We start from the raw sequence: 144,179 nt of genomic DNA, 5'->3' as shown, positions 1-144,179 counted from the left end.
GCTTCAAACAGCTGGTCCCTGGGACTTACTAACTGTGCATATAAGGCTTTAATCTTACGCTGCATCTCAGCCTTTTGTAAGTGCAGTTACAAAGCCAGACTGTTGCTGTCAGACTGTGCGGAATAAAGACCCTAGAAGTTTTTCTACAATTACTGGATTTTTATTCCAGTCCAATTTAATTTTTGGTCTTCTAAAGCTTTATTATTTTGCTCATTAAAGTGGTTCTTAGAAATCCATGCTGCAATAATATAGCCGGAATACACTTCGGTGAGCTGTGAAAGTTAATGTAGTATTTATTCCTAAGACTTAACAGTATGAAATATTGTCTTGGGAAGCATAGCGTGCAGTGATTGTGCACCTCTGTTTGGCTGCTATTTGACTAGCAGCCTGTCAGTATTCACACGAAATGCTTTGACAGGGCAGAGAGGTGGAACTTTCCCGGTGTGGAGCCGCCTGTTCACCCAATGTGTGCTGCCTTACGGGCTTCCACCTGATTGATGTCACCTGTCATATTCTAAACACGTCTATTTTTCTCCTGCTGTGCCATATGTTAAGAGAACACTATAGGTAAAAGAGGCTGTTTAGCTTTCCTGTCTCAACATTGCCACAAACACCCCACTGTCATTTACCTTTCCACTGAGGCTGCCCGTGTTTGAAAGTCACATCCTGTATGAGAGATTCAAAAACCTCAATCAAAACTGTATTTTTATATTCTAAATGATAAAGCCACGTCACCATAACCTATGCCATAACTTTTAACAATCATAATTTTATAAATTGGTTTCGCCTTCGGCATGTCTTTTAAAATTCTTTTACCGTGTTTTGCTGCTGTTGGTTTCTTGCATATTGCTTTATTTATGAAGGCATTCTGCATTTCTGTCTTCCTCATTCTACAGTGTACTTTAATTAGTCTCATTACTGCAATCTTTCTGACATCTCAAAGTGAACATGTGCTTCTGTTGACCTGCGAGAATCTTATCCAGCTTTTTGCATCGCCGTTTTGTGTTGTTCTAAAAATACCCCGGCAACGCTTTACAATAATGATTAATTTTTAATATTAGCTGACTGCATTACTAAACACAAACTGACAATGAACAGTACCTCTACAGTATTCATTAATCTTTTAACAATAAACATTCCAAAAGGGAATTTTTGCAATGATGCCAGAGTTGCGACATGCTTTGATCTCGCCGGTCACGTGGTTCGTGGAGCTCTCAATAGTTCCAAAACAATTCTGTTATGTTATGATATGATATGTTTGAATGGGTTCAGATAGGATACACTGCAGTTTTATTTGCAGCAATTTCTAGTGATTAATAGCCAATCATGTGCATTGTTTTGTATTGATAACTGGTCTGATTACGTTTTATAATGGCATTTTATTCTGGGGAGTGATGCATTAATATTTTTTAAATACCCTTATTAGTGTAATAATTAGGGCTAAAATAGAGATTTTTTTTCATTCCAGTGCAAAGAGGAAAATTTGAAGTGTTAATATAGGCATTAATAACATTCCTATGTAATGACATGGCTAAATCTCTACATGCCAGTATGGATGTTAAATATAAGATATAAAAATGTAATCTAAAAACTCTAGTTTCTGTGTGTTTTACAGGTTCATAATAGCTTATTTATTTATGCTTTGCTTTAAGACATTGTCAAACACTCAGTGTTTATAAGTTTAGCTTTTTTTATATATATATGTTGAATTTAAAAAGTGTAAAATATACTCACATCCCAGTATTATTTTATGACAGTCATGTATAAGTGAATGTTAAAAATGTTTAAAAAGCAAGTACCGCATTTAACCAAATAAAAATGTACAATAACATTTAAAAAACACCCACTTCATTTAGAGAAAATCTTTCTTGTATTCCTTTAATGGGCAGTTTTAACGTCCTACGAAGAGAGAAAGAAGACTTAAAAATATAATAACTATCATCTGTTTATGATTGGTATTGAGGTGTTTCTCATGCTGTCGAACTTCAAAAATCTATCTAAAAATAAATATTAAGTATAATGCGTTTTATAAAATACAAATGAAGCGTTAGCGTTAGTTCTGGCAGGTCATGTGAGTCGAGCTTGCATCAGCTGATCACAACTACCTATAGAAATACAACACCTATCATTCCTATTTAAGCTCTTTCCGGTTTTAATCAGCAGGTTTGCTACTTGGTCAGGAGCAAATTACCCTCCTTCATCCCCTACTCCACCTTTCGCACAGTCAGGACTTGGCTTCCTGATATAGACTCCTTTATCTTGAATTGTTACATGTAACGTGTAAATATCATTAGGTACATTAATGATATCTGCTGATTCTGTTCTGTTAAACCTAGGGGGTTATTAATGGCGCTCTTCCTGCTCATTCATGACATGCTGCATTGATGGGCAGGGAGTTTTTTGCGCAGAACAGAACCATTCCGTCAAACCAAAGTTTTATGCTAGTATCTATCATTTTGACAATAGTGGTCCTGACAGAAGTACTGGCCAGATTTCAGAGAGGTAAAATATATATATATATATATATATATATATATATATACAGATCAGTGGTTCCAACTCTGTTTCTCAATGACTCTGACTTAGAATTTCTTAGAATATTTTAATAATCTACATAAAAACATTTTACGCTACGATAAAACTTTTCAGTTCAAGTTTTTTAGATGATAAATTTGTTTTGTATCTTTTTAAGTTGGTTATTTTGCTGTGAACAAAATGTACACTGAAGAACTGTTTGGGACCTTATTTTGAAGGGTGTAAACTAAGCAGTTTCCAAACCTTGTCAGAAAGACTTTCTTGAGCTTCCTATTCCCATTTTTCCTAGTATTCTATTTTTTGTTATGTAGTAGAAATGTGAATATGCAAAGCAGTCAGTTACTATTTATATATATAATCATATATATTTAGAGTAGCGGTTAATAGTATTAATCAAACAGAAGCCATTTTTAAAAATTGTGAGAAAATTAATTCTACACTCCAGTAAAGGCAGACGTCCTTCTGTCGCCGGGTTTAAAGGGGTAAGTAGCTTCATTAGAATTTAGTAAGATTAACTAGAAAGAAACTGCTCAGCCTCCCATTACGGTACATTTGAAAGAATCATTGAAGTATTTCCGCATTCATAATCATTTCATGGAAATTGAAATTGGATTGAAAGTGAAGTCTCTGATTCTTCCATTGGTCGATGAGAAAATTAAGTTTCCCAGAATAAATTATAGTATAGCTTGAATCTCTAATTGAAAAATATAAAGTTTTTTCTTTGTAAATATTTGATCATAAATTGATCATGTTAATTATTCATGTTTCTTTAGTTCTGTTTACTCTACAACAAATGGTCAATATTTTAATAAATACACTTATCTATGTATTTGCACAACTACAGTCATCATAAAACAACTTTTAATTAAAGCAAACATTCCAGTGAATTTCCAAATTGTGGCTCAAAGTAAAAAAAAGACACTTTCCAAATCAAACGCAGATTGATATATTTAGAAGCACAATGCACTGGTAGTTGTGTAAAGAGTCAGGTTTGTAAAACCATGTTGTTTTATTTAGTGCTTCAAAGAGAGATGTGCTTAGAGTTGGGGAAAATTACTTTGTGTACAGTACATCCTAACAGCAATTTAATATCAAATGTGCACTTTCTGGACTGCTTAGAAGCTAAAAGTAATTTCTGAACATAACTCATCATAAAAGTAAGACTCGATCTCCCCCAGCATTTGATTTAACTTTTATCTCTTCTGTATGGCTGACTGCTGTGCCGGTTTGCAATTTTAATCTTTGTAGGCTAAAGTTAGAGCTTCTGTAGAGCATAGTTCACAGATATTTCCCCTTCCCAGCTGTAGCTCCTTTACATCTTTGCTCTCTACAGTTTATTGTGTTTTCATTTCATTTTACTGCAGGGCCACAAAATCTTGGAAATGACCAGTTAAACGTTATAGACTACTCTGGGATGGCACGAGCCGGTCATTATTGGGTCCTTGCGAATGGAAAGCAGGAAACTTGCTAATTTATTTAAATGTCAGAACAGGCTTGTAAACAGGGTCAGTCATCTCTAGTGGGGAAATGAAGCCGTGTAAGAGACATGCGAGCTCATTAAACACTGAAAATAAGACAGGATTCAGGGGACAGGCTGCGTTGTTTGTGCTTTGGGTGTCTGGAGAAGTGCTGGGAGGCATGTGATGGCATGCTTGGCACAGTGGTAGGATATCGGACAAGGAGATTGATCATATGGGTGCAGATTAAATCTAGAGTTCCAAAAGCCCACTGACCACAACCTGCTGTTAGATACTAGCTGTGGGTGGTTTTTAGAGCAAATCACAAGTCTGGACTTGTTCCGTCACTTTCTTTACCAGCAAAAAAGGCAAGTTGGGGCAGCATGCAGAATTGAAATTTGGAGTAATTTTTGAAACCGAAAGTGAGGTTTGTCAATCCAAATATAAATGCATTGAAATGTGAAGCTTTAAGGCCCCTTCGCACCAAGTAGGATAACTATAAAGATAACAATATTACCGTCCAAACCAGAGAAACAATATCGTCTGTTTATTCTAAGATAAATTTTCCAGTTCGTCATAGCGGGATGGATTCTGATTGGCTGTCAATGTTTTTATCATTCATCAACCGGGAAAATGATTCCAACAATATAATTTCTCAAAGGCTTCGTAATTATAGTTGTGGTGTGGATATTCTTTCAAACTGAGAACAAATTTTAGAACTATGCGTTTATCTTTATAGTTATCCTGCTTGGTGTGAATGGATGGAAACATGGGTCAACATACATATGGATGTGTAGATGGATGGATAAATGGGTAACTAATATCATAACCTAAAAGCTCAATGAATGATGCTGAATTCATATTTTACCTTTACAAATAAACACATGTCTGCATGACATTTATTCTGTATATCATGGTCTCATGTACCGTCTTCCTCACTGTCAGTAGAGGTGCTTCTTATCTCTAATCATTTTTTTTTTCTCATATCCTCAAATGAGACCCCAGTGATTAAATGTTTGATGCCTATCTGTGTAGTCTGCAGCCCAGAGATCAGGGACGGCTCCTCCAGCGCTCTCCTACTGAACGCCTCCCTTGCATCCACAATGAAAAGATACAGAGAAAATGAAGCCACACTTTCAAGGCAACTCTTGGCTTTAGGGAACCGAAATTACTCTGACATTAGTGCTGCACAATGCACTTCAAACAGAATTCCAAGATTGAACTGCCAGAGAAGATAAGATAGAGGGAGGATCAAGCCCCAGTGATTTGCTTTATCGGTGTCACCGCTGGGGTGCTGTGGTAATTATTTGTGTTTCAGACTGACTAACAACTGATCCACATGACTCTGATGCTTTTTGATCACAGTGGTGTGGTCAATTTAACAAACAGATTGCCGTTCAGGGCACTAGTACTGTTTTAACTGTTAGAAAGCAACCAAAGCAAACAAAGCAGAACTAAATGTAGGGACAATTCACCCAAAATGAAAATTCTGTCAAAATGTTTTATCAAATTTCAGTCCAAAGCTATGGCTTTAGAAGATGTGGAATATTTTTGAAGTATGACAGCCCCTGCTCATCGTTCGCTTTTATTTTACGAAATATGGCAGAATAAACATCCTGCTATAAAAAAGCTATAGTTCTTTTTTAGTTGATTTTAATTAGTTTGATTTTCAGCTGCTGTAACTTAAAATAGTTCGAACAGAAAGCTTGTTAGTAAAGTATATTTACTTTCTGTTGACTCGAAATAGTATTTTGTCTGAACTTTTTATTAGTGTTCGCATTACCAGGAGAATATTGGAAAACAATTGCCTTCAAATGTTCGAGTAGGCTAAGCTGAACTAAAAGCATTAAGTATCAACTGAAAAATGATAAACATTGGACTAATACTTTTTTAAACACAAAAAGCACAACAAAGTAAAATGTTTGTGCAGCCACGAGATTAAAGGCACAGTTCACCCAAAACGGAAAAAATCTGTTATGATTTACTATTACAAAGCCACAAGATTATTTTTTAAAAGACAAAGCTACTATTAATGAAACCTGAGACGTCTGTTCATTCACTGAAAGTCCAGGCGACCAAAATATCCACCAATGTCATAAAGGAGTCATAAAATGAATAAATTTGAATTGAGTGGATGACTCATTTAAATACACCTTAGGATTTTTAAGGTTTGGTTACCTGGACTTTTAACAGAGGGATAAAAACTTCTCAGATTTCATTAAAAATTGCTCGATTTGTGTTTCAAAGAGCAACTGGAGCTTTACAGGTTTGAGAAGACACGAGGGCGAGCAAAATGATGACAGAATTAGCATATTTGGGTGAACTATCACTTTTCTAAATCTCAAAAAGCCTTGAATTACATCATCAGCAGGTTTTTCAGTGACACTAGTTTTCTTTTCAGAGATTTGTGTGCAAGAGAAAGAAGGACTCTTTTCAGGATGTGCTTTAGCTGTGCAAACCATCTAAATGCAATGGGTAAGGAAAGCCACAAACTGCTGTGCGCTTAGCAGTGATGTTAGTGCTCTGGGAAAAAGGTAAAACATAGAATGACACATTAATTTAGGCAGAAGCATTTTTAAAAATGCAATGATGACAGTGCACTGAAAAAAAAGTTAAAACAGAATGAATTATTAAAGTAGTTAAAATATGAATATATTATATGACAGTAGCACAGTTTTGTTTGAGAAAGAATCATCGGCGAGCTCACCACAGATTTAACTTGCTCAAGAATTTCATTATGCTTCATGAGAAACGTTAGTTACATTTCCACTGCACGACTCATTTAACAATAAGCTCTGCAAATTAAGAAAACAAAACTAACTTGCAAGATTCCTACTGTACATCTTACATCTGACATATACATATTAGTCCATCAGCGCCCTTAAATCAGGTCGGAAGTTTCAAGTCTTCACGCTGAAGTTTGTTTTCGGGCAAAACATTTTATGTCAGAGGAAATTCATTACACTTTCCCAATCCAATTATTATGTTTTCAAAAAGCATCTGGCAGGTGAACACGATAAAAGACAGCCATTGTGGCAGAGTCGATTCTCATTTTCACTATGACAGTAGAAGGTGATACTTGTAGCGTTGTTTTGAAGGCCTCTGCCCCTGCTGTGTCCTCTACTGCTGTAATTATTTAGCTGCTTGAAAGCAATGCTGCTTGACATTTTGTATTCCCTTTTGCAGGCTGAGGAAATTGGAACAAAACCGTGTATTATTGCTCGCTCCTTTGTGAGCTTATGGCCCTGAATAGATGTGCTTTGAGCACTTTACAAGACTGGGAGCAATGCTTATCTGACCATTATTTCAGAGTGCAAAGATTTAATATGACGCACAGGCAGAGAGTTTAACTTCTGTATGCATTTTGTTTTGAAGGTTCACATGGCAATTTTTCACAGACTCTCAATATCCTCCCTCCTCACAGGGCTTAAAGTGCATTGGATGTTTTATTAGTTGTAAAGCCTCCGTAAAAGAAGTTTTGACTTTAGTTATTTCCCCTAGTTTTTGGTATCTCCCTGTATGACGCTATACTTGTATTCAAATGCAGCAGCTTAGATTAGTGCATATTGCTCTGTAATATTCGATAAATTGATTCGGCTTGAAACTCAAGCTCCAAGATCCCCCTGTTACTTAATGGTAGACAAAAGTAATTAATTAAGATATTCAAAATAAATGTGGAGTTGAAGTGCTGGAATTATAATGGAAGAGGTAAGCATTCAATGCTTGGGTGAAATGACCGGATTAGATGAATAAGCTCATACAGGATATATGATTGTCATTTTTATTTTTTATAAAATGTGCTTTTAGTTAATAGGCTATACATTACATACCTGTTATTAATTTATATATTAATACTTTTTTGTATAACCAGTATACACAATTTAAGATTTTTATAAAAATGTAATAGATGTAAATATTTTAAACACCATACTCTATTATTTATTTTTGTTCTCATTTTTGAATTTTTTGCTTAGTTTCTTTGTTAGCCTATATATGATAGGATATTATACTACATTATAATATTTAGAATTTTATATATAGATTCAATTAATTGAATCAGAATAATAGTACTCAGGTTCTATATTTTCACCATTAGGTGAAATAATTGATTAAATGTTAAAATAAAATGTTCCAGGCCATAACTACACCAACTAGGTCCTTGATAGGTGGCCTTTCTTCTGTTTATACAAATCTGTGCTCATCGTTACAAATATACAATTTAGATGTTTTGTGAACAATCACTTCTGCAAGTAAGTATATGTTTTTGCTTTAGGCCTGCAGCAGCGTTTGTTTGTTGTTTGAGGCTACGTATATTGGGAGATTCTAGGAGCATCTGCTGTGTTCTGCAGCACCTGTCTTAATCATGCTAGACATCTTTTAAAATGTTATACAGCATGAATGTAAAGAAACGTGATTACATCAGTCCATGCTCTGACTTTGATGTCCAGTTCTGAGACATATTGATTCCCATCTAACCTTGTTATTATTTAAAAAGAAATCCAGGACTGTTTGTTCATAGTCTAGTTCGTGTACAGAAGATGTACCTTAAGAGGGTATGAAATCTTCAATTCCTAGCGTGTCCCTCAGTAGCATCTTGTTCTTTGTGTGTATTTCTGGGTCCTTGTGAAATAGTGTGATCGTTTCATCCCAACCAGACACAGACAAATCTATAATGTGTTTATTGTGTCTTTGGACATTCGCTTCTCTATTTCTTGTAAAGCAGGTCACAGTGTGTGGGCAGTGAATCGAGAGGTGTTTTTCTCCGGTGAAGTGGAGCTGCGGTGACGGTTTGCCTTGCGAATATATGTATGTAAGAAAACAAAGTGACAGTGAGGTTATTCATGGTGCCGCGAGACAATAAATAAGATGTAAAGAAAGAACAAAATGCACTGAAAGGAAAAATCGAAAGGAAAAGCTGTTAATGCAAATATGTGAGATGCTACAGAATGAATATTTTTTCTTACATGTAAGAAAGTTTAATAATAATGCTTTGACACTTTGCACTCGAAATATTAAAACTAAAAAGACAACAACATTGCACCGACATCTCTGGGCATCCACACCACAGCTTGTGGTGGGCTTTTCTCAGCACTGTAATATTCAGACTTCCATAAACTCATTGACTCAAATCAAAGGTCAGATGTCACATTTTCCCAGCGTGAGTTATACTGAAGAGTCAATATACTTGGGCAATACGATATTAGCTATATTTGTCTCCAGCTATGGGGAAAAAGACATTAGGGTCAGGTATGATTCAACAGGTAATACATTTTGCATTGATTTTGTCTTCACAAGGATACATCCTGTTCATTCAGTCCTGACCCGAAACAACTTGTTTTCCAATTCATTCATATAACTCTATTCTTACTTTAGCTCACGATGAAGTGTTGGTCCACAAGGGCTGCACAACTTTTTACAAACACAAAAGTTGTAATGTAACCAATAGATAGCTGTTAGTTGCCAAAATTTCAATTATTAATTAGACCATACCAATTGCCAATATGTGATCTAGGATTCTGTTACTCTTTAAAGTATTTCCAGGTAGTTAGTTGTTTGAAAATAAGCCAAATTGCACAACCATGCAACATCAGAACCTTCAAGATGTTGCTTGTTTTAAATATAGTAACATGTTTTTAGTTGCCTAGATGGGAAATTAATTAAATGGACATGTCCGCATGAATTTGTGTTCATTTTAGTTCATAGATTTTCAATATATAAGATTTCTTGAATTTGACTATAGATAACACATCATTTTATAATAAAGTTGTGTGATATGTTTGAGGTATAAGCAAAAATATTTATTTATTTTTTCTTCCAAAGTAGACCATTACATTTTACGCAAGAAAACAATAATTTCTTTAGTTAGGATGAGATCTTTTTAGCTCCCCTGAGATGGTGTCTGCTTTCTGATATCATTTTATGAAGCCATAGAAGTCATATATTGCAGTGAAATTTACAGAGCTTAGAGAGAACTTATTGCAATATGATATAATGTCTGGTGTCTAGACCTTTGGTATTTGAAGTGACAACGTTTGGTCCAAGGGACTACTCATCTGTGGCAGCTGCTCCAAAATATGACGTCCTATAGGTATTGCACTCATGTTAATCCAAAAGCTGTATTTTGTAGGTTTTCCAGAAACTTTTTTTAATATTTAATTTGAACAGAAGAAAGCATATTTACCCAGCTTTGCGACGGTACAAATAACAAACATTTGTAATACACTTGGGTAAAATTCAGTCCGTTGCTGTAGATCATCCACGTTCTCTGCATTGCTGCATATAAAATCTGCTGCCTCCTCTTAGCGTCATCGCAGTCCCTGTACTCCAAAATAGAAAATGTATCTTTATTATTTCTTTTCATAAACAGATCTTTGGCTCTGACAAACGGGCATATGGTGCCATGTGGTGTTTTCAAACAAGTAACCTCCAAGTGTGGAGCATTCACATTATATTTATTTTCCAATAAAGTCATAGACATCCGTTTGGATTTGCACGATGTGTCACTCGGGCCACATGGGTGTGTTATTCAGGAGTCCGCTCTCGTTCTTAGCTCCTCTGAAGATTCCTGGAGCAGATGTTCCTCTCCATGTCAGTTTGAAGGTAATGTGCCTTTAAACTTGATTGGGAGTGGAACAGCTTGTTCCGTCTAAGATCTGTTTGTTGTGCAGGTGATATAGTGAGCTGAAATTATACACTTTGAAAGAGAGATGCAATGGATAGTAAACAAAATAATGGCAGCATAAAACCTGGCATGTTAACGTTACCTGTGATTACAATCAACAAACTACTAAAAAGTAGTAATGAAGTACTAATCAAACACCACATGTCTGGTGGTGTGTGCATTCATATGTGCTCTGGCTTTGTAAGAGCAATGCTGTTGGATATTTACAGATTTATTTTGGTTTATTAAGCTGTGAAACTGTTGCCCTGGATTCAACACCAAAGCTCAGCTTTATTAGTGAATAACCTATGTACTCTGTATACTAATGCATTTTGCTTTGTTTTTTTAATCTCAGGTTGTTGAGAAAAGCTAATTTCACTACAGGGAGCAAACTGCCATAATTTGCCAGATGTCATGCTATTAAAAGCTAGGAAGCAAAAGCTAGCTGTTTGTAAAGCGGAGGGAGTACCGGTCGCCTCTTAGAACCCCAGTACCATTTCACATCTGTCTGTATATGCGCTATCTATAGGATATCTTTTGCTGTTATGCACAACAGAAATGGATATGAGGCAAAATTAGCTTTAAGGGGGTCTTTGTGGGTTTTGTATTCGACTAAAAATGAGCAATTATTCAGAATGCAGGGATGTTGTGCAGTTATATGTTGGTTATTTTCCTTTTTTGTCTCTTTCTGTCTGTGTGTATTTATTTTTAACACGTGAGCAGCCCCAATCTCTGTGGCACCGAACTGCACCCAGTTTGGACACTCTGTGCTCATTTCTTTCTTTGACACAATGGGACTGATTAAAAGGGCAGAAGCGATGGCCACTGCCCTTGCTCTCATTCTATGCCCTCCATCCTATCAAAGAAACTCTGTTCTCCACCATTTCTCTAAGGCCAGTTCGTATTAATTTACTCTGTTCTTCCTGCCTCTTGTTAAACACCCACAGGAAACCATACAAGTCAAGCTAGGAAAATCACACCGCGCTAATATATTGGGGTGTTTCACACTTTTTTTTTTTTTTAAACTAATGAATACTTCATGTTTTCCTTTTTATTCTGAGAACCGGACTAGTCAATAGTATTTAGATTGCAAAAGAAGTAAACAGCTAATTAAGGTAAGATGTCTCCCCACCTTTCATTTTCTCATAGATATGTCAACATATTTATTCAATGATTACATGCATATTAATTGATTTATTCTATCTCATCAGATATAAAAAGCGGTAAGGCATCTATTTTTTGTCATTTGTATCTGTTTGTTGGCCGGGAGTGGTTTATTTAGATTTGTAGGGTTAAAAAATATATTATGCCATTGGCTTAATTTGAACTGTTTTCTATTTCAATACATTTAAAAATATAATTTGCTGTGAGCAATGCAGATGACCAGAAATCTTTTTGAAGTTTTGAAGTCTTAAAGCCATTCTTGCTGAATAAAGCATTAATTTGTTTTAATTCATTAAAATCTACATTGCCATTTAGACCAAACAAATTAGTTATTTATTATAACCTTTTATGTTCATTTTCAGCCATTATTTAGTTATTCATTTACATTAAATCTGCTTTTCATTAAGTAATCTCTAAATTTGTGTAATCTTTAAACTTGCTCATATTTCCTTCCTTATCAGTCTATATTATAGGCATTTTTGCCCAAACTACAGACGTGGACAAAATTGTTGGTACCCTTTGGTCAATGAAAGAAAAAGTCACAATGGTCACAGAAATAACTGTTATCTGACAAAAGTAATAATAAATAAAAATTCTATAAATGTTAACCAATGAAAGTCAGACATTGTTTTTCAACCATGCTTCAACAGAATTATTTTAAAAAATAAACTCACGAAACAGGCATGGACAAAAATGATGGTACCCCTAGAAAACACTGAAAATAATGTGACCAAAGGGACATGTTAATTCAAGGTGTGTCCACTAATTAGCATCACAGGTGTCTACAACCTTGTAATCAGCCATTGGGCCTATATATATGGCTCCAGGTAATCACTGTGTTGTTTGGTGATATGGTGTGTACCACACTCGACATGGACCAGAGGAAGCAAAGGAAAGAGTTGTCTCAAGAGATCAGAAAGAAAATTATAGACAAGCATGTTAAAGGTAAAGGCTATAAGACCATCTCCAAGCAACTAGATGTTCCTGTGACTACAGTTGCACATATTATTCAGAAGTTTAAGATCCATGGGACTGTAGCCAACCTCCTGGACGTGGCGCAGGAGGAAAATTGATGACAAATCTAAGAGACGGATAATCCGAATGGTAACAAAAGAGCCTAGAAAGACTTCTAAAGAGATTCAAGGTGAACTTCATGCTCAAGGAACATCAGTGTCAGATCGCACCATCCGTCGTTGTTTGAGCCAAAGTGGACTACATGGGAGACGACCAAGGAGGACACCATTGTTGAAAACGAATCATAAAAAAGCAAGACTGGAATATGCCAAACTACATGTTGACAAGCCACAAAGCTTCTGGGAGAATGTCCTGTGGACAGATGAGACAAAAATCGAAGTTTTTGCCAAGGCACATCAGCTGTATGTTCACAGACGAAAAAATGAAGCATATCAAGAAAAGAACACTGTCCCTACTGTGAAACATGGAGGAGGCTCTGTTATGTTCTGGGGCTGCTTTGCTGCGTCTGGCACAGGGTGTCTTGAATCTGTGCAGGGTACAATGAAATCTCAAGACTATCAAGGAATTCTAGAGAGAAATGTACTAGCCAGTGTCAGAAAGCTTGGTCTCAGTCGCAGGTCATGGGTCTTGCAACAGGACAATGACCCAAAACACACCGCTAAAAACACCCAAGAATGGCTAAGAGAAAAAATTGGACTATTGTAAAGTGGCCTTCTATGAGCCCTGACCTCAATCCTATTGAGCATCTTTGGAAGGAGCTGAAACATGCAGTCTGGAAAAGGCACCCTTCAAACCGGACACAACTGGAGCAGTTTGCTCATGAGGAGTGGGCCAAAATACCTGCTGAGAGGTGCAGAAGTCTCATTGACAGTTACAGGAAGCGTTTGATTGCAGTGATTGCCTCAAAAGGTTGCGCAACAAAATATTAAGTTAGGGGTACCATCATTTTTGTCCAGGTCTGTTTCATGAGTTAATTTTTTTTTAATAATTCTGTTGAAGCATGGTTGAAAAACAATGTCTGACTTTCATTGGTTAACATTTATAGAATTTTATTTATTATTACTTTTGTCAGATTAAAGTTATTTCTGTGACCATTGTGAGTTTTTCTTTCATTGACCAAAGGGTACCAACAATTTTGTCCACGTCTGTATATTTTTGCCATTGCCAATTTGCACGTTTCCCCTTTGCAATAACATTTGTAGCAAAAAAAAAAAAAACCCACTGACAACAACATAAACCACAGAAAAACATAAAAAATTTCCCGCTATGTAAATCACAATAAAATCAGTACACAGCAGAGTGCTCAATTTCTCTACTGATTGGACGAATGAAGTGCAATTGATTTTGGCAGCCCTTCCCATGTCGAAGTTATGAATCACACGGCTTGCCCTTTTTCTCTCGTTGCATCTTTGCAAAAGGCTGCAGATGAACAACTGAAACTCCACAAAGACAATGTGCACCTACATTACCTGTAGTAATCCCCAAGAGAGTGGAGGACATTTCATCTGACTTGCAGCCGATTGAATGCAAAATGAGAATGCAAAGGGAATTCAGGCAAGAAAAATGGCAGTCACATTCACAAGTTTCATCTTGTTAGTTCTGAGATAAACAATTTCACTTTATGTAGCTGCTGTACCATAAATCTCAAGAGGTTTTACATACACAGTACCTTCCGCTTTTATTGCATCCTGTACCCTGGTAGGCCTGATGATTTTGTGGGTTCACTGGGAGACAGCGCAGGAGAGCTCAACATGTGCATCTTAAAGGGATAGTTCACCCACAAATGAACATTTGATATTTTTCTATTTACCCCAAGGACAACCAAGATGTAGGTGAATTTGTTTCTTCATAAGAACACACACAAAGATTTTTAACTCAAACCATTCTGAGTCTGTCTGTCGCATAATGGAAGTCAATGGGACTCACAGATTTGACATAAGTAGACAAACCCAGATTAAACACTGCAGATCGTGGCAATACAGTGAGGTCTAAAGACACAAAACAATTGGTTCGTCCAAGAAAATGAAAAGAATTTACATAGTTTTATATTGTTACAGTTTGTCCAACTGTCCTGAGCGCAAACTGTTGATGTGTTGTTAATTTCATGGTGTCTTCCCTGTTTGCATGTGTTTTTTTCCTTTTTCATTTGCAGTCAAGCTCCGTCAGCCACCCCTCAGGTTGTATTTTATAGTTCAGGCTGCCACTCACCAACAAACTAAAATATAAAATCCTTAGAATCCAAGTTAGCTGACTTCTTAAGTTATATAATGTATTTCAGTGATCCTCGCTGACACTGAGCAGCCTGGTTCATCAATAAATAATAAATGATAGTACTTGTAACTATTTAGAAAATATCAACTTTTCCTTGATATTTTATTAACAAATATACTACAACTTCATGACACTTCTCCATGACACCATTTGCTTCAGAAATGTCTGTTTTTCAGCTTCTAGAACTTGCTGGTGTTAGACAGAGAAATGTATTTGGTTCAATGTCAATGTCTAAAAAAGAATGAAAAGGAAAGAATTAATTGACATCTTTGAGTAATTCATACCGAACTGTTTCACATGTTTCAATAGTGCGTTTTGCTTTTTGAAGAATGTCATTATATAAGGTTGATTTACTTATAAAAAATAGTCAAAATACTCTACGGGGCAATAGTGCAGTAAACACAGAAAAGTGCAAAAGGAAATGTTCAGTGATCAATTTACGAAAGTCCTTCCATAGCGTTTCAGTGCAAAGTCATCAGTAATTGATGCTGCTTGGAAGTGATGCTTGAGTAAGCAGGATATTCTGTTTTACAAATGCGTCTCGTTTCACTTCCTTCTTCCTTTCATCTCATCCTCATCTGACAATTAAAGAAACGAGAAGTGCCCAAATGCTGACACATGCAAAGATTTTAGATGGTAAAGACATTATAAAAGTGATAAAATGATAATTGTATTTGTTCTAAAGCATTTCAATTTATTAGGACTTGAGTTATATAGAATTTCAGTCATTTAAATCGCAGAATTTATATAGCGATTTAGAGTTATGAGCAGAAGTTTATATATTGTCCTTGAGGTTGATATGTATTTTCCTTTTTGGCCCTCAGGGCAGTTCAAGAGAGGCATTAGTCTTGTCTGATCTTGACTGATGTCTTGCTACTATATAATAAGGATGGAGCTCGAAGGCAGTGGGAAAATCATCTCTGTGACTTCTCTCTTGCCTGTTAAGGATCTGTTGGCACACGCAGGTTACACCGAAGCCACCTTTAGCGCTGAATCTGTTACAGACTTCATGTTGACATTTGAACTTAACATTTTGTATGTGATTGCTCAGGTAATCTTTTTCTCCTGATTGCACGGCTTGATTGACAAACGCTGGATAACAGCTGAATGAGCACAGCTGTTAATGAGAGAGAATTTGAATAGCAGTTGAAAGGGATGCTGATTAAATTTATGTTTAGCAGACCCAATGTAAAGGAATCTAAAAGGCTTGAAATATATATGTGAATTTCTTGCACATGTACAAAAGGAATGCTCGGCCTTGGTAAGTAAGCACAAATACGCATTCATTACTGTAGTATTATAAACCAAAATGTTTCATACTAAATATTTTCAGTACGATCATTTTTTGTGTTTAATATAAAATGAAATTTTCAGCCTGGTTTCGTGGAAATTCCCAGGTTCAGAAAATAAGAATAATACGATTCAGACTATAGAGAGATCGTTAACAAAAAGTTCAAAATAAATAGCTATTTAATGAATAGATAGCAAGAAAGATTTTCTGAAAATGATTGTATTCATCTTGGATTTCTGCAGAAATTAATCATACAATTTGTTTTGATATTCAACTAGTCACAACAACAGTATATGTTTACACAGTTAACAAACAAACAGTTCATATTTTCACGTCTTTATTGAGCATAACAGATAAACTATTACAGCACGGAGTGGGGAAATTATAGAAATCCCTGTGGTAATGATCTCTCTGAAGGATAATTTGCAATTCACATAAAGCCTGTCAGAAAAGGTTACATTTGACGCCCCCAAAAAACTATTATATTTTGGCCTATATCTGTCATTAGGGATGTTAGAAAATGTTGCTTTATGACATTATTTCAAATCTAATGGGTCTGGCATTTATTATTTTTTAAATGATTCTTCTCTTTCTTGTACTTTAGTGTCATGTTTTTTATTTATAATAATAAATATTCTTAATTATAAGTCAATTATTATAATTTATTTTTAAAGAGAGTACTTCTAATATACCTAAAGTATGAATACAAAACCTTTTTTGAAAACTTAGGGGTAAAATGAGCTTTACTGTCCTGAACAAAATCATCCCAAATGTCCTAATAGTAGACTGTTCATGCATCTCGATGAGATGTTTTGACTTACATCTGGAGGAGGTTACAAAAGTACTTTAAAACCTGATTTTTTAAAAGCTTAAAATCTATAAATGGAGGAAATGTCTGCTTTCCATAGGAGTGTATGTTCTGGTTTGGGGCTGCTTCGCTGCCTCAGGGCCTGGGCAGCTTGTTATCAGCATCGAAAACATTAATTCCCAAGTTCATTAGGAGAATGTTAAGCCATCTGTCTGGCAATTGAAGTAGAACTTGGGTGATGCAGCAGGACAATAAGTAAATCTACAACAAAGTGGCTACTGGAGTAAAAAGCAGGCCCTCTAGAGTGACCAGGTCAGAGTTCTGACCTCATCCTGATTGAGATGCCTTTGGTAAAAGAGCAATTTACGCCAGACATCACGAGAATAATGCTGAACCGAAAGGCTTTTGTAAAGAGGAATGAGGCTGAATTCCTCCTGATCTTTGTGCAGGTCTGATCCGCAATTACAGGAAATGTTTTGTGGAGGTCGAATTCCTTTTTTTTCCCCTCGTCCGGCTTATATTATATCACGCGTAACGATTATATCAATTAAAAAAAACACCCCATACTGTAAATACTGTATCTATATTTGAACTTTTTGTTCCTTCCGTCTCTTATGAAGGATTAAAAGTAAAACAATCTCGCGAATCTCATGATTAATTGTAACCATAGTTAATACCTAAAAATATGCATCAATTTATTATTACACTATGATTTTAAATTCAGTTTTATTTACAGAATCATTTACAAGAATATATAATGTATTACAATGCACATCATCAATGACTATATTCTATTACACCCTTTATGACATATTTTAGGTATTATAAAATAAATAAAAAACATGTCAAATTATTACTTCAAATAAACAGCATTTATTTAAAATAGACATTTTTGTGACAACGCACACATCTTTATCGTGACTGTGCAGGCTTTCTGAATAAAAGTAACGATAGTGCTATGGTTTTTACTGCGCATTACTGCAAGGTCTGTTAAAACAGCGCTAGCAAGAGTTGGAATGCAAATTAGCACTGATATTCCTGTGGTAATTTAAACGTGGTGAAAATATTAGCATAGTAAAGGTAGCAGTGACCTGAACATTAACCATTTTTTAAACTACTGTTATTCTAAATCATTCAGCCTCTGGATGAAACTGTTATTTGTTCTTGTGTCGTATCATTCACGAGGATCAAACAGACTATGCTAATAAACAGCTCTCTCAAATCACACACTACGTATCCTCCCGAAGTATTATATCTGCATGTTTTTGTTGCACTGTACATTACGGGTTTCTGAGAGTAATTGTATCACTTAAAACACGAAACCAACATCACTAACCAGATTTTAGTTCTATTTCAGATTTTAGATCCATAAGAAACAGTGAGAACATTGTGTTTTGTGATGCCACTCTGTGAAGAGAAACTGCTCCCTATCAAAAGTGTTATTAGGGGCAATCATGTAAAAAATAGCACTAAATCCTCTTCTGATACCACAGAACATGAGGAAAATGACCCGAAGGTCCGGTTCATGTTTAGTCCAATTGCCTCTCAGCAGCTCTAAATGTGTTGTTTACCAAGTCAAAAACACTATAATTGTATCTTTTAAAGCCTAATTTATTTCCTCACAGAGACAATTGTACCCTAAAAGTGGAAGACAAGAGAAAAACACTTCTGGTATCCATGGTGATGTCTTATTCCAACTGCAGTCACCGCTGAAGTGTCTGTGTGGATCTCGAGGCAACAATTCAGATGTAGATTACAAGATCTACAAATTCAAGTTCAGAGTGCTCCAATCAAACCTAATCATACTGTTTAGTTCTCATAGCAGGAGCCGTTAGAAAAGTGTTTTTCTGTCTACCCAACATAGACGCGGGTCTGTCACCGTCACGGTGTTTTACATGGAGTGGTCCGTTCACAGTCAAATGGTGGATATTTGTGAAGCACAAATGCTGCATTATGTCTTAGAAGTAGAAAAATCCTGGTGTTGAATCAACACAAAGGTCAGAAAAGTGCCATTACAGGCACGAAAAATGTGTCAGAATTTGCCTGCCTCTCCAGTGGGGAAATGTCAGAGGATCAGTGTGCGACTGAATACAAATGTCAGGCGATATGTATATAGAGGAGGAGAGAAACTGTTCAAGCTTCCATCACATTGCATCAAATTGAGCACTTGTGATAAAAATAAAAAAAAAAGGTTGGAATCAGTAAGAAATCTCTTATTCTCACTAAGGCTGCATTTACTTCATCAAAAATACAGTATTATACAGTAAGATTAAGATATCATATAACTCTTCATTTTAATATATTTTAAGATGTATTTCCAGCATCATTACTCCAGTCTCCAGTGTAACATTATTCTTCAGAAATCATACTAACATGTTGCTTTGCTGCTCAAAAAACATATTAACGCCGAAAGCAGCTTAATATTTAATTAATATTGCGGAAACCGTGTAATTCTTGCTTCACGGTGATTTCTTTTTTTGTGTCGCGCTCATGTAAACCTTACGAGACATTTGTGGGGTTTATGTATCGATAATAAGAATTAGTCATAATTTGTGTTTAATGACTCAGCTGGAAAGTTGTTTCAAGAGAGAACCAGATTTGTTTAATTACGGGCTTATTTCATTCTGCAAATATGTGGTGGTGTTTGAAATGCATTCGCAGTCTTTCATCAAATTAAGCAGCAGGGATCACCTGTGTATCGTAATGAATAGAAGAAAATTTTATTAAAAGACTCCCAACTGCTTTATTCACCTGATTTGATTGTTTTAAAAAGGTAAAAATGTAAATTTGTCACTTATTTTATATGTCTTTAAGCATTTCATTAAAATGTGTCTTTTTCTCTTTTACTCCGCCGTGTCTTGCTGCATTAAATGTTAATGTAATTTGTTTTAAAGAATTACACTTACATAATTGTGAATCAATACATGGCCCATAAAACAGAGCAAGCACAGCTAATGGCACCTTTTCTTTATCTTTGCAAGGAAGCAAATCTTAGACTTAATTAAAAAGAGCTTGATTTACCACCCTTATCTTTTGTAATCATGTTAACCAGTTGTTGTCTGAATGCTCATTAAGAGTATGGATTTTAATTAGGAACCTTCTATACGCTCTATATCACTGGCTCCTCTGTGAGCAGACAGTGAGATTCGTCTTTATCAAACTAGTAATGATTTGAAAACATTTTTTATGTACTTGGGTCAAAGACCAAAAAGGGTTTAAGCATAAAAACACGTGTAATAAGTGTAATATCGCTTAAAATGGTTGTTGTTGTTTTACCACCAAAATGTAAAACTCTATACTGTTTAATTTAATAGCAGTTTTTATTTATTTTTTTGAGCAAAAATGATTAAACTGATTTACAAAAGACACCCAGTTAAATGTCAATCGGTGTAACAATTTTTGTCAGGTGTATTTACAACAACATTATTAAAGAATAAACACTCTGTCCATAATATTGCTTTCTCTAGTGGAATAAAAGATCTAATCTGAATTAGGAGAGAAATATGCACAGATCAAGCAAAGTCCTAAACAAATGTTCTGTTTGTTTTTAAACGGTTCAAAGTTATCTATTTTAACTATGTCACCATTTGACTTCTCATCTTCTAGCATCTAACTAGCTCAGTTTCACATTATACATCAGTAGATGATCCAATTTGTTTTTGTTTTGATGCACATCCTTTTAAAACAATTTTGAGGAGTTGAATTTATTTGATTGAAATTGTTGTACCAGGGCAATTAAAGCCTTGGTAAGTGCTGGAATAACCTGATAGTCAGACAGCAGATGCAGGGGCTATATTGATTCATTATCAGGCAGCACGGGTCACTCATTACATTCTGAGATTTAATTAGCAAACACCTGTTTCCTCTTTGATTTTATGCTAATAAAAGATTTTTCCTCAACATTTCTGTCTTAATGCGAACCATTAATTAGCGATGACAAGCTGAGAATTTAACCAAAAAAAAAAAAACAGATTTCTTCTGCAAAACAGTGTTACATGAAACAGTTGGCAAAATGAAATAGTTTTAATGTCAGAAAGGTTAAAACTGTTAAAACAAAGCTGTTCTAGCGGCTTCAGGGAGCCATCAGTAATCAAGACCTTTAATTAACCTCTGCGTGACTTTTTAAGGTCTTCTTGTTAAGTTCCTTTTTTTAAGTAATTTTGATCTAGGGCCAATATTACAGATTTGACTTTAAAAACCGAACCTAAATCATAAAGTATTACGACTATTCATTCGTTTCTACCATTTGAGGCGGTATATTCAAGGTTAATGTGTGTTTGATTATCAAAAACTGGATAAAAATGAATGGCAACTTCCTACAATCAAGCTCTTACACCAGACTCTATGCATGAACATATCACTGACCATGACATTTTATTGATATTGCTGTGCCACGGACCTTGGAGTGTACTATTTAATATATTTAACGTCTCTCCATTGATTTACAGGCTCAACCTCCCCTTTGTTTATGAGCGTTAGCAGGCAGCCACTCAACTTTATGAGGAACCGAAAATGAAAAAATAATGACCCCATCCATTGTAAAAGTTCAACCTGGTTTAGAAAGAAAGGTGCTGAAGTCAACAGACTGGAATGAAAATGGCAAGTAACACCTTTCTTTCTGCACATTCGGTAGCAGCATGTGTAAGCCAGTACTTTTGCACATTTCCAAAGCTTTCTTTTTCCTTCTTTCTTTCCTGAGCTCTGAAAACGGCTATAGCTTTAACTATAGGATAATTGCAGTAGAAAGCGGGCTCCTGATGAATTCTGCTGGAGTGATTCACCGAAGAGAGAATTTAATTGTGTGTGAATAAAGTATGCCTCTGTGAGTGCGGAGATAATTTTGACATTAATTAAGAGGCCAGTAAGGTGGATGTCATTATTTTGATCAGTTTCTAGTAGATGGGGTAGAATTCTTTGCCATAAATAACTTCTCTTCTGGTGTGGTACCAACAGTTGTATGACACTCCAATCAACAGATGTGAAGTGCTGTGAAAAGGCAGTTTTATAACTCTGACTGATGTATTTTCATTATTTTTCTACGTATTTCCAGTGAGTGGATATTGCTTTGACATGCACTTAACAAATAGCCTCATTAAGTGGGAGAAATGTGAGATTCTAGAACTTAATGAACTCAATGAAAAGCACTTCACCTACTGCTTAAATGTTGCAACACCAAGGTTGAAAAGCGTGGTGAAAAGCCAGTAAACAGATGAACATTTGACGGTGTAGCCATTGTTGTGTAAGCTTAAGGAACGTGCCTTCAACCCAAGGATGCCACATATGTCAGGATTTGATTTATTTGTCAGCGTTAACTGCTTCTTTAATGATCATCAAGGAAAGCATAAGTGGTACTCAGCTTCCCGATCCTTTTATTTCAGGAGGTGGTCTAGAATCTGCTACTGTTTTGCTTTGTGTCACACTATGGAACCATATGGAAGTCATTTTCAGAGTAAAAAATAAAACGGTGAAACAAAGTTTTCAAAAAGAAATAAAGTAGCCAGATCTTTGACGTACGGTATAGGTTTGTGATATGCATCGTGATATTTAGCGAAAGCACCTTTTGCGATTTCACACCGTGAGGTGCAAAGACTAAATTGCCAGAAATATTGAGATATAGAGTTGCCTTTGGCAGATATAAAGTCACTATTGCGAGTTTATTTACGTTTCACAATTCCGTCTTTGTAACTCACAGTTTTATTAAGAGATGGGTATTCATAAATCGGCAAAGCTCTGTGTTATGCGCACAGATTGCTGGTCCATCTTGGAAATGTGCTACGCCACCATAAACAATAAAAGAATAACTCATTAATCATCGCCGAGGCTTGTTTACTCATAAAAGTGAAAGTGATGCTGGGGGCTTCAAGCATTTTCGCACAAACATAAAGGTAAATTAATATGTTATTTACCTTTATATAAATGTTAATATAGCATCGGCTGATTCTATATATTTTTTCTTTGTTTAGTTTTGTGTCATCTGTCTCTAAATCACACAGACAGATGTAAATTTATACACAGAGAAAAACACTGTAAGGCCAGAGTCAAGGTCAGTCACTGTGGGGCTGTTGTTAACATAAGCACATTGGCCAAGCGCAAAACGGTGGATACAGCTGGAATCTGACCACAGAGACCCTCTAAATGATGGTTTATTCACTTCAGCGCTGTAGTCTATGGATTAGACCCCACATCCAAGCGAAAGCCATCTCTGGTTACATATGAAACACCAGTTCCCCGAGTAGAAAACGAGACGCTGCATCTTCTTAAAATTCTTCCTACGAGGCTGCATGTTTTCTCTCGGGCTACTACTTAACCTGATTTGAAATATTGCCGTGTCTTCAAATGTTCATTTTGTAAGCGCTCCCAAGAGAATTACAGTATATAAACACCTGTAAGTAACTGTATTTGAAAAGCTGCGGTATGAAAACGAAATAGCAAATAATAATTGAAGCAATTTTTACAGTAGTGCTTCACCTTACTTGAACGGTGCACACATTGTCATTTGTCTGCTTAATGACCTCGTTTAGTCCACAAAGCAGTATATAATGAGATGTAGGAGATTTTCAAGTCGTATAATGAAGCCATTACTATATGCTGCTCTCCTAACTTAATTAGCGGAGTACACAGCCAGCCTGTTTTTATCAGAGGTGAGAGGCTTGATTCATCTCAGGGGCAAATTAACAACAGGGATTGCATGTGTTTCTTCATTTATTTATCCATCTTGTTAGTTCTTTCTTTGCTTGTGATAATTTCTCACTTTTCTTGAAGCAACTTTTACTGAGAAGTCATTAAAGGTTTTTGGCCTGCTCTGATGTACGGTACTTGGAAAAAGGAAACACAGAAAATGTCCTGTTCAGTGGTGACCAAGACATTGGGTCAGATCAAGCTAATTATCTTGGAAAGTATGCAGGCATGTGGTCATCCATCACAGCATGAATTGTTGAACAAAAGAATAATGAAACACAAAATGTCTTTGTTATGTTCAGGTAAGACTATTATAGACTATTCTTTGTGTTGCACTTTCATCCATATTTACATGTATATACAGTTAAACATTTATAGTATTATATTTTATAATATACATGAATATATTTAATATATAAAAATATATATTCTTAAATGTATACATATACATTTTATATTTATTTAATATATATTTTCTTAAATGTATACATGCATGTGTTTGTATGTATTTGTGCATAATAAATGTACACAGTACACACATACACACACAGTGTACACAAAAACATTTATTTTAAATGCAGTTAATTACAATTAATCATTTGACATATATATATATATATATATATATATATATATATAGAGAGAGAGAGAGAGAGAGAGAGAGAGAGACATTAAATGTTCATGTGTGCATACTGTGGAAATGTATGTACACAAACATGCATGTATATATTTCAGAAAATGTTATGTTTTAAATATATTTATTTATTTGAATATAAATATAGACATACATATTGTGTGTGTGTGTGCATTTAAAGAAACATAGAACACACATATATTATGCATGCATTATATACTAATATATAACATAATATATAATATATATATAATATACTATATATATATATATATATATATATATATATATATATATATATATATATATATATATACACACACACACACACTCTCTCATCCCTCTCTCTCACACACACAGCAATTAACATAAACAATGGTATGGGTAAATTAAAAAAGGATGCAATGTTCTTATGTATAGAGCATATTGATCTTCTTTTCAGTGACCTTTACTTTTCACTGTTCTTACAGTTGTATATCTCTAGCAGAAGATGCTTATTATTAGATCCCAGTGCAGTGCTCTTGTAAAATTCATTCCCTGAAATTTTCTAATAAAATCCTCAATGAATTATCAATAATTGAGATCATGCCCTCTTCTTCACCTTGTTTTAAATGGTCTGACAGTAAGATTCCCTCCCTTCTTACTCCTCCTCGGTGTGCTGACCAGGTGAGGAGAAACTCCAGATGGCCGGGGTTCTGGTAGGATAAGAGCTATTCAGCATGTCACTTACTAATAATTTCATACAATTTGGGTGTTTTTGTGAGCAGAAAAAGTTCTGGCAGATTCACAACTTTGCGTAGCGTTGGGGGTTATGTTCAAAAGCGTCTGTATTCTTACAGATCATGTCACTTCCAGTTTATGTGCTTTGTAGAGTAACACTTCAGTATAAGGACCAATTAACTAGTTGCTTATCAGCATGATAACTGTTAACATATTGGCTGTTTATTAGTACTTTTAAAGCACATGTTCTGCATGAGAATATGACAATATTGTTAATCCTACTTATACCTAAAATCTTAATAGCAATTTATAAGCAGTAATTACGAGTTTATGGAGACAAAGGTTATGGTTAATAGTTAGTTAATAGTGAGAACTGGACTTAAAAAAACAGTGTGACCCTTTGTTAAATGTGGAGCTGTTTTCTTGAGGTACCAAATATAATCATACCCTAAGTCCATCATATATGCATATTGATATCTAAACGTTTTTGTTCTTCTCACTAACATTCTGATATTCAAATATTTATTTTTGAAGATAACTGATTTAAGAGATTTATTTTTGATTCATGATTTTGACGTAGATTGACATAAGTTGGCTTCAGTATTTTCCATATGCATATTTTAAACACAAATATTTGTAAGTGGCTAGTAAATGAAAGATCTGCTGGAATATGCGACATGTAAACGTAATCCGATCTAAAATTCACCTCAATAAAATCACTCACCAATAAAATTGGAAGGCTTTTTTTAAAACGAATACTATCTGCTTCAGTTTTAAAAGCACGAGAAGTCAAACATCTAACACCGCAGTCTAGCTGTGAACTAACACATAATGGTATATTTAAAGTGGGCTATTGCCTACCCTTGACGTATACATTTTTTTTTTATTATCAGTACTCCTTCAGCTACTGCGTAAAGAGCTAAACATTTGTTTGGCACATTATGGTAGTGTTGAATCCCTGTCAGGGTCTGTCAGATTATATTTTGTTTTTGTTTTTTCTTATGATGTGTAAGACAGACTGAATATTGTCCCAGAGGAGCTGTTTGGCGCTTCCTCAGTTAGCAGACATGACACACATGATGCAAACTAATCCTCATTATCAAAGCCTCTTACTCCGTACCATGCTGAGAAGGAAGACACTTTTACTATAATAAGGTGCTGCACCAGAAAACACTTTTAATACCAAACATTTGTTCTCAGATAATGAAAACACAAAAGACATCAAAACCTTAACCCAGGAACATATACAAGTATGCATGCACATTATATGATTAATTGCTAGGAAAAATTTGTTCAGTGGAATTTTGCTGATGTTGTGCAACTGTTTGTGGGTTACCCAAAAAAGACCAGAGTGCTCTGACTCATAGCCAAAGCCAGGTTCGTTGAAGATTTGCATTTAAAACTGTGACAGGTGATAAATAATGCACACACGGGGAAAAATCCAGACTCCAGACTCACTACAAAGCCTTATTTTATTAATGTCCTCACCACTGAAACGGTAGTTGATAATGGAAGCTCATTTAATCCTGAAGGAATAGTAGGACAAAGTCGAAACATAAATATGTAAATAATAGCCCTGTGCTAGATTACTACTATTTGTCAATGTCAGGGCAACTGTCGCGTGCCCTCCTCTATTCTAACACACGTGCTTATTCCTGCACGCAATCCCTATACCTTCAGAAACTGTAATATACTTGCATTAAATTTCAACTTTGTGTTTGTTTGACGCGTGTGGAGTTAAAGCCGTGTCAGCGTCATTATTTTTTGGGAGCATTTGGAACCTTAACAGCCCAATTGTTCAGCGTTTTAAGAAGAACAGTCTTTATGATTACGACTGTGTGTGCAAAGCATGTTAAGAGTTTTATCTGCTAAGTAGTGGGTGAAAAAGCGAGTAAGTAAATAGTAGGCAAAAAACGTAAAACCTCTGCCATTGAGAGGCTGTTGTACTCTTTAACACAGAGAAACTGCAGCAAAGTGACAGCAAACTTTGTGTAAAGAGACACAATTTTAGCCAACAGAGCTGTATGTAGTTAAAATCACAGACACCAATCCTAAAATGCAGAAAAGTTGGCGTCATGATCATAAAACAAGATGAACTTCAACATCTGTGCTCTCCACTTCCACCACTTTATTATTTAGCCACTATGGGCAGATTTTGCCCTGAGACTATTTACACATTGTATGTGACTCTTTTCTAAGAAGGTTAAAAACCGTATAAATGGCAAAACACTTGAATAAAGAAACACCGCCTAATACCCGGGTGTTCACATTTCTTTGTCCAACCCCTTTATGAGAAAATGGCGTAAAAAATTACTTATTTCATTTACATCTGCAAATGTTAAAAATCAAACACTATTGTTGCAGATTATAGGTTTCAAGTGGCTAATGCTTTCAGTAGCTTAGTTATATGTTTAATATCAACTGATTCTGTGTTATATTTGATGAAAATATACAAGCTCAGCACGCTGGACAATAATAAAGCTGAAATCACTGTGCCATGATATGACTCTTAAAGGGAGTTGATGAGAAACCTTGATTCTTCACTGGTTCAGTTAGCTAAGGTTGCTTTAGTAATGATTCTACAGTTCATAAATTCAAGACCTTGGGTGTGTCATTTTATGATTCTTCATCTTCCGAGCTGTAGGCTATCCCATGACAGTACTGAAAACTAAAATTGTGTAAAGTGATGATGACAATAACATACTGTACTACTGCCTCAATTGTCTTGGTCAATAAAACATCTTTTAAAAGATTCGTTCTAGAACTGTGGAATAATGGAATGTTTTTTGTTAATCATTTGGACCGTCATCTTATTCTAAATGATTAAACTGCACTTTTAATTTGTGAGATGTATTTGTTTCTTCATCAGAACAGATTGGAGATATTTAGCATTGCATCACTGCAGTGAATGGGTGGCATCAGAATGAGAGTCCAAACATCACAATAAACTACAAGATCCAAATATGTGGGTGGGTTTTGATGTTAGAGGACACAAGGGGATAAACTGTTTCACTAGAAGAAGCGTTGTTATGGATTTTGGTCTCATGTTTTGTCAAGAAACAACAGTTTTACTGATGGATTTGTTATGCAGTGTGTTTATTGATGGACCGGAGTCCTGTGAATTACTTGTGGATTAAAGGTTTTTTAACAGCTTTTTAAAATTCTTATTCTGACGGCGCCCATTCGTTGCAGACAATCCACTGGTGAGCAAGTGATGCAATGCTAAATTTCTCCAATGTCCATGTTTGGATGAAGAAATATCACAAAGAAAGAAACTCATCCAGAATCTTGGGTGGTTTTAAAGTAGGTACATTTTCAGTAAATTTGTATATTACTTTAAAGGAACACACCACCTTTTTTAGAAAATAGGATAATGTTCCAACTCCTATTTTGGATTTTTTTGATCCATTCAACCGATCTCTGGGCCTTGCGGTAGCACCTTTATCTGTAGCTTAGCATAGATCATTGAATCTGATTAGACCGTTAGCATCATGCTCCAAAATTAACATACTTTCACTGTGTACTAAAACCAACGGAAATGACATTGATTTTACACACCTGAAAATGCTGGGGACTAATTTCATGATTTAACTATAGAAGAGTCAGTTTTTTAAATAGGAAAAATACCAAAACTCTTCAGTCTTTTTTGAGCGAGATGCTAATGGTGTAATCAGATTGAATAATCTATGCTAAGATGCAGCTAAAGCGCTCTGCCATATCCGGAGATTGACTGAATGGATTCAAAAATAGTAAAACTCCACTGTTTAAAAAGTGGTGTGTCTTTAAGTGCAGCCTTTTTGGGGGAGACTGTATTGTATGTAAATAGAGTCATACTTTAAATCAATCTGAAGTTTTCAACAGTCCTTCCTGCCAGCACTGATGTTATTTGCAAACAGTGGTATTGACAGCTGTGATGGATGATGGTGTCCTGCTCTTGTGCATGGCAGCAGAGTGAATAAGATGAGTCTAGCTGCTCTCTGTCATCACTGCTGAAATACTTCACATGATTGACTACTGTTGCAGTGCCCCACCTATAAAACTTTGTTTATATCCGATTGCTTTGTTGTTTCCGCTTGTCAAACATTAAAATAATTCACTTTATACCAGTCTCTGTTGAATTCCTAATCGAATTTAAACACAACTTGTCTCTTGAAATATATTCACGTCAAGTCACAACTTATTGTCAATGCTTCCATATAGAATAAGAAAACAGGTACATGTACTTCCTACAGGTAATACAAAAACAATAGTTTACACAAAATCAATTTATAGAATGCAAAAATGTAAACAGAAAACAAATATGAATATAGCACATTATTACACTGTAAAATGTTAGAAGACTGGTGGGATGCTAAAGACAAAACAGCGCTGGCAGGGATTGACTGACTTTAAAGGTCACAGTATAGATGTGTACATATTTTTCTTCATTTTGTATGCATGCAAATGCAGGAGAGCACAAAAGCGAGAAATCTGTTGTGTTCAGTTTGTGAAATGCACATACTGTAAACTATACGTTATTGAGAATCCAAGTAAACTGCTTCAAGTTATATTAGATGACTGTATAAAAAATTTCTTCTCAGACAAAACATCACAAACAGGAATTGACTGACTTTAAAGGTCACTACATAGATTTTTCGCACCGTTTTCTTCAATTTATATGCATGCAGTCCATTGTGTTCTGTTGTGCATGTTTAAAATGAACATGTTCACATAATTAAAGATAAAGCAGCCCAGTCCTAGCTTATGACGTCCATTAAGCGCTTTATTGAACACTGTGATAAAGAATGAACTGAAAGTAGCTTCACAACTTTTTTTGTAATTTCATCTGCCATATAAACTGCTTCAGATTGCATGTCAGCCTTTGAGAGAGTAAATCACTGTTCCCTTGACTCAAGATCAGGTAGCGACGGCTGATAAAAGCAAGATGCATCTCGTTTTGCCTGATGAGTAACACGTTTGATATTAGAACAACAGCTGTGTTGTTTTTGTTTGACATTGACAGGCTCCAGAGTACCCCAAACTGTTCTGATTGGCAATCTGTCACTGGAATCTGTCATCTGCTTAGAGACTACTGAGGACTGGGGTGTAGGATGAGTTCTGCTACCAGGTTATCACATTAAAAAACAAAGTGAGGAAATGACACGCATCTGTTCTAATGAGTAGGACCTGGAGATGCATGCAGAAAACGCATAATTGAGTGGGCAAATAGGAAAAAAAAAAAACCCCAGAACAATCTGTCAGACTTCTAAGGTGAAGTGTGCAATTTCGATGATGTCAACCTACTTTCTTTTATCCTAGTTTAATGTGCAGAGAAAGTAAATAGAGCACTCAAAAGTTGACATCCCAAAGAGTTTAATATGGATGAGGGGTCCCGGTCCAACACGAAACACTACATGTTTGTCTGCACATTGATCAACAGGTAGCTTTTAGCAGCTTTGAAAACCCTGTTTGAAAACAATGGACATTTTTCACATTTCTGGGGTTTTCAGAAGCAGAGATCAGCATAGTTTTGGGTAAACTTCAATAGTGTTGAATGGAAGCTACCCTTCTTTATGACAAATAAAATATCATGAGATTGATTGTTTTGGTCACAGAAGAAAAAGACTTGTCTTTATATAGCCATTGTATTACCAACTCCCACATATCTATTTTCCAAAAATGTAATGCCAAAGTAATTTAACATGAAGTGTAACTTTACATGTTAACAACTGGCAACATGTCATCACAGTGTGTGAAAATATCTCGTCATTTTGCCATGTTTTGTTTGCTGTCACTGGAAGTACAGAAACGACGCACTTCACTTTTTGTATTGAAAAACACTAAACAACAAAAATACAAAGATTGCCCAAACTCAGCTAACAGGAAATGTTCTCATAATTTGGATAATATTCTGCCAAAGTTTTATAAACAAACATTCTTCCAGTAATGCTAATAGACGTTTAACATCTTTAACATCTTTAATAACAAACAAACATTAGCACATTATATTATGGAATGTTTTTGCCTGAGATGTTTTAGTGAAGATTCGTAAAACAGCATTCCCATAATAAATGTCATTCAGATCTTTTTTTTTTTTAATATTCAGAGAAATTCAAAAATCAGTCAGTTTTAACAAATATATTTTTGTTGAATCTATGCTAACCATGGGTGCAAAGTGAGTTTTGCTTGTCAGAGCAGTTTTATATAATAGTTTTCCAGATTACAAGAATATAAACAGAGATCGATCAGCATTCTGGACCAGCATAAGCCCTCCTGTGATTTTAAGAGGTAGTAAACCTCTGCATCAACGCTGCTTTTTCTCCATTCAGGTCAACATTATGAGCAAAGCTGCTGTAAAGTCCTGACCCAGCACTGCCGTGCTGCAGCCCAGCTGAGATTACCTGCGTGAGGAAGTGACCCCGGGCCAAACCTGCCTGATGAATTCTCTTATGAAAGAAAAAAAGGGAGGGGAAAAGGGCTAGATTGTGATAGATGGCCCGGTCCCAAAGCCATTCCTCACGTGCCTCTCTAGCAGCTGCGCTACCAGTTGTAATGGCCTCTGTAGCACGGCACGGAGATGCTATTTTTCTCTTTAAGTACACAAAAAGTTGTCATGTTGGTGCCAAAGTCAAGATTTAAACTCTCCCTTGAGCATGCAGTAATTAAAGGAATTTATCATAATTGCCAATCAAAGTGCTCTGAGGGGGTGACTCCTTCTCGTTAGACATTATTTGCGCCAAGACCTATTACCGTGCTTTGTTTAGAAATGATTTGCACAGATACTTCGTGCGTACGTTTGTGTGTGTTTGAGAGAGAGCAATGCGCCGGTGAGGTAATAATGTTGCAAAATTACCTTGAACTATAATCATCAGAACATAAAACTTGTTGTTGGGGGTTGTTTATGCTGAAAATACCGACAACGTGCTCATTGTCTTTCAAGGACGTGAGGAAACAGGAAAAGGAGCACTTAGAATGGAGAGTGAAAAGATGTTAATGTCCTTTTAAAAAAAATAAACACATCATGGCAGTTACCATCATTTTAATTTGCATCTGAAATGTTGCTTTGATGATTCTGAATATATTCATAAAATACATTTGCAGCTTAGATGGAAACAGCTATTGTGGTGTTAGAAACACACAAGCACACACACACACACACACACACACACAGGAGTTTTGAGTTCAGTTTACAGAATGTTTATATGCACTAGTGGTTCATTAAACTTTTAGAAAATCAAGATAAATTCCAGCATTTCATGCAATGACCCCTTTAAATAAAGCTGACCTCTTCTTATAAGCCACTGAGTGATTTAAAAGAATAAAAAGCTTTTTATATCCGTTGAACATTTTGCCTTCTACAGGAACGCGAAGCCTGTCAAGCCACAAAAGAGTTTCTTGTTTTAATTGCTTCTTCAAAGAGTGAATGGACTGGGTGAAGCAGCCGAAGTGAGGAGGAAATAAAAGGTAACGACTATATAGAAGGATTTGGACGCAGCAGTGCTGCCTCCAAATGCTCATCAGGAGATGGATAATGCATGAACTGCTGTTCGAAAACACCCCGGGACTCTGGCTCACTCGCACACTCATCAAAGACAGCCTGAGGGTACTGAACACCCCTCTGAGCTTTATGACACACCTAAAAACACACTTAATTTGTACAACTGTTCCATTAGTTCATACTACATTCCTTTTTTGTCCTCCGAAGACTTCCATGGGGGCTACCTAATTCAATTTTTTCTGCTTCAGTGCTCATGCTCTATAGGTGACTAGGAAGCAAGGGACAGTATAGAGCATGTGTTTGAATGATAGAAAGCCGAGCTCGCTCTGAGAAAGAACACTTTAAAAGGGAAGCTCTGGAACTTCAGCAAAACTTTGCCAGCGAATCTCTTTTCGAACCCCCGCTCCACAGAGGTACGGCTTAGAATACTGTAAACTAATTACGGGTCTTTAAGCAGTTTTACTCAACAATTATTTTAATACTTGTGAAGAATTATCAATTGGAAAACAGAAATTTAGCTTAAATGCCAGTAATAAAAACAACAACAATTCCATTTACACTGATTTAAATAACATTTCACAGTCTTTTTTTACAGGCGGCATAAAGCAATCCAACAATAGAGCTTAGTCAAGGTAGCAGCATATTTAATTTCTGACAGGAATGAAAATGAAGCTGTGAGGGACAGAAGTACAGTGTGTTCAGTGGATTGTACTGTTTCTTAGAAACATAACAACTGTTCAGTCGATGAAACCTCTTTCTGAAAATAACTTTTAGCACACAAGTACTCCACAAAGCAGTTTTGAAAGTTATGATTCAAGTTGTGATTCGCTAAAAACAACCAACTCATCAAAGCCATTTGTTCATGAATAGAAAACTCTTCACTGTAGGTTGTTAATTAACTAAAAACACTGAATAATAATAATCATTCTTTCTTTAGTCAGATCATGTTTTTCTAGCGCTTCCTTCACTGTTAACGTGACCAAATGTCATTCTGAATAAATACAATTGCCCAAAACATACTAGAAAATAATTTCTAAATGCTCCTTGGTTCCCATCATTTTTTTTGTGTCTTAAAAAAAGTTAATTTGTGTTTGTAAACGTTTTTTTTTAATTACTCAAGTTCTAAAAAAATTGGAGCTGATTTATGGTATGATGGGATGATGCACTCTCAGCTTTATTCACATATAAACTGTTTACAGGGGAAAATATATTTAGCATGCTGTACAAAAGAATGAATACTATATATTTTTACTATAAATGATCAGGTTGCCAGGTTGCATTCAAAATAAATGTAAAATTTGATTGCATGCTAATGATCTATCTACAGTAACTTTTTGTAGATCAAAATCAATGGAATCAAAATTATATATTTTTTGCAGTGTATGTTTCCTTTTAGATGTTTATACATTATTAGTACAATTCTGAACAGTTCTGTTGACATTCTATCCCAGAATAATGTTCCACCTTTCCCTGTACTCTGGTTTGTCTACTCCCCAGATTCAACACCGTGCCAGGGACAAGACTGTGGGAGAAATATGGCTGAGGCTCACCCCATCCATCACAAGCTGAACCTGCCCAATGAAATACAGGACGAGCTCCCCCAACAATGAGTCCTATCTTGTATGTTAGACCCCTTGCTTGTGTATTTATCACCTGAGCTGAGGAACAATGGCTGATTCACAGGGCAGTCAGGCTGATAAAACACACTGACGTGATCTCTGGGCCGATTACAGAGTCTCTCCCTACGTCCTTCCCGGTCTTCCATTTCTGTCTCCAATAACCTCTTCAAATTTAGAGTTTGTCTTTGGGGCTTGTTTCTTTTTGTTTTCGAATAGACCACCTTCATAGCTTTCACATGTCCCCATTTGCAGTGCTTAGGTATTGATCAAATACTTTTCTTTGGCCATTTTTTTTTCCCGTATCCATATAACATGGAACTTTCGGATTCAGAATGTTCAGAAAACATTCAAAAAAGTAGTATTTCCATTATGTTAAAAATGGAATGTTCTATTAACATTTGCATAAAAAGGACATTTTAAACGTTCAGAGAACATTCTGAAATAACGTTTTCATATTTAATAAGAAAGTTAGCGTAGTTATTTTTGTTAGCCTGATCTATAATTTATAGCATTTGCCATTTGAATGTTTATTTGTCCTTTTAACCATTTTACAAAAGTGTTACTTTTACAAATTCTGTAAAGCGATTCATAAATATCATGTCCTAGAGAAATAGTGCCACATATGTTGAGCTGGCTGACTGTTACGTGGCTTTTTTGTTGTTGCAGTTGTGACTCTTTTGCAGCCCATTGATTCATTGATTGATTTACTAGCATGGAAAGGCAGCCAGACTGATGACGGGTATGAGTGAAGGTCTATAGCTCCTTTGGATAGCCTTGTCCTTGATTTAGACAAATTAATATCTAGCAGGCAATAACTCTCTATGGCTCATCTAGCCCAGTGTCTCCTCCACTGGGTGAGAGGTGGAACACACCACACTGCCGGAGCTAATATCAGAGTCATGATTGATGACAATTATATGCAAAACTGAAAAGCATTCCAAGTGGGGCCTCTGGCAAAAATATCACGAGCATTCACAGAACTTTCCATAGTTTATATAATAAAAGTTGGTATTATGCAAATTAAAGATTTATAAAGGCAGGTATGCCCAGATATGCAAGCATTTTTGAGAGTTAGCTTTCCGGATGTCGTTTATAAATGTATATTTACCTGTTTTAAGATGATTTATTATTATATATTCGCATGGTAGTAATGTTTTTGTTTACATGGCCCACATGAACTAAACAACTAGAATGATTCAGACTTTTTACACTTAGAAAATGTATTGAATGTATTGAATCTGTCCATTGCTACATACGAGACAGAGAACCATTTAATTTCATTATGATTTCCTTTGCTTAGACATTAAACTCAGCAATGTAATATTTGGTGCTCTTATGAGTTAAAAATCAGACTCTGATGTGAAGTGATGATCTGAGTCAGAGATTGCTTTTTTTTTCCTTTTTTAATCTGTTGACAAACTGTGAGAGGTCATTGTGCTCAAGCCTTCAAGTAGAGTCAGATTCAGAAATATCATATTTATGCATTCCAAGTTGTATTTTTAGGTGAGAAACTGAGAATTGTAGACTGACCTTCAAGTGGCTACACTCTGAAATATCATCATAATGAGATCCAAGCACATGAATAAGCAGGCAAAGATATATTTACATGTAGAAAACACAAAAGTCTCTCACTGTTGTTAGAAACATCACAAGACTTATCTGTAGGTGTGTTTGACCTCATGCCCTGTTCCACAAAATGACTGGCATCTTACTTGAAGCAGCGCATGCCAGTAAGAAATTTTGTCCAACTTGAGACACCACGTCATTGTGACATTGTACCATCAAAGTACCGTGATTTCAGTTTGAGTATATCCGGTTGGCTGGATTTACTGACGACAGCAATGATGATGTCAACACATGTTTTCTTGGGAAGGGGCGGCAGGTCGATCATGTGTTCCAAGTCTTTTCTGAATAGGAAGAATGCATTTCATTAAAATATATTACTGACAATAAATGTAAAGGTAATCGCAGAAATTGCACAGTTTGCTTAATGCAAATACACGCTTTGTTAGATATGCATACATTTATAGAAATTGCAGTCCATCGCAAAATAAATGTATGCGTGTATAAATGAAAGCTTTCATATTATTTTTCCAATTTGAATACATAACATATTGTCCTAAGATATTCCGATACCGCAACAGAAGTGCACCAATGAAGAGTGGATAATGATGATCTTTGAGGAAGTCAAACAGATTAATCCAAATCATGTTTTTGTTCATACTGTGATTCTGGTGATTTTAATTTCTTTGATGCACATCACTGGCTCCCCTGCAGAGAGTCAACCATCTCCCAGTCTATGCTAAACTCTTTGTGAACATGCTGTGTGCTGAATAATTGACTGGTGGTCTGATCAAGTCCCAGTGGCAGCTGGTCCAACAGACGCCATGCTGCTATCACACTTCATCATTTCATTTCAAGCCATTGATAATATCTGTCAATGGTCATCATTTGTGATGGCCCCGAATTCTAGTAATGAAAAGTATACAGAGGTCTGTACTAACAACAGTGTGTTATTGTAGATCTGGGCCACTGCGTGCTGAGAAGGGAATTCATTAGTCAGGCAACGTACTTACTGGTTTGCAGTGAAGCTCGTGATTAGTAGTTGAGTGTCTCCTCAAGAGCAGAGCTTTGAAAAAAGCTCCTCTCATCAGTACAAACAAATAGCACTTGCATAAATATGATAAGATTTGTCAGTTTTTAAAATAGCCGTGTTTTTACTTTTCGCATTTCAGACTGTCGCAAGAAAGGTTTAATCCAGCTGAGCTTCTTGTCTGGTGCATCACCCTGTGACACATTTTCCAGCCTAAATTGATCATTAATGTCAGCAGTATAAAAAACAGGGGACAGAAACCAGTCCTGCATTGAGTGACCTTTTCTGAGAAGTGTAAAGGTGATGTATGCCAGAGGAGTTAGAGAAAGAGTGCAGATAGCTGTCAGTAGACTTTGTGTGAAATCAACCAATCCAAGGGTTTCAACAAGCTGTGATTACAGAAAGGCTTAAAAATGGAAGAGAGCGAGAATCTTTGTTGACCCTTGAAGATGTTCAGTTCTCGTAGACAATCACTTTAATGCCAACTCATTCGAACAGCTTATAAGTTAATTACGTTTTATGCTTTTAATGTTTGTAGCTGTTAAATAAACAGAGTTGAATGACAGATGTCCTCATAAAATGCCATATCTAAGGCAGTGGCAGTGTTCACATTAAAAGCTGGTGGAGAATGATAGAATAGACCGAGGCACATTTCTCAGATTAAGTACTGTCTATTGAATTTAAGTAAGCACTTTGAAAGTTTACGTCTTTGTTTAATTCACTCATATATTGCGGTATGTACTGTAAAAACAATGCAAGGAAAAGTAAATACATTTTCTTTTTACAGTATAGCACAGTGAAAACAGATGTCACTGTAATAAAATGGTCTTGTTTATGTTCCATTACATATGGAAGGTTAGCAAGTGGGTAGCTTCACGGCTGCTCATATATATTATTAATATACAGTTTTTTCGATTAACACCAATGAAGCTACCCACTTGCATATATTTATACTACGGGGGCTGTTGAATGCTTGAATGTCATTTTTTTAAAATATTCTTTGGTTTTAAAAGAAAGTAAGTACGTAGTGAAAGTTTTGGTTGACATGGTTGATTAGATTTTCTTTTGTGGATTAACTATTCATTTAACTAAATAAGAAATCGCATAATAAATAAGTGAAAAAGGCTGTGCTAAATTGCCATCAGACCTCACAGAGATATCAAAACGAAGGCAGATATTGATGCCTCCTTGGATTACGTCTAAGTGCTGACTATCAGTTTGCCTCCTCCACTCAGGGGTACGACTCGGATGCCAGATTTTCATTCCATTGTTCTGCTCTGCCAGCTGCAAGTCGATTACTGCATTTACTTACCCTGAGGAGGTTAACCACAGAGCAAGCTCAGGGCTGCTTAAGAGACTCAAAGGCTAGACCTCTCCAATAGCAAGTGTTTACAACAGACTTACCATATGGAGAATCTCTGTGACAAAAGGTTAGACCTGTGAGCTGTCTATCCATGTTGTAGTCTATAGTCTCTGGTGTCAGTAACCTAATATATATTTAGCTTCTTAGGTGTTAACCAGATGGTGTGCTGAAATCATACACAGGCGTGCCTTTAGAGACATTTTAGATTAGGTTATCATATACAACAATATGCCTGACATACACACTTAATAAGTTGGCTAAATGCAAAGATTGCCTAAATCTGAATTAAATTTAAAGAGATTCAAAAAACAATTGTTTTTATCTCAGCAGTAAAATGGAGAAAAGGAGTAAACTTTCTGTGCATGTATCTGATGAATGAGTAGGCTGCCAAAAGCACTGCCTAATTGCTCATTAAAATTTCTTCCATCTTAAATATATTGCCCATGGTTCATTTGATGCATTCTAGTGTGTATTCTTACTGTATTTTCAACATTTTGGTGAAGTTACAGCTCATGCAAATCGAAGCAAAGTGGGCCAGTCAGAGCCCCTCTAGAACAAAGAAAGAAACCATCTCCCAAAATGTATTTACTGATTAAGCTGGCTGTTTAGAGAGCTGTTCAGAAAGCTACTTCAAAGCCCCGGAGCCTGATTCATACATGTATATCTTCAGTGATAGCAGTATAATGACAGAAAATGACCCCTGAACCTCTAAGCATACATTACAGCTGTTGGTAGTTCTTCAACTCTTCTCTGTTTCATGCTTATGGAAGCAGTGCTTTCTGGCGCCCTACTCATCTTTACAATTTGAAAAAAAAAATGGTGAATTACACTCAACTCACTCTGTAATTCATCTTCTGAAAGATTAAATTTCAGCTTACCATAAAAAGCTGAGAAAAACAAAGACATTTCACAGCCTGCCGGAAACAATCATCACTGAAACAATGAAAGAAAGAGCAGCAAGACTTTCATTGGCCTCAGGTGAACTCAGGGCAAGTAATTCTATACGAATCGTGTAGTTGCCACAAATCGCTCTTTCTTCTGCTATTTTCATTTTTTTAATCATGCTACTAAACCCATGTTGCTGTCACCACGGGAACATCCAAACAACAGGCCAATGTTGTGAGGAATCTAATTTATTAATAAAGTTTTATAAAAGGTATTTACAGCTTGACTCGCTTGTGTATGTGCAGGAAAAAGGCCTGGAGTTTTGTGACCATTATTAAGTCATGATATTAACTTTGCGATTTTAAACACGTGAACGACCTTGAATATTAAAATTTCATTGCAGATATAGAAGTATGTCCATTTAAATATTGACATTTTCCTTTATAGCAACCTTTTCTCATATGAAATAAAACTTCCCCTGAAGCACAGTATTATACAACTTCCACACATACTCATACACACTCTAAAAAAATAATTATGAACCTGTTTTTCGTCAAACTTTGTAATGCAGTTTTCCTCTGTTAGTAAGCAAACTATGCATGATATTCCTCTTTCGCATAAATCGGTTTAGAGAAAAAACATGTTTCTAAATGCCGCCCACTATGAAAGGTTATTCACATTATACATTTGAATTGCTTTCTCAAATGTAATATTGCCCCCTCAGGAGCATCATTTATGTCTATTGGATATGTAAATTGTTTCTTACTCAGTGCTTCTATCTAACTAAAGGGAAGATTATTGCATTATTGTGAATCTATAGCATGAAACATAATGGGTGTTTGCACATTCCTCCATTACACCGGGCCACATTACACATTTAAATGCTATATGAGTATTTATAATATACATTATTAGTGGTAAGTGATTCTATAGTATAGATTTTTAGATGTTGCTGCTTGTAAAATATTTCCAAGACAAAAATAAAAAAACAAACAAACAAGCAATGGGAGGTTAAAGTTATTAGCTTGTTTTAAATTATGATACAACAATTCATTCTGGTCCTCAGATTTGTTTGAATGTCTACACGTTCCCAAAGGTTAGTCTAACAGCATTACGATTTTTTGCACACTCTGCTTGTATATATTTACAGCATTCCAGACTACATAAGTGAACGCTACAGAGTGGAAATGGAGTTTGCCTAAAGAAAGGAGCAGGTTTTTTGAAAGTCAAAACATCTGTGTTTTCTCTGGCAAATAAAAACGCTGGTTTTCTCTCTCTTACATGCTGGGAGCATGAATTGGAAAAACTGGAGTGGAGCTCAAGTCGAGTGGAGCCTGAGTTTCAGTGCATTGCCTGGTAACATGGATCCTTGAAGCTTTGATTTCTTTTAATTTTAAATTCATTGATGAGTAAGAAATACATAACAGACTTGAGCAGTTTTTTATATCAAACATACCTTAATTAATATTAATTCTTTATAGAGCTGCACTGAATTTGTATAGTCATGTCTCGCTATAGTACTAAATATAAAAGGGTTGTTATCTGTGACCTTGTGTGTACAGCTAAATCACAGTTAGGCCATAAGGCAGCAGTTTTGTTTTTAAGTTGTGCATTTTAAAGACCGGATTCCCACATAAAATTTCAATTAAAGGCTCTCATCAATTTATACATGTTCACACGTATAAAAAGAAAGCATCCTACGCAAACGGTGGTGCCACTAAAAGAGATAAATGTAAAAAACAGAGAAGAGGCAGTCTAAGTAGTTTTTTAATTAATCTGAGTAATCCAGCAGCTGAGAAGGTCTGGCAAGCATTAAACTGTTTTTACTGAAGTCAACTTTTTCTTTGACTGCAGCAGTATTTCTCCCTATCAGATTTCAGATGCACTTCAAGAAGCTTCATCAAAATTCAATCATAAGACCGTGTGATATCGTTTCAGTGTAAGCGAGCTCACGAATATTCCCACCTGACTGGTGCTGATGCGTGTGGTGAACCTGACTCCGCCCATCGCGATGCGCCATTGGCTGGTTCTGCTAGTGAGCGTGCGGCACCTGCGAGTCTGAGCGCACTGGAACGAGGCTCCGAAGCAGCGCACAAGCCGGCGCGGCGTCTGAAGTTCGGCACACAGGAACGATGTCCGCTAAGCTTTCGCAAAGAAGTCAGGGCGTTAAAGTGAGGGAAAGACCGCTGACGCAAAAAATAAGGAACTGTCACAACATTATAAAACCGGGCGAATGTACCCCCTAAAATGACCGAGAGAAACAGAATAGAAATGGGAAGTACTGTGAAGAGACGTCGGCGCTTTTTGGAGATCATCTCGGCTCTCGCGCTCTGTGCAGCCCTCGTCAGCGGTCGAGGTAAGAGCTTTACGTGGGGGAAAATATGTCTCACGCATTTACAGTATTATATGCTCACTAAACACCCTGCTGCGTTAGTTCAACTTTTATGCTGGATAGAGAATCTTACGAGACCTGTTTGATTTCCCGCTTTGCCAACGCGCTTTTGCACGCGGTAGTTATGTGAACGACCGGAGCCAACGGCGCGATTTTTAATACGCGTATATAGCTACTAAGTGAGCATTTGTGCTTTTGATAGGGTTTTGGTTGTATATTTTTCGTTTTTACCAGAAAAAAAACACTGAGGTGGGACTGACTGTGAAATGGAAAGTTTGTTACATTCCGCTCTGAAACATATTTTTCACACCATCCTTGTTAGGGGGGGAAGAAGCTGAAGAAGTTAGAAGTGCTGGAGTACATTAAGCGTTTCAATAGAAAATAAATATTCAGCATGCGACCATATATTTAGGCTACATGTACCTAAATGTATTTTTTTTTATATGCTTGAATTCGCTAATTGCTATTTAAGCCTTGCACCGGCATTATTTGGCGAACGCATAGCCTATATAGCTGACTCGAGTCAAACATCACTTAAGATAACGTGGTGAAATGCAGAGTTCAGCAGTATTATCCTTCTGCCTTTTTACATAGGCCTACTGTACGCTTTAAGGTGAAGCTGATGGACTGTCAGGCGGTGCGATGCACTTGTGTAATTAACGATTTTAAAGTTTGTATTTTATTTATAGACAAAGTAATAATAATAACATGTATTAGTAGAAGTTCTAGCGTGCAGAAGATGAACAAAAGTATTTGTTGACAAAGGTGCAGCTGCGTATTACATGTTTTATATTTTAAATTCATAGATAATAGAAAACCATTTATTATTGCTATTATTATTATTGCAGGGTGGTAAAATTTTGGAATTGGAATGTTTTTTTTAATTATCCAGTTGTCACAAAAGTCTGGAGATGCCTTAAGCCTGTGTGAGATGTACAGAGGGTCAGCTTTTAAGCCGCGGCAGCTTGTTATTTTTGTCTGAGATGTCTTCAAGCTTGTCAGATTTTGCTTTTCAGAGATCAATGTGGATGAGCGTCATATCTTGGCAATGAGTGCGACTCATGTGGAAGGTCAGGAACTGAGACCTTTTGCGTGCTATACTGCTCTCAGCAAGCCCATTGGGGCTTATATGAAACTTTAAAAGTGTTCTCAATGCACCCAGTCAAGCGTGCTTCCTCGTGGAACGCGCATAACGGCACGCGATGGTTAGCCTTTCTTTTTTTCCCTTGCAGAAGGTAACACAGGCTGCTTGGAAATTAAGATCTGTTAGCACAAATCTGAAAAACAAGCTAAAAAAAAACTCTGTGGAAAATTATTACTTGGCAGAGGTTCAATAATTCATGGTAACTATTGAAAAGCTAGCTGTATTTTCAATGGTTTCTCATTCTCACACATGCATATAGTTTTTATGCATATATATATATATATATATATATATATATATATATATATATATATATATATATATATATATGCATAAAATATATATATCTGCAAAAATATATAGATCTGTGATATGACAGTGCGTGGCCTTTATCAAGCCTTTTAAAAGTTAAGTTTCATTTAGACAATAGTAATTCATTTATTTAAATGTCACATAAATGCTGTAGTTCAACTGAAATCATACCTATCAGTTATTTGAAACCAACCTAGTTATTGTGGTTACTACTTACATATATTGAATATAAGCTAATGGACCTACAGTTAGCACTTCATCTAAAAGACAGCCAATGTTTATTCAGTAGTTTGTGTGTTTGATTGTGCATTGTGTTTAAGAACGCTGTATACTTAGGAAGAATGATAAAGAAAAACTCACTGCAGCTTGATTAGAACTGCGTGTGTAAACATATTGCCTCGTGCTAAAGGATTTTGATTGAATTTAAATGATTGCACACATATACAATGCAGTTTTAGCGGCAACAATCTAATTTTAGCATTGAAATTGTCTAGCCGCCAAACACCACCAGTAGACCGCTCAATGAGAGAAAGCAGCCAATCTGGAAGCGACAGAGGTTCCGTGTATTTTCCTCACAGTTATAAAAATCCATCACCTAGCTCGGATCTGCTAACAGTGTGCCAATGCAGCACTGTTCACTGCTCAAATTTACATTTAAATGAAACCAAATGACTGAACACTCACGGATGAGAGTCAGTAAAAAAGCACCGCCACCTTGTTTTTTGCGAAAGTACGATTCTCTACCTGAAACTTGGATCTGTGTTGGTAAATAAGGAAATTACATGATCGATCCTTGTTTTTGTGAAAGGAAAAACAATTTTCATATAGGGCCTTTAGAGATGGAATAAATCTGGTAAGAAAAAGTAGCTAGAGAGTGTAACCCTGAGCATTATTAACTCATAGATACACTTAAGAGTGTGCAGAAAAATAGCTTGCTTTGACTGCTTTGCTCATCTTCAGAGCTTTGTGTAAATATTTATTTTTTTGGATGGTGAAGAGTGACTTTAACTTCATTAGTCTAAAGTAGAAGTAACGTGGGCTGATCCACCATCAGGCTTTTTTTCTGGTTTTCATCACCTCCTCCTCAGAATGATCAGAGCAGTTCCTAGCCTCATCGTTTAATCATGTGAAGTCTGTAAATGTGTTTGCATGATATGAACATATGTATGTTCAAAAGATACAGAAATGGTATGGAATTTCCAGCATTGTCATGCAAATTGCCTTTATTTTAAGGATGTTTAAGCTTGTGTTTGAAGATAATATCTGGGCACAGCGGAAGCTTTCTCACAACATCTTTGCAAGATCACTTCCGTTAACAACTCAACATGTGAGAAATTATGTATTAGTCATAAGTGTTAGATCTTCAGAAGCATTGTAATCAGAAAAAATGACTCTTGTCACCATCGTTGCATGATTTATTCGGTTGCTAACTAAAATATTTACATTTAGAGTATTACGATTTTAAAGCAAAATATGTTCAGACAGAATTCAGTGCACTGTAGCTAAAAAAGGTAGTGCCATATGTAAAACAACAACAAAGAAATTATGTGTCAGGAAAATGCAAACTCTTTTTCTCTTTAGAGATGCATAATGTTTTGACCTCAAGGTTAAATATGAATATTTACTAGCTTTTTTGCATTGACTGGAGAATAACATAAATCTTCTTAAACAATAATCTACACAAATGCTCTGTATGCCATTGCTGATGAAATCTGGACCTTGCAGCTTGCAATCCTCAGAAATGTCCCCAATTACCAATTTCTTTTTGTGTACAGGAGTAGTACAGTTTTTCTTTCTACATCTTTCTTCATACCAAAATCAAAAAAAGAAAAAAAGAAGCACACAACACTGTTTTTATATCATTGGGGTATAGACAACTGTGTTACAGAAACGTGGTGTAAAAAGACACAGGTTTTGGTGTAGAACATTTTAATGGGTTTTCGGTTAAATACTTGTTGCTAACAACTGGCTACATAAGGCTACATTGGTTGTAAAAAAAAAAGACCTAAGCCTGATCTAGTCTGCTTTTACAGTTTATATTTGCTCACTTGCAAAACTATTCAAACTTTCCAACGTGTACATTTTAAATGAAGATTAAAAGATTTGTTGCTAGCTTAGTGGTCACTTTGTAACTCTTCAGTTCATTTTATAGCTGAACTTTTGCTTTTTACTTTTGGCAGCTGTATTTAGGCTTTAAGGGTAATTATTGGATGAAAAAATAAAAGAATCTTCTCTTTTGTGGCCACGGATCTTGTTTTCCGCAGCTGTCCAAAAGCCATGGAAAATCGTATTGGCCTTTTGTTGAAGGAACTAAGGTAATGCTAGTTGCGAGTTGTATATAATTCCGTCATCTCTACATTACACTTTTTTTTTTACTGATGCTGTTAATAATTTGGATGCCATTTGTACATCACTTCTGCCCAAAAAGAAGGAAGCACTAGTTTTGTAACAGTGACTGATGCACAGCTTAAACCACCTGCAAAGACAAGTATTTGTTTATTTTAACAAACTTGCTGAGAAAAACAAATTGATATCCATAGAAACAAAACCAATACCAGTAATTGTTAGCGTCCTTGAAAGTGATTTCTCTCTTGGTTGAGGTTTCGATTTAATATACAGAATTTGTTAGTTTTCACTGTTGCGTTATGTAATGCTTGTTCACAAAATACTTTCATTACATGGATTTGTATCATACCTTCATAATGCTTAGACCTTGTGTGTTTCTGGTTCAGTAACCACTTCCATGTCAGTGTTGTTTACAGATAGCACAGACCAAATGAGCTTTTTATAAGCTGGTTTTATGATAGGGTCCCTATTGTCCGGGTAGTTGTTAGGTTTTTAGGATTTATCTGTGTCTGTTCTGCAAGAATATCACTCTCTGTCCTCCAGTAAATAGTTTTATCCACACACATTAAAGTGAACCATGAGATATTCAAAGTGCTCTACCTCTCATTTACAGATTTATTTACTGGTATATGCAGTATAGTACAGTTTGCAAGCCTTCCCAAGGCATTGAAAATGCAATGTTGTAATTCGAAAGTGCATTTTAAACAAGCCATTCTGTCTCTAATGGAAACCTTAAAGCATTTTTTCTGTAATCTAGAAATAGAAATGCAGTGGCTAAATTTCTTTGTGGATAGTAAGTTGTGTGTACTGTAGTATTGCTGTTTCGCGATTTCGTAGGAGTGAAAAACAGGAGATCAAAAGAAGCAATAAGTGTGGGGGAAGAAACCAAACTTTGATCATCTCTGGTGGCATTTATTGATTTTTTTTTTCTTCTTTCAGCTTGACTAACTTCTAGATTATGCACACACTTTCTCAGAGCTGCTTTTAGTGGTGTAAAATCACTGTTTTTTTTTCTTTAAGTGTGCCTCAAGCCATTTTTGCTCTCTCTTTTCTGTGCTTTCCAAGTTTCGATCATAAGTGGCCTTTTCTTTTGTTCCAGTACCTAAGTTTTTCTGAGCCCGACCTACAGTGGGCTCCACCCGCCTCTCACTGATATTACATTCTTCTTATCTATCCCAGGAGAATGCTCGGCAGCTTTTTTGTTGATTTAACCTGCACCTACACCAAGGGTCATGTTAATTCTGGTGCTTTTGATGCTGCATTTAGGAGTCATAGAACTAGAAGAGGACAAAAGAGTTCAGGAATATTCTGTCATCGTTTCACAATGCTTTTGATCCAGGAGAATGAAGTAGGTCGTAAACATTATATTTCAATACAAATGATGCTGAATGCCTTTTCAAACATAGAATTGCTTCTAAACTCTTAATTCTAAAGGTGTTTCATGTACAGCATTCGGCTTCAGCTTTTTCATCCATTTTAGAACTGTTGATTATTTGAATACCAGGCCAGTTCACTAAACATTTCTCCGTTCAAGCCAGAAGTGTAATGTGTTCATTTAGGGGTTCATTTACCTTTTGACTCAAAAGTAAATGATTAGGGACCCTGTGGAAACACTTATTATTAAAGCACTTTTGATTGCATAATGCTAAAATATAGGCAATACTTCTATACTTAAGCGAAAGTGACCAGTATTAATGACTCTGAAGTTAAATTTGGAATATATATTTTACTCAGCATAGATATGAGGTCATAGGGGTACGTACATCAGCAAGGGTGAGTAATAACAGTGTACAAAACCTCAGAAACCATTTAGGGACAGTGGTGTTGTAGACAACTCCAGCTCATACGTTGAAACATACGCTCACATTAATATATATAGAATAAGGGTCAGAGCACTGGGTCAGTTAATGGGCCTGAAGTGATTTAGCTTACACGGCAATGGGAAAGCAGGAGAAAGCTGGATCAAATGGAAAACCCTCTGGGTAATAACACTCTCACCTTGAAGTGCTTTACAATATCACATTACACATTAGGTCAGTGCCAGAAATAACCTTTTTTATTAAAGGGAAATATTTGATAACTCAATTTGTAGGGCTGGGCAATATATATCGATCGATATGTTCATGCGCATCTCGTCTGTAAAACCAGTTCTATGATTAGTGGTAAATCTTTATCAACTGTTTTCAGATGGAGCGGTAGTTAATAAACAGAGCAGTATACTGACTAGCTACCCCAGTGAATTTGTCAGTGATCTCTGTGTATTAACTGGCGCTGTTTGAAAACAGGTAAAGGAGATTTCCAGCTAATCAAAGAACCGACTTTACTGACGAGATGTGCATAATATATCGATATATTTATTGCCCAGCCCTATCAATTTCTAGTGTTTTTTTCCTTTTTTGTGACCATATAGACATGTTATCAGATATTAAATTTATATCACAACAAATACTTAGGAAGCTGTTTTTTCAAAAATTGGTCAGTGGCTTGAGAGGAATAATTTTTGTTATCAGACTGGCGCCCAAGGCTGAACAATGTAGAACAAATCCAATCAAGTTATTTGGTGTTTTTTAATTATTTTCTGACCCTGCTGTATATACAGCGTTTCCGTTGCTTAATATTTCCCTTTAAATCATAACTATAGATTTAAAGTGAAGTTCCACTTGAGCAGTGAAGCTTTAATGAAATTGCTTTTCTTTCTCAGCCTCTGTTTTCTTTGCTTAAAGGGATGCTAGCCTTGCAACATTTTATGCATTTAAGCAGAGGTTCATTATGGCAGTTTGCCATATGTGCACATCTAGAAGCATGTTTTTTTGGACTGCACACATGACTGAGGTTTACTGCATGGCATGCATACCTTGTCCTTCATTGTGCTCTTCATCTTCATAGGTGCAGCAGGCTTGTAGTGATTTAATGTCTCATGCAGTGGAAGGACACGCAGATAAAAGCCATCTATCCCATCTGAATGATTCCCTCCATTCCCATTTCCATACGACATTTATAATGCTTGTCCTTGTTGTGAATAAACTACCTACTATCCAAAGGGCAAATATCAAATTAGGAAATACTATTAAAATCACACCTGAGCTCCTCGAATGTTAAGGCTGACTCTAGGTCAGAGAGGAATTTTAAAACTGTCCTTCTATTGTCGTTAGAATGTCTTATGGTCAGGACTCAGAGAGTATTCGCATGAATATAGAGCTGGCAGAAACGGCAGCGCTAATGGCTGTGACATTTTATCAGGGAAACACGAGCCACTACATCAACAGAATGGGGCGTACATGTCTAACGGTGTAATTTGTTTGTGTAAATATATCAATGAGTGGGCAGGCGAATATGAATTTTGAATAAACTGTAATTAATGGAAACACATCGATTGTGCATCCAGGGTTCAAATAATTAATGAGGTACTTTGAAATATTTATGCAGCCTAAATGAAGTACTTCACTGGAAGCAGTCAGGCTGAAAAGTAAACTGCAGCCTATCTACTAAATATTAAACAAAACATCAATCTGTAAGCTTGCTTTTCATCAGTGAGGAGTGCGAGACAATATCAGAGCCGAATAAAAGCAATTACGTTCACTGCGAGGGAGAACAGCAGTGATTTGTCATTAGATTATTATGATGTGTCTGAGGTCAAGGGTCATAATGATTTCAATGTCTGAGGTTACATATTCATGACATAAAATAGATTTGGTGTTATTGTCACTTGTAATTGCAGAACAAAAGGTATGACTTTCAACATATTTTCCTAAAAGTTTTATTGAATATGAAATATTTGGACCCTTCACATATTGTATCTGTAGTACTTTGGTTTTGACTGAAAGCCTATAATTTAGTGCCACTGCTAAAATTGCATGCCTGTAATTTAGCAGATGTCACTAAAAAACTAAATCACTCTGTCAGATGAGGTACAGCACAGGGTCTGTCAACTTAACAGTGATTATTACATTCAGGCCTATTTCGAGATCTCTTAAAACTAGCTATCTAGTAACTATCATCATAAAAAAAGATGTAGGGAAAATCACTGGCTTTTTATTTTTATGAACATGTTTTAAATAGTCTTAACTTAATTTTTAGTTAAGTCGAGGCAGCTAGAACGTTTAAGCCTTTTTTAGCAAATGGATAATTGTGCCCAAATTTCCTTGCATCATTTTGCAGTCTGCCGCTTTTTAAAGTGTGAGAGATCTTAACTTTTACATCATCTAATTCTTAGTGTTGTGTAGCTGAAACCTCTTTAGTGGGCTGCCAGAGAGCATAGAATCACCAGTCATTTGTGGCACTTGAGGCAGCTCAATCCATTTTTGCTCATGAGTTTGAATCCCCACATGAGTTTGGTGGTTATGGTTGTGGCTCTGATTTCATTCGGATCAGTAGAGGGAAAGGCGCAGAAAGCAGGGAGGAAATTAGCTGGGGTTCATTTGGTCTGTGATTAATTTCCAGGTGTAGTATTACTGACTCTTTAAATATAGTATGGTGTGGATATTTTACTACATACCACTCTTGGGTGGTGTGTAATGTTTTTTTCGGTGCGTTTTCTCTACTGTGATTTATATTTAATTAATTTAATAAATGATGTATTTAATAAATCAATAACACTCAGGCAAGCACATGTAAAAGTATTTGCAAAAAAATCTTTCTTCGTACTCGAACTGAGTTCAATACACGCTTAAAGAAGAGACTAAATTTAGGAAGGATTTTAATGCTTGCATTACATATTTAAAAGAACAAAAAACAAAATCAGATCTAAAAATATCTGCATTTCAGGCAAGAGCATTTTAGCTGAAAAATCCATAATAATGCTATGGGTTGTCTGGCATTGTGGCATATCTTGATAAATGACATTTTCTATTTGCTTCAGCAGCCCTGGTATTAGACTTTGATAAATGTTACTTTCCTTGGTTTGTCTTCAGTCAAAGGCCTTTCTTAAAGGCCACCTTTGTCATCATCACCGCTTCCTTTTGATGAGCTGAAACTTGCCACAGTTATAGGGATTAAAAAAAAATACACAGACATAAATGTCAGGGCAGGATTCACATGCACTGCTTGAATTAACTTCTTTCGCTGATCTAAGACTGGATCCAAGTCCTAAACTTCTCATTAGGCATGGTTTATTTTTAGATAATCTTAAAAGGACAATCAACAATGACATTGGTGTATCCCATATCTTTAAGAAAGGGAGCTGTGACTTGATGTGTCTTTGGACTAAGGGCAGCAACACTATGAGTTGTAATTACCTGCTGAAATCGGAGAGGGTTGAAGTCCAAAGCAAATGTGCAACAAAATAAGATTTTGATCTTGGACTGAGAGGCAGACCGGTTAAGAAGTAATAAGAAGCCATGATATCACAGGGGAGAACAAAGTTTAGTGATTGCATTTATCTCTATTGGTCTGCTACAGGGCTGCTGAAGGAGAACAATCCTACAGGCTTTACTTGCTCTGTTTTTATTCAAGGCATATCAGAAAACAGTACTCTTTGCAAGGGTCCCAACAATTTGGGCCAAATTCGTCTCTGTTTAAATCACGTTCAGATTGCAAACACGTTTTTTTTCCTTCAGTGTCTCAGGCCAATAATGCCTTGCTTTGATGCCATGTAAAATCAAAACAAGTTGAACTTTTGTCTTTTTTTGTTTTGCTGTGCCATTTTGAATTTAAGCACACGTCTTGCGTGAAACGGCTTCTAAGTGTTCTAACTCCAAACCATCAACCCGTCCTGTTTCTGACAGGGCACTCCTCTCTGTAATCCTCACTGATGTTTTCAACGCAGCAAGTGTCTTCAGTGTTACAAGGGAAGAATACTATCAGCATTATTTGAGTGTAAGCAATGTAGTGAAAGTTCATAAGATTTCAGAGTATATTGCTATCTTAAAGGGACATTCGCCCAAAATGACAACCTATGACACTTTAAAACAACAAAAAAAAGACTTGAAGATAATCCACATGAATTGGCTGGTTTATTCCAAGTCTATTGAAGAGAGGATTGCTTTACTGTATATAATGAACAGATTTAATGAATGAATAAACAAATGAATGATTTTGAGGTGCAGTGTGTAATATTTAGAAGGGTCTATTGACAGAAATGCAATATAATATATGTAATTAGGAGGTGTACAAAGACCTTACACAATTGAACTGTTATGTATTTATTAACTTAGAATGAGTTACTTATATCTGCATACACCTTGGAAGTCGCCATCGTGTTTGTACAGTAACAGTCAAAGGACAAGCAGTGTTTCGTTACTATGTTGTTCATGCGAATACAACACTGACACGATGAACAAGTAACAATAATATTTGCAATAACACATCAATTTATTGAATAATTAAGAAAATATAATTCCTTAATTTACCTTTGTAAAGAAACCTCCTTGCTGACTATGACGACATTAAACAGGAACTCAAAATCTTAACCGCTAGAAGCCGCAAGATTTCAAACACTGCACCTTTAAGCTTTTAGTGATTATTCATTGCTCACTTAATAACAGCATTTTTGGATGAACTATACGTTTCAGTATTTCTAATATGCATACTGGCAATTATGAGCTAAACTATAAATAGTTATACGCAACAATTAATTTCAGTCCTGTAATTTGCTTTCACAAGCAGTGTTCTGTAAATTCGGATGTTTAGTCAAACAACTCTAGCAAAAGTAGCAGTCTCGCATTGTTTAACCCATTTTTATACAAATTTATTTTGCATTTTAAACTATAAAAGTGAGGACAGAATGGTCAAGACCGTGGTTTAAATTCAGTGCTAGCATTTTCTTTTGTTTAATGTTTGTAATTTGTGCAGTTTAGTTAAAACTTTTACCCTCAGCTTTTATTATAACAGACTTTTGAGTTTTTAATTTTCATGCTGCATTTCTTTTGCACTTTTTCATGCAGATGTGGCTCTAGGAGGCAACATGACAGGCAAACAAGATAGATACTCCTCCATTATCAGTGGCCAATTTTTCTGGCACCACATCCCACGGGATAGCGCCGACATGATGTTTATTAATCGCACATGTATAATTTCTAATAAAAGGCCTTCAGCACAGTGAAGGCGCTCCGAACACTGTCTGCACTGGCAAGTCACATTAGCATGCCAGTCCACTTGAGTGAATGAGAGCTGTTGCTAATGCACCTTGCAAGCCTTTTTTGGACGAAAATCCACTTGTGGGGTTGGAAATTGGTCTGAATGCTTTTTAGAGCATTTAGAGGGAGCGAGATGAGGGTGGTGTTACATTAATGACAAAATGGTGCAGTGGTTCCTCTTAGTATGACATTTACATGCCTTTACGGCTGCCTCTTTTTTTTTTAAGTATGCTTTGTCAGGTATTCTACAGTAATCGGGTTAACTCTGTATTTCGAGGAGATGCGTGAGAGTGCTGAAGCTAATTTTGTTTTGTTTTTACAGACAGTTGATGGGCTGGCAGCCAGGGAGGAAGTAAAGTTTTAATTAAAAACTTTTTCTGCAATGTATTCTGGAACTTAAGTATTCACACCAAACATAAGAACGAAGACAAGTAATTTATTTTGTGATTGTTTGTGTTAGAACAGGAAGATGGGCAATATTTCTGAAATATAATTATTGACTGTTGAATATAACTATAATAATTTAAATACTTCTGTGGCTGTGAATCATCAATTTTGTTTTGCTATACCAGTCTTTTTTTTTGTTCATATTATAAATGTTGGTCTTGGCATTTACTTCTATACAATACTTTTGCAGCGAACAAATGTGGCTCAGAGATTTGTTTAATATAATTATACCTAGTCAGAATTTTTAGAAAAGGACCAATTTAAATTGGGATTGTTAAATTACATTTAGACTGTGAGATTTTTGAGTCTGATCAAATTAATGCAGCTTCTCGGTCAGAATTTTGGTATGAAACGTGCTGAAATCTTAGTCAACCCTGGAGCTCTAAAACACTGCCTTAAATTATACTTTCTGTTCATATCAGACTCCTATGCTTATCTTCAATAATGATTTGCATGTAAGAGCAGGATAGTCTACCTGAACTAAAGGCACCAGTTTTCCAATGAGTAAATTAAATGTATGAAATACGATTACCAATGCATGACGATGCTTTTTAAAATCTAGCCATATAGTGTGTTTACATTGCACATAGGAATGGCACAAACACTATGAGACCAGATTAGGGTATGTTTGTTTAGGGCTGCACAATTAATCGAAATAGGAAATCCAAAATCACAATAAAGCTTAGTGTGATTATCAAACCTGTGATTTAATTAAACTAATATATGTGCTGTGTGTTTCAGAGTGAAGTGCAGCACTGTGTTCAGTAAATTTAACTTTATCTCTTCATCTGATCTGAATGTGGGTTGCTTTAATGCGCATTTCATTTGGAAACACAATATGCACCAACTATCATCACATACTTGTAATGAGAAATGCTTATCAATAATAAAAAAGAAGCTTTAGGGGTTCACTGCAGTTTTCTCTTGAAATAAAAGTTTGATGGTTTAATGTTTAAAAACGAAGACATAAATGAAGGCTTAAATATTAGTACCGCAATGTAATATTACAGTTAAAAAAACAATATTGATTCCTCTTTCATGTCTTCTTGCACTTGAAAAGATCAACTGTTTAAGATAGTATCTGCCGAAACGAGTTTCTAAGAAAAGTGCAAGGAGATGCAAAAGAAGAATCAATTCAGTGTGCTTCAAGTGTGTACATGAAAAACAGCACGCGAGCACGTAATTGTTGCGCAGGTCTTCTTGCGCTTGAATGTGTAATATCTTCCCAAGTGGTCACCAAAATTGCTTACACATCAGAAATTAACGATTGCAAGTTGGGAGAGGCTAATCACCTCTCATTAACCCCCTAAACACTACAAGTGAGAAGATGCCAGACAAAGCTGAAATTCTGCCCGATTTAACAAAGAGTTGATTCAACAAGAGTTGGAACTGGAGAAAAAAAAAACAGTCCGAGAATGTCAGGCTACCGTTTTGTGGGCCCTGGCAGAAGGACGGTATATATTGTTACTATCTTATAAGTGTGTCATGTTAGAGATTTTGCTATATAGGATATTTGTATATGAAAATATATCCATATAGCACTGTGCTACTTAAATGCTATATACACCTAATACTGATGCAGAAACATGCATGAATGAGAAAATAAAGAGAGGGATGGACCTCTCAGGAAAAGAAGTATGTCTCAATATATGACAGTGATTGTTTTTATAAACACAGCACTGAAAATGCTGGATTTATCAACAGAGGTGCAGAGGCAGATTAAGGAACGAAGCAGATAAAGAAATAGAAATGAACCCTTGGGGTGCAATTAGCTGCTTTTTTTTTAATGATTTCCTTCTCCAGGGTGTCACTTTTTCATTTTTTTTAAGCATACTGCATACGTGACATTCACAGTTTCTTTATTTCGCACCTGTGGTATGGACCCAACTGCCTCAAGTAGCTGCTGATAAGAATGCAGTACAAAGTAGCATTGATGCTCAAAGATATAATGAAATCATCAAAAGCTACTTCAGATTGGCATCTTAGACTTTGTCATACTAGTTGATCTATCAGAAATGACAATCTTAAAAGACAAAGCAAATTGTGTGTTTTTTCTCCGCCTTTTAGGTAATTGCCAGCCAAAAGCAATAACCTAGAAAATGACTGATGTACTCCTTCTTATGATGTACATGTTGAAAATGGTGCCAGGGACGCTTAAGAGTCAGCTGTGTGTAGAAAGCTTTTCTCTATGATTTTTGTTTCATTGCAGACCGTTCAGCGCCAGAATTATCATGCTAATCAATGGCAACAGCTGTTTCACCTCCCCCTGGAATCATTCTCATTGATGCATCATAATCCAATCCATTCCCACCAAACCTTTACTCTTCGCAATGCGCTTTACGCTGCATGTGTGCATTGCTGCCGCAGTATATGCCCATATCTCCGCCGTAGGTTCCATCGCATCCCCCTAATCATTATAGATTTGCTGTTGCTGGCTCAAAAACAGATGGTAGAATCCCAAAGCCTGCGAGTGCCTGCGAGACTACAGTATTTCTGAATTTGAATTACTTTAGCCTATTAGGGGACTGTGTTTGAAGCAATGTAAATGAGATTTCCTTTTGCCTTTTCCCTGATGTAGTTAAGCATTGCCTATGCTCCTATTATTGAATACTAATTCCACCCATCTTATCTGGAAAAAGTGCTCAATTGTCCTAAAGGGATTAGAGCATGGTGATTTTGTAGCAGCATCATATTCATTTGTTTTTATTTCACGTCATGCTTAAAATGCTTAGAGCTTCGGTAAGCATTTTTTTCCCTAATTGCTGCTTGCATAAGACTAGCCTGGTTTGATTGATTAGTTTGTGGTCTCACAGTTTTCTCTTGGTTTTATAAGCCATCTGTTCCGTCAAGCTTACCTAAAGGGCATTTCCAATTGTATTTCTTATTCAAACACTGCACGTCAAGGTTTACATTACAAGAGTAGTGTTCTGTGTGGTTGTGAATCAAATAGGAACCTAGAAAGCTAGTTGAAAGCAAAACAATGTAACCAGTCAAGTCGAGCCACAGTTTTTGCAGAACAAAGGAATTTCACTTTTTTTTATTTCATTACATGTTTTCGTTCTGATTTTAGTTGTATTTGCCTCCATTTTGTGTCCTTGATTAAGCTCAAGTGGATGATGCCTGGGGCCTTGACTCTCTGACAACGAGAGTGAAGCTGTTAGTGTCAGTAGAGGCCTTTAGTGGAGTGGCTTTGATGCAGTAGAGACACTATTTGTCTCGGGATGCGAAAGGAGGGCTGCCGTGCCATAACACAAGGTCAGACATTGTGCTGAGTGATGGAGGACACAAGTAGCGAAGGCGGCCATAAGTCCTGCCTATTCCATTTAGTATGGCCCCAATGGATGGGGTCATTCAGAGTTTTACACCGACCCTCCAGCTGCAGCATAGCTGAAGTCAAGCCAAAGGTTTGACTTTTATATCCTTTAAACTTTTTGAACGTAAGCACTTATGCGCATTCTCTTGATTTTGTAGTGTCATTGCCAAACTCGTTCTAGGATTCAAATCTGGCAATCTGACTTTTATTTGCTGCCTGTCTTTTTATAGGTTTAGCCATAAAATGTTGGGATGATTACAACCATAAAACACACAGAGCAAATATCTTTACATTTCAAGTGAATATTTTTTAAAGGGGGCATTCTGTGAAATGACATTGTTTAACTATCAGGACTTACTGGATAAAATTTCTTCACAGTATGTATATAATCACTCATTTGTGATGCAGTCTAGCATATTATTGTTTGCTTATGTGCACGCTTTTATTGTAATATCACAATCATATGTAATCGTGTTAAAATGGTAAGGGTACTTACATTACTGTTAAAGCTAATATTATATAAAGCATTGCAAATTATTTTTAACTTTAGAGGCGTGCAGCATGATCTTTTAATCACGTCACATACTATCATTGCTTTTAGGGATGCACAATATATCGACCACCATATTGGTATCGGCTGATAAATGTTCATTTTTGTTGTTATCGGTATCTGCCTGATAAGAAAATAATTACGATAAGTCATAAGTCATAATTACTTACTTTAACACATAGGAAATGTGTAATGGGTGCCTTTCCAGATGAAATCCTAAGAATTCACAATATTTTTTATAATAGCGCTCTCATTATAATGTATATTGATTTTCTGCATTTCTGTTTTGAGCTGCGCACGCTGAAAATGACCAGTAGAGTGATTTTTTTCTTGTATAGAATAAACTTAATTATTTACAACATAACATTAAAGGTGCAGTATTTAAGATTGACAGTTAGTGGTTAAAATGGGTATTGCAAAAACAAAGGGATTTTTCCCTGGAACACACATTTCAGAGTAGATATACTGGCTGCAACATTATTTTTTAGAAAAACAGCTATGTAAACGTAACATGATTCCTTGACAGCAATACTTTTTCTGATAAATGGAAGTGGGCAGGATCATGCCGATTAAAGGTGCAGTATGTAATATTACCAGCTAGTGGTTAAAATAGGTAATTCTGCCCAAATCTGCCCGAAACGCACATTTCAGTAGAATTGCTGGTTATAGGACTATTTTTCTGAGGAACAGCTGTGTAATAATAGGGGTGACTCAGAATAGTTGAAGATTTGATGCTTTGATAGGAGGAGCCTGATTCGACCACCGATCTCGCAGTTGAATATTTGCAGAGGTGTTTTGAACATGCCATTTTGGTTATATGGGGGGTTCAAGTGTCTGATTTCACACAGAACTACAGGCTTTTTAACCAATAAGTTAATATACAGCCTTAAGATAATGCTGTAAATAAGAATCTGAAAAGAGAGACATTTTAAATCAATATTTTAACGTGTGGGAATAAATCCAACCACCCCTATAGATTTAAGTTTCAGTTTCCATAATCCATGACCGACAGAGGAGCATTAAGCGGATTTAAATCTTTCACAAGACTCAAATTGACACAGACAGAGGTGTAAGACAGAATTTTTTTCGATCGGGTATGGTACAAGTAATTTCAAAACATTTATATGTCTGTTTATATATATTATATATTCTGTATATTATTTATGTTATAAAAGATGCATTTGTTTGAGTTGCACTGCAGTTGCAGTAGCCTACTTCACTGTGTAGCATTATAGTTATCATCTCTTCAGTATGCAGAGTGAGCAGTTAAAAAAAAACTGTGCAGAATATTAATAACTGTAACTGGGACTGTCATATATAACATTATAATGAGAACACTGTTGTAATAAAACGTTGTAAATTTTTACAGCTTAGTTGCCGTGTTTGTTCATATTGTCGCGTGAAGAACGTGCTACAAAAGTAGCTGCGCAGACATGTTCAGGTGTGTTCAGGTATTTTGTACAGATAGTCGCAATATTAACGTTATGTTGTATAAATCTTTGCCTCTAAGATCCTCCTTTGTCTGTCACAGATTATGGTAAGTAAAATCTATAGGCGTGCTTGGATTTATTCACACATGTTAAAATGTTTAGTTAAAACTTCAAGTACTTATCTACAGCGTTATCATAATAGGCTGTATATTAATGTATTGCGAGAAAAATGGTAGTTCTATGTGAAATTAGAAATTTGTTGCCTTACTTTAACAAAGAAAAACAAGTCTCCTTTTAGCTTATATCCTCCAACATTCTTCTTTACAAATCCTCATTTATGCTTCTAATTGTGGTGGGATTTTTGTTTTGCTCTCTCCTCTGTGCTTCCCCATTTGTCACTAATCACAATTGAAGCATTTTTCATACAAAAATGCATCTGAGCCATCTGAGTCACATTTTATTATGGATGGATGTGCTTAATATGTCTACTTTTGGACTGTTAAAAACACCCATCTATTCCGATTCAATGCTTGGAAGAGTATACATTGTAATTATTATTCAAGGGTTAGTTTACCCAAAAATTTTAATTAGCAAAGAGTGTTAAACACAGATTTTTTTTTTTTTCAAGGAAGACATGGTAATGTGTCTATTTAGGTTATCGTTGAACTCTCTCTCTTTTTTTCCCCTGACTGAGTCTCTTGCCAATTTTACCTGATGTGCTGTAAAAGGTTGAAGTTTTGAGGAGCCCCATTTACTATTGTGTGCAACTTTTCAGTGGTGGCCTGAGGAACTGTCAGGTCTCTTATCAGCCAAAGGAGAGCTGAATCCCATTACAGCCGTCAGTCAGGCAGACACAAAATCCATTATGTGATCAGAGAGATCAATTGCAAAAGGTTACATTTTTGATGTCTGCATTTAAAGTAGCTGAGGGCACGATGGATGTTTTTCAGCTCCTCAGGTTTCCAGGAAGCTGCCTGAAATTCCCTCTCAGGTTTAACCAGCCTCGATATAGGAACCATGCAGCTGTAATGCGACAGAAACACAGAATGCCTCAGGGTGAGGAGGAAGTCTGGTTAAGAGTAGACAATTCAAATGCTCCGTTAAAACCAACTGAGCTAAAACAGTTACAGTAGAAAGCACTGAGAAAGGGTTTTAATCAGCCCTCCTACCTCATCTGGCCTGGCTTCTGTCTCGGTGAAGGATTGCTCATTATGTCCTATCAGTGTTCAAACAGCGGGCTATCTTAACACCCAGAGACTGCCTTTTAATAAATAAGCTACTTTTCATTTGCAAAGACAAAATGAGAAGTTGTTTTCATTGAATTAGAGAGAGCCATACATGCATACATGCAAGTCTGTTTTGCGTGGAAATCCCTTTTTCTCTGTGTGAAAAAGCATGAGATCCAAAGGCCAACTTGGCTTGCCTTTAAGATTCTGAGTGGAAACACAGAAGTATGGTCTCCAAAATGATTGACAGTTAAAACAAGCGTGTTGGTGGTGAGGGAAGCAGTTCATTAATCCATGGTAAATCCCCAGCAGTTACTGAGGTGGAGATTCAATTTTCACATTTCTAATTCATTTCCCCTAAAGGATTAGTGACTAGTTGTTGGCAGTAATCACACATAGATAGCAGTGGACTATGTAATTGGGTCATTTAATATTCTAGAAAGAGTGCTAATTATGGCTTTTCAACTTTGCCTACTTTTGCTACTCACTTCTTAAACATTCTATGTGCCATTTAGATACAAATCATTTCAAATCAATCTCTCTCTCTCTCTCTCTCTCTCTCTCTCTCTCTCTCTCTCTCTCTATATATATATATATATATATATATATATTATTATATATTATTTTCTCTCAAGAGGTCTACTAAAAAGGTGTGAAAATGTGTTTTTCTGCTGAATAATCAACGCCAATTAGCATGGTAGGCTATAATAGAAAACTGAGAAATCCCTCAAAACTTCATTTTCATTCCTGTCAAATTAAATAATATCTTGAATAAGGTAGTGCACTTTGCTTCAAAGAACTGCTGTGTGGGATCGTTATTCAATATTTACGCTGATATATACCCAGTAGTTCTCATGCACCTGAAACTGTTTACTACTATCAAAGCTTTGTAGAGCTTCCCTGCCATATGCTGTGGAGTGTAAGGGCATTAGAGTTAATTGTACCACAAGCTACAACCAACTCTTCCTAATGGCCGTAAACAAATGGACCATTGAAAGTGCAGGATGATACCTCTGTCCTACCTCTGAACTGATTACCCATAGCTAATTATCACTCATTTAATGAATGAGTAAATTAGAAGCATAGAATGCAGCCACCCATTTATGCTCATTGGAAGCCTCTTACAGGGTACAGTGTGCATTAGGCAGACCGAATGGATGAGGACAAGTTGAATAAGGCTTGGGTATGAGAACAAAAGGGAGAAAGAGAAATAAAAAGGAAAGAGAGGCTGGGAGAAATCGCTGCTCAATGAGCTGTTCCATGAAAGTGAATTGCCCTGTGCTGTTTGGCACACTTGTCAGTAATCCACACACAGTTTGAATTGGAACTCCAGCTTAGTCCAAGACAACCTCTCAATCACAGGAACAATCTCCTCGCTGCATATCCTACGATCTCCTGGACTCGCCATAGTCTCTGATTTCCACACCACCGCTGATCCGTGGCTCTAACCGTGTTTGATTTGCACAAAAGAATGAACTGTTCCTCCTGGGAAAACACTGCCATTTGTGTTGTGCTGCCAGTGTGGCTCTCCGACTCCTTTAGGGTTATTCCAGAGGTCACCAATTGTTATGTTTTAAATTACATCCTCTCAAAGGGCTCATTTTGGAGCTGTGCTGGGCGGCACTTTACCTGGCTAAAGAGCTCATTATGATTCACGCAGTCCAGCACAGGATGGATAGCGTATGTGAATAAAGGGAAAATGCAGCTTTTGAATTATGCTATGCTTTGAACACAACATTAAAAAAAAAAATAGTCTGATCTTGTATATGTGTCAAACACTGAAAAGACTACATAAATGTTTCTTTACCATTTTAGTTGAATTGATAGGCTGTAGTGCCACTATCCTATCAGTAGTGATTTTAGATGTTTGTTCAAGAACAATATGTTAAATTTTCTACTTGTGCTCAGCCATGCTCAAGGACCTTGTTAAATGACTCCTCTTATTGCTCTATTCAGAGCAGTGGCGCTAAATTTCATGCAAAGAGACAATCCATGGCCAACAAAGATAAATGACTTCTACCAGACATCTAAACATGATTCTTTATGATAATAAATCTTGAACCCAATACATCAAAGCGTCATTCAATGCTTCAACAGCCATATCAAGATGAATGAGGTGTGTCATAACAATCACATTAAATCAGCATTAGACTGCCTGTGCCAATCAACATATGTCTTGCAGCCCTAATTATACCCATTATTCACATATTCAGAGAGAAATGAAAGATAAATATAAAAACAGATAAGATCTGGAGCCTGCATTTGCACTTTCATTTGTTTATGTTTAGTTACAGTCCATTGAGCTACTTGATAGATTCATTAACACTGATGCATGCTGGGATTTTATTAATGGGCTAATAGTTATACTGCTGTCGAAGCTGAATGACTCTTAAGTGATTTTGTGCCTAAGATGAGGTTCAACAATTTGGTTTTAATAGTCAGTACTTTATTGCTCACAACATCATTTGTCCAGCCATTGCTTGAAGTTTCCACTTTGCTCATCTGATCTGGTCTAATCAAATCAAATCAAATCAATGGCCTATGTATATTATTATATCTCATGTTTCATCACTGAAAAAGCATTTCAAAAGCATTACTCTACAGCACTTATAACACTTATTTTTACTATGCATCGCTATAGTATATAATATATATCATATATATATTTTAAGGACAATTTTTGCAATGAAACAATCAATAAAATGCTATAAAACTAAAAATAAAGACTGTTTTTGAACTTAATTAAACTATAGAATTAAAAATAATTTTAAATGTATTTTTACTTGAATAATTAAAAGATTTTAAAGATTTCCTTTAAAGAATTGGCTGAGGGACAAACCCTGAAATATTAAATTAAATTACAGAGTATTACACACAATGCATTTGCTAACTTGATATTGCAACTTGTTCATTATCTGTAATCATGTCTGTAAAGTCTGTGCCATTCAATGGCCAGATATGTATGTGTGTATGTATATTTGTATGTATATGTACATGTGTAAGTATATGTATTGCCTGTGGAGGCAAAGGCAATGTCTTCAGTATCACTTGATCCTTCAGAAATACTTTTAATATGCTGAAATCTTTTGTAACATAATAAAATACTTCACTCAGGGTTCCCACGCTTCTTGAAAGTACTTGAAAGTACTTGAATATTAGACACATGGATTCAAGGTCTGGAAAGTACTTGAAAACAAATATGGGTCCTTGAAAGTGCTTGAATTAAATTTTAAATAAATTTTGTTTCGTAGATTTGTGCTATTTCATAACTTTGCGCTGTCAAAGGCAAAACAAAACAGAGATAATGATTGGCAGCCTGTATATCAGCAATGCATGCAGAAAGCACAATAAAGTGTCCATTTACATATTATTGAAAATGTGTTATATTTGAATATAAATAGGCTATTTTATTTATTACACTATCAGAAAAAACAACAATAATTCTTATCAAAAGCGGTCTAATCTGGGGTTTGTTTGGTGTTTGATTCATTTAAGAATTTGGCTACTCTCTTCCTGAAGGATTGTTTTCATGTCTGCAAGCCTCTGGAATGCAACTTTATAAGAAGAACCCTGCCGAAAAACATGTATTTTACCCTAACCGAATGCAAATTTTGTTGAGAATCCCCCTAAAAATCGATCGGGCTAGTTAGCAATTGGGCAGGTTTTGCTGAGAAAACCTGGCAAGCCTGCACAGCTCGCATGAACCTGGAGAAGCAGTGCATTTGCAGCTGAATACTACTGTGTGCTAGCAATAAAAAATATTTCGTAGCACCAGTGCAAAACTGACCTGATCAACATATTTGTGTTTGCGCTGAGGGGAGCTTTAAAGGTTTCTAACATACTTACAATGTGTTTTTGCAGCCTTGAGTATAACAGACATGTCTGTTGATTAAACATAATTTTAATCAGAATACACACACTTCTCAAAACACCAGCGTTTTTGTACGAACCTCATTGTGAAGTGTAGACACGTTCTAAAAGATTTGTTGTGCATATGTCGAGAGCTTCATTGATTATAATGGAACTTTGTGAGATTGCGATGAACTGAGAGGGACAGCTTTCAGTGACTATTAAGTGAGTTTGCAAATGTGATCATTAAACAAGAAAATAATATTAAGTGACTTGCCTGATTTTGCTCTATTTTGTCAATGAAAATAGTTGCAGACAAAGTCACAGCTAAGCAGTTTTAAACACATTCATAGAGTCACTTGTTTCATTGCTAAATGAATGAGCCACTCGAACAAATCGATTTAAGAAATAATTCAGTGATAAACTACTAGCAATTTTAGCTAAATTTTTGTAGTAATATTTGTTATTTAAATAATTTAAATCTATTTTTAAAATTTTATATTTAAAAAATTACTCGTAACATGAACTTATTAATTTATTTGCACTTATACCATCTCTGAGAATCTTTAAACTTCTGAAAATGTTGTGTTCTTTGTGCCACCTCAGTAGTAAACCTTACTTACCATTTACTTACTACAGACCACTATAGCAGACAAGGGTTTGCTAGATTTTGATTGGATCTTGGTGGACAAACATAAGTAAACTGCCCAACGCCATCAGATAAAGATGTCAGGACAACGGCCAGATATCTCTTATAGTGCAGGAAGCAGACCTTTGGTAAAAATCCCCGGGAACGACTACTCATTGGTCAAAATGCAGTTTCTGCCCTTCATGCACCAGCAGACTGATTTTTAAAGTTTTAGCCTGTGACTGCCATTAAAAAACCTTAGGACCTCTGGATGCAGCAGCAGTGGGTGAAACAAAGGGATATCATAAAGCAACAGATACAACCACAATCTGAGCATCTAGCCAGTGAGGAAAGTGATAATCTATGTGCAGACTTCATTTAGGGTCTTCATCCTGCAAGACATCAACAGATGCAGTACATCCTGAGTCTTCATCCTTGAGAGAGTCTCTAGCCCAGAGAGGCAGAAGAGATACAGACAACAGCAGCAAGCTTTAGCTCTGGAGAGCAAACCTTTACTTCAAGGTACTTTTGCTTGCTTGTTCCATTCAAGGACCTTCTGCACATACTCCAGGGCCTCATCTGCATGTTCTAGATTTTAGGACCCTTTAGTGCTCCAGGATATCAACATCCTCTTGCGCTTCATGTTCAAGGCTGTCGAAACAGATTCCTGCTCCTCTCCCCACTGCATTGTCCCCAGCACAACTAGTGAATGAAGTCACCGCCAACACCCAGCATAATCACTTGCATTTTATGCATCTTATGCATTTCTATTTCATTTTGTATTCATTTAGTATTTGTTGATTTACTTTTGTTTATCTTTTGTTAATAAAATCTATTTTATTATACTTGTGACTTCCTTGTGTTCATGATACAGAAAAAGGTTCTACAAGTTAGAGATCCCACCAATCTTTCGTATATGATGTGATGTACAAGAAGTGTGCACATCGTTCCTAAGAGCCATACAGATACTCCTGGCATGTCTTGCCCTTACTTTCTGTCTTTTGGCTCCTCTCCATTTCCCTTATTTTTACTGCTGTCTCGCTGATATGCTTTCTGACAGCTTGGGGCTGTTCAAATATATATTTTTGGAGATGTAGATACAAACCAGGAGTATTAAGAGGGCTGACCATGTTTGTGACAAATGTTTAAAAAGGAACAGCTCAGGGGATCTGGGACAGAACCCGCCTGTCAGATCGCCTGTCTCACGGGAACATTGCCACACTTGGCCTGATATATTCAAATGATCTCCCCCATAACGCACAGCGACTGCACAGAGAGAATATAATAAAAAAGACCTAAAGCTAGACCAGCTAACAAGATTTTGTTTCGTAACCGAGGAGAGAGTTAAGCAGTCGGATGAATAATTGATACAAACTTTGTTGTGACATGGTGAAGATACGGATGAAGTTCATTTGAGCAAATTCTTGACAGCTCTTCAATGGAGCTCCGCAGGCTTTGGTGAAGCTCAGGCAGACACCTCTCTCTTCTCTTTGCGTTTTGATGTTTAGGGGGTTTGTTTGACAGTTTCGTTTATACTGAGGTCTTCATTTTGATTTAATGTTATAATGAACTAATGATTTATGTTAGATTTTTCTTTTTGAGTTATGTAAAAGCAACTGAGTTCTTCATATGTGTACATATAATCTGCATCTGCTAAGAGTTTTACTGTTGCTCATACTTTTGAACAACGCATATGTTTTAAACTTTTGAGGAGAATTTTGTGGATACTTTTCTAAGCAGTGCTAGGAAAGCAATAAAACGGACAATTAAAAGAGAGACCCAAATGTATGTAGGCCTAATTTGACTTGGTAGCAACCGCAGACAACACTATAGCACACATACAAAACACCTTAGCCTTATGGTGGGGAGTTTTGCACTGGCATTATTTATTGTCTTTGTCTTCTTTGTCCTTCAAACCTCATAAATAATTGCACTCACATTGATTTAATAAAACACTGTCTGGCTGTCTGTTTGAATTTTGCAAATATGTAATTTCCCACTAAGCAATATCATACAAATGTATGGACAAAGTAATTGAACTCATCACGCAGGGAGTGATTGATTTAAACCACAATGATTACGGTGTAATATAATCAGTCTAGCTGACCATGCTTGGTTTGCTCTCCTGCCACTTCGTCTTAACTCAGATTTAATGGAGGAATCTTATTGAATCTTATTGTAGCAGGTTTCCGGGCATCGGGCTATAACATAAGTCAGGACAGAGGTTGCTGACAAATCTGTAATGATTGTGGCCCATTTGTGTGTTTTCATTAGACCTCTAAGAAAACTGGAAGTGAGGAGCCCCACGACTATATGAGCACATTTCTTTTTTTTTTGCACCTTCCCTGACTCATAATCAAGTGTTTTTCATCAGAAAGTGGCTTGAAGACTCCTACATTTCTTTGATACACCTACATCTATTTTTTTTTAATTACTTTTTTCAAGGTTATTAGTATCTCTGTTCACTTTCCTGAGGATTCTGTCATAGAGCGTGGTACCACATCTGTCTGCTGTCCTCCTTCATGAGAGGGATTTGTGTTACTGGAGAATCAATTGGGTGATGTTCATTACATCACAGTATATTAAAGGGCACCTATTATGCCCATTTTTACAAGATGTAATAATGGTCTTGGGTGTCCCCAGAATATGTTTGTGAAGTTACAGTCCAAAATACCCAACAGATCATTTGAAAATTTCAGCTAGAAAATGTGATTTTGGGGTGTGCCTAAAAAAGCTTTTTTGTGTGTATCATTTTAAATACAAATGAGCAGCATATTCCCGCCCTGTCTCCAGAAGTGGGTGTTACGTATTTACTCTCTGCTTTGCATATCTAGAGCAATAATCAGCTGGTAGAAGCAACATAACTGAGAGGTGGGACAAAGGTGGGCCAAAACAGCGCAGTGTTACAGAGGAATTGACCGTACCTCTTGACAGCACTATCGAACAAATCTCAAGCTCAAACAGTGCAAACTAATCTCACAAGCACCTCGCTGGTCAGATGTATGCGACCCTATGCAATGTGATGTCACACTGCATGAGAATCAAAACAGCAGTCCTAGTGGGACTGACTTGGTTTAAAGGGGATTCAAAAATGAGAAGAGTGTGGATTTTTATCATTGTATGGTGGTTGTGTGTACACACTACCAACACACAATTATGTCCAAACTCATGTAAAAGCGATTTTTGCATAATAGGTGCCCTTTAACATAATTTGTACTGTGTTGCCTATAGAAAGAGGGTTAGAGAGAGAAAGAAAGATGTAGGGCTGGTTTAAAAGCTTGAGGTAGAATAGAGTGCAACACCATAATTAAAGTTTAATCTTTTTTGTCGTTCACACTGCTCTGAGAAAGGCTGTAGGGGAAAGTGTACGAGTTTGATGAGTCTAATGGATTTTTCTTGCTCTGGTAAAATCTCATACCTTTGAGATTTTCACACCTCTATGACACTTGATTTGTGCATTGCAGAAATCTGGAAAAGGTATATTTTTTGATAGTTATATATCAATCAGGTGGTAATTTCGGATAGTTCAGAGATGACAGCTAATAAAACTTCACATATTTCATGAGAAATATATTTCAGATCATCACGCCTCAAACATCATCAATATTTCTTTCTTTTTTAATCTGTGTTTTTGTTGTATTCCTTATTTCTTTGCATTATTCAAATTGCTCTCTCTTTTTGGAGCAGTGCCAGACACTGTATATGAATTGTTGCTCTTAGTATAAACTGAGATGGGATTTTCTACAACCCGTCATAATCATTTTGGTTGCATCGTGCTGCACAGCGAGTTTAGTGATCCGTGACACATTCTTCATGATTGACCAGCTGCTTGGACATCAGAAGCAATGAATAACTAATGAAGTCAGGAATCTGATCTGCCTTGCCATGGAAAAGTGAGAATGAGGTTATGCCAGTTGAAAGATAATGTTTGGGACACTTGAATGCCAATAAGTTGACTTCCTCTATTCACAGATGGAATAGGAAATCGTGTTTCATAGTGGATGGCACAGTGTTAGACTCCATTAGGGACAGAAGCCAACAGAAAGACAAGGAAATTTACATTAAATATTCATATAAGTTAGCTTTACTTTAGCGAACTCTCAGATTCTGTATAAGGAAATGGTTATATAATTGACCAGGCACATATGGAACAAGAAAGACTGACCCACACTTTGTAGTTAGGGTGTCAGCACAGAATCTGCACCTTTTTTGACAAATGTTCTGTATTGGATGTTCCGTAAATATGTGTATTGCTGAAATGTATTTGCCTTGCATAATTGTACACATTTGTACGTCGCTTTGGATAAAGGCGTCTGCTAAATGACTAAATGTAAATGTACACAATGCATTTGAATTTCTTCACCCATTCAAACCAACATTGTTGTGCAGTGTCCACGTATTGAGTCAAGAATTGCTCAACAGTGGCTATTTATTGCCAATGAAGCCATTTTTCTTGTTGTTGGGATGACAGAAAGAGGGAAAATGCTTTAGTTGTCTTGAGATTACAGGATCTAAAGAGGGCTTGGGGAATTGAATGTGGGGAACTCAGAAGAAACACATCAAGGAATGAAACCCAATCAGAGTAATACCTCAAAACCTTCACAGGTGCAAAATATTGTTTGGTTTAACAGTAGAGTGTCAGGAATGACTACTCACATCCTTGACATGCTCACAGTTGTTCAAAACCTTGATAAAGAAAAACTTGGCAAGGGGATCTGTGGTGTTTTCAATGCTCACTGATAGGTGGCCCAAGTCAAAAAAGCTCATTCCTTTAGTGGAATTATGCGAGATGAGCCCGTTTTATCATCAGCCAGAGGAAAATCACGAGTCTGATCACTTTAGAGAAATAACTGAAATCCTGTTATCTGTATGTGTGAGATTGACTGCCTGAGAGCCAGAATTCGTTTGATGTGACTAGCAATAGCCTCCACTTTGGTTGCAGGAGAGAACAAACTTATAAATGTTACATTAGCATGTGAACGTTCGCCAATGCCTGTGAAGAGTAAATCAGACGTTTTCCAGCTCAACTGAGCTTCAGTTCCTTCTCTCTCTGATGGCTGTCCAGATGAGGAGCTTGCTGGCTCCCTAGAGATTTGCGACAGGCCAAGTTAGAGGGGCCAATTAAATGGCCATGCTTGGTTTATTTTTCAGCTAAATTTATGCCATCGCTGTCTTTCAGCTCTTTTTTTTTCTTCTTTGTGTCATTGTCTTGCTTCCTCCCTCCCATTTTCTTTCTGCATGCACCCGAGAAAGTAGTTTAGATGTACCCCACAACCAGACACACATGCAGTAGGTAATACAATGCTACTTTTGCATTGTAATGGTAGCATTGAATAAGGCCACGAGAAAGGGAAGTTTTGGAGTAGAGGTGATGCAAAAACTCTGGCAGCTCATTATCAGCATATTATCCATTCATTTTCTAGACAGTTTTGTATCTCTAAGACATAACGCAATGTAGTGTAAAATTCAGCTAAAACACCTTTCTATGTATATGTATATATAGACAATTTCTTCAAATTATTGCAGTACATTGTTCTCTGCCCATTATATTAGGTCTCGTGTCCAGGCCCAGAAGGAATTTAGCAGAGTATTTTTTTTTGCTCTGTTTTTGGGGAAAATTGGCAGAATGTGAACACTGTGAAATTAGCCAGAATATTTAATTTAAAAACATCTTAGGGGCTGAAGTATATAGAAATTTGTATTTAAATATTCTGGCAAAGACAGCACGGATAATTATTCATAATAATTTCTGTCTATGTAACTGCACTTTATACTGTGTAAGACATGGCAAGAGTTGTTCAAGTCATGATTATATGGAAATATGAAATGATACATCTTGGAAGGATTTAAAACGAAAGTACCATTTCAAATGTTTGTGGTCAGTACGATTTTATAATACTTCTATTCACCAAAGGTATATAAAACCGATAGAAAATGCTAAATATTTTGTAACATGTCTTTAAAAGTTCTTTATTGATTAAATTTAAATAAATGAATAAATAAACTTTTGAAGTTTGTTCATTAAAGAATTGTGAGGAAAATGCATCACAGTTTCCACAAAAGTTTTAAAGCAGTGTCAAAAACAGCATAACTGTGCTACAATTTGGAAATCAGTCTTCAATATTCAGCCAGTTCAGTATATTGAGACAAGTAATCATGTGAGACTGAAGCCTGGAGAAATAGCTGTTCATTCAGCTAACATTCAGCTTGACCATCAGATGATAGATTACATTTTAAAGTAGAATAAAGCAAATAAAATCAGTGATTTTAATTTTAATACAATTTTACAATATAATGTTTTTTTGCACTATATTTTCTATCAAATAAGTACTACGTTTTAAGCATTTAAAAATCTATTACTGGACTTAAACTTTCGAACAGTAGTGTATATGAATAATATAATCTCACTAGACATAATTAGTGCAGAGCTAACAGCAGTGCACTGTATTGTAATAAGATTTTATCCTCTGCCACCCTCATCTGTGCCAGGGGGCTTCGACACAGCTTCCCCTATCTGTGCCCTGCTCCCTTTTCCTTAGGGATAATGGCTTTGGTCACATCACAATTACTGCACTGGGACAAACCAAACCTACTAACTAATGAAACATGTCTCATCTTGTGCTTGCTGAGATGGTGATAGTAAGGAGGCACGTTGAGTAAAAATGGAAAACCGCTCCCATTAAAGGCAACTTGGTCTAGTGAATCATCTTCTGTAGTTGCAGGTCACACATTCAGGAGAAAAAGCAACTATCGGACCAGTCTTTTTTTCCCTGAGAGTGGTGAGTGAGGTGTGTTTACAGTGAAAGCTAGGTGGGCAGACCCAGAGTGCTGAAGGGGTAATTACTTTAGGCAGCAGTTTGCGAACATAGGCTGGTGGTTGGTGATAGGTCCTGTGTAGTTGTTCAGCTTCATTACTGCACAACATGCTGACATTGCATGCCCACACTAACACCACCAACAGCAAACCACAATGGAAAACTCTCAGTGATGCATTTTCACTGGAGCTTACAGCTGATACGAAGAACACTGAGCAAGCATGTTGACGACAGTAGAATGGGGATAGAGGGATTACACTGAAGAGAGTTGGATATCTGAAGGTGCTTCTGTTGTCTGTGTTTTCACTCTTGGGTTGTTGAGATAAGGGGAAATAATTGGGTTGCAGCTGTTTTCTTGTTGTTGTTGTTGTTGTTGTTTTGTGTGTGTGTGTGTGTTTTTCAAAAGACTAGTAGTGCTGCAAAAGTTGCTAGGATCTCGGAGAGGCAGTAGCCTAGATTTGTTAAAGGGATTGTTGAGCCGAAAAGGATACCCCTATGGGTCTATTGGCCACTCGATACATTTTCTTTGTTTAGACAGCTAAAATGTACTTATCCCAAAAAGGGCAAAAAAAAATGCGTGAGAAATTGTTATACTGAAGGTATTGGCTGCCAGTAGTCCACATCGCTACTTCAATCTTCATCTCCACAGATATTTCCACAGATATCTTTTCAGTAACCACTCCTAAACTCAAAATGGAACTCAATGTTCTTCAATCTGTGGTATAAATTCTTTTACCAGCTCTCTGAACTGTTGCGGTCTTAAAATCAGCTGATGCTAAATAAAATGCATCACACATTTTTGGTAGCGTGGGAACTAAAGATGGGATTTATGTTTGAAGATACATATTTGTGGCCAAGTGCAAGTGGGGTCACCATGATTTTGCTTGAAATGTGAATGGGTTGTTTTAGTTGTGCAACACAAACATTTATCTTAACTTTTCAATAAAAGTGTATGGTGACACAAAGTATTAACAAAAGTACTTTTTTTCTTGCTATTGTAATTTATTTGAAAATCTTAAATTGGATATCATTTACCAGGACAGTGAAACTTTGGGTGGACATTCTTTAAAGAATAAAATTGCATTTGAAAAAATACTGTATAGTGGATAAAAATGGATCCTTAAAAATCTAATCAATTCACTGTTTGCTAGGGTTTTGATTAAATGCAAACACAAAAATTATTAATATTCAATAGTCTGCAGAGTTGGATTTGGAGTAATTAACGGTGAATCGATTTAACTGGTTTTCTTTTTTTATCATAGTTTTCTTTAAATACTATTATAAGCCATAATATATCTTAAAGACAACCAAAATCTTAGATGCTAATAAAATCTAAGTACCACAGATATCACAAAAAATGATTAAGGACTAGTAAACAGTCAGCAATAAAATAAGACCAGAAAGAAATGACAAGCAGTAATTTAAATACAAAAAGCTGAAACCATCAAACCAAACTGAGTTCTTTTGTTTTCTTTTCTTGTACTTAAATGGCTTAAAATCACTTGAATGCATGATAAACTTTTGTGATGAAAATTGTCAACTCTCCTGAGCATACTGGCTCTGAGCCATCAGACACTCTAAGACAACAGGGGTAAAAATACAGCAAGGAGTTCAATACCATTGGATTGGGGGGCTACATTGAAATGTACAGTAAGTTTTCCTTTAGAGAAAATTTTCTTTTTTTCAGGTGAACAATTGCTTTAATGATCATAGAAAAGAGATGTGAGGTACTACTATTGGCCAGTTTCACCTTGAGAGGCTTTTAGTTTAATTATAAATGTCAGGAACCTTGAAACGCTGGTCAAGGTCAATTTGGAGTTCAATGGTTTGCTCATTGGAGCCTCAGTCTCGGCTGATTTGTAAGGGCTATTTTTGTATTTATACTGACAGATCAGGAGGCACTGATCTGCACACCTGCTTCTTAGAGCAAGGAGAAAGAGGGGAGCTGAATGGGTACTCATACATCATTATGTCATCAAACAGGGTTGTCCAGTAAGCCTGTGGGATTGAGCTCGCTGTGTTGTCATGTCCAGAGCCGAAGTCTCTGTGGTTCCTACCGACCATTTGACCTGAACTGCATTTTCTCCTTTTTAAACCTTGTGGCCTCAACAGTACAATGTTATCTTTTTTTCTGACTTTTTTTAGGAGGACTTTAGTTTACTTTTTAACTGAATCTGCTTTTTGTGTCTGAATAAATCCTGTTCCACAACTTCTCCGTGAACCCCAGAGTGTTGATCTACTGGAGTTTCTAAAGAGCTCCCTTGGGGGATCTTTTGTGTCTGCTTAACAGATGTTAAATACTTGGAAATACTTCTGTCATAGGAGAGTGAGCAAAGAGCTGTCGGCTGGAGACGGGGAGCGTTTGGAACCTGCGATGATTGTAGAGACCTAGAGCTCACACGGGCCTCCCACAAGTCATTTGCAGCAGGTGAGCTGACTGTAGCAGGGCAGCATGCTGACAGATGGGTCGCTGAACCTCTGGAGAACAGGTGGGACTGTTTAATTGGGACTCTTCGGCTCACAGGCTACAAAACAGCCAACTTTCAAAGACCATGGTGCTGCAGCTGTGGTCCAGAGATGATAGGGGGCTTGCCAGTGGTCTGGTGCAAGAGCAAAGACGAGGACTGTCATTGTAGTCTCTTGAGGCTCAAGTATGTAGGTGTCAGTTAAAAAAAGAAGCATTCAGTCCTTGTTATCTATCCTCATTTTTGTTTTCTGGTAACAGTAAGCAGTTGTTTTTCATCGGTGTAAGTTTCAGCGGGGCAGTGATGCAATCTTATGACAATGCTTACCCGAAAAAACCCATTGTGCAGAAGTTCTCAGGTTCACACCTGTTCCCTTTGTGTACAGCTCGCTGGGGTTCAACAATGTGTTAAAGGTGCTGAATGCACATGCACAGTTTATCTTAGTCTCATTATGTCCACACTCAAGTGAAAAAAAAAGCGTTTTGTCTTAATCAGTATTTTTTTGCCTTTCATTTTTCAGAAATCAGTCTAATATGCTGATTTGGTGCTGTTGTCATTGTTGAAAACAGTTGTGCTGCTTAACATTTTTGTCTAAAACGTTGGTTTTCAGCGTTTTGAGCATCCAAAACACATATTAGACGGCAATTGACGATGCTTTGAAGAGAGTATGGATGAAATGGATAATTTATTGTATTATGTAGCATGATGCTACAGTGTGCATGAATGGTCATGTAGTATAGACAGAAATCTTTTCTGAAACGCAGTTGAAACACCAGTATAAAACGCATCAGTGTGTAAACGTTTTCACACTGCTGCCTCACATGTGAGCCACGTCTCTGAATGTAACCAACATAAACTAGATGCGTTCAACTTGACGCAGTGCTGTGCACGCATTACCCCAAGAGCTATAGAGAGCAGTCTGCTCAGTACATGTTCAAATCGCTCTTTCGGATGTCAGACGGCAATCGATCTGCGTGTCGCCACTTCTGATCGAGCTCACATAGTGCTGCAGGCTTCTTTGGCTCAGTGACGTTGATGAGATTAACCCCTTACGTATCAAAATTTGGTGCAGAACGACAAGATGTTTTTCGAAACCTAGGGTTATGAAGCAATTCAGCTTTATTAAAACCTGATACGTTCTCTTTAATTTACAAAAAGAAAGGCCATTATTTATATGAATCAGAATTTTTAACAATATAAACATCTTTACATTCACGTCCGATCAGTTCAATGAATCCTTGATGGGGGAGAAACAAATTGCTGTTTAGGGTCAATGTATGCAAGCTATAAACCTCTGTGATTTTCGCCACTTGTAATTACTGTGTTTAGCCCCTGTATGGCACTTATTAAAGTGAATTTTGTCACTTTTAATTTTGCATTTACCATTTCCCTCAGTCCTAGACTAACTGAAAAGCTTTTGAAAAAAGAAATGGGCGAGTCTTTTGTTGAGCTTTTATGCGAATGCAGTTCCAGATTCTTTTGTCAGTTTTGTGAAATTATTCACATGTGGCCTTTAACAACAAGAACAACAACAGTTAGTATAATTTTTATTTTTGTAGTTGATTATCTCCTTCCAGGTCAGATGGACCCGATCTGCTAGTGTATTCATTCAACAAATGTTTATACCATGATGTATTCAGAAAACTTGAATAAAAGTTGAAGTTAATATTAATAATACTAGCTGAGCCTTTTTTAAGCATAGTAAAAAGCTTTTCGTAAGATGAAAGACTTATTTGGAGTCTGTCCATAACTTACAATTTGTTCTGACAGGTCCATTACTTGAATGATAAAAGGAGTGCTAAATTAAACATCACACATTACAATACAGACTGTCAGGGTATCAAAGATCATAAGAAAGACTAACTGAATGATGGAACAGGTACCTGCCAATCTACAATTATGATCTGCTGAATATAAAATGCATATTGAAATCTATGATCTCAGAACCAGTATTACTTTGTGTAAATAAACTTTAGATTTATTATAGGTCAGAAGAAGACGGCATATTGATTTTCCCCTTTTGCTAAGGGATTATACATATTGGAGCAAGTTAATGAGAGATTTTCCTCAAAGCATAACAGAGTTTCATAAAAGCTCATAAAAACATGGTTATTATTTGGTTAATGCACGGTTAACCCATAATGTCTCTTGCTGTAATGTGCCTTTTTTTAAGTCCTGCAGTGCACCGTATCATGTAAAAATACACAATGGGCATAATTACCTCAAACCAAACCTGTGGTTTCTGTTTTTCCACATTTATATTCTACACATTTCTCACCTCATCAATAATAGCTAAAGGTGAGAGCGAAAATGAGTGGATGTCCTGCTCTTTCCTCTGACCCAGTGATGTCCCAGAGCAGCCGTGTTATGAGACCTGCTCCTCGGGTTTCTCTGCAGGCTAATGATACAGAGGTTCTGGATCCATGTGTGTGAGTGAGAGAGAGAGAAGCTCAACTTGTCAGTGTAAATGGCACCTTATATGTTGAGTGATGGAGATGCACTGACATTCATTACTCTCTTTTCGCTCACAGCTATGGATTCCCCATTCCTAACTACAGGACGCTGGGCTGGAGCTAAAGAAATGACACCGCTTCTGCTATGCCATTTTTTATTTCTGGGTGATAGTTCACTCAGAAATGAAAAATTTTGTCATGATTTACTTTAACCCATGTTGTTCTAAACCTATATTTGATGTTTTAAATAATGTTTTAACTCTTTATTTCAAGGGAATCTGAAATAAATCTCCAGCTTTTCTGGAGCCTTGACTAATCAGACTACTGTGGGCTTTTCGTATAAGAATGCAAAGGCTGCCATGAATGAAAGAATTGCTATCTGTCAACAATGCGGCTGTTTCTACTGTTACCTGTGTCTCAGTCTGTCCTCTCTAATCAGGTTTTCTTCAGCGACAATGGTTTGTGCGAAAAGGTGTGTGTGTCAGATAAAGAGTGAAAGCGAGACAGGAAAGAGAGATAAAGACATATAGAGGATAGCAGTTTTTTGGCTTAGAGTAATAGGTTTGGCAGATGTTTTTGTGCAAAGAAAGAGGGAGAAAGTGTACCTGACATGGTGAGGGATGTGTCGTTTTGTTGAGTTTGGCCTTGTCCCAAATGGCACACTTGATGTGCACTTACAGTCTTGAGAACTATGCTGGTTCTCTCATACCCATACCTCTGCCCAAGACGTTCTGAAGTCAATGAGTCGCTTTAAGTTTCAGTAGTGTGAGAAAGGCTCATTAAATAAAATGCAGTATTATTATTATTATTATTATTATTAAATCTGACTGTGGAGTAGGAGTAAACATCATCTATTGATTGGTTTACAAATCTACAGTGCAAAGTTAAATAATAATAATAAAAAAACATTTTACAATGGCTGGACATTAACATAATACATTTAATAAATCAAGACCTGCTGGTAATAATAATATATATATATATATATATATATTGTTGATATTTATTTTGCTAATTATTGAATTACCTATAGTTTGTTTGCTTGTAGAACTTTCACATGCTTTGCTTTCACAAACGTTATATTAAACTGATGCAACAATTTGATAGTACTTACAGTAGGATAGCGGAAAGGACAGGATGTAAATCCATTATGGGCTGGCTATCTCTATTTTGGCATGCAAGTGAGTTTTTCTATTGTTCCAGTGCTGAAGAGAACATTTAATGAAGTCAGCATTTTCTGTGAGTAGAACAGTTTAGACAAAAGGGAGATGAGAACAGGAGATAATGGTATGTTGTTTCATTCATTTGTATGGATGCTGACCACAATTTATGCCCCCCCTCTGTATTACTATGAATGCTGCAAACATAAAAAGAGTTATGCAATAATTAATTCCCTCCAGACAGGATTGGTCAGGGAGAAATGAAGACAAAAGCAACAGAGATTACAGTTTTCTCTAAATATTTCTTAAATATTATTATGTATTTCATATTTAAAAATAGCACTTGCAATGTATAGGTTTCTTTTTGATTTGGTATATATTTAAGGCAGACATTAATTAATGATCATTGCATGTACAATTTGTGAACATGTAATATAAGTACAAATGGCTTTAAAACTGGAACTTGATGATTATGAATGATGCTTTCAGTGTTGCTTCTGTTTAAAATATGTGTTCTCGCCTTCTCTGTTTGTAGGTAATAAAACCGTAGCTACTTTGGTTTAACTTTGGTCATTAAAAGCCTGTTGAAAACACAATATCAGTTCAGGAGTAGGTTTATTTATTTACTCTGTAAAAAACGGGAAGGCACTGGTGTGTACAGCATAAGATGTTTCTTGTGACTGTGTATTTAAACTCTTGGTCTTCAGTTCAGGTTTTCAGCTTTTTTGACTTTTTTGTATGGTAGCATGATTTTTAAAAAAGCTTTTACGCCTCACTTTTTCCCACTTTTAACTATTAATAATGACTTTTGCCTCAGCGAGCTCCTAATATGCTGCTTATTAATCGTTCATTGTTAATAGGTTGTTGTTAAATTAAGTGATAGGGGGTCAGATTAAGAGATTTAAAATACAGTCAGGCAGAATAAGGCATTAGTGTGTTTTATTAGTGCTAATAAACATCCAACATGCTTGTAATATGCATGCCAATAATAAACTATAAATTGGTTTCTGACCTGAAGTGTTAGCATTCCTTGCGTACCTCAGTAAATCTTTCAGTGAGTCTTTTTAAATGAGCAGAAGGCCATTGTCTTTCTCTGTTAGGACCCCACACCATTACAGTTCAGGCTTCTCTGAAGTCATTGTCATTTCAGACTCACTGCCTTGTTATACCACCCCCTCTAGTTAAAATATCTGCTTTTACCCTTCAGGCTGACAGTTTAGACTCTGTCTTTAGGTATAATGAGAGTGTTTCAGAAGGAGTCAGGAGCAGGATGGTCAATTCTCTATCTGGCCATTGTTAAATGTCATTCATTGTGCCATAACAATGTCAGGAGCATAGACAGGCACTAAATGTCGTGTTTTCACCATGACTTTTGGGGCACTTTCTTTAACATCTTCTGACACAAATGGAAAAGAATACCAAACCAAAACACTTGTTATTCTGTTCTGTTCAAGGCAAGCAATGTCACGATGCATGGTACAGGGTGATAGCATGTGGGTTTATAGCATTTATAGCATTATAGCATTTTGTTTAAGAAATAAATATACAAATGCTTTTCTTTTCAGGTTTTTCAAAGAATCCTGAAAACATACATCTTGGTTTCCACAGAAATGTTAAGCAGCAACTGTTTGCAACATTTTTTTTTTAAACTGTAAAATGTAATTTGTTTCAAATTTAATATAAAAAGTTATTTCAATTGTTTTATAATAACAATATTGTTTGTGCTCTGTTTAAATAAATGCAGTCTGCTATCTAATTTATCCGATAGTTATAAACCGTTTCGCAGATGTCCAATATGTCCAGGGTATAATAATGAAAACACATCACAAAAAAACATGCAGATCTATCTACTCGAGATTTGCCAAATATTATGTTTAACAGAATCAATAAATTGCTAGCATCTTAAAAGTTTAACTTATATGAAATGGAGGGAATTTTGTGTACCCGTATAGCCTAAAAAGGTCAGGATTAGGAGTGCGATTACTGCGATATCGGACCATGTGCTTTAGTTATACTCAGAAGGTGTTGTGGATCTTTAAGGACGTCCTACAATGTATGTAGTTTGTGCTGTACAATTACCTCTGAGCTATTAAAACCCCGGTCCAAAATCAGCTATGCAGCTAGTAATTGATTTTCCAGATCAATACTGTCTAGCCCAGTGCAGCGATATTTAAACAAACCCTCAGTGATAGTGGGAGACTTTAAACATTGTCTTATTTAAACTGGGCATGCAATAACAAGCTGTTATACTATCATAATTCATTGTAAATCCTGACCTAGGGATCATTAGCAGGCAGTGTTGCTTATTAAGCAGTTGTTATTTTGAGGACTGCAGGCTGAGGCGTTGTTGGCATGCAGTGCGGATTGTGGACGGCTCACCCTTTCCTGCTCTCTGCCTGCAGCTCAGCTGACAACACACTTTCTTCATCCATCAGAGAAACCAGCACATCAATGTGAGACTTTGCAGAATTAACACCTTATCGCTTTCTCCTTCCTTGTTTCCTTTGCGTTTTCCTGCCTGTTGCTGTTTTTCTTTCTTTCTTGCTTTCTGTTTTCTTGTGTTATAGCTTTAGTTTGAATATCATGGCATGTCACTGAAAGTATGATCATATATTAGAATGCGTCATATTCATACATTTATATATGAAACATCTATGAATATCTGCAAGTTGTTGAGATGTTTCAAACCTGTAGGGTCTGCTTTGTGGTTTAAAGAAAAGCAGCTCGGACATTCTGCTTAACCTTTTTTTTTTGTGTTTCATACAGGTTTGAACTTAATGAGGGTGAGAAAATAACCAATTTTTTTTTTTTAAGTGTCTTTTCTTGAGCGTGCATTCTTGCATATCTGGTAGAGGTTTTTCCTGTCAATGTCATGCACAGGCTCCCTCACTCTTTCTTCCACCAGCCTTAATTAGCATTAATCACTTCTCACACTTCTCGCCTTGTAAAAGCTGCCATCTGCCAATTATCAGTGTTTATTCTCATTTAGGTAGGGGAAGGGGATGTAGTGTCAAATGTTGTGTTCCGATTCACAGGGTTCCTTTGCAGTGTTCGCTGCTCGATATGTGCAGAGCAGGATATTTCTTTAGTGCACTGTACAGAATTTATCATTTGGAATGGACTGTCACATCAGTAGACAATAGATTCAGGGTCTCGGGTATCATAAAACATTGCCATTTATATTTATTTACACTGTATTTAGTGATCCAATGCACAGTGACTGGTGTGTAAATTTCCCTCTCCAATCTTTCAGTGATGTATGATTGTATGTGACAGTGTCCTGTTCTGTTTGCAGTGTCTTTCAGACTGAATATATACATTTCTTACAGTTCAAATATGATGAGCGACTGCCATTGTTTTCTTTCAGGTGATTGGAATAGTTGTTACACTTTAAACTAGTTCATTATTAGCATGCATATTATTAGCATGTTGCCTGTGCATTAGTATTTATTGTCCATGACCCTATTTTAGATCCCTTAACCATACCCAATATCTAACTATAAATACTACAACATCAACCTTATCGACTATTATTAAGCAGCAAATTAAGAGTTTATTGAGAGAAAAGTAGTTAAAGGGATAGTTCACCCCAAAATAAACATTTTGTCATTTACTCAAAAAAATTCACAGGGTTCCTTTGCAGTGTTCGTTGTTCGATATGTGCAGAGCTGGATATTTCTGTAGTGCACTGTACAGAGTTTATCATTTGGAACGGACTGTCACCATCAGTAGGCAATAGATTCAGGGACTCGGGTATCATAAAACATTGCAGTTTATATTTATTTACCATACGAACTGATTTATACTTAGCAATACTTTCAGTGAAATAGTCTGTCTTTCTCCTAGTCATTTATTTACATTTAGTTTGTTTTGAAGAGATATTTCTAACTCTTAGCCATTGAGTGTTCAAGACACTAAAACCCTTTTACATTTCAAATAATTGATTTTTTTTTTCAACTATCCTGTCTTGAATGTCACTCAATTTTTTCTTAGTTTTAATTAAATCCATGACTGAGCTCCATCAAAGTCATATGCCAAGTTTGGATCAATAAAAGAAGGACTGACCAAAGATTGAACCAGGTTCAATAAATCTATAACTTCGCTCTTGTCCTTCAGCTGAAATCTTCTGAAATACAGTGTTGCAAGGGATTATTTTTTTCTTAATCTCCCACCCTCATTTTCTTGGTCTGCAGGACTACAGTACTTGACGGCTAGTCAGACACACTTGTTTGATTTCTTTTAGAAAAGAAAAGGCGGTGTGTCTTTTTAAAAAAATCTTCTCTTGTAATTAGTATTCCTTCATTTATTTTATAAAACACAGAAAATAATTATGAAGTCCAAATTAAAACTGCGAAAAGTTATTTTCTTTGTTTTCTTTTTTGATGGTAGTTCTCGAGTTTGGTTTATACCATGAAATTCAACTTTTGAATTTTCTAGTATTACACGCTATAGCACTAAAAATACTATTTGGAAACTCATCACTAGGAAAAGGTCAAAATTAGCATGAAAAGCCTCCACTGATCTTACAGTCTGCATTTAACCCACCTATACTTTGTGCATTACATCACAGAAGGGACTATTTTGCAGCTGATGCAAAAATAAAAAAACGACTGCTTGCCATCTGTACAATGAAACAACATAATTTCTGATAACAGTGCCATTTTCAAGAAAGTCTCTGAGAAAATGATGTCCAGCTGTGTCTGTATACCATTCTGGATGCTCTCATCTGTTGTGGTTAGACATCATATTCCACAAGGTTAAATGTGTTTTGAGGAAAAAATCTGTTGCAGTGTTGACTTACAATTCTGCGGTAAAATGTCAGTCCATGAGTGGTGGCAGGTGGACTGTGATATGAAGCGAAAGATGCATTAAGGTTGGGCTGGATCGTATGAGATTGCTCACGCTCTGCCATTTTGGCAACTGATGCACAGCAGATGTGTCAGAGTTTCGGTATTGCATGTCTGCTCTGTCATCATTGTCACCGTCCATAAATATGATATGCCTATGGAAATTGTCAGCTAGGGAAATATTTTAAATGATTGATGGTTCCAAAGAAGATTCTGCCCTCAACATGGACCAAGACATCAAAAGTGATGTCATATTTAATAGCCTAAATGGCGAGCATAAATGGATTACAACGCTAAGAGATACGGTTGTATTCATTCTTCCATTCTGTACACACAAAGGGCTTGCTTTAGAGAGCCCGAGCTCCAGGACACATGTTGTCTTAGTAACTTTAATGAGAACTCAGGGGACTGCTGACCTCTCACTTTACCTCATGTTTTGTAGTGAGGCCTGTATACAATGTTTTTTTTTTTAAAGCTACGATTTAAAAAGCTATGATGTTGATGTAATTTATTTGAACTGAAAAAATATTCAGGAGCATTGGTTAAAATATCTATAATTTATCTATTTTTGTCTGTGCTATTACAAATATTCAACTATAGTGTCTGTACTATACAATCTACATCTATTCGAGATGTCACTGTGTTACTGACACACTTGTAGTTCCTTTCAAAACAGCAAAACCTATTCTTATGCAAGGCGTCATTTTGTTTTTGGGAAACTATACAGAAAAAAAGAGGCTGTTTGTATTATGGCCATTTTTTATACTATTACAAAGACTACATCTACTAGATGTCCATCCATTAGATGATGGCTTTGTTTTCAGGATCTGCTCTGCATTTAGAGGATCTGCTACTGAAACCGTTTGATATTCTGCTCACTGCTCAGTGAACATGGGGCCATGTTTTGCTACTTTTCTCTGAATAATGGCTTCAACTGTGATGCTAAAGTGCTGCTATATTGAAACTCTCCACTGCAATTTGTTTATGTTTCGAAATTGGAAGGTATAATTGCTTTAGAGAAAAAGAAGAAAGTAATTGAGTTTATTAGATTAAACTAGCAGATTAATGAAGTGACAACATTTCCTCATTTAAAGTTCTTTCTTAGAACTTAGCACATTATGGTGGGTTAATTGGCTTATATTCCTATTTTTTGATACATGAAACTTTAATGACAGAATTAGGATTTAATTGGTTACAATGTGGCAAAAGGGTCTGAAATGGCCCTGTATATGTATATCATCATTTTAATGGTGACTGATAATTATGAGCATTTTATTAAGTGCATTTGCATGGTTATTTTTATTTCTTTTTTTTTACACACTCGATTCAGTTTTTTTCTGTTCATTCCTTATTGAAATTTATAGCTAAAACATAGTTAAATATTTTTTTTACAGCTAAAATCCATTCTCTGTTCTCATGCATAGCATTAAAGAAGATTGATCAGTGTGGGCCTGGGTTTATAGGTCATTTCCCCTGGATCTTTCACTAGCCCTTGAGAGCCCTCATATCACCACATGGTAAATAAATCAGCCTGTGCAACTTTCCTCTGAAGAGACTTAATTTACCTCACAACCAGTGAGCTGGAGAGGTGTTTTACTCACCTGCCGATTTAAAAAGAGGCTATAGCCACAAAAGAATCAACCGAGATGCAAAGGAAGCAAGAAAAGGCTAATGTCTTTTGAGCTTAGCATCCACTCTAACTGATTTAGAAATCCAGTTTTTGCTCTTTGTGACATCCAAAACATGTCAAAATCAGAGGTTAGAATGCAAAACACAAAATAGAACAAATGAAGCAGCCAGTGCACCAAATGCATCATTTCATTATTCACATAAAAGTGCCTGAACATTTTGTAATTATTAATGAGCCAGTCAAACCCTCTCAGCTTCTGCAGAGAAGACACGTTTGTCCTCCCTTTCCATTAGCTGTGACAAAATAGCCAAACCAAGTGTCTGTATTCTTTCACAAGGCATAACTTGTTTTGTTTTAGAAAAAAAAAATAGGCAAAATGTATTTGGTTTTATTTGTCAAACAAATATTAAGGCATTATTCTGAGATGGACATGGATTGTTTGTGTGTGCTGATTGCATTTTTGAAATTTTGTGACCCATTTCATGTTCAGATCGAATAAATGAAATTATTTGTATTGTATTGTATTGCTCTGAATAAGGGCTGAATTAGAATGCTGCTTAAATGATCCATATTCAATTCTTGTGTGTGCCAAGATTAAGATAAGCCAGAGGACTCATGTTTTGATTTTATGTTGATAGGATAATAGTTGCTACTGTATGTCATTTGCTCATATAATTCTCATTTGTATTTTATTGCAAAGGGATCTTAAATGCCTGGCATTTAATTTTACTGGATTGCATTTTCGTAGATTAGATTGCGTTTTATTTATTTTCTAAAAATCAAAACAAATTCTTTAATTTGATATCAAACTGCTATTGATTGCTGTTCTTTACCCAGATAGCAGTCAGAATAAGGAGCCCAAAATATATATCTGCACACATTTGCCATAGGTTTTTTTTTCCACAGGAAAGTAAGTCAGTAGCTGCTGTTATAATATTCTCTGTGCTAATATAAAACATGTCTAATGTTATGCATGAAGCAGAATATGAGGGTAATTGTTCTCAGAGAGAGCTTCTTTTAGAATACAGCTTTTCTTCTTCACCACTTAACATTTAATTTATTATTCACTTTTCTTCTTGCAAATGACAGTAGTTTCAATTTAATGAATTTTCTTATCTCATCTCACTTTTAGAGGATTACTAATGCAAAATGGAATGAATGTCTGTAACGTGGGGTTGCATCTGAATTTGCCATGTCGTACTATGCTGCTCATTACAGCATTTGATTTTAAGCTCTATTGTTCATGTGTGTCTTGTATCAAACTACTGTGAGCATAGTCTTATCTAGAGGATGAAAAATGAAAGCAATTGGAAGGCTCAAGCTAAAGAGCCATTCTCGTGTATTACTACTTTATGAAAATCTCTTGATATGCAAGTCAATTGCTTTTTAATTGATGTTATCTAATATTGTTTCTATCTGGAATTTCATTTTTGATATATCAGTATGCAACATGAAACAGAAAGCAAATTCAATCATCAAACATTTCTCATTCACAAATGTAATTAATCTATCCCCACTTTGAGGGTTCTCCTGGCCCTTTTATTCTTTGTAATCACCTGTGTATGAATACCACAGATAAACATTAAATTACACTCATATCATTATTTGTTACAAACGTAGAGGGTGGAGTGCCGTATAATTCTCCTTAACAAGCTCAAAGACAATACAAAGCCCTTAAAGATGTTTAAAAACAGCCATTTCTGAATAGCTGATATCTGAAGTCTGAATATCCACAACGGACATCATTAGTGTCACCGTAGACGGCAAGCTACTGTACAAAAAGTGAGTGGTGGCATGTTCTTGATATTATTGCTTTAGCCACTAAAGGCACACCCAACCCTGGCTTAACTGTGAGGGTTGTTGATGCAGCAGAGCTTTTTGTCCCAGATCTCTTCTGCTAGCCTGTTTTGATGGCTTCTAGCGCCTGGAGAGCAGATGGGCATCAGTGCCATCTAAGGTAAATGTGAGAGGGGCTGAGGGAGCCAGCAGCCTCCTCTCTGTCACTGCAGACAAATCTGAGAGCTAATGTTGCTGATAAGGTAAAATGACACCTGTAATGAATGCCCAACAATGAAGAAGTGTGACTGGAGTGCTGAATGTGTGGATTTGAGAATAGAGTCGGATCTGTGAAGTGGAGAGGGAGAGAGAGAAAACAAGTGAGTGAAGGAGAACGATTCTGTGTGTAAGTGTCAAGTACTGGCTGCTTTTCACACTTTTGACCATACGTTCAGCTAGTGAAACAACTTTCTTAACATGCAGCCCACATCTTTCAGTCAGCCAAAACTGGAACTAAAACAAAAACTCCTTCTACAAAGATCTTCAAGCGATAAAAGGAGTTTTGAACCCGTTCTGTGGAGGAAATGTGGATTGCCAGGCTCATCTGAATGTGTATATATTTATTTACACACAAAGCAGTGCTCCGCTCACAAACGATGATTTATCAGACATTATATGCAAGACTAAAAAAAATGTAAAATGACAACCAAAGTTTTCTGAAGACAGTCGTTTTCCCTCAGAAATACAATGATATAAAAACACCCAAACTGTTTTGTATTTTGAATGGACTTATGTTTGACAATTTGAATAGTTGTGGAACATTCATGCAGTGTATAGAAGACTCATCAAAAAGGTGTTTATTTACGCAACAGTGCTTTTTCAAATTTTCACTTACACTTTCACTTCCATCAAATGTAATGCAGCTGTAAATTGGTTGATCGTTGTTTCTTAGTTTAAAAATGAGTCACTGATGAGAAATCGTATGTTTCCTCCTTCAATAACAGATGCTGCTTTTAATTGCTGGGTAGAGAAAGGACCTGTCACGTTGAAGGATCTACGTAGTGATTTTACGTTTGTCATTTTATCAAATAAGAGCAAAAAATAATATTCCACAAATACATTTCTTTAGATATTTACAGATTGGCAGCTTTGATATCTAACACTCTGGATTTTCTAGTACTACCTACAGAATCACTTTTCAATACAATTCTAAAAATCAACCCACTTTCCAAAAATAATATAGGTTTGATTAAAAATTAGTCACTGGAAGTTACCATTTTCATTTCAGACAATTCGCCGGTGGTCAGAAGCTTCACCACAGAGGAATAGAGAAGGTAAATGTTTTCGAAAGTAGTTTTACTTTCGGCACTGATTTTGTAGTAAGGTACAGAAATTGACTGATTGATTGCCTTTGCCAGTAGCCGTTTATTGGATTAATCATTATCAGCAAAAAATCCATACTGATAACATTTTAGGTTGCAAATTGATTGCATGAGCGGCTGAAAGGGTCGGCTGTCATTATGCAGTATGAGAGCCTCTGGACATTACAAACTGTGCAAGTTAATTGTTTCTTTTCTTTTTTTTTGTCATCAGAATCCATATTATAGCTTATAAGCAAACAGGCAGTTGTCTTGGTCACTTGAGTTGTACAGTTTTCAGGAGCTGAGCCTAGTTTGTCTCTTCCTGTCGGCCTCTAAATCTCTGTCCTTCATTAAAACCTATCATGCCCTTCACCACCAGGAACTGGAAAGTTCATCCTGTCATTTGGCTCTTGCTTTCTATACAGAATGTATGTACTGTACAACTTCCTGCTTTTACTGTCAGTAACTTGCAGAGACAGCATGTCAGATTCATCCACAAGGTCCATATGCTCATTGCAGTCATCTTATTGCAGTGCCAACCTTTTTGCTCCTTGTCACATTAGTGAAGGATGCAGGACAGTAGCTGTTCGACAGAACTGTTACACTCACTTATCTTCCCATCTCGCAAATGAAATTGCATCAGACGTTAGACGGCCCTTTCTGAAGCCCCTCTTTGAACTAATAAATCATTTTTGGTGGACTTTTGCGATCCATTCCATCTTTTGCTCAATATAGCTTTTGTTTAATCCTAATTTGTACTGTTTAGTTTGGCTGCAGTGCTTTTGATAATTATAGTTCTGTTTCCTAAGATGTTGAAATTATACAGCTTGTCACGGCCTGGCCAGAAATCAGCTGAAAATGTTGATACTTATCAAAATGGAAATGGAGTGTCTCTCATCTATGAGAGCATCACCATCTCAGCATGAGTGTGATGTTAATTGACGTGACAGCATATTTCCTTAATTTTAGTAAGTCAGAAAGTTTGTTGAGCTTCCTTAGATGCATAGAGTAACTTAAAATATCATGTACTCTGAAGATAGTACTTCATCAAATAATGACCAATGTCCACTGGGTCCCTCAATTCATTCTTTATAGCTAGATCTAGGTTTTTAAAAGAAGATTATTCAGTTTCTTCCCAACCCTGATCTCGATCTCCTTATGTGGACACTTTATTGTATATATTCTAGCAAATAGCAAAGCAAAAAAGATACTATAGCTGTGGTCAGTGTCTGCCCAGTTAGATTTTCACAGTTTTGAAATTTGTGAAACACATACCTTTTGACATGCCCTACAGCATTCATCTGATCTTGTCAGATAAGATTTTAGTTTTACCAAGCACTTCACATGTAGCGCATGAATGAATTTGATGGTGAGGGTGCCATTTAGGAATGAAAAGGCATCTTGCCATTGCTTTGGTGGATTGAAAAGTTTTTTTTTCACTTTCATTCAGACCTGTGCAAATTTGGGAACAGCACAACCTACTGCCAAAATATTGCCTAAAATGAACTGCGTGCTTATATTTTAAAGGTGTAGTTCACTCAGTTTCTGTGTGTAACTGCCTTATTTTCACCTTATGCTCAGATTTCATTTACGTCTCTGCTGTATGTAATTGGAGAGCGAGCAGAACCACTCGCTGTTTTCTAGCATGTATCTTTAAATGCAAATGCTTGCTGTTTTCCACCCACTTTTTCAGAAGAGGGTTCTGCTTTTACAGTTCATACCTTGGATACTTGGATAATCATCTTTTGTGCTGAAATCACGCGTTTTCAACCAGCAGCATAATATACAGTACCTACATTCCTTTCTCGTACGTTGTTAACATGACCCAAAAAAACTAAACAAAACAAGAATGTTACTCACTTTTCTTAAATAATTTCTGTAGCTCTATATAAGACTTTTCTTACTTGAATGCTGCTTTTAAACGCTCTAGCATGAAGATAAAGTGTAGATTGTGTGGGGCGCACTAGAAATGTGATATCAATTTAGCAAATTTTCCATGATAGGGTTTTTTTTTATTTAACAATATTATATTTCCTGTATGTTACAGAGCCATAATAACACAATGTAAGGCATTTTGTGCAATTTAAAATTCCAGGTTGAATTTAGGGCTTCAGGAGTGATTCAAAAGTCTTTACTCATTTTAGTCTGTTTAAGTCATTTTAATAAAATTCAAAGGTAGCAAACCTCTTATTTGTTTTTCTCGCTCCCTGCAGAAAGCATGTGTGAACAGAAGGAGGGATATTTGAGACATCAATTATAACCCAAAAGCCTCCCTCCCTTTCAAACTCTTTCTCACTTCCTCTCTCTCACACTTCCTTTCCCTTTCTCTCACTCTCATCCCTTCACCGTAGCTGGGATTATCCTGACACTTTCTGACACTTCTGCCTTAAAATTCTCAGCTTGCCGAAATCCAACAGAGTGCTCACCATGTAACCCCAACATGCTCACTTGTACACGCACTCTCCTCCTCTCATGTCAAACCCTCTTCAGAAATCCATGAGAGGCTTGGGTGTGAAAGTAAAGTACATGGTTTTAAAGGGCAGGGGCTTTTGGTGCATGTGCTGAAACAGTGATGTGTAACTACATCAAGTGGCTTTTTGGTGATGAGGACTGATGTGTCAAATGCATTTCTATGTAACCCACTTTCACAGGCCAAGCTGCTTTCCATGCACTTTCATTACAGGAAGCTGGAGAGGCCAAAATAGCTGACATGGGAATTGCTGACACATTATGAGCTATTTGGAAATGTGCTTTATGAGATTATTAGAACTAGAGGTTTAGTGTTGCACTGACTCATAATGACTGAATTCAAGCATGATTGATTAACATTTTGAGTTTGTTTGTACAGAAGAAACACAGTAAAGCATTTAGGTTACTATACGTTTAGATGTATAAAGAATATTGATATGCCTGTATATTCAAAAGAAAGGGGTTAGAAAGATTGTTTTTCTTTTAATGTTTTTGAAAGATGTATTTATCAGCCAAACAGTAGTATTGTGAATCATTTAAATTTATTGTTAAATTTTAGCAGCCATATCTCCAGTCTTGAATGTCACATGCCTGTTAAGAAATCATTCTCATATGCCAATTTGCTTGCACACACACTTTAATGTTACGTATTTTTAGAACTTTGAAAGTCATCACTTTCTTAAATGCTATAACCAAAGGCTCGCTAGGGACAGCCACGACTGCAATGTCATAATAGAGTATATAATACTAAATGTAATGAACTGAGAGATGAGTTGAAAAAGTGAAAAAATGCACAAACTAAACATCACTAAAGAAACAACACTTTGAGCTCTAGGGAGCTGATGCTGTCTCACCTCATAGTTTGCAGTTTTTATAAGAATGTGATAAAAACACACTTTTTTTTTACAGTCTTTACTGAAAAGTACATAATTGAATCACCTGGATAAGTATATTATATAACTCTACCTCTTCTCTGTCTGCTAACTATTGGACAGGCTATGGACCTTCATTGCATAGGTGGTATTAAAATTAACTAGCATAATGAGAAAATGAATGACTTATTGGTGACTTGCTTGTTAGAGTCATTAGGACTTGCATTTATGCTCATCTATCATAGGAAAAGCAGAAAGAATTGGCTCTGCTGTTTTTATAGAGCATAGATTGTTCCAATTATCCATTACCTTTTATTGCAGTAAGTGTGCAGGCACTGCTAAAAGGATAAGGCCAACAATTAGCACTCTGGGAATCAGTGTGAACTCAAACCCAGTTAGAGATGTGCACAGGCCCATTAACCTCTATACCCCCCCCTCTCATTCTTTTATACTTCATTACTGTTCCTCATTGAATTTGCACATGGGAAGGTGTTTATAATTGGGTGTGTTTTATGATGGTCGACTGTATTGTTGTTTTCCTGCTGAACTTGGTGTGGATTAAAAGATGAACTCTTGGGATAGTTGCACATTATTTACCCAACCTCATGTGGTTTTTCCTATATTAATTACAAAAGTAAATTCAAGTAAATATATATTTTTTCATTGCAGAAATGGTGAATGGTGAATAAGTGAATAGTAACATTTTTATATTATGGGTGAATTGTCACCCTTTTTGTGTGTTCTAGAAACAGCAGTAGTCACTGATCATGGAATTGTCAAATATATAAGTCTAAGTAAATGATCTTGCATGTTCACCTATTGGTACATAATGTAAAAACAATTTTTTAAGCCACACTGTAGAAATATATTGATGGTATCAGTTTTGCATAGATCAATGCAGGTTTGCATTTAGATGACAGAGCAAGAGGTCAAAAACATAAACACACTAATAAGAATTAGCTTTAACCTTCTCCTTGTCTTCCGTTTATTTTATTATAATAAATCCTGTATGCATTTGTCTGTTCTTTCCTGCATACATGGCTTGCAAATCTTACAAAATGTTCTCTAAATGTTATTATTTCATCATATTTTTTGCTGAAGTTTAGTACGATGCTGTGTCTGATTCATGTTTAATTCATTACAAGGCAGTTTGGGTGAAATAAAGTTTAGGCTCTCTGTGCAGCAACAGATGGCAGATGGATCTGAAGTCATTTCAGGTTGTTCCTTCTATTCATCACTGAGTTTTTCTGGTAAAGAATGGACCAGACTACTCATAGGGAACTGTACTGCTAATACTACATTTGAAGTTAGAGAAATACCATGTGTTGTTAAGGGCAGACATTTGCATGAATGGAAAACAAGCAACTTCAGCTGGGCGATGCATGTATTAAACATGGGCTTTAGATTGACAGATCTATGAGGAAGAATAATGAATTTTGTCCAAAAGGTTGCAGCTGCCTTTTCTACCATTGACCCTCCATAGCAGAGGGAAGTGATGCTGTCGTATTCAGCTCATGATGCAATTTTCATCTTGTCACACACCTATCTGCAACACTGCACAGCATGATTTGTGTCCTCTTTTCTCTCTTTGTCTTGGGAGTAGAAAACAGAGGATATTCATGGTTTTGCACAATGGAAGTGACCTGATGGCATGGGATCGAAGCGGCATGCCTGTTTGGTTAAAATCCATTTGTTTTCTCAACTAAACTTCTGGAGGTGCTTATGCATAGAATGATAAGAAAAAAAGGTTGAGTGGTGATGCTTTCTAAAATGGTGTGCTTTTTTGCCCCATACCAAATGTATGAAAAGCTGAGAACAGATATTTACACCAAAGATGGGGTTAACCCAGGCTTTTATTGCCCTCATGAAGAAGCTGAGATTTTAGTCAATTGTGACAACCAGAATTTGTGAAGAACCTGAAGTTAAATACGCTGCTGTAATTCTGTGAGGTTTTCCAGGGAATCTGTCTATCTGTGGTGCTCTGTGCAAACAAGACAAATTCCTGTCCGTAGTGAGATCGCCAGCAAACATCATCAGTGGCAGAGTAACGTTTCATTTTGAATTATTTAGAGTGAGCTCCATGTTTTGTACCTTGAACTTTGAAACCCAGTGTAATATCGTGCATCTAAGATTTCCTGTTTTTGCCTCCCTACCCATGGGGTGATCCGCGACGTTCTCCTACCATCGCTAGTGTGACTTTGCTCTTTTTCACTTGGAGATTCTGCAAACAGCTCAGAATGCACTTCTCTGTGAACTAGGTATCACACACCTGGGAATATAACTCTGAATGGTAACGTCTGCTTCTTTAGTTGCTTCTTCAAAGCTGTTTTTCTGTACCCAGAAATAGAGCATTCAACAATGAATGGTTTTTAATTAGAGGTTAAAGTGATGTTGGCATGTTTTGTTTTATACATCATTAACATGTCCACTCTTCAGCAATTTCGCCCCTCTTAAAAGCTTGTCAAGAAAATCATGTAAGATGAGGGGAATGGTGCTCTCTACTATTTGCTTAATCACAGTGAATTTGTCTAAAAATTGCAGTTGAGTAGGGGAGACCAGAGGCAATTGTAAAACTAAATTTCTTCACAAACAAGCTAGACAGATGATACTTGAGTGCAGCTGTACACAGTCATGGCAGTAAAATTGCTGGAGGTTACCAGGTCACTTTGCTGTTGGTTTATAGCAGCTGACTATGTGGTGGTATCCAGCTGTAGCTAGCGGATTTACTGTCTGCACTTCCTGCACTACCATTAATAGTCTGCTCATTTATATATAGTTTTTTGCACTAGGGAAGCAGGACATATCTGTACTATATTAGCAATTGATTGATATTAGAGATTTTTTTAAGTGTACTGTCTCATGTAATAATTAGGATTGGATTCAATTTAGGGTATTATATAATGTTTCTATAATGTTTCTTTAAGTCTTTTATGCCGAACAAGGATGCATTTATTATATATATAATATAGTCTAAAATACAGATTTGGTGTTCAAGAAACATGTTTCAGTAGTACCATTAATGTGAAAAATCATTAAGCTGCATAATATTTTTGTCGAAACGTCAAATTTTTTATTTTGTACTGTACTTTGAGGTCCACTTATTATGTTATCAAGATTTTTTATATTAAAACGTCATAATTTAGAAGCAATATGCTATTCTCTGTCCTGTTTTTGACCACCCTCATCAGAAAGCTGTTTGAATAGGCATGGTAGACTCATAAATAAGTGCCCACTGCTATTATTGGCTAACAGCTGTGTATGCTTGACAAATCACAGCAGTATCTATCTTTGGAGACTAAGTTAAATAATGCATAAATACTAAAGTACACATCAAACCGTCAGTAATGACAGAGAAAGCAATGGCGGTCACTTAAATTCATGTTAAAATGAAGTGAACAAAAGACAGTTCTTACTGACGCAGTCTGGAAAATTCATCAAATAAAGATCATCATGTCTGTGTTTGTTGCTCTTGTCACTTACACACACTATGTGTGTGTGAATTAGTAGGCGGGGTTAAACAGGCAGTGATGTAGAAGCAGGCACTAATCATCTTCTGCGGAGTCGGTACTTATCCATACTATTATGTCATAAAGTGGCGCATTACCACAAGCTGTCATTTTGGCAGATTGGCCTCAATATAAGCTGTTTTTAGATTAAAGAGAAAGTTTTGAGTTCTGAAACTTGCAGGATGTTTTTATAGCACAATGACCTCTTATATATAAAAGCACATTTTGATTTCTCAGTTAATGATTTGAAAACTATTAGAATTTTTGGCAGTATGTTCTGCATTATCTACAATATTAAAAGAGATTTATTGAGTTAGTATGTGAACTGTTTTTAGTGTATGTATGCATGTATGTATGCATGCATACGTTCTTTATTCGTTTCAAATCACAGCCAATGTGGGAGACGGTATAAAGTCTATTAGTTTTCAGTGGGCAGAGTTGAATTAGCTGCTAGTTTAATGGCTTCCATGGGATTTTACACATCTGACAGACTTTGCAGTATACGTCCGGTCTCTCATGGGTGAAGTGTTTTATTTCAGAGTGTCAGAGATAGTGTAGGCAATTACAGTTATTAAAACGGTATTCATGTGAATATCTCCAAATGAAATCTTTCTTAATTCCCTTTATCCTTTACAGTACACCTCTTTATCTGTCTTACTTATCTTCTCTCTGTATCTGTTGACCTGTTTTATTCTTCCTTTTGTTAAACAGAATGATGGCAGAAAGAAAGAAAAATAAAACAAACACTCAGCCCAAGGAAGAGCGTTCTCACTTTTTTTCTAAGATGCATTTTAGCTCATCAGTCAAACACAAAGCAATCAGTCGCACTCTCTTCCAACGCTAATTCTTTTATTCTTTTCATCACAAAAGCACTCAGGGAAAGCTAATGCGTTTTTAAAGTAGAAAATGGCTTGAATTGTTTTAGTGGAATTGTCTCTTTGGCACACAGTTTAAAATCAATGGGAAGCTCAGAACATTCCCAGAGGAAAAGCACCGTATTTACAAACCTGAAGCTGTATTAAATGCAGACCACATTTAGATAAGATTGTGACAGTATTTTTATTTTTTGTTTTTTGCAAATAATTGTACGTACAAGGCACACATGCAGTGTGTAATGTATCTGGGGTGTTCATGGATCTAACAAATGCCTGTAACATTAAGAATTTGAGTTTAAATTCTGAGCAAATGTGCTAGAGAAGTGTGATTTCTTACTTGTGTTAATTGATTTCACAGGAACTGCCAGTGACGCCCTTGCTGATTCTCTGTCATCAGTTGGTGGGACATTACCTCACTTCCTGCAAGAGCCTGAGGATGCTTACATAATCAAAAACAACCCAATCAAGCTGCGCTGTCGAGCAACTCCTGCCCTGCAGATCTTCTTCAAATGTAATGGGGAATGGGTCCATCAGAGCCAACATATCTCACAAGAGTACATGGACCAAAACACTGGTAAGACAAATATGATCTCGCTGCTGCTGTTTACCTAATCATTTCTTTTCAAGAAATGTTCTGTGTATGTCAATACAAGACTATTGGTAGTTCAAATTCACTTAAATCTGTTACCTGTTAGATCCCTAATGGATCATTTTTCTCTTGGTCTCCTCTACATTTTCTGTATTCTGTATTTGTTTGTTGTATTTTGAAAATACTGTCTACAAAGAAATCATGGAATAAATATGTTACATTTTTGTTAACTACATCCACTGTTATATTGAAGTTTCATAAATTGCTTCAGAATTTATTGCATCTTCATACTGCAGCTGGTTATTTCCCAATTAGACTGTGTTACAGAAGAGATTTAGATGCTCATTGTGATATTCTCATGAATAAATAAAGTTCACTGTTGGGGTGATTGGCAATGAGATATTATATCAACATCTGTCTTGATACAATAACATGGGGATTCTTTTTTGGATACCATGGCTGTTATGATTTAGGACTGTGATGTATTGCAGTCTTATTGCTCACTTGTTTCTCTTCAGCTTCACTAGGTATTGGCAAAGTTGTATTTTTTTAATCCTATTCTAAGCCTAGATTTTGGTTCAATATAAATAGAGTGTGTTAATATGCTAAAAAAATATTTTGTTAAAAATATTAATTAAATAAAATATAGCTAAAATATCTCCTGTTGATTTTTTTGTATTGTTTTGTGGGTTCTATAACATTGATTTCATGCGTACTTGGCAACTTGCCAGCTACAATAATGTCAATTTACACAAACCACAATTTAAGCTGAACTACAGGAACTGTCAGAGGTACACACTTGACTGTGCGTTGATTATAATATTACCACAAAAATAAAAGCCTAATCCACCAGCTTCTCAAAAGCACACTATTATTAGTCTACATAGGTGTTTGCCTCACATGAAGGCTATGTGCCAGAAAAAGCCTCTTAATTGCTTCTGGAAGTTCATTATTGTGTGATTGCTGTGCTGTGAAATTGTGATAATGGGAAAATGAAAAATCACAACAGATTATTTTCCCCTCTGTGAATGGGAAAAGTAAAATCAGACTTTCCTGTCACTTGTCACACTCTGTACATGCATTGCCAAAGAAAATATATGCAAAATTACATTTTAATACATGTACTGACATGGACGTATTCAGGATTGTTGAAGCAGTGAGCATGTTTTGAGTTCACTGGAGTGGCTGTCTCAAAATGTCTCAATTTCTGCTTTTGCATTGATTATATGCTCAGAAATTGATTTTAAAAGCTACATTTCATCTCCTGTGTTTTATCATCAATAAACAATGAGGTGACTTCTTATCTAGGTGGTGATTTCATCTGGTGATCTGCCAGAACGATTTTTCACAGATTATCTGCTTCCTTATCTCAGTTTCTTTATATTACTGTACATACGTGCTCAAACTTTGCAACATGTTTTCTTGCACCAATGTCTGCACCCTTGAGCATTTGCATTTCACATGTCCTTGCACTCAAATTCATCATACTGTTGCCCTTTAAGGACACATCATATTTACAAATGCATGTTAGATTCAGTGGTCATAAATGAAGATAGGTCCTGTATGTCACATCCTTATTCCACTGAATGTGTTGTTTCTTTATCTAGCTGGCTATCTGTTGTACAATAGATTAACAACAGTTTTTCAGGACAGGTTTCTCACCATTCCCTGCTCCCCTTTTGCTCTGTCCAGCTACAATATGGAAAGCAGTAATTTCCTCCCCTGAGAATATACTTCCCCCATTACCAGGTTCACTGCCTGCAGTGTTGCCAAGGCGATGAAATGTATCAGTCTGGGCCCAAGTGGATTTGCAATTAGAAGAGCCAGAGGAAGTCTCCGTTTGGCCAATCACGTTGCCAGCTTTACATCAGTGCTAAACTCATAACCAGCGATAACGACATCCTTTATAGCGCCCCACCATGCCACCATAATGGATGACAAAAACAGGGATTGAATTAGAGGGAAGCTAATCAGAGCCACAGATCTACAAAGAATTGGATTTTATCGATTAGAGCATGGGTCTTCAATGTCATCGCGAGGTGGCAGATAAGATCTCTTATTTACCAGGCATCCAGATAAGACACAATACATTGCCCTTGAGTTTAGACCAGGTGAAGATCGAGAGGTGCCGGTCCAGATCTGTTAAACTTAGAAATTCGTACTTTCTTTTTTGGAATTTGTTTGCCGTTGTGGCAACAAATTTAGATCACGGAGTCAGTTTTGTTTTCATTATGTTGGGAACAGAAAACAGTTGACAGAAGGGCAGCAGAAGGGGCTGTCATGTTTATAGCTGATAAATATAGCTGATTTTCTCCTTCATAAATAAACAAATGGATGACAGTGTTGATCAGCTCAAATGTGCATCTTTATCTAATTCATTTAAAGTTTTCCCAACGGTTATTTCTCTAAAACTGATTTTAAATTGGTCCAGGCACCAATATGGATGTGACAGAAAATGTTTGTAATGGCAGAAAGTTTACTTTATTATTAATTTACATAAATGTCAGTGTTTTATTGCAGCTAAAGATCCTATTACAACACAATCATACTGCTTTCATTAGTGCAAGCTTTCGGTTGTCAAACAGTTTTCAGTGTCTGTTTTAGAATTTGTGGGAACTGACAGGTAATATGCTTATAGTAGCCATTACATTAAGCCACTCTCAAAAATTAGACAGTTTAATAAGAATAATCCTGAAAACTGTCCTCTATTAGTGTCAGTTTTATACACCACATGTAAGCATATAGATCCATCCATCTTATAATAATCATTCTTACATGGGTCTATGAAAGACTAGATTCTGATTGCAGTCAAATTTTGAAATAATGACTACAAAACTGATTTCGTATATGTATACTGCTATTCAAAAGTTTGGGATCAGTGAGATTTTAGTACGGCTTTTACATGGAGTTCCTTATGCTCATCATGGCCATATTTATTTTGCTGGTTGATATTGCTTGTTGGTCTTACCATTTTATTTGAATGTTTTGTTTTAAATAAGAACATTTTTAACATTTACTGCACTGATATTATATATTTATATTATATTTCTGGTTATTAACTTACACTAATTATTGAACTGGAAGTCTCGATCATTCACGGCTTACTCTCCTGTTGAGAAATAAGATACCACTGCCATTCAAAAGTTAGCAAGATTCTAAAAATACTTCACAATATTTAGTTTCACAATTCTTTTTTACAGAATTTTTTGACCAAATAGATACAAGCTTGGTAAGCATAAGAGGCTTATTTTTTTAAAAACATCTTACCCCAAAACTCTTTCTCTTTTTTGTGTTTCTCTTCCATTTTTTTAAATAATGTGAAGTGTTTATGCCTTCATCTATTCCTGCTTGTAGGCAAACAGTGTGATTGAGGGTCCTTGAGAATTTCAGCGATTTCCATGATTGGCGAAATTTCATGAATGGAAGGATTAATCTATGCTGTTATGTTTTTGCACATTATTGTCATAGTCAGTGACAGAAACATGTTTAATGCATCAACATCAGCTAATTACATGCACTCTTATGGTTTTTGCCTCAGCAAATTAGTTGCCCATGTACTGAATGCCTTTATAATCTAACCCTTAAGGTGATGAATCTGTTTTATGATACTAGTTACTGAGCATCCCTGGTGCTTCAATAATTTGCTCGGTTGAATTGTAGCTCAGCAGGAGTCGAAAAAGCTCCTCGTTTATGCTGGTCTTTCAGTGACTGATAAAACAGCAAGATGCACGCTTTCCTTCCGACACAAGCATTAACATTGCTTTGGGAAACAATATATAAATGATTGCAATGTTTTTCCGTTTATTCTTCAGTGTTGACTGGGGAAGAGATCTGAAATTTTTAAAGGTGTTCGACGAAGCCCTTCCTGGAGCCCTACCTCAGGTTTTATTTGTTCTAAGCTCTGCAATATCAGCCCATGAGGACAGTTATAGAGCATAACCATCATATGAAAAATCATCCTCCGCTAAGTCATTTATCACGGTTTTGCCAAAGAAGAAAGAAACGACTGCAGCGCTGCTCGCTGTGCCTCTATTATTGTCCTTTACTGATAAATGACAAGCTGAAACTTCTATGCAGCAGCACACAAATAAGCCCCACAGACTACTCCATTTAGGATTATAACCTGTGGATTGCGGTTAAAAAATAAATAAAGAAGTCCCTGCTGATAGTGTACTGTAGATGTCGGTGGAGAGAGAATCCTATTGAATGTGACCGAAAACTAGATGACGCTTTTGCTTTCTGTCTACAGATTAGAGGCAAATAGAAAGAGGCGGATCCAGACATGTTTCAAACACTATAGGGGGCGCAGATGCTGCCTAGACCCGATAATGAGCTCTGTGCCCCTGTCATACCTGAAGTGAAGGCCTTGAGTGCTGGCGACCAGGCAGCAGTGACAAACTAACGATGACAAGATCTTTCCTCTGGCACTGTGTCTGCATGCTTTTCTTCTCTGCCATGCAGTGTCACATTCTAATGGCTGCTATTGTCAGGAATTAAGTCAGTGTGTTCCTGAAGTGTTGCGGTCTGATAAGTGAGTTAACTAGGAACTAGAATGCAATTTGTGGTGTGTGCTACTTAAGAGTAATTAAATTTAAAATGTAAAGTTATGGTTCAACCCCTATAATAATAATAATAATAATAATAATAATAATAATAATAATAATAATAACAATCCAAATGAAGAAAAAAAACAAGTAGTCTTGCATGGAATGTGGGTGAATTTAATTAAAATTTTTTCAGCAAATGTCATGTAACTTATCCTTCAAATCTTGGTTTTGGCCATAGTCATTATTTTTTATTTTGTTACTTGTTTTCCTCATCACATAAATATCATCATGCAACTGTCAAACAGAAAGGAGTTGTTACCTGCTCAAAACCGTAGAATTTCTATGGCATCTGAGAGCCGTCACACGGTCAAAACATATGAAATTATATATAATATAACACAGAATAAAAACTCTTGTATGTTTTGTCCCTCTTGCAGCGTGTGGCCTAATTGATAATAACGAGAGAGATGCAGTTGCGTCATGCTGTCCACTTTCACTGTAGAGTGGCTGCACAGTTTCACGCTGCGATTGGCTGGTGTTTTGTTCCTTTCCAAGTCAACAAATAAAAGCCCGCAAATTAAGGCATGTAATTATCAAGTGTCTAGAATAATACATACTATACAATCAATATTAGTATTTATATTGGTGTGTTCATATTTACTTTATATTTAGTGTGAATATTACTAAAATATAAAGTAACCTTAATTGGATTCACCATATGGATTCAATAATTGCCAGTTCATAATCACTCAACGTTTTTTGCCTTTTAGCCATATTTATTTCTGGGTTTGTTAGATTACTTAATGTGACAAATGTCATTCATGTATTATACATTTTTCACCTTAGTAAATTGTATCCAATAAAAAAGATTTAACTCATTTATGTGCACTAAAATATATCCTTAAGCTGCCTGCATGTGCATAAATATATTACATTTCAATAGTTAAAGTGTACTGTATTCACTCGTTGTTACATTATTCTTTTTCTGACTTGCCTTGTTCAGATGTTTTGAGGAATTTACATATTTAAAAAAAATAGTTTGATTGTACCCGTAGCCGTTTTCTTTTAGTGCTCTTAACCAACAATCTTAAAGTAAAGTTCTGTTACTCTGTCACATCTGTTACTTATTTCTACTCTCCTCTGCCTCAGATTGATGGAATCAGTTTCCATTGACTGCACAGGAAAGCTTGAGGGCACTTGTAGCTCGTGTGGCTCCGTCCAGCTTTCTGTCATGGAAGAGGGAGCCAGCTGACCACTGCGAGTATAGTTATAATATGTCAGAGCTGACATGTGATGTGGTGTTGACATCTGCCAGCGACAGCTTCTCAGAAAAAAAAGCTACTTTTGGAGAAAGTGTCTTTACGCTACAATAGATGGAAGCTGACTGCAAATGAAGCACGGCGAAAGAGAGAGAGGACTCTTGCAGTACAGCAAATGGAAACTGACTGCAAAGCAAGGGCAACGAAAGAGTACAAGTACAGGGCATCACCCTTCACTTCGCTTAAAACAGATGCATTTTAGTGTTGATGTTCCTCTTCTCTGGGCCTGTAATAGCATTATCACAGGCAATTGCACACTCAACACTCGCACTGTAACATATATGTCTAGAGCACAACAGGGAGCGGTAGCTTTTTTGTTTTTTGAAAAGAATATTATGCAAAATTACACGTGTAAGTCAGATTTGTTTTATCAGACAAGTTTTATCAAGCAAGCATATAACTGGAAGAAACATATCCTTGACATATGTTGTTTTAATTTAAGTTTGCTGCACACTTTTGTGAGATAATCATTGAGTTTTAAGAGTTTAGTTTTTTGGAAAAGACAACTTTGAGACCAAGTAAATCTATCAGCTGCTTATTGATGTCTGCCTTTTAACAAATTGTTTAGGACTAAACTGACAAGCTTTAAAAAAATGTATTTGTATTTTTCTTGTCACACAATGTGCTTTTTATAGTTTCTGATCTTAGCTGCGGCTGTCTATTTAGCATTCCAACTGAGCGTGACGTTCGGTCACTATGGTAAAAACAATTAACTCTCTTAAAGAGCACTCAATAAGAAATTTAAAGCTGTCAATGCTCAACATAGCAAAGATTTAATACACTACTCATCGATATCTCTTTCCCTTTTCTATGCGGACTCAGAGAGCTGTGGGACTCGAGCGCAAAGTTATTTCAAGCACATCATTCTGTCAACGGAATGTATTGGAGAATTTCGTATTATAATACTTTTCTGTGCAACAAAGGATTATTAATAATCTTTCTTGTTCTGTTTTATCTACCACATGTTGCTGCCTTCATTACTGTGACATACATTTAAAAGAAATGTCTTTTAATTTTATAGTATATACTTAATTATAAATGTAGCCTATTGTTTTATCATGAATGTATTTTACAACAATACAAAGAGCAATGTGTAACATTTTACCAGATTAAGTCCTTCACTTATGAACTTTTATTTGTAAATAAAAATGTTTCACTATATTTGATAAAATTATTGTGCACCCATGATTTTGTCATAGATTAGGATTATATATTTTTTTCATTTGTTATTTTTTTATTAAAATGAAGTTGTCTATATGTAGTAGATTGTAACAAACAAAAGAATGATGATCAAGTCAATACAGAGAACTAAAGAAATTCTACACTGATTTGAAAAAAACTGAGCTGGTGTCGGATTGGATTGGTATCTGCAGATACTCCGAATTTTATAGGTTCTGAAAAAATGGTATTGTTGCATCCCTGTCTTGTTTGCAGTATGTGTGTCATTTTAAGCATATCAGAAACAATTCATTTAGCTTTCATGGTTATTTTACAATAAACAGCTAATATTTCAAGCAGTAACAGTGGTTAATAGGTATAACAGCCAAACAGCAGGCAGCATACATAATGAAAGAGAAAAAAAATATGTTGACCATGAGAAAGTGCTATAACAGTTCAAAGACCTATAATTGTTAATCAGGAAAGAGTAGCACGTAAACGAGCTCAAACCTTGACTACAATAGTGCTATTACAAAAACATCCTTGAATTTGCGCATATCTTTTAGTTCATTTTTTATTTTGTAATTCTTAAGTCTTGCCTTTGTCACTCTAATAGCACTTTGTTCCATGGTCTCTTATGATAATTATTTATTTGGAGTTATGCTGGAGGGAGCTGCCATGCAGAGCGGGTGGGGAGTACATGAGCGTGTGATGGAGGATGACATTAATGTGCTATTAAGCTTCTACCCCGTGAGCAAAGTGTCACATTTGCCACTGTGAGCTCAAGAACGCACACATGCACACAATGAGATGAGTCATTTGGAGGAGGTCATACCAATGTTGTGTAAGTTAGTTGAGAAATGACCTGTTAGGAAGAATGAAGCCTTTAGAATCCCATTCAGTAAGGGTCCACATTATTAACACAAGTAGTCATTTAACAGATGTTTTTTAGCAACTTATTATGTGGGCAAGACCCCTGGAGCAAACTGGGGTTAAATACTCTGGCTTGTAGCTCCTTATTTGAATATCTTCTGATAATGGGAAAATTGGTTAAATACAATAAATATGCGCACATTTGTTTGTATTTCTAATTATTTTAGTTAATTAATGTGTGCTTATAGGTGTATTAAAATGAATCGGACAACACGGTTTACTAACGTTTGCTCTTGTCAAATTACTGGCATTTGCGCCATTATTTAAGGGCCAAAAAGCATGTCTGGTAATTTGCACTCACTGCTCTTGGTAAATTGCGCTGGTCGTTATGGAAATTATCTGGCTGTGTCTGTGTTCTTTAATTTGTTGTCAGTAAATCGCACACAGAAATTTCCCATCCCATCGGCTCATTTATAGAATTGCGCTCTAAAGCTTATTAAATCTGACCAAAAAGGTAAAATTTAAGGTTTATTATTTCATATGAGCTCAAGTTTAGGATGAAGCAAAATTTTGAGTATACCATGTCACACTGATGTCACAATTGAAATTATTGCACTCTATGTACTTACAGTGTACTTACTTAAGAAAGTGCTGGTAATATAAGGTAACTACATGGGCTAGGATTAGGTTTAAGGGTAGGTTCAGGGTTAATACCTAGTTTTACCTAGCTATTGCAAATGCTACAGTATGTACATGAGGAACAGGACTGTATAATGAAGTCCTTTTGAAATAATTTTAAGATTGAATCATGCAAGCTAGTATTTAGCAATTTAGTTTACTTTGAGTTCCATTTGGTTGTTCATGTGCTGAGCTGCCATTAGTTATTGAATTTTTTATTTCTTGTTCATGTTCTCACCCAAGTAAAAAAACAGAAAATCTGACTGGAAATACAATAAGTACTGTATGACCGCAGCAGCTACACTCGCTGGTTCGCCAATGGTTGTCACTCTCCATGGTGCTGAAATAATCTCTCTCTGCTACAGCAGGGGAGACAAAAGCTGCAAAATCAATTGCTGGAAGCCTTTGCAGGAATCACATGGAAGGAAACGTTACACTGTTTCCGCTGTGCCATGTACTGTTCTATGTCTGTTCAAACACTAAAATACTACTAAAGTCATTCCCCGTGGCTGCTGCCATGTAATGTAAGCAGCTTTCTTTAAGTCTAGCAAGTGAAGTATTACGAAAGGAAACGGTGTAAACCAAAGCGCCTTAAAAGTGACTTGCAAATGTTGCTGATTGATGTGAAGCTATTGTGAACTTAATAGTGTGATTCTTCTTGAGTACTGCTTTTCATATTCTCTGCTGTCACAACTATGTGTCACCTATCTAAGTATCTTATTAGGATCTGAGGTGCATTTATTTTAACATCAACTCATGCTTAATGTCTTGCTAATGGAGCACACTTATTGTCTTGCTGCTGCTCACTCAGTTATTTTACGACTTTCCTCTAGCAGTCTGTTCCAGAGAAGCAGAAGCATCCACTTAGTAGATCTAATACTGGTTGAGCCTGGTTGCTGCTTCCCATCAGTTTCTGGCCCCTAAATTGTGTCATGGCAGTGCCACATGTTGCAGCTGAGGCAGATTGGATTAACTCTAAATAAAGCTTCCAGAAGACCCAAAATCTGCTTCTGCACGTTTTTAACATTACTGAAATAGTTAAGCCTCTTCCTGATCATCTTGTTCATTGCCAAAAGGCAAATGAGATTCTGAAGTGTAGAAATTGCTCTATTCCACTAGGGGTGACTGCAATTCCTGTAGTAGTTCAGTTCCTAGAGCATTAACAAGAGTCAGAGTCCTCGGTTTGATTTCCAGGGAACACATCAACTGATGAAACTGATAAAGTGACAGTGAAGACAAATGTTTGACATTTTATAAATTGACTTTAAACTTTAAAATGATTTTGATTTGAAATAAACACTGTTCTTCTGAACTCTGTTCATCACAGAATCGCAAAAGAAAAAAAAAGTATTGTGTATTCCATAAATATCACAGCTGTTTATATGATTTTATATATATATATATATATATATATATATATATATATATATATATATATATATATATATATATATATACATATCCCACATTATCATTGTTATATATATATAATTATCATTGTTTTAGTTTAACATTTTAGAATAATTCTAGAAGGATCATGTGACACTACAGATAGTATCTTCAGTTTTTGCAATTCTGCGGTTGCGGAATACAGTGCAAAATAAACAAAACAGTTTTTTGGGGTCCTGCATAATTTGGCATATAACTCCAAAATTATTGAAAAAAAAAAAGTTTATTATAAAGGCCCTTATATAACATTAAATGTAATAAACAGCACTGGCCGATCTGTGTATGATATCAAAGTACCATGAGAGCCATTATAAAGAGCATATGGAACCATTAACTGTCAAATAACATTTACAAAAGAAGTCTACAATCAACTATAATCTAAACAGGAGCAAACATCTCAGACAAACAGACCTGTAGAATCAGAGGAAATGCAAGCAGCTTACCATATCGATAATAGCTTTAAGGATGACAGCCGCAGCATACAACTGAAATGAAGTGACTCTAATGGCAGGGAAATATGATGATTTAAGTCTCAAATTGCTAAAGGTTTTTTCTAAGTACTTTATATGTATGCCTGAACAATCTGAACAGTTGTCACTGTGAAGTAAATGGCATTTACTTGTTAACTTGTTAAAGAAAATGATTGAATGACAACTCAAAAGTATATTATACTTTGTAGTACTGAAAAAGAGTTATGCAGAGCCCAGTATATCACAAAAGAGATCTCAGTTCTGTAAAATGCTTTGGCACAACCTGTATTGTTAAAATCGCTATATAAATAAGTGACTTGACTTGAGTTAATTTCGTAAATGTGATCATAAGCACTAAACACCATCATGGTGAGACTCATTTAACTGAAATATGCTAAATTAATTTAACAACATTAATTGTAACATACAACCCTAATAAACATAATTGATAAGACAAACTTATTAATTAAAAGAAGAAACATAGTGATTTTAACAAAACATTTCCAACAAAGTTTGAAATGCAATGCTGGGAAATCTGGGATTTACATTTTTTTTTTTTACACGAATTTACTTTTAACCTTTTAACAGGTTTTTACTGTAGAATGTGTGGAGGGACTGTCAACACTTTAAAATTTGACTTAAAGTGCCCCTATTATGCCATTTTTAAGGCTCCTAATATTGCTTTGGGAGTCTCTTACAATAGGTTTACCTGCATGAACAGTGAAAAAAACATTTTTCATTTTACATTTTTAATAGATAGCAGTGTATATTAGTTTTGAAAACACACTAATCAAACAAGCTTGATATATTTGTATTATACCAGATATTAATACAGTATTTCCAGGTCCCTGCTGACTCCCCTAGCAGAGTCCAGTGATGAGAGGGCCCGTCCATGAAAATTCAAGCAAAGATGTGTAAATTTAAGTGACAACCACTTTCCTACCTCTGCTGTCAACAGTATTTAAAAAAAAAAAAAAAAAAAAAAAAAAATGTGGCAGATAAAAGCGAGTAAGCTGTGTCTCTCAGGACTATCACCCGTCAGCTGTCAATATTCCTGCTGAAAATGTGACTTTCTAACAGAGAGAAAGACAACCTCCTATTAACATATTACTCATATTTTCATCTATCAGGCTGGATTATGTGCCGTCATTAGTCATGATTTTCCTGCCTGCCGCTGAATTTTACCCCCCACACTATGCTGTCGATGAAACATCTCAGCTGGGGAATGATAAATAATGTCTGTGTCTCTCAGAGTGTCCATGAAACACAGGCGTCTGTCTTGCTTTGTTTACCCCTGACTAACAGGACCATGTAGAGTCAGCTCAGAAGTGAAGGCAGTCTGCTTTCATGATCAATAAACCTGTGGGACAGGCAGGATACACCACGCTGTTCTGGTCTGCTTTTTTCTCTGCAGTGTCATTCATTTTTGGGAGAAAACCAATTCAAGAAGGCACTTGATTAAATGAGATGTTAGTGTTTCGCCTTCCCGCTCTCCCATGACTCCTTTCCGCAGTGGCTGAGAGCTGCTCATTTATTAAGGGTAGCATCACATCCAATTCTGCTAAAGCAGACATAAGTGCCGTATGTGGTCTGAACAGCATTCATTTTGTGTCATCATCTCAGCAGGCTCTGTCTTTAAGATTTGTGATCATTAGCGAAACTTTATTTTGTTAACAACATAATGACAGAAGGTGAATTTTGGAAAACCTACAGAATAATTATCGGAATGCAGTAAACTGCATAATTTCTAAAATGACTGGAACGATTTCACTAGTTGCTTTTTTATCTCCTGCTTTCTTCTGTGCAAGAGTTTCCTCTGTGGAACACAAAATAATGTATTTCTTGAATATTTCAGCTTTTCATATTTATTAATTGCATTTTTTAATTAGTTTGTATATGTTAATAACCATGACAGAACATGGTTGACATTTAATTCAAGTGCTCTTGAACTGATTGACAAACTTGAAATTAGTTTAAATTTTAAAAATCTTTTAAAATGTGCTAATAAAATGTTGTACAGAATGATTTTGCACATTTTATTTTAATCAATAAATACTTGTATAGCAGGTTGTACGAACAAATATTCTGGATCTCTAGATCAATACATCACAGACAATATATTTACCAAACCAGTTAGGTATCAATATTTAATTTTGTGGCTATAGCTCCAAGGAGAAAAAAAAAAGCTTTTTTTCCCTTGCTGGGTCCATTAAATGATTGCGAGACAGTATGGACAATAAATGGAGCAATAAACATTGAAAAACTGCATTTTACAATGCAATAGCCATCATTTGAGCAGGTAAAAAAACTAAATTAGTTAAAATCAAATAGTAATTGTCTTGGTTCTTTGTTCAAGGTGGTGATTTTTTTTTTTTAAGTGGTGATTTGATGGCTAGAGCTAGAGGTGTTTTAAAGGAGTTGGATATAGAGACTGCTGTTCAGAGATGCTTTCTGTGTGCTGACAGTCCAACAGTTACTGTTACTGAACCCTGAAGCACAGCACACTGTCAGCATGCTCTGAAATGCTGCATCTCTTCCAAAGGAAAAAAAAAATTATTTCGTAAAATGTTCTTGTTGTCTAACAGACTAGTCAACCATTCTTTCTCATTAATATTGCATTATTTTTTCTCAAAACAACCAACCATATAATGAATGTTGCACCAGCATCTAACTGTTCAAAGTGACCCTGAGATGTGCTGAACGTCACTGGTAAAGAGGCAGAGGTCCCTTCTAATTTGCATTGTTTTAGCTGTCTCAGTAGCTATTTAATTTCTCCTTAGCAATCACGCCATGGTTTATCACATCTGAAAGTCTCTTATGTTCACTAAGGCTACATTTTTATATCAAAATACAGCAAACGCAGGGATATTTTGAAATATTAATGCACTTATAAAAATCTATTTTATTTAAAAATGTAATCAATTCCTTTATTTACTCAATTTTACATAGAACTCTTTTGTAAACATATAAATGTCGAACAAATTCAGTGTTTTTAATACTCTCTGAATACAAATAAGAGCAATAAAATATGAAACTTTTAAACTTTGTTGCAGATTTTATGGAAAACTTCAACGTCCACTTGTACTGTGTATGAGAGTAAAACTAAGGATACGAAACGGAAACACTTTCAAACAGGTACTATCATGTTTGTTTGGGCTTTGCCGCCATCTTCCAGAGCGGAATTCAGAATACAGTGTCAGCATCTGTTCTTCTGTTTATCCCACCACAATGGGGCTCATCCTAATCTCACAAGGAAAAAATAGTGTCAAAATGAGCTGAGCTTCCTAGAACCGATCGGTTTACATAAAACGCATGCCATCATTTTATCTTGGAGCCGCAATAATAATCCACGTATAGTTACCAGGCACTTTCAGATTTATTTGATATTTATCTGGTAAAAGTGTTCAGATGTGGTTCCTGGCACCGTTGTTAGGAGACTCACAGTACAGGAGCTATCCAGATTACAGAGTGTTTGTCTGAGAGAATGTTCAAGTGGAGGAGCGAACAATCTGAATTGTTTATTATGGTTTTTGACATATTGCATATTGCTTCTAATCCTCATATTTGTATGCTTTTTTGAAGTTTGTAAGGTAGAGATTCTGAAGAAACAGAAGATGAAACCGATTAACAATGCTTCCATTCCCTTTACTGATGCAACAAACCTGCAAAAAGTTGTTTAGGCTCACAGCAGGCAAGTCAGACATTTTGAAAATCAAGGAACATTAAATTGCATCTCGACAGTTTTAATGATTGCAGATTTGAGAGTTTGAAAGGTTAAGGTTGTGACCATCTCATCTGAAGATATTTGTCTTAAATGAAGCCTCAGGGGTAACAAGCGTTCCTGGCTCTTGTGCTTTTAGGCTAATGCAACTTCAGCTAGCTATTTTCATCTTGCTAACGATCTGTGGCACAGACAACAAGGAAGGACCTCCTGGGAGAGGGAGAGAAAAAAAGGTTTTTATCAGTAATGCACTCAAAAACTTGGAGCAGAGAGACATGAAACTGGAGTTATGTAGGGCAGCTCGTGAAGAGAAACGCAACCCGAGGCCATTAAATTTTTCACTGGTCATGGAGATTTTTTTTTTTATAACAATGCATAAGATATTTTTAAACTTCGGTCTCAGAATTCACTGATTGTTGGTACCCTTTCATCATTCTGTCATCCAGTGCATATTCTTACAGTCAATTGCCATTAAGGACCCTGACTGAAGTGACCAAACACGGAGAATCAATACTTAATGGGCATTGACCTGAAGTGAATTCAAATGAAGATGTTCATGCTTTGTGTTTCTTGCTATATAGGGCTGAAAATCCGTGAAGTGACTATCAATGTTACCAGGCAGCAGGTGGAAGATTTTCATGGTCCAGAAGACTACTGGTGCCTGTGTGTGGCCTGGAGTCACCTGGGAACCTCGAAGAGTCGTAAGGCTACAGTGAGGATAGCCTGTAAGTATGCCTGTGGGGAAAAATACAAAATGTATTTTTAAGGCTGCCAAACCAAAATTAAAATACTATATTATCAAATTTGAAAAGCCTCCTTCTGGAAATTATGAAAATACTCAGTGGTTATTTTATTGTATTAATTTTTTTTTTTTTTTAATTGTTAAACAGTAATGATGATTTTGAAAAAAGGTTTATGCATCTAACATCTCTGCAGAAAAAGTTAAGCTAAGCAAAAAAAATATACATGTGTATTTTTTTTAAGGATAAAATTTTGTATATTTTTTACTTTAACACCGGGTGCCAGTGAGTCTTTATATAGCTGTCCTTATATTTTTCTAAAAGAGTCCCTGACCATAGACCTATTTATGGCCAACGTCACAATTACCTCTCATCTTCATGACAAGATGGACACAGTGAGTTTGTCTTTACTATAAATGTTTGATGTGAGTCACTCAACCAGAGGTAATCCTGTCAGATCATCCTTTGAGCTGATCTGGTTTCGTCCGTTAAAGTTACCTTTTTAAAAATAACAATTGCATTCCCGGACAGTGAGTGACCTTACAGGTTAAATTAGAATCTCTCTGGTTACTGTTAGCTAACAGACTTTATAGCTAGCATTAGGTCAGGGGGAATCTTTCTGCCTCCACCTAAGCTCTGCCCCAGAAAAATACCACAGAAAAACGTCTATGGGATCGTCATATTTAGGGTCATGGGCTACAAAAACACCTTAAATAAAATTCTTCTAGCTTTTCAAAAAATTAAAGGCTTTAATTTTCAAAGTTTAAATTGCTAATATTATTGACAAAGTGTTAATTAGCTTTTGCTATTATTATAATTAACATTATCAAGTTATTAAGTTTTATTATTTTATCATTAGTATTTGTTATCAGATCAACTTTTTTATTCCACAATTTTTATCCTACCTGAAGCTGCACCATTTTCGTATTTCTTTCTTTTTTCAAATTGAAATAATTTGGAGTGTACAGAAGAAAAAAAAAATCAATTTCTGTACAAGCACAGTTGGGATGAAGCAGAACTGCCCAAATGAACTGAACCCATGACACCTGCAACTCTAGCAGATGGCCGGAGCACCGTTGAGAATGCTTGCAACTCTCCTGCTCTCTTGCCCTGCCTTTCCAAGGTTGCCAAATGAAGGGCAGGGGGCGTAGAGAGAGCAGGATATGGAGTGATGAAAGCGATTGGCATAGATAGGCCAAATATCGGCTTGGACTCTGCCCGCTGTGACAGCTGCCTCTTATCTTTTCAAACAGACCTCCGCAAGAACTTCGAGCAGGATCCTCAAGGGAAGGAAGTGCCAATCAAGGGCATGATTGTGCTGCATTGCCGTCCCCCGGAGGGAGTGCCCATGGCAGAGGTAAGACCCGTCCTCTCAGCCCTTGACATCGTTCTCACAGGGAGGATATCTGGGAAGGGCAGTGCATGCTCTTTGCTGACAGTGTATAACACGTTCTACGTGTTTTTACAAACCTTTATTACTTTTATTTGTATTTTAAAGAGGTTTTTGGCAGTGGTGTATAAAGTACCTAAAAGCCATACTCAAGTAAAAGACAGATATCTTACTAAAAATGACTCTGGTAGCAACTGAAATTACCGTTTAGAATGCTATCTGACTAAAAAACTTGAAGCATGTGATATTTATTGTACTTAAAAGACTTACCGTACTTAAGTATTGAAAGTAAAAGTAAATGAAAAATAGAAAAGGAGCAAATAAATTAGCAAGATCTCTTTCTTCCATTTTGTATTTTTGGGTAAGAATATGAAGCACTACATCCAGTTTCTTTTGTTCCAACATAGGAAAACATTTCTACATCTGAAATAACATTTAGAGGTATTTTCACAGTTTATGTATCTCAGTGGGGATTTGGATGCGGTTTAAGCTGCAGTTAGAGATGCATAAATAGGCATAATGTTTTGTTTTAAACATGGAACTGATGTTTGAAATAATTTAAAAGATGTCTAAAACTGAGTCTAACTTGCAAACGCCAGACCGCTGATTCCTCAAACCTGCTTTCTTGCAGTCTGTGTTCTTATGACTATTTTGTAGTAAGTAACGAATATGCCTCAGGGAAATGTATCAGAGTAAAATGATACATGTCAGTTAGAAAATGTAGTGGAGTAAAAGTTGAATAAAATATAAAAAACCCAAAAAAGTATTGTTACTTTGTTACAATACACCACAGTTTTTTTGGTCCATGTAATGAAAAACAGTATGGTCCAAAATGACATGTGAACATTTCGACTGTCATTGTACAAACATAGCTGAGGTTTTTTCCAAAGTATCTTCTTTCTTATGTGTTCCATATACAAATTAAAATCATACAGATAATTACAAACGTTTTGGTTCATGAAATAAGGATCAGAACATAAAACCATTTTGGCTTCCACCACATGGAAAGAAACCACAGACATTTTTATGTATAACACAATGGAAGATAAGAAGGTAAGTCATACTGGTTTGAAATGCCATAAGGTGTGAGTGAATGATGGCCAGAATTCATTTTTGAGTGAACTATCCCTTTAAACAGACTGCTGACTGCTGTCATCAAATTTGATAGACTGATTTCCTTTTAATACGCATTCGTGTGCAGTGAAGGATCAAGTAAGGGACAAAAATGACAGGTCCACATATCATAGATTATGAGCTAGCAATATATCCGTGTACATGTGTTTGTGATTATAGTAGGGTTTGGTTCTTGGCTGCCACCAATGCTTTATGAATGATTCAGTGATGAAATGGAAGAGCTCTGTCAGCGTCTGTCTCTTAGAGAGTGTACGGTGGACAGAAACACAGGAAATCTGGGAAGTACTGGAAGACAAGAACCTCCCTTCAAGTACTTTGTCAACATAAATGAAGTCAGCTATAAGAGGGGCTAGTGAATAATGTAGAGTGCAGACCAGCAATTGGCGATCAGTCCATTCTAGCACACCTCCGCCATGAAAAATTTAAATCCAAGCTGTGAGAGGGAGAGTGCAAAGATTTATACGGCATCATTTTACTAGCATGCTGCATGCTGACTCTCTTTCTCTCCCTTTGCTCTGTCTGTCCTAGTAGAATGTTTTTGTGGCTTTTAACGGTCATAAACACCCCCCTCTGAGAAATGCTCTGTAGGATTTCTGTGGTCGCAAAGCTAATGAGACGCAAGTCTTTTTAGATACAGTCAGTTTGTCATCACTGCTGGATAATTAACCAGCCTTTACATGCATTCTTATTGAGCTGATCTCTTGTACAACAAAAGTATATGACGTTTTATGCAGCCCAAAAAACACAGTAAAAGTGATCAACATGATGTGTGTACTGCAAGTGTTCTGCACTATTTTTTTTTTGATATAGTGATTTAATGTATCTGCCTTTTTCTTCATATAAAGCTATTGTATGACTTACAAAACATATAGCAGTATCAACAGATTGCACAAATTATATGTATGTCTCACTTTCACAGTACTTTTAACCACGAGAAAATATAAAGAAAATATTACTGAAAATACATAAATAGTAATGACTTTAGTTTAGGGGGAATCTATTTTTCCTTATTGTGTGTGTGCTGTCCTTTAGAATATTTACAAATTAACAATAAATGGTAAATTATATAGTGACATGACACTGTGTCTACGCAGGGGGGCTTCTCAGTGCAAGTCGAACACAAAAAAAACTGAATTGACCTTTTAGAATGAGAACAAGTTTCCTGTTTTAGAGCGAAACTGAAAATGTAAACGAGTTTCCCCGGAGAGCTTTTTAAGTGTCTCTGCATAGTTGGTCTAAACTGTGTTATCATAAAAATCTTTTTAATGAGATTACGCACTCCTAGTTTTGCTACTGAGGCATAGGCTTCATTTGGAGAGAGACTTTGCTTCCAAAACTTTTATTGTGTTTTTTTTTTCTAGCTATTGACTTGGAAAGGAAAGAGGAAAGAAAAATAACAAATACAGTCTCTTCAGTATCTTATTTGTGTAAATGGAGATTTAAATCTAATTCTTCATGTGGATCTCCTCATCCTAAGGTTTAGATGGACTCTTAATGTCTTAGGCTTTACCGTCAAAAGCTGAATATTTCGTCAAGAGCTCAAATCAAATTCAGCTAAGGCCAAATGATCTGAGCTGATCCATATTTATAGCTCTATACCCTTGCTGCATGACAATCATCACCTGCATTGACAAAGTCAAAACTTTTTCTAATCGTTCTTGAATTTTTTTCAAATTACTTTTAATATGCATCAGGAGATAATGCATTGAAAGAGCAATAGCTCAGAGCTCACTTCATGTGCTCCTACCTGTTTACTGTTTTTCCCTCCCTCTCTCTCCCGTCCGTTTCCAGCCACCATGAAAGTGAGTGATGATCCTCATGATCTAACAAGCCAATTACAGGCCCGTCGAAGCTGGGTGGTATCCTGTTTCTATGTGTTTAGCTGTGATAAGGCTGATCTGGGAAGAATGGTAATGTGCGTTCAGAAGAGGAGAGGATGAAAGAGACAACCCTGCTTTGTTTGCCTTTACTTCTGTGTGATTGACCAACACCATAATAGTTACAGAAGTGTTTGCCATTTTCTCTGTGTGTGTTTGCCAGGTCTGGGGATTATTTCTTGTGTGTGTGTTTCTTTCTATTTTAGGATTGCTATTCAAATTCATAGTGTGTCAGGGGATATTCTTTGAATTGGGAATCAAACAGAATTCTAACTTTTGAAATTGAGTTGATGAGAAAGAAATGAGTGAGAAATAACTTGTGGATTGAGGCTGCAGGAATTAATTTAACGTACAGCACTTGGATTACAGAGATTACTTGAGTTGCACATTCATATGGCAAGGCATTGATGCGTCATTGATATTCAGTTCATAGATGTATTGTTTATATGTTGATATTATATGTATTGTTAATGTATGTTGATTTTGGAGTAATATATTGGCATGTGAGAGGCCGACCATTTTTTAAATGTAAAAATAGTACAACGAAAAAGAAAATCATGAAAATCAAAGATGTTCATTTTATATAGTATCACAGGAATTAAATTATTACTCACACTTATACAAAAACATTTCGTCCAGCGTGATGTAAAGCTAATCTATGCTAGTGATTTTATTATGTTGACAGTAGGAATCGCAATTATTATTAATTATTAATTATATTGCTCAAACCACAGTTATATCATATTAATATAAAAATAATGTATACTTGGTAGTGTTAAGACACTGCAAAGAATTTGCATATGAACTTAAATGTACGTCCCCCCCCCCAAAAAGAAAAGAAATTAAATAGTTTGTACTGTGTGCACTAAATAGGGCTTGATATTCAAAATATAATAAAACAGTTTAAGAAGAGATTCTGACAACTTACAGTAACGATGTTAAAGTATGCAGTGGCCAACAATTGAAGTGGATCAAAAAAGCTAATCAAAGTCGTCCTAAGAAAAGAATAGGTATTGTATTGGTTTTAGGACAACTTTGACAAAAGATTTTGATTCCCTTCAAATGGTGACTTACTGTAGTTTGCCCAAAAGTGCAAATTCTGTCATTAATTACTCACCTTAGTTTAATTCCAAACCTGTAAGACCACACTCGTGCTCTCATAAACACGTGTCAAAGTTGAATATGTTGAATAAAGTCATTATTTTTGTTTTCTTTATGCATAAAAATTATTCTCATAGCTAAAATTAAGGTTGTACCGGTAATGTCAAACGGACAATTTCAACAATGTCCTTTCTATGAATGTGGTAGGTGCATTACTGTCTATGCAGGGTCAGAAAGCTTTCATCAGAAATAATAACTAACCCTCAAGTTAATAGTGATTTCTCTTGCATATGTTGTTTCATAGAAAAGGGGAAGGGGTCAGATAAATGATTCCACAGCCGTGAGATTTCTGCTGTTGAGTACTTGAGCTTAATAGCATTAGAATCACAACTCACTGTAGCGTTACAGCAGTTTACTCACCCTGAGAACTTGGCAGCCCTTGAATTACTTGAAAAATTGGACCATTTTCTACAAAAGCAGACACTTTGTGTTGCCCACACTCTCCAGCTCATTGTCTGGAGTAAGCCCTTTCTGCCAAGTTCTTGCAAGGGTCCTCAAGCAAGATTCTGTTGTCATAAATAAACCACAGTATGTCGGTTAATTTTCATATAATAAAGATCTCATTTCATATGTGAAGAGATTATCCAGTCAGACCTTATACACATTAGATCTTATACACATGGAAGTCTTAAAGGTACAGTAGCAAAAATGTGATTGTTTTTAAATGTCAGAAGGGAAGCTGAATCTAAATCAAGTTGTTATTAATAGACTTGTATTACATTTGGACAGCTACTCAGCAAAAACATCTGATTCAACAAATACAACTATCGAGAACATGCTTTTATTTTAATTATGTGAATTAATTTACACAAACATATTCTAGAGATGAAACTACAGCGTTTTGTTTAAACGGAGTACCATTTTAAAGTTGTTTTATGCTTATTATTTAGCAAAGATGAAAACTAAAGCAGGTGCATAAATTTTGATTTACCTGTCTGTGCTATCAAAGGTTGGTGTCGAAAGCAATTTCAAAGCGATTGTAGATGTGTCTGCTGGTGATGGTCTTGTCGTTGTGTTGTGCGCGTGTGGGTTTGATTGAATTCGCAGTCAGTGAGGCGGCGTTATATTTCTGCTCCCTCGGGGCTGTCTATCAGAGCTGTTTAATCTTAGTAATTACCCTGCTGAAATATGAAGCAGTTTCACCAGCCTCTTCTCCACCATACACACACTACACAGGTAAAAACCTCCTCTACCATCACCTGCAAAACTGATCCAAACATTTTCTGATACCTTTTTTCACAGAGTCCATAAGTGTTACAGAGTTTTTAAGCGGCTCTGACCTCCTGTCCCGAAAGCTATATAACCCCTGTGTTTGCGATAACAGCAAGGTCTTCACTTCGACTGATCTCTTCCTGTCAAAAGGACCTTAATCAGGCAGGATGGAGGCACTAATGAAATCATGGGATCCTCTTGAGACTGTGCAACCTCCTCCGTCAGCCCTGCCACCGTTAGCCACGCTGTAATTGAAACAAATGTGCCAATTAGGCCATTCATTTCTCACATTGTCTGCCACACATTTACCCAGCTAATTTGTATTTGTCCCCTACCTTTCCTCCTCTCACTCCCCCTCTACTTCTATCCTGTTTTTCCCCCTTTCTCCCTCTTCTCTTCATCTGTGTGCTCTGCACCTTTTCAAAGGCTGAGGGGAAGTGGTGCTCAAGAATGCAGAGCATGGCAAATGTCTCAACAGAGAGGTCTGCTTTCACTGTGTGCTAATTGCCTATTTCAACTCCCAAGTTTCCTTGAAAACTTGAGCAAATACATTAGAGGAGAAGTGTGCTCTTCACGTCCATGCACAAGTAGTATTATTCCCTGCTGAAAAAGCAGCTTAAACTGCTTGATTTGTTGGTCTTAGCTGGGTTACACTGGCTGGCCAGCTGTCTTCACAGTCGGACTAACTGTGAAAAGCCCCAAATCCCTGTTAAACTAGCAAAGTATAGCAGGCTAGTGAGGCTGTCCACGTTAGGAGACCAGCTAATATTTTTTTTTATAGAAGTGTTTTTGCTGTTGCCAAAACTTGACAGAAAAATACTGCAGCAACATTTTAAATTTCACAGAATAAACATTTACAGTAAAAAAAAAAACAAAACAAATATATATTTGACTAACTGAGAAGATAATATATTAGATTACTAATATAATATATTTTTCCTTTCATAATATGTTGACAAATGCCTGAGGAACAAAGTTGATAATGAGAAAGTCAAATGATAAATTCAAGCTTATTATAAATAGTTTCACAAATTAAATACTAAAATATAGAATGTGTATGTTGTCATAGACACAAATAATGTAATAAACATGAATTTACCAAAACAAGATGTAACATAAAACCCGATGTACAGCACACACACATTTAAGAAACAATTTCCATGAAAAAAAAAGTATGAAAGTTTTTCACTCTAAATTGTGAGATGACTTTTTCACTTCCAAAAATATATACATTAAACAATATTTTGCTGTTAAATTGCAATGAATTGTCTCTTTTTCAGCATGTAAAATAAGGGAAACAATACGATCTTTCACCATTAAAATCTTTATTATTTTTTACAGTTTACCATTTGACTTTAGATTTCACTGACTGTATTTTTACAGCTTTATAGTGCAGCATCACGAACTTAATCACTCTAATTATGCATCTGGGTTAGTCATATGGCTCACAAAATAATTAAAGCATGTTATGAGCTATGAACATGAGGGCTAATGTGATTCTGAGAAATAATCTGTGAATAGAGCAAAGTTTAAAGTGCTGTAATGAAAGTAGAGGAAGAGAGGGTGAAGAGGGCATCACTGCAGCTACTGCTCTGCATAAATGTGACTGTAATCTTATTTTTAGTAGTCATGTTCTGTTGAAGGCAATAACCAAATCAGATGGATTTAAGAATGAAATTGGTCAAAAAAATCAAACATGCAAGCCTTCTTTAAATGGTTTACTCAGGCCTTGTGCTCCTTCCAAGGTTAGGAAGTAATGAATTACAAGCAGGCCAAAAAATAAACAACTTTTTTCATTGTTGTGTGGGATAGGAACTGTGTGGGATAGTGAAGTGTCAAACATGAATGGTCACTGTGGTCACATTCAATTACAGTTAATACCGCTGAGTGTAGAAACATATATCTTTTTTGCTTTTTATTTACAGCATTGGTTAATAAATACTTCTTTTTTTTGTCAGGTGGAGTGGTTAAAAAATGAAGAACTGGTTAGCTCTCTTGAAGACGATAACATTGACACTCGTGCTGACCACAATCTGATCATCAATGAAGCCCGACTCTCCGACTCCGGCAACTACACCTGCCTCGCCAGTAACGTAGTTGCAAAAAGACGCAGTGCTACAGCTACTGTAGTTGTGTTTGGTAAGATGACACTGATATGCTTCACTGACTTGGTGGTGTCTCCTCATCTTTGCTAAAAATACTACTAAACAGCTGACTGCTTGCATCAGGGCTGTGAATTTATTAATTATCACATCTTACCTGTTAACTCAGGTTATATACCTCTTTGATCATTTTTACTTTGGGGTGAACTACTGTTTACTTACTCTAATGACTTTAATGTAATTTTGTTTTTGTCAATAAAATTATCACAATGCAATGCAACTCTATGCAATACAAGCCACTGGGGTTAAATTATTATAATTTTTTTTATTCCATCAACTTTGATTGCATGGATAAAAACAGTTGAAACATTGTTTCAGAAAAAATTAAATAAGCTTTAGCTTACTTTAAGAGGTTTATTCATACATACCATGAAATGATTAAAACTATTGAAGAAGACTACCAGCGAAAATATGGACGGACAGTTCAGAGAGAGTTCTCACCAGTGAAGCAGCCATAAGGAAGTGTCCACTTTTGAAGCTCAGTATCCATTAGGTTGTTCTGTGAAAGAAACATAGCAAGTTGATTGAAGTTAGATCTTTCAAGAGTTTAGTAGAGAAAAGTACGCAGTGAGACAGGTATCTAATTATCTACTACTCCAGTGTTTGGTCTTTGCAGCAGGTCCTTGTCTTTCCTCTTGCATAGTTTTGTTACGGTTTTTCAGCATGAGGGTATGCCACTCAAATGTTGGTATTTGCTAGTAGTTTATATGAAACTGGCAGATTTTTGTTGTTGTTGAATTTGATTAGAATGAGAGACCTTTCACATCAACAAAAAGCGAATAAGCCTGTTTTTTTTAGTTTTTATAACAATGCATGATTAAACTGGTCAAAAGTTTGAACTTTTTAAAAGTGTTTGAATGAATTTTTTTTAATGGTACTTTGTTCTGAAAATTCATTATAGGAATAAATTATTCATTAAAATGTATTCAAACAGACACCAGTTATTTTAAATTGCAATACTATTACATATTATTGTATATATTTTGTTGTATACACTGGATAAATACGTTTTTTAGTAGTGTTTATGATTAGCTGTATTTTATTACTGACTACATTTGTGTTTACGTTGGTGTTAAAATCTTGGCAGTATTACGGGTTGTACAGCTAAGACATATCAAAGACAGACTATAAATAGTCAAACCACAGACGAAAGAGAAGATTTTCCTTTAGCCTGTTAGTCATCCTGACCTCTGGAGGCTTTTTTTTTCTTGGAGGGTGAGGGAAAGGTTGTCTCTCAAGTTCAGTTGTTGTCTTATTCATCGGAAGATTTTTTTCTCTTTGCAGTGAACGGTGGATGGTCTCTGTGGACAGAGTGGTCTCCTTGCAGCGTGAACTGTGGGAGAGGAGTTCAGAAGCGATCTCGGACCTGCACTAACCCGGCTCCTCTGAACGGGGGAGCGTTCTGCGAGGGCATGTCTGTGCAGAAGATCACCTGCAATGCACTGTGTCCAGGTCAGAGCCTCATCAACAGCAGCACACCCCTGAGGTGCAGCTTGTCCTCCTGCATCCAAACTCACCGTAGATTTTAGTGTCACTGTAGCACGTAACAGTCATATTCTACATTCAGAACACATCAGACATCGTAGTGCATTTTCCGTTCTGTAATAATTCAATGTAGTGTATTATAACGGGTATTACTAAGGCTTCAGTTCATGTATGTAAATGAGAGCTTTTGTTCTCTTGAGAACAAAGAAATAATCTCTAGGTAGTATAATTTTATTAGAGGAGTTATTCATGTTGTACTTTCTTGTCTTTATTATATTTAAATCAATTTGCAAACTTTTTGATCTGACCACGCATGGTTACTGCTGGTTTGCATGTTTTAATCTTTTCGATTTTTTAATAATTTGTTCACAATTAAGCTTCAAATGAGTAAAACGCATTTAATTAGCTTAATTCTCATTTAATCACAAATTGAGTTGATATATGGTGTGTGATTACAATCAAGTAATTACAACATTTTCATAGTATTCTCCACTGGTTTTAGGTTGTATTGCAAAAAAAAAAAAAAAAATCTTCTGATTAAAAATCCTGTCATAGAGAATGTATGATATTTGTTGCCGCTCTTATATAGGTAATTTATTTATCAAATGTTAATTAAATTGCACAATATACCATGTTGACTAATTGTTTATAAATAAATTCTTAATTTCTAAAGCATCATAAGCATCTGTCCAATTAGAGTTAAATCTCACAGTATTTATTTTCTTCACATATTGTGGAAATGCATCTGTATAAGCAGGAAATATCAGCAACATAAGTGCCTTTGCATATTCAACTTGACAGTATTAGGTTACCGTAAAAAAGTTTGATTGAAAAGTTTTAAAATCTTTTGTGCTCACAACTCCTTGATCACAAATACTGTAAAAACAGTAACATTGTGAAATAATATTGCAATTTTAAATACATGTTTTTTGTATATTTTAATGTATTTAAAAAGGAACATTCACACATTCTCTGTTCGCAGTGTGTATGTTGTGCATATTTTCTATGCACATCTTAACAGACTAGAACTTTTTCTGTCTATTTTTGCTGTGCTATACATGCTGAATTAAAGTGAAAGCACATTGTTCACTGTAAAAATGAACATGGATTGACACAAAAATGTACTATTTACATCAGGGATCATCAGACTTGATCCTGGAGGGCTGCTTTCCTGCAGAGTTTAGCTTCAACTTGCCTCAACACACCTCCCTGGAGGTTTAAAGTATATCTAGTAAGACCTTGAGTAGCCACTTCAGGTGTGTTTGATTAAGTTTGGAGCTAAACTCTCCAGAGACACCAGCCCTCCGGGAACGAACATGGTGACCCCTGATTTAAACCATAAATGCATAATTAAAGTCTACTTTGTTTCAGATTCGACACATAGAAAAACAAAGTCCTTTATGAATCACAGGATTGCTGATTTTAAGTAATGTGTTATAAACACATTTTCCCAATTTTCGACAAATTTAGCACAAGACTGCTTCTATTAGCTACGCTGGCATACCAATATTACCAAATCATTTTCTGGTAAAAATCAATGGGTCAGACGGGTCCCTTGTTGCTATTTGACGATGTGACATCATTGGATGTAAATATCATTATGTAACCATGATGCTAAAGTGCATAGAATACACACTGAATTACTGAATATACACCAGCTTTTTACCTGTAATTTTTAATTTGCACGTTGCATTTTGATAAGTGGATAGATAAACATGATAAGATTAATTTTTGACCAACAGTAAATGAACAAAGAAATTAAGGAGGGTCAAGCAATTATTGGACAGCTTAATTCATATGTGAAGTGCTTACTGCTAGGCATCTCTCTTAAAGTGTCTAACAATCACCAGCCAATGTGCAGCTTAGGTGGCTAGCCTAACACCTTCCTTTTGTGTGGATGTCAAATCAATTTTAGAATTGCTATTGTCACTAGTTGCTAAGGTAGTCTGCCTGAGAAATTGTTAAATCTAGCAACAAAATAGATAAGCTGGCAACATTGCAGGTTACCTGGACTGTTCAGCATGTCCCGCCAAAGTCACAAATCACCCCCCTTTCTCTTGGCCTACAGCTACATCAGCAGAACTCACAACCTTCACAACACACACCTCTGACTTTTCTCCTGCTAACTTTAACCCCTTTTCCTTTTTGACGGTTTCCAGCTCTGGAGCACTTTTAGGCCAGGTCAAATACAACAGGGGGAGAGCCTTGGGCTCGAGAGACCTCTCCCTGGACAGCACGCCAAATATGTATAACCTTTTCTCAGTTTGATTATATGTAAGTGTGAACTTGTGAAATGCAAAAAAAGAGGCAGGAGAGCTGACTATTTCTGTCAGTGGTACATTTTAATTAGCAGTATTTGTAATAATAGGGTATAGAAAAATAGGGTGTTTAAATGTTTTACCACTTGATAGAGCAACATAATATATAAAAAAAATTTAGGAAATCTAGAAATATGTGCATTGAAGATGCATTAATGCATAGCTTACATTTATTGAATGTAAACATGATTGTATTACTGTACTGTGTAAAAAGATATAAAGTGTGTAAGTTGATATTTTGTTTGTGGTAAATATCCGTGGATCAGGAGCAGACTGCAAGCACGTCCTTTGTTAAAAGCACAAAACCACACACAAACTGCATGTACACTGCAAACGGAGTATGTGTGAACCTGGCAACAGAAATTAAAAAAGCTGCTTCGATGAACAAGAAACATTTCTCATTTCTTATCATCACTAAAACTAACATTTTTGTGGAAACCATGATTTTTCATAAAATAAAACTTTTTGTAACATTGTATGTTACTTTTGATCCGTTTAATATGCCTTCTTTAAAAAAATGTGCTCTGAATGCTTAAACATAGCAATAATTTGACCAGAACTTTTTTTCTAGCTTGAAACTGATACAGATGAAGAGTTTTTTTCAAAAACCAGTAAACGGCATAAAAAAAAAAACTGATTGCCATGCATTATTCTCCAGGTATAGCATGATCTGGACGCTAAAAACATTTTGTCAAAAAGGCTGGTATTGTCCACTTTCAAGCCATCACTTTTACTACAGAAGCAGATAAATGAATCTTTTCACAGAACCTTGCAAAAGCAGCATGTTACAATGGTGAGGAAAAACTGTGGATTGTACAATCACGTCCATACAGTCTATAATCACAGCAATGTTTAACAGATACCTACTTTGAACAAAATTGAACAAAAATAGTTTTTGCAAATGGACGCTTCAGATTATATTGAGAGGTTGATCAATTGGCTAAAAATATGCGGATGTAATTCGTGCAACCCCACCAGTGTGGTCAAGAGTTGGACCATTAAAAGACTTTTAATTAAGTTTATGAAGTCTCTAGAAATCCGGTAAGTTCATTGCCAAGTGCAGTTAATGCACAGAGCAGCTGTTCACCTTCCTTAAACGGCAACCCTGTTGTGTGCTCTGCAGTTGATGGAGTCTGGGAGGAGTGGAGCGAGTGGACGATGTGTAGCGCGCAGTGTGAGAGGCAGCGTTGGAGGGAGTGCAATGCGCCACCGCCCCGTCACAGAGGCAAGATGTGCGAGGGAGAAGGTCAAAGCACGGAGAACTGCACGGGAGGACTGTGTACGCAAAGTGAGTACGCGCAAATGCCGCAGTACATCATAAACACGGTCATTTCATCGATAACAGCAGCACCGTCGTCATCACATGTTGGTTGTGCTGTTGCTCGCTTGGTGCTTGACACAAAGCTCAAGTACATGTATTGTGTTTTGGGAACTGCGATAATTGTCTGCTAAAAGTGGATGAAAGTGACGGCATCGTGCCCCATGTTCCTTTTAATATCTCCCTCGTAGCTGTTATGATGAGAACCCTCTCTGATTTCTCCTCCTTAATGAAGGATGGAAACATCCTGCAGCCTAAGTGATCCAAAACCATCTGCCAGTAGCTTCCCATGGCAACAATGCCGAGCAACAGTATCCACAGCTGATGTTGGCATAGCCTGCAGTTGGACATCTACCCGTGATGTGAATCAGAGAGCAGATTTGTAATAAGTATTACAGGGGTGGACTGTAATTCTCTCTCCCTTTCTTTCTCTCTCTCTCCCTTTCTTTCTGTTTCTTTTTCCCTGCAGATGGGAAGCTGATGCATGATGTTAAGCCTCAGAGTGAGTGCCTCCTCCACGTGAATTCATAATTGCCTTATAGACGAGGGAATAAAGCAACACAATAAGCTGTTGCCACTGTCGAGTGAACTTGTGTTTGAGTTATTTTACATAACCTTTTCTTTTTTTTTTAACATTTGTGACAATTTGTTTGATGGCTGTTTTTTCTCTTCCACCTTGATTAAGATAAGCTCACTCCCCTCATATGTCTTCACTTGTATGCTTGGTTACCTGTATCATTATGCTGACAGCAGGTGTCATTTTCAACAAAGTGGAAAAAGGATGCAAAAGATTAATTAGCAAGTATCCAATCTGTCTCTCAATTTGAATTTTAGTATGGAAATCGCAAGCCGACCGAAGCATCCACAGCAAGTAAACTTTACAAATGAGAGATTTTGTAATGCAAAAATGGTATTTTGGAGAATATATAATCAAATAATATGCTTACAATTTATAGTATAAACACATACTAATAACTGGAGAAATTAAATTAATTTGTTAATATTTGACCAATTTTTCTCTAAAAACAGGATGTTTTCTCTGCTAGTAAAAGACAAAGATGCTGGTAAAGAATTAGGTAATTTTCTCAGCATAGCTCTAAGTACTCTGCAAGTTTCCTTATCGATATTTTTTTGCATATCCATTTCAGAGAATTTCAAAGTGCCAGTCAATGTATTGTGTCCTTTTTAGATTAGAGAGATTGAGTGATTGGATGTGGCGCTTGAACATGTGCTATATTTAGAGGAAGCAACGAGGTGTAATCATTGAATATTAACTCACCTCGTCAAGCATATTATGTCTTAATTTCTCCCCGTGTATTATTTTAACCATATTGAGGCACTTTGCAAAACATGATTTTAAATATGTATTAGCACCAGGTGCTTCTGCATTGTTACAGTGACGTGACTCTGAGACTCCTCCGTGTGCATTGATGTGTGAGCTGGGTTATAATGCTTCTAATTGAATCTATTAAATCTCTTCCATGATGGACGTGCAATTAATTCACCTTTACCCTTGGACAGAAACTTGTTTCCAGTTTGAAGCGTGTAATCCTGTTCAACTTTCTGTAGTGCGTCAGGATATTTGAAATGCAGCGCTGTAGTTTTATAAGCATATTCTTCCTTTCACCGCATGATTAATGTCCTCTGTGTCCTTTGTGATCTGGCGAGTTCTGTCTGCCCAACCCTCCTGCTGCAGAGGTCACTTGGGCCAGTGCTGTAGATGCCAGCTGAACAGATGTATCATTGCGTGGGGTGTTGGCACAGCACCCTGCCAGTTATTAAAGTAGTAAGAGCCCTGGAATTCACACCTCCCAAACTGCCCTCACGTGCCAAGCATATCTTTATACACTGCTAAACATGTGCATATTGCACCTGTTCCATTTACACAGGTGTCTAAAAGATTTGCAAGTCTAACCGCAATGACCAGGCATGACGGCTTTAAATGTTTTCTTGTCGCCATATTTTTTTTCTAGCACTGTGAATACATTTCACTTACGCTTACTAAAAAACTGTGATATGATAATAATAATAAATGATAGTAGTGATAATATTAGTCTTATGATAGTATAAAAGATTAGTTATCTTTACAGTTATATTTTATAATAATAATACCACTACTATATATTTTTATTGCAATAGTATTTTATCCAAGATAGGTTTTTTTTTCTAAAATCTTTTCACAATAAATGGTGGATCCTAAGTGTGTGTGTTTGTGTTTATGACTGTGTCCCAGGCATGGACAACTCTATTGATGTTGCACTGTACTCTGGTTTGGCTGCGGGGGTGATCGCTGTGGTCGTCCTCATAGTGGCCATCACCCTCTACAGGAAGAGTCAAAGTGAGTATGGAGTGGACGTCATTGACTCATCTGCTCTTGCTGGCGGCTTCCAGTCCTTCAACTTCAAAACTACCAGACAGGGTAAGAGTTCACTGTAGATGAAGCGGTTGGGTTGGGTTAATTGATTTGTTGTGTTACTGAAGTGTACGTACTGCTTGTCACAATAACAGTCTAAGCCACAATGAATATTCAGACCATTGCAAATAAATGAATTGCTTAAAAAAAGCATACAGTTACACATGCCATAAGAGTTATTTATTGCACAGCAAGACGCTAACATATGTGACTCACAGAAAACCATCTCCCCTGAGCAAACACCCCAAAAAAAAACTCCAAATACTTTGACAAGTAAATGTGGAAGGCATGCTACGTTGACTTCAATTCTGTCTTTTTGTCAGCTGTGCCGATAACTTTTGTTGATAAGACCAGGACTATAGTCACATGACCCACATTTGGTTCCGCTACACGCGTCCATATTACCATCGCTGACACTTCTGGGTCAGAGAAAGTGATAGCCATCGCCTCGCAGGGTAATCAATCCTGCCTGCTTGTGACAGCACAGTGAAAGGCTGCGACTAGCAGCTTGTGTTTACTGTGCTCAAGGCTTGGGATGGCAAGCCCCCCCTCTCCCGCCCCCGACACTTGCATGCAACAGGAAAGAGGGGATCAAGGCTCAGCTGAGCCGCATCTGTCAGGTCATCAATCCTATTTAAAAAGGCCAACTTTCTTCCAGCCTCCCGCTGCGCCTTATTCCAACAGCCAATCCGGTTCCCATCAGAGCTCATAGGAAAGACCAAACCTCATGCAATGGAAACGAGAATGTAGTGGATGTTCATTTTACGGATGTGGGATGAAGAATGAGACAATTGAAGCTTCTCTAAACGGTTGTTCATTTTAAAAGTTTAAAAGTTTTCAAAAAATTTGAATGCATTTGATGAGGTTTAGATTTTGATTTTCTCTTAAGGTAGGTTTTGTGTTATTCATTATATTTCTATCATTTGTCTTTTTGCTTCAATTCGCTGCATGATATCTATTGCAGTTTTTCTCAGTGTGTAATTATGATAAAGTTTCTAAAGTATTCCAGCAGACTCTCTAAACCACAGGTAACAGTATGACACTCCAGACCTTTGCCCGCCTGTCTGCTCTTGAAATCTGAGCCACTGAGTCATTTTAATCACAGCTCTAATTCCAGATCTTTCCCCGCAAGGTGCCCACTACATGCCTGTTTCATTAACTCCTATCATCCTGCTGTCTCTTTCTTTCATTTTTCTCTGTCATTTTTTTTAGATTTTCTGTCCCACAGTGATCATATCCTGCTTCTGAAGAAAACCAATTTTGTGGATGAGAGTTTAGGAAGCATTTAATGTGTTTTAATTTCTTTAATATGTCTGGTTTAACTAAATAAGGTTGAGTTCTCTGCTATAGGTATTGGTTAATTGACCTCATGTCATTCTAAACCTGAGTTAGTTTCTTCTATGGAATAATACCATTGGACCATTGACTTTCTTTGTGTATGGAAAAACTGCTGAAATCTCTGTATCTAAAATGTCCTGCAAAAGACAGATGACAAAACTTTGGGATGAATATACCTTAAAATGATAGTTATTTTAAGTTGATCATTCCAAATGTGCATATGCGTCAGCATTTTTCCACCATAATTTGTTCCATTCTGACACCTTAGAACTTTCGCGGGACCTTTCGAATTTAAAAGACACACCTGTCATCACCCTATTGCAAAACCTTGACCTGCCCAAGCATGGAGACTAGAAATATCCCAAACGCCTGACACCGATCAGCCCAGCCTGGGGTAATTAACGATTTTCCTAAAAATAAAGACCCATTAGCCTCCTGCCTCCCACCGCTCACTGTGCAGCAGCTGGCCAGCAAGGACTAAGTGACTCGAGTGCTAGAGCTACTTTGGCACCGGGATGATTCGTGGGGGCTCTGTGACGGTGTGTGTCTGCCTTAGACAGGAAAAGGTGAGAGAGCAACAGCGAGGGATGAAGACCCCCTTCCAAGAGTTGCTCTGAGTTCAAGCTGGGAGGTGACAGATTTAAAAACTTGAAAAACAAAAAGGTCATTTAGACGTAGTTCATACATGTTTGTCCTCCTGAGCTAAATGAATTCATTTTACTGGAAAGCACAAATCTCTCATGATGTCACTGAAGAACTGTGCTTATGGTTAATGATGAGCAAGGATGTGACTATTAGAATGACTCATTGCATTAAAGTAACTGTTTCCACAAACAATCTACCGTGACTTGCAATGAATCTTTGATGAACGTTTATAAAAACAAGTACATTTGCTGGCCTTTGGTTAATGATCAAATGACATGCAGGTAAAGAAATGAAATATTGAATCTTATTTGAGTAAAGGTTTTATTTTGATTGTTTTAATTGTGTGTGTATGTATGTATATATATATATATATATATATATATATATATATATATATATATATATATATGTGTGTGTGTGTGTGTGTGTGTGCATATATATATTCATTCAACATAAGACATTATTTTTTTCAAATATTTTGTCATACATATTTAATAGCAATTTGACATTTCGTATAATTTATAATTCATATTATTTTTGGTCTTTATTATTAGCAGTATTATTAGTTTTAGCTCAACTTCTAATTTTGTCATTAATGTATTACTACTGTAAATTACAGTTGTACTTAAAAAAAAAAAAAAAAAAAAACTTTTCTTCTACTCATGAACCCTTTGCAGTCCGTTAATAAACAAGGTTGCTGACCTTGTTAAAATGTAAAATATTGGAAAAAATTAAAATTAAAACTCTATTCAAAGCCATATTTCAGGCCAATGATTTAACAGTAAAAATAAGACTAAATAAATAATTCAGGTTGTGCCAAGGCACTTTCTTTTCTCACATACATAAAATTGTCTTTTTCACTGTTGTATTTTTCAAGATAAGACATTTTTTTCCTTTTTCCAGCACTCTTAAAATGAATATTTTAGCCAAAACAGCAAATAAAATATTTAATCCTTTTCTATTTGCACGCCTTCATTTTAAGGGCATGGTGTGCTGCACTGGAGCTGGCCTGTCAGGACCACATCTAACTGTATTTTTCACTTTTTACCTGTATTAACAACTCCTATAAAACACCCAAAATATCACAGACTGTGTTTTCATCTCCCTAGGAAATCCACTTCTGCTGAATTCCTCCATGCAGCCCGATATAACTGTCGGCCAGACGTACAGCAGCCCGATCTGTTTTCAGGACTCCATAGACAAAGAGCTCTTTGACCCCCTGCCAGACAAGGTCAAAGTTCAGAGCTCCTTTATGGTTTCACTAGGTGTGGCGGACCGAGCCGAGTACCATGTGAAAACCCATCCGGAGACTCTTCCTCCTAACCTTCACCCAAACTACAGCACAGTGGAAGGAAAGAAGACCACTATTATTTCTCCTAATGGCATTCACACACTCAGGAAGACACAGTTCAAGACAAGCGCTGTGTTTGGGCACCTGGGTGGGCGTTTAGTCATTCCAAATGCAGGTGAGAGAAAGTATGTGTTTGTATTAGATTCAAGCTATTTTTATGCAATGAGCATGAATGGATTTAAACTTAAGGTACAGTAGAGCTGTAGCCATTTGTATTCTTTTAGCAACCGGATTACATGGAGTTCAACTAATAAAAGTAGATATACTGTCATTTGTTCACCCTTACACACCCTCAAACTGTGGCTTTGGTATCTGTGAGCAGTATGCAAAACATCTCTAATCATCTGTTTGCATCTAATAAGTGCACTAAAACCAAATGTTCTCTTGGGCTGGTGCATGTAAAGGTCAACAATTCACTGAACCCGCTCTCTGAGGTCCTTGTGTTTTTAGGGCCAAAGAAAAACACTTTGTTTCACATCAGATTCAGGGAAACTACAGAGAAAAAAAAACTGAGGATTTTTATTATTGTACGTAAAAACACAATTATTGTTAATCGGATTTTGAGTGTGCATGACGAATTGAGGAAAATAAAGGCAGACTGCATAAAACATAACTTGTTATTAAAATACACAAGTACTTTTAATATCTGTAGGCTGACTTGAATAAATTAGTAAAGAATAAAAAGGGATTACAAAGTATTTGTCTTCTTAAAATCTTCTTAATATCTGCTGCTAAGTTTGTGTACATATTCACCTTTCACAAGACTGTAGTCAGATATAATATATGAGCACTTAATATGTAAATATAAGAACATGGAAACATTTATTAAGCCTTTTACCGTGTTAATAAATGCTCGTATTGGTAATACTCAATGCTCAAAGAAGAATCAATGCGTATTGCATAAATAGTATCTCACTGTTGATGGTGTTGGTTTTCTAGGAGTAAGCTTGCTGGTACCTCACGGGGCAATTGCTGATGACACCTCTTGGGAATTGTACATGCTCATAAATCAAGAAGACTCTAGGTAAGACTATAGGTGACATATCTGTATCACTTTCATGTTGTATAAGCATTAGCATTTCTTCTTTAAGGTATAGGGGGAAAAAATATATCTATATGTATGTAAACAAAATGTCGCTATGAAAACAAAATGTCATAAAATGTTGAAAAACTATATATATATATATATATATATATATATATATATATATATATATATATATATATATATATATATGTACACAGTAGCTTTCAAGGGTATACCTTAAGGGGTACCTTTAAAGGAAGTTCTCGCTGTAGGACAGGTGAAAATGATACTGCTACTTATACCAATGATGAAAGTATGTTCAGTTAGAATAGTTAAATATGTGGTACAATGTTGCTAGAATGTAACTATATTGTTAATGCTATTAAATGCATATCATTAAATCGATATGACGTCTACTTTATACTGTGGTTTATTAAAATTACTGCTTTGAAACGTTACATATTTAAAGTCAAATGCTGCTAGATTAAATAATTATACATTAGATGAAATATATGCAAATGAGGTAAATGAAAATTTCTGATATTGTCACGTTATATGTTTTTATATGTGCTTGTGCTATATAGGTGTTGCATTGTCTGATTTATGCGAAGAAATTCCTTTAGTTGGAACAAACAACTATAAGCACAGAATTGACATTCATCATCAAGACTCTCTTGCCTTAAATTGATCTTACCTGATTATGAATATTAGAGATGAAATCTGACTTCACACTGGAATGTGCAATGCCATAAAAGCTCCGGCAAACAAGCAGAATTCTGACTTTATGAGTTATTGAACTCTTTTAGGTGAAAAGCTGAAGTCTGATTGTGTCACCAGCTGTGACTTGATTTTCCTTTATCACCCTGAACATGAAGTTCACAGAAGTGAGTGGTTTTTTTTATCTTGATCATTGAGTGATCATTTTATGCGAGTTGTTTTGGCATATATAGGTCATGGTCTACACCCCCACCCAGATCTTTCCCCATAAAACTTTCTTGAGAGTTTCTAAAGGTCTTAGATTTTGACACGTAGAGTATTATGTATTCTCAGCATGTAAAGGTAATGACCCTGCGTGAGCCTTGATGTGTCTCTGGAGACAATATGACTGTTGCACTCTGACAAAACCTGAAGGAGATCCAAAACAACTTGCTGTCATTGCTCAGACTGAATACATCTTCATAACGACACAGGATGATGGAGGAAACAGTTACAACAAATGAGAGCAAAATGAGAACATTATGAGTCTGTGGCTGAACACTGATTTACCCTGGAACCTTAAGTTCAAGGTGCATCCTATAATTTTATGCTCACTAAAAATGTTTTACATATAAATAAAGAAAATAAATAGCTTTTTTTACAAATTATGTTAAACGGTGCACACAAAGTGAAGGCTTCAGATAGATCAGTGGCCTACTTTGAATGGGTTGTGACTTAACAAGATCACTTGACATAATAAAACATAAGCTCATAGTAAATGCACGTCTTTACCTGTTTATGCAAAACTCCAAAAACATGCATATACAATTAACTGAAGTAAAACTGCAACATCTTCTCTTTCCTTTTCACACAAATTATGCGGGCAGATTACTATTCCATACATAATTCTTTACGACTTCAGAACACTTAACACAGCGCACGATTTGTAAACATAAGCAGCATTTGTATGGCTTTTCCTGCATATTTAACTTGCTTGGTAGCTCCCCCCGGCGCAGCACTGTACTTGTGCTCAGGTCATGAAAAAAGAGCTCAAAGAAGCTTGCTGAAATGACATGGTTGCTTTAGCAAATGTGTTTTTACCTCACGTTTGAGCTCAGTGTTTTATATGACATTGTTTTGTGGCATTTTTTGTGTCTGCTTTTTGTTTATGGTTTCTGGCCTATAAAAACATCTACAATGATATTATCTTGGAACAATAGATTTTGCATATGTGTTAAAGCTATGACTGTCGTCTGCTCTTTGTCATTCTAAATAATGTCACAGTATTAAAAAACTATTTTCTAAGGATTCTTGTGATTAAGGATTGTAGCAGCATTGTAACGAATCTTAAATGGATAGTCTAAAATGACAAACTAGTGCTTCTTCCAATCCTGTATAATTTTCTTTTCTTTTAATGCTAGTAGATTGGGATAATCATTCTCCCAAAAGGACAAAAAAGCATTATAATGTATAAAAAAATAATTCAGTGTAAAATGAATGCACATTATTTCAAAGCCTGTTAAGACATTATTCACAGGTAATCTTTATGAAATCTTTGCTTTTGACATCTTGCTTGAACTTTGCAATACACCGCCTTTTGTGTTACACTAAAAAAGAAGTTCATTCAAATTTCACATAACACGAGAATGAGTAAGTGATTATAGAGTTTTTAATTTTGTAGAACTATTCCTTCAAGTCAAGTTACTGATCAATTTGCCACACTGAAGTCATGGTCAGATGCCCAGATGAAAGAATGAATACATAATGGAAGCATTAAGTTTGCCTGTCGCCTCCTACAGTGTCTGCTAATGCTCCAGCACTCTGCAGCCTGACCCTCTAGCAGTGACTCATCAGTCTTTTTGAATAATGCTTCTCAATGCGGACGTAGAAGCTTGCCGGGTAAGACCCTTGATGATGAGGAGGAGAGTTGTAAAAAAACATGGCAAGCTTAAAAGTGGAAACCTGTTTAGAAGTGCAGTTCCTTACAAAACTCTGGTAATCTGCCCCCATACTTGACTCAAAAATGCAAACGGATGTTTTGTTGTAATGAAGAATACAAATACACCCTGGAAATGAAACGATAATTGAAGGACAATGTTTTTACCTCAAGGATGTCAGTGTCAAACACATACAGTTGAAGTGTTTCAGACATTCATCCTGCATTGTCCTTCATTCAGCCTCTTTTAGTTAAACCTGAATGAGATTTGAAACACATTGAAGTTCCTACAGACCTGACATGCCTGAATAGTAATTAGATGTAAATAGAAGAACACTTGAAGAGAGTTTGGAAGAGGACAGACTGATTGGCTGTAAAGAGTGTTTTAGTCCTTATTCCCTCTTCAGCAAAGCTGAATTAATATAAACTCAGATAAACTGTAAAAGCTTATGGCGTCCTTTGGGCATACTGCAAAAGACCTTAAAGCGAGTTCTGCTGCTGTGGTCCTGCTAGATTTTCAGTTTGGAGTGATTTTTCTATTACAAAGTGGAAAAACAAAAAGAACAAAACTTTGGATGTGTATGGCACTTTTGGTGCTTTATTTGAAGTATGAGAAAAAAAAGTGTAGCTTTTGTATTTTACTACATAACTTTTTATCTATAAGTAATTTGTTATATTATCAGTGTTGGCTAAATACAGTATGCAACTGTTGTTCACAGCCCTGCTTTTAATATATATATATATATATATATATATATATATATATATATATATATATATATATATATATATATATATATATATATATATATATATATATATATATATATATATATTGCTAAAAAAATAAAAACAATATGGACACATTATGTATGTATGCATTTTCATGTTGTACAGACTATGTAGTGTTGACAACCAAAATGCTTTCCTTTCCTTTCTGTTTCATTTTTTTACCTTTAAATTTGCATAAAAGGCCAAAGCCTTCATTAACTCTTTCTCATTAATGCATTTTATGCTATGGTTTGCCACCACAAGGAAAAGATGGAAGGTAGAGATAATAGCCAGAAGATCATAAGCAATGACTAATGAATATGCAAGAGCTGCTAAATGACTCCAGTGCCCTCAGAGAATCAGTAGCTTCCCCAAATCAAGGTTCTCTGAGTCGTGTTTGTAATGATTCCGTACACTGCAGACGTGACAGAGTTCGGCATTCTATTATTCATGCAGTAAAACAAAAGTTGAGTCTTTTTTCTGTCAGTGTGTTTTTATTTGATTTAGCTAAATATGTCGATGATTTTAAGTATGGGCAAAAGGGGTCTAGTGTTAATGAAATAAAATTATTAATTTTTAATTTAATTTTAATAATTTCTTTAAAAAAATACTGACCCTGGGTATATTTTATTAATTTCAAAATAAGTAATGAGATTTCTTCTGAAATCATCAGTGATATATTAATATTTATCTTTTTGTTTTTTTATTCTGTATACTAGTGACCAGTCAGAGGAAAGGTGTGAGATTCTGTTAGGGCCAGAGATCACGTATGGACCTCCGGGGCTGAACCTGTCCTATCCTGTTGCCATGACGATAGCTCATTGTGCTGAAGTCAGCGCAGAAAACTGGAACATTAAACTCAAGAGACAAACCAAGGACAACAAGTGGGAGGTAGGAACAAAGACATGACTTCTGTGTTTTTTTTTTTTTTTACAGCAAATTCATTTCAAATTCTTTTCTGTGTGACTCCTAAGCCAGATTAAAAACATTCTCAATTATTTGCGAAGGGCCAATATAGTACAATGCACAGACAACCTTTGTCAACATAACATTAAAAAAAATTGATTCAACACATATACCACCAGCCCCTGACAATTGAACGTTTATGTTGCCATTTAGATACATTTCCGAAGTTGTTTGAAACGGTTAACCTGGCAACATGTGCCATGATAAAATTGAGTGAAATTAATTTGAACAGCATCCTGTAAAAGCTCATAGCAGCCTTTGAGGCTGTGAGTGTTTTAAAAATGTGTTGATTAGGCGATTGTGTGCTTTTGACAAGAGATCTGGGGACAGCAGTTCCTCAGAGGAGGCTACGGCAGTGAAGTGCTCAAGAAAAAAACAATTACAGCCTGTAATAGCTGGGAAGACACACAGTTCATGGCAGTCAAACAGCAGGAGCATCAGGACAAGGCGCCCCATCAGACCTAGGATATATCGATCTGGTTGTTCTAGAGGACCACCTGAAATAAGAGCTGACACGAGGCAATCAGGACGGGAGTCATGGACAGGACCTCCCTCCTGACCCTACTACAATCACTCACATTCGTCCTAGTTCCAATGTGCTTTTCTCTACCTAAACTCTGTCATCACGGGTTTGAAAGTTGATGTATTAATGAAAGTTTACCGTAGCGGCACAGAGTGTGTTTATTGTGAGCCACTAGCATTACTGAAGGCGATTAGATAATAACCTCCTTTTTGTGCTGAACCACCAGCCTGAGTCATTATTTAGATGAATTTCAGATTGTTCCAAAGCACGGTACTTATCCTTGAGATTACAACCAGCAGTCCTTACGAAAATACATTTGCTGTCAGTTTTTCCCTGGCTTTTAACAGTTTTTTTTGAACCAGTGACAGCTCCAATGTTGGTGATGACTGAAGTAATTACATAAAAACTGCTGGTTAAATCACAGACTTGTCAAAGAAAGACTGCAGTAGTACAGTTTCTATCCCTTCCACATGCTCCACATACTTTTTATCTGAGGAGGTCATTCTGTTTGATATTTACGTTGCTTTGAAGAGCTGCAGTCACATAAATAAATGGTCGTCTGTCAGAAAAATGAAAAGAACCTGTATTATATGAATGTGCTTGACTTGATGTTAGCCTAACCTTGTCAAAGAAATACAGAAGTGACCTCGCTGATATGTGATTTGTGAGTGATTCTAAGTCAGTGTGGCAGACTGAATTTAGCTTTTTCCACTGATCGCTGGTAAAAATATGGGCTGTGCTGAGATTATTTCACACGCTGAGTTAAAAAAAAAATCTTGCAGTAGCTGCAAGTCAGTCGTTACGAAGATGGTTTCTTTGAAGGCTTCCATTCCAATGAGAAACCCTAATGTTACGTTTATGAGATGTTTTGCGGGCAGTACCATTTCACTTTGAACTTTCATAGCACTGGGCACCAAAACAAATTCACTGCATCCTACATCTTGATTGAATTATCATTTTTTTTTTAAATCATGTGTACCATTTCATATCATAGAATTGTTTCCTGTTTTAGAATTAGACATTATAGACAGCTCCTTGGCACGCGCAGCTTCTGATAAACTTGTTAGCTGATAAAGAACTGATAAGGTTAATTAAATATAATTTCTAATGTTTCCTACAATTTTATTATGACTGCTCAGTTAATACTTCACCTGGATGAAAAAAATTATTTGAATATTTGATTATAACTTAACTTACAACTTATCGCTTTAAAGTTAATTTCATACAATGAATGCAACTATTCATTAAACAGTTAAAAAACTTTTATATTTTGTGAACGAGTCACATTACCATGATTTGAACAGTTCTTTCTTGGTTCACAGGATATAATGTCAGTAGATGAGGAATCAACCTCCTGCTATTGCCTGATGGACTCGCATAACTGTCACTTGTTGCTGGATCAGCCGGGCTGTTATGCACTAGTGGGGGAACCTATCACAGATGCTGCCATAAAGAGACTAAGGATTGCTGTGTTCGGCAGTATGGAGGCCTCCTCCATGGACTACAGCCTGCGAGTGCACTGTGTAGACGACACACCGCATGCCTTTCAGGTGACAGCAGAACAGGACGTGGTCACAATCGCATTTCTCAAATAGAGTGTAACAATCAGGTTCTAAAAGTAAAAATCCCATTCATTTCCGTAGGGGAACTGATTTTTAATAATAAATTACTGAGCTATAAGGGAGCCAGTGATATCGTGCTCAGCTGTTTTTAATATGGATGACACTAACAGTGCTTTTTGGGCTTGTAGTTCACCCAAAAATTAAATTTTTATGAGAATATACTCATCTTTAGGCCATCCAAGATCAATTGAAAAAACCTTTTTTGAAAATACTTTTTTGCTTTAAATCAAAGTTTTTAAGTTTTGGTTCACCTTGTAACCGGGTGGTTTGGTTCATGGCTTGTAATTCTTAAAGGTGCTGTATGTAAGATTGACACTAGGTATTGCAGTCAAAATTCAAAATACTGGAGAGGTTTTTTTAGTTTTTTTTACCTGGCCCCTCCTACTCAGACTCGCCAATTGTCAACCCGTGGTTCTGAAACACAATTGGGTAAACTGGCTAAAACAGAGGCCGACATTCTGGGCTGGAATGCACATTTTTAAAGGCGAATAACAGACTGTAGCATTGTTTTTCAGATAAACAAGTATGGTAAAAGAGCGGGATTAAAATGATGGGTTAATTGTGTGATCAGAAAGCCTGCTTTGGTCAGTGCTATTTTCAAACATACAACCAGGGGATACAAAAGTCAAAGTCAATTACTGTTGTCTTGCATGAGTGCTCAGATTTCTGTGCGCTCATATACACAGATGCGTGCACACACACACACGCGCACTCAAAGAGAACACTCATCTTTGCAATGCAGTGAAACACAAAGCAGTTTGACAGATGAACACTGCCATGCTAGAAATCAAAGAAGCCAGTAATCAATTTAAATTCAAGTTTCTTTTCAAAGCTTTAACCAGCACTTTGTTTGAATGCTCTTTTTTTATATTTCTGAATGTTTATCCGCTGTAGAACTTTTGTTCCTTTCAAACACTGTACCTTTTTTTAGCTCCTTAAAATCAAGTTCTGATAATATTTCTTATATTGAATATTAACTATAATGGAGTGAAAAGATGTTACACTTTAAATTGACTTTAGTATTTCAGCCATTGCAGTGAATTCTTTTTTGAACTGGTTAAACATTCAGCACCTCCTTAAATGGACTAGCTGCAATACCGTGGTTCTTGGTTATGGCTGTTTAGTCTGTCTACATTTTCTTTCTATACCACTTCCCTATATTTTCCCCCAGTGTTCTCATTTTGTTTTTCCTGTACTTACATTTTTGCAGAGAGTGGTTACTGCTGAAACCAGCAGAGGAGGTCAGCTTCTCGAGGAGCCCAAGATGCTGTTCTTCAAAGGAAACTGCCTCAGTCTGCAGGTGTCCATCCAGGATATCCCTCAGTTTCTGTGGAGCATCAAACCCTTCACCACCTGTCAGGTAACATGCTAACATTGGTAACCTGATCTGACCAGTACTGTAAAGGCAGCTGCCTGCACAACTGTGTTGTAGACAGCTAAGGTAAAGCTAGTCTACACATGCTAAAAAAAATGCTGAATACAAAAATGACCCCTGTCAGTCTATTTGGCAAATCAGTACTAGGTAAATAATGGACAGAACACATGCGAGGTTATTTTGACCCAGGTTGTTGAGTTTTATACACAATTGCAGGGTCGTTATTTGACAGTGCTGGGTTGAACAACCTGCTGAAAGTTAGTAATTTCAATTTCAATTTAATATAATTTGTTCTGCAATGGACAGGGACAGTTCATACGTTTCAATATGTGTAACAAATAACATACTAGATAAAGTAGTGTAAAAATATATTTGAATGTGGAATATATTTGTGATTTTAAAATAATTGAAGGAAACAAACTATTTATGGTTGATATTTCAATATAACTATTGAAATCAAAGCTTGCTTGAAATGAAGACATCTTATGAAAAAAAGTGACATTTTAGTTTTCTTGTTAAAAGCATGTTTCCTAAAAAATGTTTTCTAACAAAATAAATGAATATTGCAATGACAAAAGTAGACCAGCATCTCTTCCAAAAATATGTAATTTTATATATAGTCATGTAAAAAGTAGAAAATAACTTGTATCTCTTAAAAAATTTATGCATTGTAATTTTTCTTTGTAACTTGCACATACTGTAAACAAATATTCAAACAGAACACTGCTGATTACAAAAAAAGATGTTAAAAAAGCATAGTGCAGAATTTTCAGTGTGTTATGTCAACCTGCTGCTGCAAAGAGACATGAATTTTCCAGTTTCTACAGTTTGACAGGAAAACAATAATTGAATATATAATAATTTAATATTTCATTTAAGAAGACTCCTCACAAATTTGGCTACACAATACTGAGTTACACAGCAACATAGTTAACCAAAAACTATCCAGCACTTTGGTAAAAACAATAAAAATAACCCAATGAAATGACCCGAAGGACATTTGGGTTAAGGGAAAAAATTATCCAGACTTTTTGTAGAGTACAGATAATATGAGATGATTTTATGTAATAAAGATTTTTGTTCTGTTTTTCCCAGTCATTTAGTAAGATATTAAAACTTGTTTTAGTGAACATAAATTTAATTAAATATTTCTTAAGCACAAAAAACTGCCATCTTGATGTCACTTGTATTTACTGACTAATTGTTTTTGTTCATTCTTATTATTTAATAAAAACAGTTAGCAAGTGAAGTAGGAAAAAATTAACTATTCTCTGGAAACAAATCTTAATATTTTATGAAATTTAGCTTCAAATTTGCAAAGAAATTGTGTCATGTCTTAACATCCTATGAAATTTGTACTGCAAAACAAGACAAAAATAGAAAGTTTTAAATATGCTTTCCTGACTATTCTGTGCTTTTTTGATGAGCAAAAAAAAAAATTCATTTTTTTTAAATAATCTAATCTGCATGTGTGAACCTCTTATAGGAAGCATAGAGTAATAGTTTTAGTATTTATCCATACAGCACTACAAGTTTAAACTCTGAAGACGATGCTCTCCTACCTAGCCTGCAGATACAAAGTGACGAGTGTTTGGTTCTAGTTTTAAGCATTTGATCAGTTCAGAGGTTCTTCTGCCTCCTGGAACATGCTTTAAGTATGCCTACTCGAGGGAGAAATTAATCCCGGCATTAAGGCATCTGCTGTCCCATCAAGCATCTCTGCTCAGGGTTCCTATTACTGTTGACATGGAGCATCTCGCAGGTCATTTCAATATGCAGGGCTGGAGAAACTGTGTGGGAGAGGTCAAGGACACTCCCTGCAGACGTGCTGCTTCACAGAAATTAATTATACATCAAAGGCAATTGCTTTCCCTTCTGCTGCCCTGCTCCCAGATATGGTGTGTTGTACATACCCCAGCACTGACCCCTATCATCGGAATTAGCAGGGATTAAAGTTTGTGTCTTTTGTACTGACGGTCTCAAAGACGAGTCTCTTAACACGTATGCTTCCACATTTTTCATGGATCAGGCACTTTCCCTGACTCAGCTCTCTGATCTCTCTCTCTTCTTCTCTTTATTTCTGGTGTCCTCATCCCGCTGCAGGAATTCTCCTTCACCCAAGTGTGGTATAGTAACCAGCAGCCTGTGCACTGTGCCTTCTCACTGCAGAGACATAGCGCCTCAACCACCCAGCTCTCCTGCAAGATCAGTGTGCGGCAGGTCAAAGGTCACGAGCAGATCCTGCAGGTCTACACCTCAGTGGGAGAGGTCAGATTGATAATGTCACTGGGTTTAATAACATCTGTGTCTCGGCCTAGTGTTCATTTTATTCTGTGGAATAATTTTAAGTGTAAAGATATTTTGATGTTTTCAGTGACTATCAATGCTATCAAGCTCTGATGCCATGAAAAATTATTTAAACATTTCAGTGCAGCTCTCATATCAAATATGCTGCTATTGATATCTAATCTATACCATAAACTCATAAAATTCTTAAAAATTCTTTATTGTCATTTATGGTTCCTTGAGGAGCGATTAACATCCGTGGAAACTTTCCATTGTGCAGAAGGTTCTTATAGTTTCTTTAGTTTATTGAAATGTCCTTCATGCCAAGGACTACTCCCTAAAAAAATTCATTAGGGAGCAAGAAATAGTTCTTCTGCAGTATGACTGCTTGAGAAGGTGCCTATTTGAATTGAGAATCACATGGCAGTGACTCCTCTATAAGTTACTACAGATTTACTTAAAACTTGTGCTAGCTCAAACTTTCTTTTGGCTTTAAAAGCTAGTCAGGATTTACTAAGGATGTTCAGTGTAAAATTTGTGATGAAAAGGTGTGGACAGTTATTTTTGCAGCTGACCTTATTTCAAATGTATTAGTAAGAGATTCCCTTTTAGTGCAAACTATGTGGCAGAAGAGTATACTGTCATGCAGTGTGATATACTAAGGTTTTCAGTTGTCAATTTACTGCCCAAAAAAGTATGTCTCAGCCTACTTTGTGCTTGTCATCGCTCCAGTAATTGCTAATTCGCACTGCTCTTGGTAGTTCGCGTTGGTTATTATGTAAATGATCCGGCTGGGACTTTGTTCTTAAATTTGCTCACAAGTGCGTATGCACTTTTAGGGGATTGCGGTTTCATGTTAATTTGCCCTGTTTAGTACTTCTGACCTAATGTTTTTTAGTACATGGGTAAAGTTTCCTTCAAGCTTCTTTGTAGTTTAACATATTGCACGCCAAAATCATGTTTTGTTTTTTTTTTCTTTCAGAGTGAGAAAGAGATAGTCCCATTTTTTATGCAGGCAGATTGCACAGTGACTTCACAGACGGGGGCCAAAGCCTTCAAAATCCCCCTGTCCATACGTCAGCGGATATGCACCACCTTCGATACTGCCAACGCCAAGGGCAAGGACTGGCAGCTCTTAGCTCAGAAACTCCACATTCAAAGGTGAGCGCTAGAGAGAGATGTAACCAAGGCAACAGGACTGATTGAAACTTATTGCAGCAGTGCTCACTTTAACAATGCCCTTGAATAATAAGCTGAGACTGCACTCCACTTTGCTCGATCATTTCACTCAGAACTCATACTCCTCAGGCTTTTCATCTTTATTGAATTCAGTTTCTACAAAGGTTAGAAGTTAAAGAACCACTAGAGATTTGAGAGATAGAAGAGCCACCACCTTCCCTTTATCTATGAAGACTATTGTATGGCACATTGGTAGATTATAGATTTTTTTTTCTGTGTACAGTAGAATAGATCCATATTTGAGCTGAACGTAATCCAAGCCCTAAACTTTTCTTTTAAATCTGATTGTTTTATTTATCAGTTGGGTCTAAAATGGATCTGCTTAGTTTTGCATATATATATATATGTGTGTGTGTGTGTGTAAACTAAACAGTTCCATTTTATATATTATATATATATATATATATATATATATATATATATATATATATATATATATATATATATATATTTGAACTAAAGAGTTGCATCCAAGTAACTCAACAAAATGAAACCATGCAAATAAAGAGAACTGATTCAACTGAAGACGTTTTTCATTGCATTTGTGCTACTAAGACATAAATGCATCAGTTATGAAGACATGAACCGGTGTTGCAGCTCTGTAATTTGTGCTGTTTGCAATAAATGGCAATTCATATTTATTCAGAAAGCAAGCATCTTGTTACCTTTTCTTGAACCTATGTCACGTGACGGTTCGAATTTGGAATTGTATTACAACACTGCCATCTACTGGCACATTACAAGTAACATCACAAGTTGTGTATTCATTTCAGCAGAAAATGCTACACAATGATAGCCTATAATGCACATATAATTTAATGCAAATATAATAACAAAAAGTTATCCAGATGGGCTTGCAAATATTGTCTATGGGATAGAAGGTTGACATATATAATATGATCTTGCTTTGTACTTAAATAAAGTCGTCATCTCTTGTGAACCGTGTTTCCTTTCTGTACAGGAACTTGTCCTACTTTACCAAGCAGAAGAGTCCCTCTGCTGTCATTCTCAGTCTCTGGGAGGCCAGGCATCAGGACAGTGGAGATCTTGACTCCCTTGCAAGTGCTTTGGAGGAGATCGGAAAGATCCACTGTAAAAGTCTGCCTCAGAGTCCAGATGACAAAGAAACAGACTTTACATTCTGAAGGACTACTTCACCAGGTGCAGTCCCCCAGCATCTTCAGTTTGGAGTCCAAGCAGAGCCAGCTGAGGCATACCCAGTCTGACAGAAGACTCGACAAAATGCGACCAATCAGACGGTTACACATATCTGTACATGTGCGAAGAAAGTATGAGTTGGTATGAATTTGGCACAGATTTAACAGCTTCAAAATACTTTTTTTAAAGTGCCAAGACATCACAACTTTCATTACAATTACGCCTTAGTCTTTCCTCTGTGTTTATGATTTTATTATTATTAGTATTATTATTATTGTGTGGGATTTGAATAGTGACCAGACTGGGATGTTTTTGAGCATTTCCTTGTGTCAGCATTACAATTAAAGGAATAGTCCATCCAGAAATCACTCACCCTCATGTCACTTTTTGACTTTTTCCCTTTAGAACTAGTGTCGTCAAATGATTAAATGCGATTTATTGCATTAAAATACATTTTTGTTTAAATAATATATAAGTGTGTGCCGTCACTGTGTATGTTATGTATATATAAATAAGCACACAAGCAGTATGTATTTTTTAAATATATACATGTATATATTTATATTCACATAATTTATATCTAAATATATTTAATATATAAAAATCTAAAATATATACATAATATACACAGCACACATACATTATGTAATTCAGAAACTTTTATTTTGAATGCATTTTTGACAGAACTATTTGGAACATAAAGGAAGATATTATGAAAAATGTTGGTATGCAAATAGTTTTAGTTTTTCTATTTGTATTATATACACACAAAAAACAATGGAATCTAAAACCCTCAAAATATCTTGTTTTGTTTGAAGATTATTTATTTTTGGCTGAACTATCCCTTTAATATTTTCCTTTTTTTTCACCAGTGTTCCAGAGTTGCAAAGTATTTATATCCCTTCTGCATGTTACTACTGACGTGTGCTTTGTTTGCACTATATGACGTTTAGAGAAGGGAAGAGAGGGAAATACACTTTGTGATCGTGACTCACAACAGCACTTTTTTTTTTATTGGAATGGGTCGAGGGATTATTCTGAACAATATATGGTAATATAAAGATACTAACCTTGTTTTCGGCTATTGCGGAGTACTGCGCATTAGAAAAGAAGCTCATTTACGCAGGTTAGAGGGTTAAAAATCCATTATGTTTTTTGCTTA

At 36.2% G+C, this 144,179-nt stretch overlaps 1 protein-coding gene across 1 annotated transcript; it reads left to right on the top strand.

The window, feature by feature from the left end:
• Positions 1–41,158: 41,158 nt before the first annotated feature.
• On the top strand, positions 41,159–143,472 carry unc5db (unc-5 netrin receptor Db). Its single transcript, XM_043239837.1, has 17 exons — positions 41,159–41,487; positions 94,429–94,644; positions 109,456–109,599; positions 110,868–110,971; positions 118,347–118,527; positions 119,835–120,002; positions 123,477–123,641; positions 124,141–124,173; positions 125,905–126,090; positions 129,177–129,533; positions 130,358–130,442; positions 134,568–134,739; positions 136,660–136,887; positions 138,170–138,319; positions 140,438–140,602; positions 141,603–141,781; positions 142,821–143,472. Exons 1-17 carry the CDS (start codon positions 41,379–41,381, stop codon positions 143,002–143,004), a joined length of 2,826 nt encoding a protein of 941 aa, XP_043095772.1. The 5' UTR covers positions 41,159–41,378; the 3' UTR covers positions 143,005–143,472.
• Positions 143,473–144,179: the final 707 nt, after the last annotated feature.

This window comes from Puntigrus tetrazona, chromosome 5 (assembly GCF_018831695.1).
Source record: "Puntigrus tetrazona isolate hp1 chromosome 5, ASM1883169v1, whole genome shotgun sequence".
NCBI lineage: Eukaryota > Metazoa > Chordata > Actinopteri > Cypriniformes > Cyprinidae > Puntigrus > Puntigrus tetrazona.
Note: the sequence above shows the minus strand (reverse complement) of the source record. Positions and strands in the feature narration are given on the sequence as shown.

What these genes read in the sequence shown, in the direction of transcription:
- unc5db (XM_043239837.1), top strand. Translation starts at nt 41,379, where the DNA reads ATGACCGAGAGAAACAGAATAGAAATGGGAAGTACTGTGAAGAGACGT. An exon ending in GGGAGGACTGTGTACGCAAA is followed by an intron (nt 123,642 to 124,140) that starts GTGAGTACGCGC and finishes TTTTCCCTGCAG; the next exon opens with ATGGGAAGCTGATGCATGAT. An exon ending in AACCCTTCACCACCTGTCAG is followed by an intron (nt 138,320 to 140,437) that starts GTAACATGCTAA and finishes ATCCCGCTGCAG; the next exon opens with GAATTCTCCTTCACCCAAGT.